The following is a 115,562-nucleotide window of genomic DNA, read 5'->3' on the forward strand; positions in this document are numbered from 1 at the left end:
AAGACTATGTAGTTATAATAATAAGAGCAGGTGAATAAGCATTACTAGAAAATTAATTTCAAAGAAGGAGATAAGATCTGGTTATTAACAAAGAATATTAATATAATAAGACCTTATAAGAAACTTGATTCGAAATAGATTAGGCCATTCCCTATTATAAAGAGGCTTAGACAGAGTTTTCGTTTAGAACTGCCCTTATTAATAAGGATTCATAATGTATTCTATGTATTACTGCTGACCAAGGACCCTACTAATCTTCTGCTAAAGCAGGAGTACTTACAGCCTCTGCTAGTAGAGACAGAAGAAGAAGAGGCATAAGAGGTCAAAGATATAGTCGACATTAAGAGAGTAGGCAAAGCATGAAAGGTATAAGCAAGATGGGTAGGCTGGCCAGAGGACCTGACCTATTACCTTATCTCAAACTTTAAGGGCTCTGAAGACCTACTTAGGGATTATTTCGAAAGGCACCTAGCGAAAGAAGTGCCTGATTGGTTGATTTGAGGCTGAGTACAGAAAATCTAATAAGGATATCACGTGACAGATTTAGCTGTACATATATAGTCAAATATCAGACTAACCAAATAGGGAATTGCCGGGCTTAGCAACGTTAGGATGAAAGTGGACTTGCTTTCTTGTGCTCTTAATTGAGGGTAATCGATTTTTTTTTAGAGGGGGGGGTAGTGTGATGGATGATGCATTTCCTCTGCTATAGCACAGGAAATGCATGTGCCAGCCACATACTCAGGAGGCAACGCCTATGACTGACTTGCAGTAGCAAGCAAACTCCTGCTGTGGGGCGCTTGTGCTCTTGATTAAGGGCAATCGATTTTTCAGAAAGGGGGGTTACTTAGGAGGCAACGCCTATAACTAACTCGCGGCAGCAAGCAAACTCCTGCTGTAAGGCGCTTGTCAAAGCGTGTGAGCTATCCGGACGGATTACAAATAGAGAGGTTCGCCTTACCCGATTAGGGAAGCCTAAACTTCACTATACAGCAGGAGGCCGGATTAGGAACTATGAATGCTCTGTGGCCTATGGCGTGGCCCACGCACACACAGGCCTCACCCGCTGGCGTTGGAGTATATGTATCTGTGCATGGCCACATTGTAGATAGATTCTCCAGCTTTCGTTTTAGCAATCTATGGACTATTGACTTGTTCTAGTTTCGAGCCATTGTAATATCTTTCCTGACTACAATTCTACAATTTTGTGACTAGCATATTATTAAGAACATTGAAAAGAGGCTTGCTAACAAGGGCTATCCTAAGGAAGATTCAGAAGAAGATAAGGCTAATCGTACAGAGATTTATTCAAAGCTAAGGCTTAATAAAATCAAATATCTTAAGGACTATTAGGGTCCTAAGGAGTCGCAATTTCTACGTATTTATATTTGTAAGTATCTAAATTTGGGCGCTCATTCAAATCAACGCTTAGAGAGTCTTTACCTTAGTACTAAAGATATACTTAATAAGCAGATAGATATAAAAGAAGCTAGCCGTCGACTTAGAGCTACTATATAGTCAAAATTGCGGCAGCTATCTAATAAAGAGGCTTGAAATAATAGTAAACTACCTTGTACACTTAATTCACAAGCGTTTTTACTACTAACAGATATAATCTCGCTTTTTGCTATATTAAAGATCTCCTCTGAATAGGAGATTACAAAAGAAGAGATGAGCAAAGGCTCTCTACGCCTTACGGTACCCTGTTTTAAGTGCGAATTACTTGTTCGATTTGGTCTCCCTTGCAAGCACTATCTTGCGCAACCATTTGAGGATGGTGCTCCTATCCCTTGATCCTTAATACACTCTTATTAGTAGATTAATGGTAAGCCTATTCGTATCGCCAATTAGGTACCAACATACCGTACTTTTGCCCTACCGATATCCCCCCCACAATAATCTACCTCTTACTTGCAGAATCCTTATATCTCTCCTAACAGGAATCAGATCACAGGGCTTGGTCTACAAGTTCTAGAGGCTAGAGAGGACCTTACAGGTTACGCTCATACACGATATGATCAAGCAGCTACGAATGCTCAACAGGGTCTTGTTCAATTCGCTCAAGAGCTTAAAGGGGATGATCTTAATACTCGAATGCCAGATACTATTAAGAAGCCAGGGTGGAATAGGCAGTTTAAGAGTCATGACAAGGTCAATAAGCGACTTATGACAGGAGCTGAGGCAGCAGAACGTGACGTCAATAATAGAGAGCAGGTTGCTGCTCAAGAGGCACGCCAGGAGGCTAATTTAGCCCAAGCAGCTTCGTTTATAGCAGGGCCAGTACCCCTCGCAGGGCCTCCTCCTCCTCCTCCTCCTCCTCCTCCTTCTACAGCTCTTGTTGACGTGGAGAGCATCCTTGATACCCCCCCTCGTGGATCCGCCGCCGGCGCCGTTGCTATCGCCACCACCACCACCACAACAATGGTTCATCCGTCCTTCCCGGAGGATGAAGAAAAAGAAGAAGAAGGAGAAGAAGAAGAAGCTACAGATGAGGCTTTCATACCCCCTCCTTCAACGGCGCCAGCAGCGATGACGCAATCAAGAGCTGGCCGCAAGAGAGCCCCCACAATGAAGGCGTTAGAAGCCGAAAAGGCGCCAAAACGGGGTGCAGGGCAGAGCAGGGGCAGGGGCAGAGGCAGGGGCAGAGAGGCCAGAAGATAGAGCGATTTCTGCAACACCACATTTTCTATATCTATTTCCTAATAGGGAAGTCACAACAACGTCAATAGAATGTATCAATTTCTGTGCAAAATCTTCATAGTACTTGAATGGTCAAGGTGGGTGGATTTGCTAGCAATTTGTATGACAAATTACCCGCCAAGACCCAAACGCCGAATATACCGTTGCCGAATATACCGCTCTGAATATACCGCTCCGAACGCATTCCGTCCTCTCCGTGGGTTATGCCGCTATTAGCGTATTTCTTTAAAATAAGGTTTTGAGCCGCATCTTCTCGCCGCAGATCTCCTATCGCTCGAAATTTTCAGCCATCTACCATGCTACGGCCATAACATTCTACGCAGATTCCTTTGAGATACAGATTAAACTCACCTCCAAGATCGCAGAAAAGCAATAGCGAGCCCAAAAGACGCAAAATTAGTCCCAAAAACGTTGATCGAAATGATGTTGATCAGGCCTTAGCAGTCATCGCACCTGCGCCGCAATGCAGTGATGAACCACCCACGTTAATTCCAATAGAACTGCCTCAATTTCAGGCCAATTACGTTTGGAATCGACCTGGCTGCTCTTAATATACTAATCTATCGGAAATAGACTTTTTTAAACTCTTTTTCAGCGATATCGTGGTTGAAGTCATCTCTAAAGAAACCAATTTCTACGCCAAATTTCATCTTTAAAATCCTTTTCTCTCTCTCCACGAAACCCGTCATTGGGTACCCACAACGCCTAATGAAATACGTGTGTATCTGGGCGTTAACATATACTTTGGCTTGTATCCATTGACAGTACGAAATGACTCATGGAAGGTCTACAAACTCGGTCAATTCAGAGGCTTTACACGATTTCAGCAAATCCATCCCTTTTTTAGCCTCCATGACGAAAATACCGTTCGTCCGCCCTCAAACGCACCTTGGTTCTATCAAATTCAACATATCTCAGACCTTATTCGAAATGCTTGTCAAGCTGCCTACTTACCTTCCTCAGATATCACTATTAACAAAGCTATGGTGGCCTGTGAAGGCCGTTCAAAGCATACTATCAAAATAAAAGGCAAACCTATTGATACAGGCTACAAGATATAGTGTATTAGCGATCATAGCTATATCTGGAGCTGGCTATTTTATTCTCGAATAGACGGCATGAAGACGTTCACGAAAAGTCAACAAACGCGCTGGCCACAAAACAGCATGGATATTAAGGGCGAAGCTATTAAAACGAGTACTCTTTTAGCGCCTATCCATGCCCTTGTTTTACGCCTTCCGAGTCAACTACCAAAAGAGCTACAATTCTGTATCTATCTTGACAATCTCTTTCTTAATCTACCAGTAGCTCAGTGTCTATTAGCCATAGGCGTCTACTGTATGGGCACTATTTACTCGAAAAAAGGCTATAGGTATGCCTTCACACCTTCTAAGCTATTTGGATAACAACAATGAGCTATTATGGGATTCTACAACATCAGAAATCGTTGATAAGAATACCCTATGCTTCATTTGGCAAGATAACAAGCCTGTCACAGCTATTTCGACTGCCCACAGCCTCCATCGCCCTGAAGATCGAATTCAACACCTCCGCAGATGTCCTAAAATCTCCTCCGAAAACGCTCGTATCCTTAACCCTATTTTTCAAGGACAACCGTTCAAGAATCTCTTCATTCCAAAGGCTATCAACGATTACAACCATCATATGAAAGGCGTGGATCAAGCTGACGCGTTGCGCGCTAGCTTTACGTGTCATCAAAAGCAGAATTATCGTACTTGGTAGCCATTATTCTACTTTCTCCTCGACATTGCCTACGTCAAAGCCTATTTGCTATGGAAATGGAGTTCTACAGCTAATTCAGAGTATAATTCAAGAGCTCATAATGGGCATCGACGCTTTATGAGCGCTTTGTGCACTCGGTTGTTACATTCGAACGATAAAATCGACAAAGAGGAAGAGTCTTATTCTCTACCCACAGTAGTGCTTCAACGCCACCACGAACACGTACAAAAGAAGTCCTACGGTCGGTGCGAATGGGGAAAGCTTCATCCGCCAGATTGCCTGCGCAAAAGGCTGTTGAACAAGCGTAAATTTGGAACGGATATCACAGAGCAAATTGTCAATGGCGCCAGCGACACCATTTTAGGGGGCTCAAAGACCCATTTTGAGTGCTCTAAATGCCAGATTTAGCTCTGCGTGGAAGGAGGATGCTGGCAACGATACCACCACTCAATTGAAGTCAATTGCTAAAGAATAGAACCTCAATTAGCTCAAATAGGGGGTTTGTTGACAATTTGGACCCCTCTATGTGATCGATAGCGCTAATAGCGGCATTCTACACCCCTGTTTGCCCACGGAGAGGATATCAAAGTGTGCGGCGGCTTCGCCAAAACCTTGCTTACAGCGAAATCAGCGAATCACAGCGCACGAAAGCTACTCCACCAGTTGTCAACTAGTTGGTGGAGTCGCCAGTGACAGCCATTCAACTAACTAGTTGCCAAGACCAGTTGGTAGTGTGAATCACTGTGTCTCTACTGCTATGCTTCTCCTTATACCCATAGGCCATTCCTTTATTTAGTCTCTTTACAGCCTACCCAAACAGTTTCCTCTGATCAAACACAATAGGAAAGAAACAGAGCCCGGCCGAAACTCTTCGTAAAGCCGAGGAGAAGGGTGCTGGAGAAGATACCGGGATTGTGACTGGGGAAAAAGACTTTCAAGAAGAAAGCCCCTGCTAAGGCATAGTCCCTCAATTTATTTCGCCATGCGAGGCCTGGTGTAGCTCATTGATCTGATGTGGTTCGAGGTCAATAGACATTGTTCGCTCTTGAATCTGAAGGCTTGGTGTTGAGTAGGCCCCTGCTTGTCATCAAAACAGAGCATCTCTCGGGTATCAAGTGCTTTGTCTTCCGCCATGTCTGAGCAGAACCCTCTTTGGACTCGAGGGCATAGATAACCGACCAAGGTGCTTCCTAACAGTATTCTGGGATTCAGTAGAATCGCGCCGAGGTTCACGGCTTCCAATAAACCTCACATCTGTCTCATACTGTGTTTAGGGAAACGATAGTCGGCATCGAGTTGAGAAGGAAATGAGCCTTCTGGAAACCATATTTTCATCGGTCCCGACGAGGCCTACGTCTGCAACTTCCTGGTGCCTTCTGATGCATTCAAGCGCAGATCAACGCAGATTTTACTGGCATGCCATCCCTGACCATGGCACTGGGTACTGCTCACCACATCGTCGAGTTCGGTGCTGGGAGTGATGACTTGCTTTCCTCTGCAATGGATCGAGTTACTTGATTGATTCTAGAGTGGATGATAGAAGAAGAAGCTGCTGAGCAGCAGCAAGAGCTAATCTAAGAGCTAATCCGCCAAGCAGGCTAAGGGATCCCACGTGACATCCTCGGTCCCGAACGCGTGTCAACTGTTCAAAGGCATAAGAATACCCTATCAGCTTGTTCTCGGTGCAGGGAAGTCCGATGAAGCTCAAGCCGAACCTGCGAATTCCTTGTCAGTCAAAAACCGCCTTTCACATAGTCATAACAGGTTGCATACGGTGTATTCTCGTGTCGTAGCAGGAGGTTATGCCGTCCATTCCACACGGACGGAGTACCTTCTGGGTAGTAGCCCCACGGAACGTTGATCACGGGGCAGCATGCGGCGGCGGCCACAGTCGCGCTGACGTTTGAGGGGACGATCAATGCGTCAAGCTGATATTTCAGGATTGCACCCTCAATGCATCCTTCCAACGCCCATTTATGGACTTGCTTAAACGCAGCTTCGACAGAAGGATCGTCCTCCGGAAGTGCATCGCGTACTGCGAGAAGTCCATCGATATTTCGCGAAGGGTATTCTTCCGCCGGGCATGCCTTGGTGAATTCGACAAGATCAGCCATTGTGTGGATATCCTGGGGGTTCTTGACCAGCTTCGTCGCATAGTCTTCGAATTGAGCTTTCCAGTCCGCATTGTTGTAGATCACTTTTAGGTGCGGTGACTCCTCAAAGAACGTCGCATGATCTGGATATTCGGCTGGGTCAACAATGATCGCACCTGCGTGAGTCATGATTGGGATAGTTTCCTCAAGAGCAGCTAGCTCGACAGTATCGGTCTTGTTCCCATCATTGTTTCTGAACGCATTTCTGGGGATACCAATGCGTGCACGTAGCAAAGCCGACCTTCTGCAGAAACTGCGATAATCGGGAATCTCGTCGAAAGGTATCTGCTCGGAAGCTCTATCATTAGGACACGCTTCAGCCATAACACTGAGGAGGGCAGCTGCATCCTCAACGGTCTGTGCCAGCACACCCACAGAGCCGGTTCGTTTCGGCAGGATAACTAGATCTCTTGAGACCAGGCCCGGTGTTGGTTTGATACCTACAACTGCGCTCCTTCCTGCCGGGCAAATGATACTCCCGTCAGTCTCGATTGTAACCCGTTAGCATCTAACATCAGTCCCTGAGCCACGTGGTCTGCCTCACCTCATTACCTAAGGCTGCTAGCGCTAGTCCGAGGCTGGTGGCGACGGCCGACCCGCTGCTACTCCCTGAAGGATCTTGCTTCACATGGTAGACTCCGTACGTCTGACCTCCCACCCCACTCCAACCATTTGATGACAGTGACTTGTAAGAATTGTTGGCGTCTGCCGATCGGGCATTGCCCCATTGAGACAGATTGGTTGTGCCAAGGATAATGGCTCCTCCTCTGCGAAGTCTATGGACACAGAAGCGTCGCGGCGGACGGTAGCCCCGGACAAAGCGTATGACCCAGCCGTGTTCTCCATGTCAATGGTCGCAATGGTGTCTTTGATGAGGATTGGTATACCATGTCAAGGTCTTTGGAGGTGTCAGCCAGGTAATTGTTGTCGACACTTGTCATAATAGACAGTGATGTTGGTGAACTTACCCCCGACTGCAGTTGTTCTGCCTCTCTTCGTCGAGGGAGCGAGCAGTCTCCACTGCATGGCTATTCACCTCGATAACAGCGTGCACCCTGTCGTTGACTTCTTCAATTCGCTTTAAGTAAGTCTGAACTAGGTGTTCGGCAGTAAAGTTGCCTGCATTCATTCCATTTTGAAGTTCGCTCAGGGTGGTCTGAGACAGGCGCGGCAGGCTGACAATTTGCATCTTGATGTGCTTGCTACAAGACTGGCTGGAATTGTGTCCGCAAGGAAACTAGAGTGGTGTGATAAGGATGGTTGTCAAGTCACTGTGTTAGAAAGACAGCATGGTGCACGCAAGGCTACAAAGGGTGCAAGCCACTGGTCTCGCCAAGCCTCAGACGTGAAGGAGGCCACAGACTGCATGGAGGCAGCAGTGAGGCTGACGTCAGGTCAAGCAAGGGTCGCGCCTTCCCGACAAAAAGGGGCGCTGCTTTTATCCACGCCTGCCACGAACCACACTCCCGTTGCACAGTAGATGATAGATGATAGATGATAGATGATAGATGATAGATGATCGATGATCTATATATAAGGCAGACTAAGACTAAATTAGCAGCGTAAATTCAAGGCAGAACGCTCGGTAAAGACGCATTCACTATAGGCAGCAAGGCAGACTTGCTGGCAACGGCTTGTAAGGCATTTTCTTGCTTGGATATATCAGGTGCAAGACTCGACTACCGTACGTACCTCTGCCACAAGAAAAGGGACATCTTATTATTATCCTCCTTCTTCTTCACTATAGAACTGTGCCTAGGTGCACCTATAGCAATTTCTAGTGGACCCTAGCCCATCTGTATCTATCCACTATAAGCCAGGTCCGCACTAAGGCCAGGGTGAGATTTTTTGCACTTATGCGGTGTTTGTAAGATAGGCAGTATTAAGAGCTTGTCACAAACCTGGCTGTTATAGGGGATGTTCGTTTCGCTGAAACCTACGACAAAGGTCTCCTCAGGTTAATAGAAGGCTGAAGTAAACGCTAAGGGAAACCATCGTGCGCAATTATACGCGGCATAAAACGGTAAAATAGCAGGTGACCTGCCGTCAGAGGTTTATCAAGGCGTAGATGATGGGCTGTGCCAACATATAATGTGGCAGGTGGAATCGAATATATTGATGGGAGGTTTAAGGATTAGAAGGGGTAATAGGGCGGCACAGGCAGAAGCAAGACAGATTATGAAGGAGCTGGTAGAGAATGGGGGCCTTAACATGAAGGGCAGGGTTAGGCTGTGCCGTGTAAAGCATGAACGGGAGCGCCAGCGTGACGGAGTAGATGGGAAAGAGCCAGAGGGACAGAGGGGAGCGACGTCAAAAGCAGCGAGCCGCCAAGGCTTCCGACCATCCCCGAAGGGGCAGGCCGCCTAAACCTAAGGCGAAAGTCTGGGCAACGGCTTTACTAAAGAAATCCACTTCCGCTCTCCCTCCTTGCCCTTTACCCTCATTCTATTCCTTACTGTCGCAGTCACCTTCTATGTAGGAACTACCTGCAATGACATTGAGACGAAGGCCTTCGCCTGTGACCTGGAGTTTGTGCGCATCTATATGCTATGTATTCCTTCTAGATCCAATTCAATGCATCTCCACCAGTGAATCTCGTCCTCAATATCCGTTATCCGAAGCAGCAATCAGATCTCGGGCAACTAAGTCCTCTGTGCGGCTGGAAACTCTGCGCTCATAAACGCTTGCTATAGTCATTCACATGGCTCTTAGTAGTCCGGCTTCCAACGGACGCTGTCCCTGAGTTTTATCTTCCAGGGTTTCCTGAGTCCTTAGCGGAGGTGCTGCTGCATCACTTCGTGGCAAACAAAAGTAGAAGAGCTTAAGAGGAGGTATGGGCCTCCTTCCGTCTTCTTTCTTCACATCGGTATATCTCTCTCGTTATTCATCGTGATCCGTCTTGATCAGAGTGTCGGCCTGACAGTCGACTGTAATCTGTTTTCGACACAATACCCAACCTCAATTGAACGCGCTATCTCCTTATCAACAGATGTCTCTTTGGGGTTCGTAACTTTCAAGGTCCGGACCCGGGGTTCTGACGACACATCACTACCTTGGGTGGAAGAGGTCTCTGTTGATCGTAACTTCTCTGTTAATAAGCTGTTCTTGGGTCTTTCTGCATGCCATATGCTCCCAGTTGGCTACTGATAATGGTATCGATTCGTTGGACTTCTTCCTTGGACCAGAACCAATCTATGCTGCTTGTGGTGCTGACATTGAAAGACCTGAAGTGATGCTCCCGAGGGGTTTATTTCACGATGAGGATGACTATCTTTTCCTTCTGCCTTGTGGTTTTGCCCATAGTCGCTTTACTGAAAGAAGCTCGTGCTGGAAAAGCTTGGGGATTTTTTTTCTCTTCAAGTGAAGAGTCACCCAACGCCTTTCCGCATGCATGATTTGAATGGCATATCAGGATTTCTGGGCTTCTTTGCTCTGGCACCGGTTAGTTAAATGTCTGCTTGCACTGTCAGAGGGCATTCTCAACAAGGGCCAGGGATTACAACAATGCACAGGGAGAACAAACCCATCCAGACCTAGCTGTGTTGGATTCTTATGCAGGATCTTCACTGCCCTGGTCCTAGGTAATCGGCTTTCTCATCAGCTTAGAAATTGTTCGACTGCGGTATTACGTGAAAATTGCAGCAGACCTTCCACCACCGCTGCCAAGAAATTCCCCTTATGGCATCTGGGCTTGTGTTTGGGCGCAATGTGTTCGCACCAGCCAGGTTAACATAACAAGTAGCCACCTCACACCGTTTGTGACCGTTTGTGATGCCAGCATCTGCTCTTTTCAACATCTACCTACAACTTCCACAGATCCGCTTCACTCTGACATCAGCATCCTTGATCATCCGCATTCATTCGTAATAAAAAGACAACCTTCAGAAGATGATGAATTCCAACCGCACTCACTCGCGACTGAGGGTACCCGGTCCACGCTGTGTCCGCTGCATAAGAGCAAAGAAAGGTCCTTGCATAGGTGGGAAACCGCAATGTGACAGCTGTAGAGTAAAGGGTGTGCCATGTCGCTGGATCGATCAGCCGCAGGAAGAAGGGAACGATACTGACAACGAGGTGACCAATATTAAACAAAGGTAAAGCCCAACATCCCTTGGGCGGCTATATGAAGGCCTTCACAGCATACTGACAAGTCGAAACAGGCGAAAACGTTCCCGTCCATCCCAAACCATACCGTCAACCACCACATCCTCATCCCAAACCCAAGCAGATGAAGATGAGACTGCCTTCGAAAGCCCTACCAAGAGACAAAAGCCCACCGAAGCCCCCCTGCCAAACCCCAAACGCACAAAACTAGTCCACACCGAAGTCATCCGATACAAGGCCGAGAGGCACACCATCCTCGTTGACGACGACCCAGCCCACGCTCCCCCACACATTGACAGCTACCCTGCCGACGTGCCGGACCGGTACCGGTATCCTGCCCTGGTGACCGCCGACTATGCGCAAGCGACTCCCCTGGTCCGGATCGAGGAGCCTGTGACTTTTCACTTCCCACGTATCTGTGTGGAGACGGAGGAGGTCGCTATTGGGCCTTTGGGCGGTGAGGAGGAGGAATGGAGACGTCTGGCGCCCGGGGTTCATGGGGGCTGGATGGCATGGCCGGGTGGACGCTGGGTATGGGAGGGGGAAGGAGAGTGGAGGTGGGTGGAGTGAGTTGTTTGCATCCTGCTTGGGAGACGGTTGGTCTGCTTTGGTGGCCTCCTTGGCTTCCTGGTTGGGGGTGAATAAAGAACGATAGGGGCTAGTCTGGAGAGAACCGGCATGATTGTTTGTGATATGGAAGGCAGGAACCCTGGACATGCCTCAAATGAGTAAAATCTTAGCTGTCCCCAGCTTCCAGCCCTCCACCGGCAGTAACCCCTTCAATATCAGCCCTCACTCATCGGTTCCTCAGCCACATAGTGCAAATACGCGCCCAACAGCTTCGTGCCCTCAATATAATTCCTGCGGTCCAACTTCTCATTGATCGAATGCGCCGCATCCGTCGAACTGCCCATCGGCAAGAGCAAGACGTTCTTGCCCGTGGCCTGCTCAAACGTGATGGTGACAGGAATGCTGCCCCCTTCCCGTGTCATGTCCGGCTCGACGCCAAAGACCTCCTTGACCGCCTTGGCCGCGGCGCTGAAGTTCCAGTGCCGGGGCGAAGCGACCCACCATTTGCCGTCGTGCTGGAGCGAGACGTCGAGGGTGTTCTTGCTGGCCAGCTTGGCGAACTCGGAGGTCAGGTGTCGGTGGACCAGGTCGGTGACGGTGGCGCTGTCCATGTCGGGCACGGTGCGGATGGAGAACTTGCCCGTCACTTTGGCGGGGATGACGGTTTTGGCGCCGGGGGCGGAGAAGGCCCCCTCGATGCCGTGGATGGAGAGGGACGGGTACCGCCAGCGCGCCATCAGGGTGCGTTCTTTGTCCGGGTAGATCGTGGTTTCGCTGCCGAGCGACTCGTGGAGGTTGGCCATGGTGAAGGAGATGGGGGCGTAGAGTTTCTTTTCTTCTTCTGTGACCGGGGCGACAAGGTCGTTGATCCCTGGGATGAGGATCTGGCCGTCGGTGTTGACGAGAGTGGAGAGTAGGCGGACCAGGTCGGTCATGGGTTCTTGCGCCGTGCCGCCAAAGACGCCGCTGTGCAGGTCTTGACCTGGGCCGGACACGGCGACGGAGTAGTAGTTGCAGCCTCGGAGGCCGTAGGTTAGGCACGGCTTCTCTGTTCCGAGCCAGTAGTTGTCTGATATGCAGACTGCGTCAGCGTCTTTGAAGAATCTTTTCGCCTCGTGGTTGATGAAGTCGTCGAGTCCTTCCGATCCGTACTCTTCCATTCCTTCGAAACAGCAGAGGAGGTTGACGGGAAAGTCTACGCCCGCCTTCTGGTGCGCTTCAATTGCGTTGAGCCAGCCTAACACTGGTCCCTTGTCGTCTGTGCTGCCCCGACCATACATTCGTCCTTTCTCGTCCACGGTCAGCTTGAAAGGATCGGTAGCCCAGCCGTCCTCGATCCCCGCAGGTTGTACATCGTAGTGACCGTACACCAGGATAGTTCGCTTGTTCTCGTCGCTTCCGTATCTAGCAATCACCACAGGTGGGAGTTCGAGGTGTTCTTTGCCAGGCTGCTTGCCGAGGGGTCGTTGCTGGACTTCAGCTCCTAAACTTTCAAGCTCTGACGCCAGGAATTGTCCCATCTTAATGCCGGTCAGTCAACTGAGCCTGTAATCAATCAGGCCGTATAAGTAGTAACACACCCGTACAACATCCTTGCGTCGGTCATCTTCGGCGGATATCGAGGGTATGGCAACAGCTTTCCGTAGCCCTTGAGTAGTTTGACGTTAGCTGGATTGGTTATGGACCTCTCAGGCATGAAACCCACGTTCGATGAAGCTTTCGGAGAGGGTGTCTACCCTGCTTGACTATTAGTATTAAAGATTCCACGAATTCCTGTGAAGCTTACTGCTTGAAGAAAGGCTCAAGATTAGGTGCCATGTCCGGGTCTGAAATATGGCCGTAGTAAGAGCGACGACGTACGGGTGGTGGGGAAGTTGGTGTAAACCTCAACGAGGGTGCTAGCTTCAGGTTGCTTCTTGGATGAGATCCCAAAAACTTACAAAGGGGTCGTAGCGGGGTTGTAGGGCGCATTGGCTAGAGGAGGTGGTGTGGAAGGAGAAATTCCGAGGTCTGAATAATTGATTATGAAATTCTCCAAGTCATTCGAAATGCCCTGAATCAGCGGACGAGGATGTACAATGTTTCTACGGCAGAGCTCATGCACTGTCAGCACCAGATGTTCACAGCCAGCAGCTCCTTTGAGACCTGTGTGGCGTGTCTCGTAATACGTCTCCCTCTAGCAGCTCCACAGCCAAATAGCCGCTATTGGCTGACTTCTCTATATTCGAACCTGCTCTACCCCTACTTCCCGCATTTCTTCGTTGCCAAAATAGAGCCTTTTGTGTAGATATTGAAGCGCGGATGTGTCTATGTCCTATTTGTCTTCATGCATCTCTGCCCCATCTCTCTTTCCTCAGCGCCCGGTCCTCTCGGGCAGTCCTCCGCTTCACTCCCCATCTCGACTTCACTATCTCTGTGACCTGCTTCTGCTGCTCTCTCTTCTCCTTGGCAATGCCCTCTGTCACAAAGGCGACAAAAATGCTGGACGTGTCAAACTTCTTAGCCAGCTTATTAGCACTCCATTCAGTTGGGTCTTTTCTTCGCAAGCGTCGCATCTCCTCCATGTCCTCCTGTGTCAAATGATAACGCTTCTGATAAGTTGGACGAACTGGCGGAGGCAGTTCCGGTGGAGGGGTGGAAGAAGTCGCCGCTAGTCGAGAATTTTTGCCGGCTGCTTCTTCGTAGAGTTGTCGTCTTTTATCAGTCTTTGGTAGAAATATGGTAGGAGTGTGGTACACGTTTGGAGGGCTTGGAGGAGGGTTGTAGATGATGTGGTCGTGTGGCTCGGTTTTGGAAGGGAGGAAAGATGGGTCAGGTTTGATGTTCAATCGAGATCGTGTTCTTCGGTAGGATGATTGGTGTCGACGGCTTATAAGCGCCAGCAGGTTGTTGCAGCTATGGCTCTGCGGCCAGATGACCGAGCGCACAACACAGGGCGCCGAAAAAGTCTTCATCCCCGGCTATCGCTCCTGGTCATCGACGGCTGAGAGGACGCAGCTTGTACTATGGTAGACAACTCAGCGCTGGCTGGGATCCCAGTGCTCAATGATATCGACGAGTGCAAAGAGAGCTGATAGAGATTCAAGAAAACAAAAACCTCGGCCGGATTCTCAGGGAGATGGTTTGCAGAGAGACCGCATGAGCTGGTTATTCAAGTATGGCACAGCAATTGAGAGTCCAGGGACGGAGTCCTCCATGTATCTCTAAGTACTAGTTAGCTTCCAGAGTTTCGGGAGGATCATTTAGGTCAATCTTGGCGTGTATGGTCAGCTGCGTTGGCCGGAAGTAGCTGGCGCGAGGGGCGCCCACTCTCCAAACGACTTTTGCGTTGAGTACTGTACTGGCACCAGCAGAAGCAGGGAAAACGAACGTGCAGGTACCGCTATGTTTTCCTCTGCAATGCATGTCACCGTCACATAGACCACCCCTTCATCTTGAGAACTTTTCCATTGCTCGACTCGGTCTGCTCTTGCATATCTAGTCTTCTCATTCTGTATCGCCTTTACAGCTTCTCTCATACCTCGGTAGTGATCTTTGTCAATCCCACCTCCACCACGTATTCTGTGTTCTGCGACTACTTCTTCAGAGTATTTTCCTGCCTACTTTGGACCAAGTCACCAGTGGTCCACCTTGGCTCTGCAGGGTCTAGGACTCCTTGTCCAACGCAAGAACTCGATCGTTGGTCATCCCAATCACAAGTACGAAAGCCATCCTTTCGACTGCCAATGCTGCCGCACAGATAATTCACTCTCTGCTTTGAGTCCGCTGAACAACACAACCACAGCTGGAAGTGAAAATGTCAATGGGTTCAACTAAAGCGGCTACGCAGCCGAATGATACCGAGTCTCGAGGTTCAATGGCTCCGCTACTACCAGGATCATTTCCTCAAGGAACGGAATCTTCCCAGTCGTCATCCTACGAGCCAGAAACCACACAACTTCCAGAGTCAGCGACCGATCCTACGGCTGACAGCGGAAAGCCATCCAAACGACCTTTCTGGAAATTGGGCAAGAAAACAGACGAGGACAAGGCCAAGGAGAAAGGAAAGACTTCCAGTCTGTCAAAGTCTACTGCCACCCCCCACATAGCCCCGGTTGGCGTTTTGAGGTCTGCTTCACCATTGCGCTCGCCCGAACCAAGTCGCGGTTCGGTATCGTCACAGCGTGGTCAGCCCTACGGCTCGCCTGGATCCCCTGCACATGCTGTCTACTCGTCATCTCCAAGACTACATTCACCTGCCTCCTCCCAGATCTTTGAGAGAAACGTCCAGGAAGACGTCGTGCCACCTCAGGCGTCTCCGCAGATTCCGTCTCATATCATCACCGAGAATCACATTCCTCCTGCATTGGACGCATCGTCGGCTGCTATCACAAATGAGCGTCTCGATCCGGACTCAGTGGAGATTGTGACCCATGCAATGCATCTGCCTGCCGTTATCCCTGTCGGACCGTCTCTCGAGGCTTCATTAACATCCTTTGGTGAAGATCATGGCCTTCACCGGCCTGAAACCGCCGGCGATGACACGGCCTCGAACTATGGCACACTGGATAACGCCGATGTTCGCCGTCTCAGCTTCATCTCCTTTGCAGATGTTGTCCATGCTGAGCATGCTGAACATGCAGAGCCGGGCGCCGTTGATCACCACACGGGCCGAAATTCTGTCCATCTCGGCAACCCCTCTGGCATTGTTCCAACGCTAGCGGCTCCACCCAGATCTCCTTCGCCTGTCCACTCACCTCTTTCTTCGCCGGGACATGGCACATCCCCGCCTAGCAGCGTGTCACCGTCCTTCAAAGGATTGGATACTTCACCTGCAAAGGGACATCGAGGCTCAGGAAGTTCCATGCCATCATCAGCGCAAAGTCCACTGTTGAGTGGAGCGGGAGAATTGAATATTGAGACGATGAGGCAGGCGCTAAGGAAGACAGGCAGCGGCGATTTAAGTGGAATAAGAAGTCAGCCATTGAGTGCAGTGGGGAACGACGATGGAACGTTTGCGGATCGACCGTTCAAGTGATACTCGATACCTGGAGTTGGTGCATTAGGAGATTCATATACGTTTTGGCGTTTGTACAGAATGTCCTGCTCCAGGGCTATAGTTTGGGACACGCTCTGACCAATTTGCGCTCCGTTCAGCATGTATCAGTCTGAATGCTTTTGAATATGCTTTGGTACATCCGCCTAGGCGTTGTAGTCGTCTCGGAGCTGTCTGGTCCCCGCGGTCATCGCTCAGATAGGGAAGGCGTCATGCCTTCTAATTGTGGCTATAAACTGACTTTCCTGACCATCACCATATGTGGTCCCTTTTCAAGTGTGGTATATAAACCTTCATCAGCCAGGCTAATGGTTGAGGAGTACACTGTAAATAGGATGTGCGCTACAGCGTGCGTAGACTTCTCCCTCCTCCGAACTCATGGAACGAATACGTTTCATGGTGGCTGCATTGAAGCTGAGTGAGGAACAAGCAATCCGACAATCCTCTCAACTCATGGTCCAAGGGTAAGATATTCGGCAATTGCCGATGCAGCAAAGGAGAAGCTTGGCAAGGGACAGCCTGGCAAATTCCAGAAAGTCGAGGAGAGACACATCGATCATCCGACTCGATACTGCGTAATAGACTCCTCTTGATGTACGGAGTAGTCTTTAGACTTCTTTCACCCAGAAACGCGGTGACCGACTCCTCAGCCTTGATGCTTCCGCTGCATGCTCCGTCAGAATGATCATCCGACTTCACTCCCTTGCGCTTCTGGCGACCCTTCTCGCCCTTCCTTTCGGCACCTTTTGTGCCGCAGATGATGCCCTGATCTCACCTGATGCCCCGGTATCGTCTATCATTGCTACAGCGAAGTCGTTCTTGGCCAAAGGGTCCCACAGCGACGCTCTGACATATTTTGATATTGCCATTACAAAGGACCCCTCGAATTATTTGGCTGTCTTTCAGCGGGGCGTAACGTACCTCTCTATCGGTCGGAATGCGCAAGCAAGCGCGGACTTCGACAAGGTCTTAGAGATCAAGCCCGGTTTCGAGGGCGCATTGCTACAACGGGCCAGAATCAAGGCTAAAAATGGTGATTGGGCGGCAGCAAAGGATGACTATTTAAAGGCTGGGAAAGGCGCAAGTCAAGAGACGTCTGACCTGGAAGAGGCGCAAGGTGCGGCCTTACTGGCTGCTGAGGCGGAAAACAGGCACGACTGGGAAGCTTGCGTCACTCAGGCAAGTGTGGCAATCATGACGGCCAGCACAGCTCTGTCTTTACGCCAGCTACGTGCCAGGTGTCGATTTGAAAAAGGCGAGGTTCAAGAAGGTGTAAACGACCTCAATCATGTACTCCAGCTCAGCCCAGGGTCACTTGAGCCCTATCCTCGCATATCGAGTATGCTCTTTTACAGTCTCGGCGACATGAGCAAAGGTATCGAAAAGGTTAGCGAGTGCCTTCGGTCTGATTCTGATTACGAGCCTTGCAAAAAGCTGCGGAGAAGGGAAAAGCAGCTTTCCAAGACTTTGGGGAAAGTAAGAAGCCTCATGGATTCACGGCAGTTCAACAGTGCTTCTAAGCTTCTCGCGGGTACAGGCGAGGAAGCCGGGGCTCTTGCTGGTATCAAAGAGGATGTAGCACAATTCACGCATTCGTCCTTCATCCATCCCAAAGCACCCAATGGACTTTACGCTACATACGTTGAGCGTGCGTGCGAATGTTTTCGCGAAATGAACTCACCAAGAAGAGCTGCACCATTCTGCGCCGAAGCATTGACGCTCAATCCTACTTCCCTTCACGGCCTCCTTTACCAAGCCCAAAAACAACTGGGAGCGGAAGACTTTGACGCAGCCATGGCAGCTCTAAACACTGCCAAGGAGCACTACCCTGACTCACAGGTTGTCCAACAAAAGCTGCAGGAAGCTCAAGCTTTGCTGAAGCGCTCAAAGCAAAAGGATTACTACAAAGTCTTAGGCGTCGACCGTGAAGCAGATGATAGGACCATCAAACGCGCCTATCGTAATCTCGTCAAACAACATCATCCAGACAAAGCGGCTGGGCGCGGCTTGACAAAGGAACAGGCGGAGAAGAAGATGGCGCAGATTAACGAAGCGTATGAAGTGCTCAGTGACCCCGAGCTGAAGGCTAAATTCGATCAAGGGGAAGACCCGAACGACCCGATGGCTCAACAAGGGGGACATCCATTCCAGGGAAGTCCGTTTGGTGGTGGCCAACAATTTTTCTTCCAACAGGGTGGTGCATTTAGTGGTAGTGGGCAGCGGCAATTCAAGTTCCAACAAGGACCGGGCGGCGGCGGCTTTCCGTTCGGGTTTCCTGGCTAGTATCTGGTAATTTGGAAGTATAATAGTTTGAGGCGCAAGGACAATAGCTTGACACGGCTTATGCCTGAGCATCGGATAAAGTGGTGCAAGGTTCTTCGATCCAGCTGGGCATTGCAGGCGTTTGCGTGCGGTGCATCCTGAACACCTATTCAGTGGTATAGTACGTAGTAAAAAGGTTTGGAGTTAAGGAGGGCCAATCTAGTTAGCGCTTACATATAACGGAATCTAAAACAGGTCCATCTTCCACGCTGTGATTGCACATTCGTGCTGCGCATGGTTGGCTGATACTCCGTACTGTTCCTGTTCCTAGATTGAATGTGGCTCGTGACACTAGCCGCCTTGTCCGAGTTAGGAAATATTATAATGCAACGGGATCACAGTTTAGCGTGATTCAAGGCGCACAAGCGCGACGACGCGCCTCTTATGCACCCGAGGTTACAGCTTCCACGAAATAGAGCTTGACGCACCGTTCTGATGCTAAAGATATCCATGCAATGGCACCCATCAAGCGACCTTCGGCTACACTGCCTGATGATTCCAGCGACGATGAGTCTGTAGCTTCGAGAACAGGCCAAGCCTCTTCGGTAATCGCCCGTCCTTTATGACATTGTTTTCGCGCCTGACAATGCGCTGACTTTGCAGAAGAAACGTAGACGAACCGACGACGGGAGACCGCATGTGCGTGAAGACGTTTACAGCAGCGAAGAAGAGCGAGACCGGTCGCGTTATTACGATGGCACGCCGGACTCGGACGAAGAGGCTGGCTACGAGCAAAATGCCACGCAGGCGGTACGAGATAAATACCGCGAGGATGCGCAGAATGCACCGATGGACTGTGGGATCCTGGAGAGTGTGCACGTTATCAATTTCATGTGCCACGAGAACTACATGTTCGACCTCGGTCCTCTGATCAACTTCATATGCGGCAAGAATGGAAGTGGGAAGAGTGCAATCCTCACCGCCATTACTTTATGTCTCGGCGGCAAAGCTTCATCTACCAATCGTGGCCAAAGCCTCAAGAGCTTTATCAAGGAAGGCAAAGAGAATGCTAGCATTACGGTCAGAATTAGAAACGAGGGTGATGGAGCTTATTTGCCTGAAGTATACGGTAATACGATTATGGTCGAGCGATACTTCAGTCGATCGGGAACAAGTGGGTTCAAATTGAAATCGCAGCAAAATAAGGTAGTCTCAGTTAGAAAGGCTGAGCTGGACGAGATTTGCGACCATTTTGCTTTGCAAATCGACAATCCTATGAATGTCCTCTCACAGGATTCTGCGCGGCAATTCATTGGAAGCTCAAGTCCAGCGGACAAGTACAGATTCTTCGTCAAAGGAGTCCAGTTGGAGCAACTCGATCAGGACTACAGAATCGTTGAAGAGAATCTGGACAACAGCGAGAGCAAGTTGGGTCAGAAGCAAGACGATGTCAAAATCCTCAAAACAAAGATGGAGAAAGCCAAGCAACGACTCGCAATGTCTGACAGACACGAAGGTATCCGGGACAGACAACGCAACTTCCGTCGACAGCTTGCTTGGTCGCAGGTAGAAGAGCTGGAACGAATGGCAGAGAATTATGAGGTCGCCATTCAGGACGCAAACAGGAAGATCGCTGGCGCGGAAGAGGTAGCCGCTAAGCTCGACCAGGATTACCAAGCCGCGGATCAAGAATCCACCGAGGCGACTGAAGCTTATCATCGTGCAGAAGAAGAAGTACGCAAAATTGAGGATGAAAAGAAAGAAGCCAAAGCTGCGCAGGATGAGATCATGAAAGGGGTCAGAGATGCTCAGGCTGATCAGAGACAGCTACGAGAGTCTCTCAAAAACAACGAGGCCGTCATCAAGGCGAGACGGAGGGAGATCGAGGAAGAGAAAGAGAGGTTGGCCGAGCTCGATGGTGGTGGGGCTGCTGTTCGGCTTGCCCAGCTTGAGGAGGCTCAAGCAAATGCCGCCGCAGCGCACCGAGCTTATGAAGAGCATCAAGCCCTTCGAGATGGCCTAGAAGCAAGGATTCCTGAGGCACAGCAAGAATGTAGAGAACGAGACCAACCACTTCGAGCCAAAAGGGACGATATAGAAAGACGCCAGAGGGACATCGAAAATCTGTCGCGAGATCGCAATCAACAGGACGGCGCGTTTCATGTAAAAATGCCAGCCTTGATACGAGCAATTCAGAACGAACGGTCATTTGCTCAACCGCCGGTTGGCCCCGTAGGTAAATACGTTCGACTTCTCAAACCTGAATGGTCGTCCATTATCGAGAAATCCTTTGGACAAACACTGAGCAGCTTCATCGTCACCAGCAAGAATGACATGAATATTCTGAATCGAGTTATGAATCAAGTCAAGTGCACCTGTCCTATCATCATTGGCAACAACTACGCCCTCGACACCACACCCAATGAGCCTGACCAGCAGTTCATGACTGTCCTCCGTATTCTTGGAATCGACCACGATCTCGTCCGAAAACAGCTCGTCATACAGCATGGTATCGAGCAAACCATCTTGATTGCTGACATGGAAGAAGCATCGGAAGTACTGTACGGGAGGGACCGCCCCCGTAACGTCAAAAGATGCTACACTTTCGATCCCAACACAAAGCGGAGAGGTCTACACTTGACGTACACGCGGAGTGGTGAGGCTAGTCAAGATCCTATTGCTGAGTGGAATGGTGCGCCCCGCATGCGAACTGACATCGAAGCTCAAGTTCGGCTTCGTGAAGAGGCGCTTCAACAATCCAGACAGCAGCTGAACCAACTCGAGAACGCGCTACGGTCTGCGCGAGATGTGCTGGAAAAAGCCAAGCAGGCGGTGACAAGACATAAGAGGAGAGAGGCAGAACTGAAAGTGAGCTATCAGCAAGCGGATGACGAAGTGGAGAGGCTCCAGGACGCCATCAATCAAGACAGTGTCGAAGGTGGAAAGCTGGATGTGCTCAAACAAGCCCTGACCGAGGCTGAGGAAGCAAAGGCGCTGGATGAGGGATCATTTCAGGATGCTGTGGTCGCTCTCGACGAGAAGAAAAGGCAGTTGAGCGCAGCGAAAGCTGAGTTGACGCGATTAGACCAGGAAATTGCAGTCTTACAAACCGAGAGCAAGAAAAAGGAAGCAGAAGCCCAGAGACTATCAAAAAGACGGGCGACACTACTTGGTGATAAGAATGCGGCTATTGTCCGCATTGACGATGGAAAACAGGATCGAGCAAGCATACAGCGAGAATCCGAGCAGCATCAGATCAAGCTAGCCGACTTCATTGAGAACGCTACCAAAGTCTCCCCACGCATCAACGTTGACGAGGGTGAGACGTATCAGAGTCTCAAGTTGAAGTATGAGAAGTTGCAGAGAGACTTGCAGAGATATGACAATCAGTTGAGATCAACGCGGGAGCAGATAGCCTTGGAGGCTGCTCAGACCGAAGAAGCCTACAGAAATGGTCTTCAGCAGATGGAGGACCTTGAGAGGCTGGGTCAAGCACTGAAGAATGCACTCATCACACGCCGAGATCGCTGGGCCAAATTCCGGAGCTTCATCTCTGCTCGCGCAAAGGCGCAATTCACCTATTTGCTCAGCGAAAGAAGCTTTCGTGGCAAGCTCTACGCCGACCACAAGCACAAATTGCTTGATATTCAGGTCGAACCCGATATCACTAAGAGAGACGGATCTGGTCGTGGTGCGAAGACACTATCCGGTGGCGAAAAGTCCTTTTCGCAGATATGCCTGTTGTTATCGATATGGGAAGCAATGGGGTCGCCCATTAGATGCCTGGACGAATTTGATGTCTACATGGACTCGGTCAATCGGAAGATGAGTATTGACTTGCTAATTTCTGCTGCGCGGCAGAGCAAGGGTCGACAGTTTATTCTCATCACTCCTGGGTCAAAATCTGAAATCAAGCTGGATTCCGATATTCACGCCAAAGAGTAAGTCTAACGGTCGGTCTCTCATGTCCATTCAGCTAACAGATTGCTAGACTTGCCCCTCCGGAGAGAGGCCAAGCAACAATCTCCTTTGATAGGGTTTGATGGGATCATTGTTTTTATTAGCGAGGCGTTGGTGCACTTCTGCCAGGCAGCTCCATGTGATTTTCTCTGACCGTGATACCAGAGTACAGCTTGATGGGCATCACATGTTGATATGTTGCTCAGTAAACACAAGGTCGACATACATGTGGAGATAGACGTTATACCCTACAACAATGTAACAATCTGCATCACCATAACGGGACACAGGTCATGAATTCAACAAGTATTATTAGTATGGTGCTAGGAGCAGCTAGTTCTTATCACAGGAACAGAGTGTTATGATTTGTCGTTGTAAAGCTTGTGCAGTGTGCATCCATTCTGATGAGTCAAATCATTACATCTAACTTCTTTTGCACATAGCTGTTCTGTACAGATCAGGGCTTACAAGTAAAGATACTAGCGCGGAGCTAACAATACTTCAGCCGCCCTTAGTAGGTGAAGCACTAAATAGATCCAGCTGATTGGAGCGCACCACCACTGGCAAGGCACAACTTCAAACCTGACCCAGAACAACGTTTTTGCACCCTCCACAACTTCCTTCTCCCAGTGCCTCGAACCATACAACCCACGATACAAACTTAGAGTTCCACGCCACACTATCTCCCACACCAAATCAAGCTGCTACCAGCACAAACGCACCCTTCGCTTCCCAATACTTCATCCAGCTTGGCAACCTGATCACGTCCTTAACGTGCTCTTCCCGGTCCAGGTGCCTGCTCAGACCCGCTTCACCTGCAAACCACACGACCTTAACGCCTCCTACACATATTGACCCGCCATCACGCCTGATTGACCATTGACGCAGACCACCAGATAATTGACTACTACCGAAGACGCTTTCCCCACTGCCCGCAGCTACCTCTGGTGAAAGTCCAATACGAGACCACCACTACTCTCTGCTCCCTCAATACACATCTTTTTGAACATCATGGGCGACAACCTAACCGAGCAGCTGCGCAAGGCTACTATCAAGTAATAAGTGGCAGGTACCATTTTCACCGTGCCTTGGCTGATCGAGTATTCAGGGATGATAGCACAGATGGTGACTGGAAGAGCAAGCTTCAAGCACCAGTCAAAGATTCAAGAGTACAAACTGAAGTAGGCTCTAACTTTATCGTCGGAAGCACATCTCGCTGACGCCCTGCAGGACGTTACAGCCACGAAGGGGCTCGACTTCGAAGACTTTTACATAAAGCGGGAACTTATGATGGGCATATTTGAGGCTGGATTTGAGAAACCCTCACCCATCCAAGAAGAGACCATTCCTGTCGCGCTCACTGGCCGAGATATCCTTGCCCGAGCGAAGAATGGTACAGGCAAGACTGCGGCGTTTGTCATTCCTACACTAGAACGAATCAACCCCAAAAACTCCAAAACACAAGCTCTCATTCTAGTGCCAACACGCGAGCTTGCCCTCCAAACCTCACAAGTATGCAGAACCCTGGGGAAGCACCTGGGCATCAACGTCATGGTCACAACAGGCGGAACGGGGCTCAAAGACGACATTATCCGCCTGGGGGATACGGTGCACGTCATCGTCGGCACGCCTGGCAGAGTGCTCGACTTGGCCAGCAAAGGCGTTGCAGATTTGTCAGAATGTCCCATTTTTGTCATGGACGAAGCCGACAAACTGTTATCACCCGAATTCACCGTTGTCATCGAGCAGATTCTCGCCTTCCACCCGAAGGATCGCCAGGTCATGCTCTTCAGCGCCACTTTTCCCATGATTGTCAAAGACTTCAAAGACAAGAACATGCAGAATCCGTACGAGATCAACCTCATGGACGAACTTACCCTGCGAGGAATTACTCAATACTATGCTTTTGTGGAGGAGAAGCAAAAGGTTCATTGTCTCAATACTCTCTTTCAGAAGCTTCAAATCAATCAGTCGATCATCTTCTGCAACTCCACCAATCGTGTCGAACTTCTGGCCAAAAAAATCACCGAACTAGGCTTCTCCTGCTTCTACTCTCATGCGAAGATGGCTCAGCACAACCGCAACAAGGTTTTCCATGACTTCCGTAATGGAGTCTCTCGAAATCTTGTCTGTTCGGATCTTCTTACTCGAGGAATCGACATTCAAGCTGTTAATGTTGTCATCAATTTTGATTTCCCCAAGAATGCAGAGACATATCTCCATCGCATTGGCCGTTCAGGTCGTTTTGGACATCTTGGTCTCGCAATCAATTTGATCAACTGGGATGACCGATTCAACCTATACAAGATCGAGAAGGAGCTGGGCACAGAAATTCAACCCATCCCGCGCTCTATCGACAAGTCTCTCTACGTGTACGATGCTCCGGAAAATATACCTCGTCCACCATCCAATGCACCAAAACCAAATACATCCGACCAGGACAGTCCTAGCACCAACGGACAGGTCAATCGCCGATCACAAGGATATCAAGCCAATGGACAACAGTACGGATCTCGAGGTGGCTACGGACAGCAACAGCGAGGAGGATATCGAGGACGGGGACAGGGCCAGCGTCGGGCACCACCGCCAGACAGTGCTTGGCCCAATGGTCAAGCGTCTGCGACACAAGCATGATGCACGCCTGTTGCTGCTCTGTTTTTTGTTTTGGGATAATTGTTTCTATGGCCCTGTTCCTTTGCACCACCACTACACCTCTTTTTCACATTACGACCACAAATTCAGCCTATTTCGATGCTCTAATGCCACACGTGGCGATCGGGTCGCTGGGGACGGATACCATGATTACGCGCTGGATTTGTACAACAATCCTCGGATTGATTTTACATTGCTATGAGCCATATGGGATGTATGGCGCACAAACATTTCTTCTCACCTTCTTTGCAGGGGCCAATTTCGACAGCATTGCTTGGTGTATGTGGCGGTAGGGAAGGATGGTCCCCCAGGCTGGCGAGTCGGCGTACTGATTGGCGTTGTATTCCCCGCTCTGACACTGAAGCCAAAACTGCTCCATCGAGCATATTTTGTTCTCTTTCTCAACATCTTATCAACCACAACCGACGTCTCAATTCCTTCTCCCCATCCAGACCCGTCACAAGTCTGTACCAAGTCAATGATTATCGTCTTGCACTCTGCGAAGCAAGACTGTCAACGTTGGACAATTCCTCTGTCGGTTGAGCTTCTGCTGGCTGCCGCCTGATCCAGCTTATGTACATTCGCAATCGACTGCGAGCAGAGGGAACAGAAAAAAACCAGAAAAAAGAGGAGAGGCAGAGATCTGTACTACATATGTAGTGCTTTGAAACGTATGTAGCTACTGGTCTGGCAATCAACTATTTACCTCTCTGAATCTCGTCCTCGATGCTGCTCAATGTTTACCTGTGGCTGCAATTCTAGATATATGTAGTAGAGATATAATGATATGAAGGAACGGTATGATGTAGTGCTGTAGCTTCTGCTTGGTGATTGAAGAGGAGTCAAATCTGCTCTGCACTCACCTCAACGCTCACCTAGGGTAATCCATCAAATTAAATAAAGCAAATCAGGGCCTCGATTTGCTTTAATTGTTTAATCAAAACCGTGATTTGCTTTGTTTAACTGATTTGTCAAATCAAGTCAAATCTCAAATCTCAAATCTCCGTAAGCAATATATTTCTAACTAGTAGGGTAAACTTGAATTCTCATCCAGATCGAGTGTCCGCCAAGACTATTATTCTCCTGTCGAAAAATATTCTTGAGCATTTCAAAATAAGAGACTTTTCTGTCAAGACTTCAGCTTGACTAGGTTACTAGTAACCTGTTAATTCCACGGAGGCCGATTTGCTTTGACGAAAGCACCGGTGTGATTTGATTTGTTTGATTAATTTGATTTGATGGACACACTGCGCTCACCCCTCCACTGCTGCGTTTAACCCACCGCTCAACGCTCCCGGGTGATTCGTGGGTGATTGCTGCATGATCTTGCCTCATGACGGCTTCTCGCCAACAGTCTCTAATATGGCCGTTCAACGCCACCCTATTCAGGTAAGAGGAGGAGGAAATTTCCATGTCGGATCTTCTTCTATTTCTTCCCCTTCTCTTCTCTTTCAAATATTTCTCTCTTCTCTCTCTCTCTTTCTTTCTGTCTGATCATATAACTAAAGTACTACATATAGTAATCTATAGATCAGAGTTCTATCTTCTGATAACCCAAGTGACGGGTCATTATGGATTCGCTCAACCTGCGCTACGCAGGCGCAGGCCTTACGCATGCTACACGCACCCATATTTTATAGACCTGCCTAATATTCTTGACCCAAAGATCCTCTACTGCCCGCTTGATTGAACGCTCTTGATATAGAGAGACAGAAGCATCGCCGCTTTCTTAACGAGAAGGAAACGGGCAGAACGAGGGTTGGGAGAGATGACCAACTAATAGGCACTTTAAAAGAGACACAATCGTCACTAATATAGGCCCGGCCCACTATTGTTGAAAATTGTAAAACTTTACATACCTCTCAAACGTACGAAATTTTTGTCATTGGATGTGCCCTGCCGCCTGCTGGCTCAGCACCCACTCTTTTATTAAATCCTTTTTTTTAGGCCTCAGTCCATCAGGCAGCTGTTGCAGCTTAGTCGCTAACCAAGTCAGTATACGTCCAGCACGACTGAGGTGTTACAAAATATGCCTTGGGATTTCATATTTGCAGAGTCAGATTCTCGAGGTCTGACACTCTTACTTAATATAATCTCCACCCATCTCAGTATAATAGCAATTTCGGGAAATCAGTGGAGTACAACCCTTCTGCCCTCTCTGCAAGAACTGCAAATCAAGGGGAAAAAAACCATTTCCCTACCCCTAAGTTCGGGAAGGACTATATGACTTCCAGCGAGACTTAGATAGCTATTTCATCATGTAAATAAGCTCTACAAAAGCCATTCAGTCCTCATTCCAAGCATTTGTACACGATTGTCAAGGCTCAACGTTGCTAGATGAATTTCAATTTTTACCTTTTTGTTTATCCAAGCACCTCTCTTTTCCTCCTATAGCGCGGTTCAGGTAATAATTGAAAAACATAGACATAATGAGCCCGAGCTGAGCCTGTAAGGTACTAGTTTCTTGATAAGATTATGTGATTTTTGGCTTTTGGAAGGGGGCGGAGGGAGGAGATCTAAATCCCGATTTCCTTTCTTGCCAGAGGATGACACCGATGGAGCGTGTTATATATGGAAACCTGATGGAGCCCCAGAATTTATAGATAAGAGTGATAATGCAGGCAATGAGGAAGACCGTGTTACGTCAAGACAAATATCTTGGTAGAAGGATTATCAGACTAGCGCTTGATGGCAATAGAAAACACACCGTTTTCAACCCTAGAGGGTCCCATATCTTAGGGAGTTCATTCAGTCAATCTCATATACTTGACGAGATCCGAGTTTTCAAGCTCACATTTGAGCACTTTGCAAAACGGACATACATACACGAATCTCTTTCTTAGTCCTCTCGACATCCTCCAAATGTACCCATTAAATGCCCACGACTGCCGCCTGGTGACCAGTCAAGGCGCTTCGAGCCCAGGATTTTGGCATCTCAGTGTCTCGTGCTCGTTTCCGCCTAGGGAGCTCGCTCATTGACATCGTCTTCCCCACTCCTTCTCCTTGCCAATTATATGGCTGGCGCAGGAACGTATTGATCATGAGCGCTCCGCTGAGGCTGCTGGCCCTGCTGCACTCCATCATTTCGTTCCATACGATTTGACACGTCTTCGCTTCCTCGCGTCAACCACTGGAACATTGCTCCTTTGACGCCACTCCAACGCAGTATTCTCTTCCACTGTGAGTCGGCATGATCGCGCATCTTTCTGCCAAATACATAGCTCATGTCCTCTAGCGAGGCGGTATGATTTGTACTAGGGACAAAGAAGAAGATGAGAATAAATGCTACAGCGTTCAGACCTCTTCTCTGGCATAAGTAGCGATATTCAATTGGAAAGATGATCGCAACTTACGAAAACAAGCCTAAAAGTTTGCCATGTCCCCATCTTATTCCAAATGGAACCGAAAATGCGACGATTCCTGCACCTGTGTGATGATTAGTGCGTGGGCTCGTTCATACGGAGCTTGTGTACTTACCTAGGAAGTTCCGGAAGATTGACCTACCAGATTTCCTACGGGTCAGCGAGCTCTCCAAAGTTCCTTCAAATGGTCAAAAGTAGTGAGAGAATTGATTACCAGGACATTCCTAGCCTCGAATCTGTCAGTGATCCAAAAGTATGAAAGGGTCTTCGGAGAAGTTACTCTCTTCCCTCATTTGGGAATATCTCCGCCTGGACGATGGTCAATATTCTGATCTGATATATACACAGACGCAAAATACTTACGGAATACAGGAACGTTATAGCACCAGCTCCCTATTGAGAATTTTCTGGTCAGCTCAGCTAACTCCCCCAGGATCGGAATAGCGGGGCTACTATACAGACCGGTGAATAGACGCGGTATATACCATCATGAATGAGAATATCGTCGGCAAGCGGGCGTGATTACATTCTGGAATATTAAACATAATAGACGTAAGTAGAAGCGTCACAATGCCGCCTGCGAAAGAAGTAAGTAGAAGAAAGCGTCGGCCGCGGAATTTAGGGGCGTCATCATATTCAGGGAATGCCCCGTTATCATGATTCAAAACGTGGACGGAAGGAGTGCCTGATATTGTATTGACATCATCATTTTGCATGCTTGGTCTTTCCCGAGGGGCCTGGTTGGATCTTGTCGTTTCTTCGCTCCGCTGAACATGTCGCATCTCGATGGATTGGTTTGCGGAAATGCTCAATCCGTGTCTAGATACCAGAAATGAAGCCCCAAGTTAGCTATTTGGAACATTATATGCTTGGAACAAGAGGTGTTTGGTACAATAAAGACCGTTGTACGCATTTAATGACGCGACGCAGACCTCGAAAAGAGGAAGCGCGGCAATGAGCATTACATTTTGCATTCTAACTTACCTACTGTCAAGCTGCCCTATCCTTATAATCCCATCACCGTCCTCGGCTCTAGTGTATCTGGTGAAATCAATCCTCCCATTCCCAGTTCATCATGCGGTAGAAGTCCATGATGACATCTTTCGCTGTAGTCATTGATGATGGACCCGTCGTAACTTTTGCCCCTAGTCTGATAGGAATTTTTCCGAACTTGCCTCGAGACATCCGATCGTCAAACACACAACCTATATACTCGCACTCGACAACCTGCCAACAAAAGGGTGAGACAAAGTGTTCCTTGCCGGGGATGCCAATCCCCACCGGCATGACAAGAATCCCTGGTTCGAAGCTTCTCTCGTCCTGATGTAGGAGGATGCAACGGTCCCAGTTTTGGAGGGCTTGCTTTACGCGCATCTCGACGGCCATGTTAAAGCTGTGGGGTCGGAGTCTCTTCGGATCCTGGGCTGAGAGTAGCCGGTATGGCCATAATGCTGAGGCGGCACCGTCCTTGTCAACACGTACTACGTTGCTGTGGTTCCTCTGTTCGGCCATGGCGGCCTCGCTGTGGAATAAACTTGACGGACACCAGGAAAAACCGCCTGTGTCAGACAAGGTGCTATGACCGTGTGCTAGAAACTTCTTGGGGACTTCTTCGAAGCTTTTAATTATCTTGCGGGTCGTTTCTGCTTGCGAATCACTATAATCATAATTCTCCACGCGGCTGAGGAGCCCTGCAATGGCCATGCGGTCTCGTTGCCAAGAGGTTGTTCGTGTCCTGAGTACGGTCAGCAAATCGGAGAGGCTAGGTTGTTCGCCTTGGACTCGCTGAATCAGTCCGGATGCTATAGAGTGCCCAAGCCGAGAATAATGTGTCGGTTCAGCGAACACATCATCTTGAAGATCCTTAAGCACTTGCTTGCTGTGGTCTTCTGGGTCTCTGAAGATGACTTTCACTCTTTTAGACATCGATAACTCCAACGCTGTCCAGCCGCGCGTAAACCACGGAGAGAGAACGACAGCCAAAGCTGGGGTACCGTCATCTGTCCAGTCAACCCCGAGTAGATACCTATCGTGAATGACTGTATACTTCGCCTTCTCGTAGTTCTTGTGCATGTTACTCATGGCAATTCTTCGTGTCTCTCGTTCGGTAGGAATACACACTGTATCCCACCAAAATCCATTACATTGTAATTGGAGTGCAATTTTGGCGAAATATGAGAACAGGCAAGAGTTGACTTCGCCTGAAACCCTCAATCCAACACCAGTGCCATCTGACCATACGTGGGAGATGGCTATGTAATTTCTTGGAATAGATGAGGCCATAACCACTTTGCTTCTTCGGGGTTGCATTGAATCCATAACTCTGATGGCCAAGAAGATACCTAAACCAATGGCCAGACCATAGTGCCAGTGATACAGCATCGTCATTACTAGATACAAGAGGGAAGTTGTGGTCTCGTATGTTTCCCTTTGCTCAGGCCTGTCGGCGATCATGGTTATAAGAATCATAACGATGGTGATACTGCCTACAGTGGCAATTACGGCACCGCGTCTGCAATCACTGTATAGCTGCGTTTTCTTTATGGCCCATGCAGTTGGCAAGTCTTCGTTTACTGCACGGTCCAACTCTTTCAGAGGAAAAACCACACGATGACAGCTTCTATCTCCGCATTTGTGCAATTGTTCCTTGAGGGTACTATTGCTATCTGTGAATTGGCAGAACTCGGCAGAACACTCGTCATGATGCGCGTGTGCCAGTTGTTCTGGATGTTTTGTCATTTCTGCAATCTCAATGAGGGCAGGGAGATCGTCCTGTGCACGTTCAGCAGTCAATGCTAGATTCCAGAACCGATTTGGGCAAATTCGGAGCTTCTTCGCCGCCATCGATGCTCTTGCGACGGCTGGTAAAGAGACATGCCTCGGGAGGAAATCTTTTTTCCACCAGGATCTCAAATTTGCTCTGTCATCCTTCTCGGCTAGACGGGAGTCCCTGACTTGCATCATCCAATATATGATTTCGCAGACTTGGAATAGCAAGTCTGGCTCGCCGCACATGGCTCCTTTCTTGTGCAGAAGGATTTCATGGAAGCCGTCTGCAGTCAATTCTTCAGGCCAATCAAAGCTACCTCTTTCACAAGCCATCTGGCAAGATACAGCCACAAGCACGTACATACGGAACCTCTGCCATTTATCACAGGGTGGGATAACTCGCTGGAGCCTGTCTCTTGTCTCTCGACACGTCTTGAGCTGGCAAGGCATCAATTGCGCGATGAGGCAGTTGTGTTGTATGAGATCCAGAAACGTGACTTTAGGTTCGGAAAGATATCTTTTACGTACATCAATCCATGAAAAGTAGTCTGCAGAATAAGTAGGGAGCGGGGCGACTACACTTGAACGTTTCATTAGCTTCGCTGTAACCTTGCAAAGTGATGGGCACCTTGCCTTCGTCATTCACTTTCTGCTCGGAACCGAATTCAAAGTCACCCCAGTCCCAATATGGAGGCCCCGCCGTTGATACTTGCTTTCTGAGTCCGGACACATCCAGGTGAACGTTCCAGCACCGACGGGTCTCATCATTTAATGTTTCTGAATCGAGAGGAGTGATGAGGTCCAGATCTGAGTCAAACTGAGGCAAAGGAATGCTTAAGGTGCATCGTTCCTCAAAAGAGGGATAGGGTCCATTGCTCTGCCGCAGCGGCTTCCCGGGCGGTTCTTCTGTGTCCATGCTTGCGGTATGGTAATAGACTTAAGCTCGAGAGAGACATTCACGACTCTCATATTGCTAAACAGAATTCCCATGCAGAAAACTGTGATGCAGATAGTTTGATAGAAAATGAATGATCAAAAAGGTAGAAGTCTGAATCAATTACTCGAGATCTTGGCCAACGCACTGCTTTCATTATTTTTGTCATGCACGTGACTGCGCGCTGGCTTCGTTCACTGTTGTTGCGTTTATCCTTGTAATATGTCCGCGTTCTATTGATTATACGCTCTCTACCCCCCTATGTAGAGACCAACTTGCTATTCTACGCACTCTGCACAGCAGGTTGATATGTATTCTCTGCAGCATCATTCCAGAAGAGAATTGAAAAGTCTGTTGGATACGTGGAATCGTGAGTTGACAAGTTCGATAACTTTTACAGCCTTTATGCCACTACACCATTCACCCTGAGGGACTTCATTCCTCCAAGTAATAGCTAACCCCCTCCCCCCAAAAAAGACTCAAGGTATGCCGAGACATAATTGAGCGCTAAAACGCCCCATCGAGAGTGGCACGATGCCTAATTCGTGGCCGACATTTGTGTGTGAACCTCTGGGCGAAAAGTCGGCCACGATTTATTGGACCCAGCCTCGGTAGAAGCCCATGGGCGCTAGAAAGAGATTTGTCATAGGCAACAAGCAACACGACATGCGCTGCTATTCAACTGTGCCAAATGATTAATTTCGCTCCTTTTCCCCCTTCCTATCTACGCTGGCAAACCAGCAGCTATTTATACCCGTTCAAGAGTGGTTACAGGGATGTCCGTACGCCCGAGCAGTAGGAAGGTGTCGAGGGCAGGGCGTTAGCAGTTAGAAGGGCAACAGTACTTCATAGCGTAGGGCGCATGGCGCAGGGCGCTCACCGCCCTGCGGCCACCTGAGACTGTTCGACAACTGCCTTTCTCGACACCTCAGCCTTGCAGGCGACGATTGCTTCATTCTTCGTCCCTCACAAGGTCCATGGACAGTGAGATAAAAGAATCAATGATTCGATTTAAAAGTGCGTCTTTCATGTGACACAGTCAGTGGATTGGAAGGATGGAAGGGGGCTGTCCATCGGAGGCGGCAGCCTTTAAGAACTCTCTCTTGTCACCTTCCTACATTTTGAAAAGTACCCAACAATGCCTTTTCCTCTCCTTGCTCTTCCGGTAATGCCGGCGTGGGCGCATCAGCTTGCCGGCATTCTCCCGCTCACGGCACTTATCGAGTTCATCGACGTTGCCATGAAGTTGCATACCTTCGAGCTCTACGGGTCAGTCCCCCTCTGGAACTGGCCGATCACTCCGGCTGGCGCGCGTTTGCTTCTTTCTACCGAGAACACTAGCGACGCCTGCTGCCTAGACCGCTCGAACCGGTGTGAGATGAGCTTGCATTGCATTGACGGGCGCCATGGGGACTGGTACCCCAGTAGCGCTCCTACGACAACTCGGCTCTGCGTGTCAACATGTAAAGTTGATGTCATCGTTCGTAATAAGAGTCAGAACATATCAGACGAGCGAGGACGGAAACAGAGGCTGGAGTTCTTTTCCATCGCGTTATCGCAGCCGGTGGCTAGGTCAGCAACCGTTTCACAACCTTACGTCGCCGCCAAAAGGGCCCTTTGGCTGGCGTGCTCACTCCGATACTTGTTGCTGTCTACGCTAGGATGGCTCTGTTGGGTCGGAGCTGCCGCATTGAGCCTTACTGCAGGCTTGTACGTGGCAGCAACATACCTGACACTGATGCCCGTGACAGGCTACATAGTGAGCTTCACACATGGTGGCAAACCGCGAAGGCTGTTAGACGTGAGACCGTGCAACTTTACTCGAGTAGTCATTGCTACTAGTAGCCTGAACGCGCCAGAATGGTGGGCATTTTATGGGGGTAGCTCCTACTTGAATTCTTTGCTCAATAAGCCACTTTACCGCGCACATGACCGGACCGTCTCACCACTCCTTCGTGTAGCGACCCGAGGAGTGGTCATAAGTCAATGGGCGGTCGCCGTTGTCTCTTGCGCTCAGCAAGATGGGAATGCACTGGTGATAGCCTTTTGGCTCTTCATATGCGCAATAACCAGTGCGTACATCTATCCTCCAGAGAAGTGCGTAGTAGATTGGCTGCGGCACAACAACCTTGTCATTCGGCGTATACAGACAACTTTCTCCTCGAGAAGGGCGATGCTAAGCGCGCTCGTCTACCTCAATCCCGATACCCGGGAGAGACGCCTTGGATGGATCAACCCTATCTTGGCTGATGGCCAGGATCGGAGGGAATGGGAGTCAGCTCTGATGGGATTGATTGAGACCGGTTCTTGCGTTGACCCTAGATCCAAGACACAATACTGGTGGAAGTTCATTGAAGAAGGTCTTGATATAGGTCGAAGAATCGAGATCTTGCTGCACCAGAACATGGGTAACAATGATGGAGGTACCAACATAACAACCAGTGGGAGTACGCCATGTTAGTTAGACCTTAACATTTCAATGGAATATCTTTGATTCCTCTAAATCAGTAATCTCTTTGAGTGCCACTGCATTGCCGTGGCTTTCACTTCTGCCCAAATAACCGTTCCCCCCACTCACCCAGTCAGACGGCGACTTGTGGAGCAGGCAGTGGCGAGTCTCTCGACCAAGACCAGTTGTATTGCTTTGGCTGCAGTGAAGCTTAAAAGGACGTGAAATCTATGGAACGGGATCGTGAATACTGCAAAACACCACCCGAGCAAGAAATAAAAGTGGCTACGGAGAACTTGCAGGAGTGATGCAGGCACCAACGGTTGTGACACGGAGGCCTCGCCGATCGCGTCTAACTTGATGATTGCTATCCCGCTTTTTCTCTCTCCTCGATTACTCGCTCTGGATTAGAATTCCTAGCTTCCGCAGACTATTAACAGCTTCGTCTCGTAGTTGACTGTTACGAAATAGGCCTTAGGGCTAGAGCTTTGTGATGTCCTGGTCAAGTTTTATGGGCTACCGCGTGGCGCTAGTCTTCTTTAGGGACTATAACTAAGGCTTGGCACGCCTGCGCCCAACGCCTCTTCCGCCCCGCGGTAGTTAGATGGCAGAGTGAACCCACTCCGTCATCGGTAGCACCTTGCAGTAGCTATTTCTGACCCTCCACTCCGCATCAGAGCACCACTACGCCGTCGACCTTGCCGGCGAGGCCCGTCCTGCGTAATAGTAATTAAAATCTTTTCCCTGGACCAACTGGCGCTGACGACGATGTGGGCAAATCTCCTCAATGGTATGTCCCTGCGGTGTTACTGAAAATGTGGTAGCGGAGGCCGGGCTTGGCATTGATTACTAGTGCCGTTCATGCCAAATATCATGCGTCTCCTGATATTGGCTGGAACCTCTCGTAACTTCAAAAAAGACCAGACACCCTTTTCACAGTCTACTGAGGCGTCCTATTTCACAAAAATGATGATTTTAGCGCGCCAGGATTTTTGGATCTTGGCAACCCAGACTTTTACGAATTCCAGACTTTTTCAACAGGGCTTGAGTTTCACATGGAAGTACGTCGCTCTGAACAGGCCAAAAAGACTCGCTCTGTATGGGAAGAAAAGGAAGCTCCCTCTGCAGCTCCTGATCTGAAATAACCAAAAAACAAGATTTTACGGTGAACAAAACCGTATTGAAAGTCGTCGCAATTGAAGAGCTTCCGGAATCAGTGAAATTGAAGAAGAACGAACTTGCTGAGCTTCCCGATTGCCAGCCACCTCTCAAAGTGTCTCCTTTTGCCTCTTTGGCTGCTTCGCCTCCATCCAGTTTCTGTTCTGTTGAGGCATCCCGCGTGTTCGGCTGTCTGTTGTCGGCGAGTAACTGCCTATGTTGCATGCAGTGTAGTGGCCATCGGCCTCTCCATAGATCAGAAGAAATCATATGCAAACCTAATATTCCATGGCGCTGCTAGGAGATGAGTTGCCATCAGCGATGGCTTCCCAACTGTACAAGCCGCTTGACACCGAACGACGCGAGACTCGAGTCATATCTCTTCTCCCCGGCAGGTGGTCTGAGATTGTTGCCTGCGAGCTGAGCGTAGTTTCTCTGGATGACAAGCCAGAGTACGAAGCCTTGTCCTACGTATGGGGAGACCCCGAAAACACCTTGCCGATGCTGCTCAATGCACATACCGTCCAAGTGACAGTCAATCTGAGGAACGCACTTCGCCGCCTGCGACGACGTAATGCCCGTATCATCTGGGTTGACGCTCTCTGCATTCATCAAGGTGACTTGCACGAGCGTTCCCAGCAGGTCAGCATCATGACCGACATCTACAAGGGAGCGATCGCTGTACAGATCTATCTTGGTGAGAGCCGAGTCTTGGACACGATATCCGAGGAAGAACAGGCGACTTGGGACCTCGTGGACCAACCACCCCGAACCATCTGGGGTCGATTTAATGAAGATGCGGACGCGGCAGATTATGCAAAAATTATCGCATTCCACAACATACAGAAGCGTGCAGATGGCCCCGCCAATTTCGGCAGTCTAACCGAATGGCTCAGGCAAGCAGATCTTGGAGCATTTGCGATTATGCGCTATCTCGCCGACGGGAAGTGTTTCACCGATTGCCTACGCAGGGACGCCGGTTCGCCGATATGGGTAGCCGCGTTGGAGTCTTTGAAGCACCTTTTGGATAGCCCATGGTGGCGACGTGTCTGGACCTTTCAAGAGGCCATGGCTCCACAACTAGCAACTGTCATCTACGGCGAAAACGAAGCCCCATTGGATGTGGTCGAGGACTCCGGGTCAGTGATCTGGCCGTTGCATATTGAGGGGCCCCAACGCTGTTGCAAGGAGTTCTTCTTTAGTCTCCCGGTGGAGCAGCGAGATATCCTTATGAGTTTCGTGACTGCCATGACCGATCAGGAGCGGTGCCACCACTCTCACTACATGTACGAATGTCCTCAGACAGAACGTTTACAAGAGCTCCTCCAATACACGCGAGGGAGAGTGGCATCCGATGCTCGCGATAAAGTCTTCGCTCTTCTAGGACTGGTCCGCCACCTTCCAGATCCTGTAACAATCCTTCCCGATTATTCCATGACAACCGCACAAGTGTACACCAGGACAGCAATTGAGCTCATTCGTCATGCCAACAATCTGGACATTCTCATGACCTACGAGATCAAAGACATTGTTTCACCGATTCCGTCATGGGTGCCCGATTGGAGCTCATCCGGGAACGACGAGCGCGCCGATGTATGGATACATAGCCGTGCACTGGAGTTCAACGCTGGCCCATGCGGCGCCGGGCAAGTAGCAGATTTGCGCGACGATCGAGTGCTTGTTATCAATGGGCTACAAGTCGATGCAGTATCCAACATTACGGCGCCCTTGGCAAAAGAATCCGATGTAATCTCTACGAGGCTCCATGAGTGGTTAAGTGCCCTCTATGGGTACTACAAGACTCGTGGCTGGCACTTGGACGAATTCTACCCCGGCGCAGCGAGTCTAACGGGGGCCTTGACCGGCAGAAATTCTCTTTCCAAAGGCTCGCACACCGTACAAGATGCATTGTGGCGCACGTTGATAGGCGACCTCATGCTCGAGCGGTACAGCATCCACAGACGAGCTACCCCAAACGACGAGTTGAGGTTCTCCCTCTGGTTCAAGAACGAGTATTCCGGTCTCTACGATTATGAGAACTTCTATCTCATCAACGACGTGGATGCCCCGACGGAAAGCGTAGAAGAGCCCCACCCCGAGATTGAATCTGTTCTCTCCACTTTGCGAGACGCGGGACACCGCTTTCGCGTCGTCATGCCCCGCCCACCAGAACCTAGGGTGATCAAGTTCTCCGACTACATCGCGCCAATCGGTCGCGCGTTTTGGGAGGCGAATGATGGTAGATCGTTTTTCGTCACGTCGAGGGGATACATGGGTTTTGGGCCCCGGGATATGAGGGAGGGCGATCTGTTGTTTGTGTTGGTGGGTGGCAAGGTTCCGTTTGTCCTAAGGCAGGTTTCGGGTGGTGTGGAATATGAGGGATTTACTGAAGAGGAAAAGGCTAGAGTGTATTCCCTGGTGGGATATTGCTACGTGCATGGGATTATGGACGGAGAAGCTATTCGTGGTCATGAAGACGAGGTCGGCCAGATATTTCTTCTGTGACGACAGAACGTTGCCTCTTCTACCATTTTGAGAACATACTGTCAGGCAGCCATCCCACCTTCTCCCGGTCATGCTGATGATCCTCATCTCTCTCCTTTCCGGTCATGCTCGTGATGTTGTTCTCACCTCTCTCTAGACGGGAAATGATAAAAATTGAGAAATTAAGGTCCGAATGTCTTCGAGCCTATGCGTGTGGCGCTTTGCGTTAAGCTAGTCATCGACGGATGCTCTGTCCAGTGCAACATGCATCTCTACCACTTCTCCAGGTGTCGGCTGTGCAGTGGCTTGGTGAAGTCTGTCCTAAGGGATTGCGGGATTTAAACCAGCTGCTGGAGGCTGACTCGGCGCTGCAGAAACGGACAGTATACCAGCAACAGCCAGAGGCTTAGGGGTTCTCGTTGGCATCGGGACTTGCAAGTTCTGAAGACGTTCTCTGGTAAAATAGGTACACTCTGTTCTTAGCCGATCTAGACAGAACTCCTCAATTGATGTAATCCCATGCTTTAACGGCCACAATTTTCCATAGATCCTTGCAGAGTTGGAACTTCAGCCCGAGTAAGACCACCATGGCGACGGTTGCGGCCAGCTCTTCCCATAAACCCATGCTGATCGGGATCTTTTTCTGGATATCATAGACCGTCGACACGAGCTTGTCTCCCAGAACGGTCCTTAATTGATTTGTGTAACAATCTACAGGAGATGCGTAGAAAGTAAGTTGTTCCATCTATCGAGATTGGCTAGCGTGCGTACATATATGTACAAATTCAGTCGTCAAATACTGCTATGTACCTGCGGTACACCGGCCAGGGGATGAGTGACACCTGAGTCTCACCCCAGTCAGGGTAGGAGTGGGGTCAGCAAGGGCGGCATCACTCTAGACCCCACCGGGAGGTGAGTTCGGGGCAGTTTACGTAGTATCTTTACGTAGTATCTTTACGTAGTTCTTGGCAATTGAGAACTCCGCAGGTGAAGAATATTATAATACTTAGTATATGAATATATGAAAATCAGCTGAATGTGCAGTTGACGTGCCGCTTCCTCTGCCACCCCATATCTTGTGCTAACTCCAGACGGACATGGTGACAGTATCCCTTGATACACCGATGTGGTATTGTAGAGCTTTTATCGCCGTTACAAACATACCTCAATGGCCGCCGATAGTGTCGACGCCAGACCAAAGGTAAAAACAAGATATGCAACCACTGGTAGCTGGGACTTGCTGACATCTTCGTCTAAAGCCGAGCGCCTTGCGCTCGATTATTGCTGGCTCCACTGCTGGTGCCGTTGAGATAGGTCTGTCAGCATGAGGGTCTATTCCCCAAGATGAAAACTATTGAAAATCCATTGCTGACTCTTTCCCCCCAGCTATTACATATCCCGCTGAGTGTACGATCTAAAAATCTACTACCTCAATGACGACCATTTCTCGCTAAATTCCTGTTCTTGCACAGTCGCAAAGACCCGATCACAGCTTAACAGACGATTACCCAACGCTCAGAAGCTTCCCTGGCCACCGTTTGGCAGACAATGGTATGCAGGATGCACGACCCTGATCATTGGGAATTCGCTCAAGGCTGGCATACGTACGTTCCAGGAATGCTCTCGTCCAAGGGAAAGGCGGAGCAGGGGAGTAGAAACACAAGGCTAAGCGATAGACATTCAGGCTTCGTCGCATTCGACTTCTACAAGTCCCTCCTCGAAGACTCGGATGGCAAGATCTCCGGCCCCAGAACTGTCATCGCCGGATTCGGCGCCGGTATCACAGAGTCCTTACTCGCAGTCACGCCCTTTGAGAGCATAAAAACGCAATTGTATGAAAACCCCCCCAAAAAATTCCATCCCAAGACACCCTCAACCCCTTCAGCTATCCCAAGCTTCTCCCCAGCGGTCTCCCAAGCTTGACTTCACTTCTTTTTGCACAAGCATACATCCGTCATCTTGGCCCATTACAACGAGCTTGATTGGGCTGCTCAGTTCGGAGTCGATGCTGACCTCGTCCGGATAAGTATTGGACTGGAGAATACCGCCGAGTTGAGGTTCATCTTCGAAAGCGCCTTGAATGCAGTCCTGGTCGAGCCTTTTCACGAATATGGACTCGAAAATGTCTACCGCCTTCGAGCTGAAAGCCTCGATCGTTGCCCTGGCTTCCTGGCGAAGAAGCTGATACGACCAACAAGTCATCTTGAAGAGCAGGTTGATCTGGCCAGCACCGTCAAAAAGCACAGGGGCATCTGATTTTGGTATCTCGCAAGTAGCTCCGTTTAGCAAAAGTGGATCAGTCAGGTCTTTGGCGGCCAAGAATTGCAGGATAGCCTTGAAGAGCTCGGAGAGGAAGTATATCTGAATTTTTGCTTTTGCGCTGGAAAGCCGGGCCCCCCTTGTCGCATGTTTGTTATGGGGGGAGTTGAGCTGGCTTGCATGTAGATTTCCAGACTCGAATCGATGCATGGTCCGTCCACTACCGTTGATCTTATTACAATTTCCCTGAGTTACTTAAAGTCTATTCCTCTCCTCTCTCCTCTCCTCTCCTTTATCGGCATCCTCGATCGCCCTATCCAGCAGAGTCGAGAACTAACTAGCACCCATCACCACTCCCCTCCCCTCTCTTAACCCCTACCCCCCAGCTCCAAAATCTGCATGATCCAACATCCGCTTCCCCACACTTCCCTTCCCTTCCCCCTTCCCCCATTCCTATCCAATAAAATCCACATCACCTTACCAGATCCTTCAGCACCTCGATCCTCTCCACCAACCCGACACCCAACAAGGCAATCTCGGCCAGGATTCCGCGTTGATTGATCAACCCCTCTACTTCCACCTCCCCCGCCTCCGGGCCTTGCCCCATCCCGCCTCCACCCCCCGAGGCGGCAGCGTTCAAGACAGGGATAGTGGAATACGCCATCCCGACCCTCCACTGCTGAGACATGCGCTTCCCGTCGTCCGTCGCGGGCAGAGGCAGGACCTTGGGATTCCACAGCGCGGGGACGAGGCGTGACCCCTGCGCGCCGTGGAAGAATAGGATGCGATCGCCGAGACAGCGCTGCAGGTCCTGCAGGAACAGGGCGATGGGGTCGAGACACAGTGTTTTCTTTCGCATCACCTCGTCGTCGGCGTCGTCGGCGTCGGCATCGTAGCGGCTGGAATAGCGATCGATCTGCAGGTTTTTAAACTTCGTCGGCGCTGCTCCGCCTCCTCCTCCTCCTCCTCCTCCTCCTGCAGTCTCGGCATGGCCCGAACCAACGACGTTCTTTTTCAGGTGGATCACGAAATCAAAGTCCGTCAGCGGACTGACGAACAGCCCTCTCCAGTCGTCGGCTTGCATGTCCAACCCCCCGTGCCGGGATCTGACGAGCTCGATGCTCGCTCGGGCGAGGGCGGTGAAGCGCGCGGCCACCACTCGAGGCGGCCGTGCACCTTGGGTCCACACGACGCCTGTGGGGTCGAGTGAGGGCGGCGTAGGCAATGCTGCAGGTGGAGGCCAGGCGGTAAAGCGGGTTTGGGCCTTCGCTATGGCTTCGCGAGTTAGTCCTCCGCCTCCTTCTGTTTCGCTGGGGTTGTTGTGGTAAGGGTTAGAGGAGGCGTTGAGGTCGATGATCAGCGGTTCCGCCGTCCAGTCCCAATTTGCTACGAAGCTGAGGATGCGGAGGAAGGCGGTTTGAGGGCTTGCTGGGGCAGAGACGTAGGGGTACGGATGCACGTACGGCCTTGCAGCGAAGATTTCGAGGATTTCTTCGGGGAGGGAGTGCGTAAGGTGGTGTGATGCGGTCCAGAGTTTGAGGAGGTGGATTGTGCGCGGGAGGCTGGGGTGGAGGGTGCAGAGGCGGGAGACGGGGGTTGTGTGGGTTGGGGTGGAGAGGTAGTGGCGGGTTGTTGATTGGAGGGTGCTGGTTAGGGCGGTGCGATTGGGGGGCTTAGTGGAGGAGGAGAGGGCTTTTTGAAGAAGAGTGAGGGTACGGTCGTGGTGGATGCGGAGGCGGAAGGGGATTGGTTGGAGGAGATGGGCTTGAGGAGAGGGAATATAGATGTCGAGGAAGGAGGTGTTGGAATAAGATGAAGCTGGGCCGGTGGTGTTCTCGAGGCCGACGCAGGTAGTAATCATAGAGTCGGAGGCGGAGAGGAGATCGCCGAGCTTGATTAGAAAAGCGATTTTGGTGCGCTGAATAGCCGGGAGAGAGTCTGGCCAGCGGGCGGATCCTTCGAACTCTATGATGATGTCGATTGGATGAAGAGGGGTTGAGGCCAGAGGGGTGAAGTCGGAGGCGTAGCGGAGCTGGGAGCTTGCGGGTAATATGGAGCGGATACTTAGAGGCAGACCTTCGAGTTGACGAAGCTGGGTAGTGAGTGATTGGAAAGCATCGTTAACAACCTTAAAGGCTGACTTGCGTGAAAGAAGTCTGTTTGGAGCCAGGACAACATGCTCTACTTGGTCGCCCAGGAAGTTGATCGCGCTTGATGGAATCTCAAAATGACGCTGTAGTATGTATGATGTGATTTGCGGAGTTACAGGGCTCTCTTCAGACCAGACTAGGCTCTCTGTGATACTGCCATCTTTGAAGCGACGCAGCTCGGCCTTATCGCCCCAGAATTCCCGGAAATCTGCAGCAGCCGCTTTATCTTCTGCAGATGGCCCGTGGTCAACAAGCCGGTCAACATGGTCCGGATCCAGCAAAAGACCAATCTCGATCCGCTTGTCCACTTTAGTGCCCTGCTTCAAGGACTTGTCGATGCTCCACTTCAGGGTATCGTCGTATCTCAGATGTACGAGTCTGGCCCTATTACTCAATGCACGAGACAGAACAGAGTGCAGCATTTGGAGACCTTCTTGGGCATTTTCGTGTTCGTGTTGAACTTGAAGGAAAGCGCGGGCTTCCAAAAACAAGCATTGGTCAAATCTTAGTAGGTCCTGGTCGAGCCTTTTCACGAATATGGACTCGAAAATGTCTACCGCCTTCGAGCTGAAAGCCTCGATCGTTGCCCTGGCTTCCTGGCGAAGAAGCTGATACGACCAACAAGTCATCTTGAAGAGCAGGTTGATCTGGCCAGCACCGTCAAAAAGCACAGGGGCATCTGATTTTGGTATCTCGCAAGTAGCTCCGTTTAGCAAAAGTGGATCAGTCAGGTCTTTGGCGGCCAAGAATTGCAGGATAGCCTTGAAGAGCTGTAGACAGGAGTATCGAGGAGATAGGGCAGGGCGACCATTGGAGCCACCGCTTTGGAGTAGCAAAGCACAGACAATGGACCATTCGAATGGTCCAAATCCTCCACGCGTGACACATCCTCCAAATCCTCGTTGACGAAGCCAGAGGCGACCCAGACGGCAGACATCTCGAAATGCTTCACAAGACGTGCTGGTTCTCTCGAGCAATCTGTGGTACAGTTCAGTAATCGCATCCGATCGAAGACAAGCATTATAATATGGTGTAGGAGAAGTGCTATCAGACGTGCGCAGGCAACATTTTGTTGGCAAAGTCTTGTTGCCGGGAAAGACATCGGCGCTAATTGCACAGATGATTCTCACGCGTAATTTGGACTTGGTGAATCCAGGAGGTGAGGAATCATTTGGCTCAATCACAAGCGATGGCTTCCAGGTGATCCCGTCCTGGTGCTCGAATGAAAAGTTGAACTCCTTCTTCGCATGCCCTCTGATACCTGCTGCCACCTGTGCTATGTAGTACGCTCGCTTGTGAAAGTAACGATGATTGAGAAAGTCCTTTTCTTGCACAATCGAGTCAGGTAAAGTGATAGCAAGATCAGCCGTGCAGATATCTTTGGACTTGATGCCCAGCTGAAGCGGAAGGCTGCCAACGACGTCCACTCGGGCAGGACGCTTGTACTCAAGGGTGTATTTGGTGTCTCTACCCGGCCTCGGATGTGGAAAAGGCACACAGACCCCTGCCTCCTTGCGCAATAATTTCTCTGCCTCTGGCGCTGTCATGGGCGCCACATCTGGGAGATCTAGAATAATCATTTGCAACCGGCGGACTGTCTCCTCGAGCCCGGACATCAACTTGTCGTAATCTGGTCTGATTTCTCCGAGGAGATCATTGATCTGGAGGGTCATCATGGACGAGCTTCCCGCAGTATTAGCAGCCATAAGCCGTTGACTGCTCAACTTCGATGTAGAAGAATGCCTCATGCTCTTTACATGTCCATTTCGGGAGAGCTTTGAAGAAGTCGACCTTGTCCCTTCGGATTGCGAATGACCATTCGTTTGCCCAACAGAGAGTGATGGCTCTGAGCTGGATCCAGATGAGTCTCCATCCTCGAATGTCGCCCCAAGCGAATCTTCCGACGAATGGCTCAATTTTCTTCTTTTTGCTTTGGGATTCTCCATACTCGGCTCTCGTTGTTGGGACATAAATCGTAATGGACTGTACTGTGCTGCCAGAGACGATGGTGTGCACTATCAAAACTTTACTAATACCACGCTTCAGTGTTATGTAAGCAACATGGCGATATCGGCAACAGATTTTCAGTGACACAATAGAAGTCTTTTGTTTGCTTCTCTTCCATCCATTATAACAGTTTCCTATTCTTCGAAGTTATTTCTAGTTAGACATCCTATGGTCATCCTCTTGCCTGACCTCCTAACCGTCTCTACTGTAATCATAGCGCAATGCTGACCGCAATTGGCCAGCCGATCCCGGACACAGCTCATGTATTTACTCTCCTATCTACTCTCCTATTTCTTGCAGCAGTTTCAGCACCATTTGTATTCCTGCTCCTCAGAAGAACAAGCCCCTTTTCATGATCCATGCACCTAGCATCCTCATCCTACCAGCCTCTACTTCCGAAAGACGAAAGACTGAAGACTGAAAACTAAATCTGTTACAGGCCGTGAGCGTATCACTTCCATCATGGAAATCTACCATTGGTTACGAGGAAGGCGAAAATTGGGTGCTGTCCAAGATGAGGACGGGCTATCCACGATTTTTCATTCATCTTACCATCCAAGAGCTGGAGCAGGAGATTCTGTCCCGATATGGTAGGGATGGCGAAAAGACCATGCTGTTCCCATCTCGCGCCACTGCGACCCGGTGCCAGCAGTTTCTGTTGGATAAAGAGCCGTCATTGACCTCCAATCACGTTCGTTTGATTGCCCTCATTCCTTCTGTGCGAGGAAATGTTCTTGTGCAAGAGACACAGACAGTCGCGTCCGACCTTTTTGCTGTAGCTTTCCCAAGTCGGTGTTCTACGCTTGCGAAGCAGATGTGGCAGCACTCCGGAGACGGCGTCTCTAGCCGGCGAGGTGAATTCTGCTTGAAAGCTCTACGGGAAGGTATACTGTGTAGGGAGGGCGACCAATCCCTGCCGAACCAATTGCAGGCTCGGACATGCAAAGGTCCACGCCGATACCAGAAGAAGGAGCCTTTGACTGAAAATGAGCGTGGCAATGGCAATGGGGATTTCCCCGTTCAGCACCCCAGTCCCACCATCCCAGGTCACGAAGGCAAAGAATATTCTCAATTCGTGGAAGAGCGTTTTGGACGGAATCTTAACGCAGATTTAGCCGCCAAGGCGAAGCTGGCAATTCGCAGACGCATTGCTGGCTGTCTAACAGACGATGCGGAACTAGAGAAAGCTCTCGAGGTATCAGAGGACGTTTCTGGCCACCGAGTGAATGGACTCTCGGAAGGCGACGTCTACCTCTACCCTACCGGGATGAGCTCCATATTTAATACCCACCGAATCTTGATGGCTCATCGAGCTGAGCCACGAAAAAGCATCTGTTTCGGCTTTCCTTATATCGACACTTTGAAGATCCTGGAGAAATGGGGTCCCGGATGTCTCTTTTATGGGAACGGGTCAGACGCAGACCTTGACGACCTTGAGAGACGATTGACACAAGGTGAAAAATATCTGGCACTCTTCACCGAGTTTCCCGGCAATCCACTACTCAACACCCCAGACTTGAAACGTATCCGGTCCTTAGCCGACAGGTATGACTTTGCCGTAGTTGTCGATGAGACTATCGGGAATTTCATCAATGTCAACACCCTTGCTCGAGCCGATGTGGTGGTCAGCAGTCTCACCAAGGTCTTCAGTGGTGAGAGCAATGTCATGGGGGGAAGCGCTGTCTACAACCCACAAGGACGCATGTACCAGTCTCTCCAGAAAACCCTGGACGTGGAATATGAGGACAACTACTGGGCTGAGGATGCAGTCTTCATGGAACGAAACAGCCGAGATTTCATCTCCAGGATTCAGCGGGTCAATGTTAATGCTGAAGCAATCGCCGATGTCTTGAGCTCCTCACCACTGGTCAAGGAAGTCTATTACCCCAAACACCGTCCTTCCCGAATTTATTACGACCAATGTCGGAATGCAGATGGCGGATATGGAGGCTTGCTCAGCGTCACATTCCGACATGTCGAGGAGGCTGTCGTTTTCTTCGATGCACTGGAAGTGCAGAAGGGTCCGAGTCTGGGTACCAATTTCACCTTGAGCTGTCCATTCGTCATCTTGGCCCATTACAACGAGCTTGATTGGGCTGCTCAGTTCGGAGTCGATGCTGACCTCGTCCGGATAAGTATTGGACTGGAGAATACCGCCGAGTTGAGGTTCATCTTCGAAAGCGCCTTGAATGCAGTCGGCCAGCTTGGGCTTAACAAGAAGGCCACAATTTAATCCAATATCGCATATTCTTTGCCCACCGAAGGACGATCCCATCAATACATCCAACTGGGTAGCGGAAAGTCAAGATAAAACGCTCTCGCAACTGAGTGTGATTTGTGGGGATGACCACTCATCTTGAAGTTGCTGCCAATTTCGGCTGCTATCGAAGATCAGTCTTCCCCCCAACACGCCCCACCAAACGCCCCCAGACTTCCCCAAATCCCCCCAAATCCCCCCGCTCATGATCCCCACCAATTTCCACCTCTAATCGACGTCATGCTGTGCTTTGGCAAGACGACTTCTGCAAAGCTGTGAAGCATTTTCATCGCTACTGGTACATGGTTGGTCTGGCAAACCTCCTATCTGGTCTACACCTCTTCACCATAGGACAAAACTCGTCCAACATGGCCTGGCGCTGTACCGGCAGAACCAACGCAGAGCTCATCTCCAACCTGGCCGCGTCGGGCCTCATCAAAAATGAGCGCGTCCTCCAAGCAATGTCAGGGGTATGTTCTCGTCCAGTCGAGTCGAACACCTACTGCTGTCACTAGCTAACAGAGGGCGAAGGTCGACCGCGCGCATTACTGTCCCGACTCCTCCTCCGCCTACGAAGATTCGCCCCAATCCATCGGCCACGGCGCGACCATCTCGGCTCCGCACATGCACGCCTCCGCCTGCGAATCGCTCCTCGCCTTCCTGCACCCCACCGCTCGCGTCCTCGACATCGGCTCCGGCTCCGGCTATCTCACCCACGTCCTCGCCAACCTCGTCGCCGGCACCTCCGACGCCGAGCGAACCCAAGCAAGCGGCGGCAAAGTGATCGGGATCGACCACATCCAACCGCTCGTCACTCTGGCGACGAACAACATGTGCAAGAGCACGGACGGAAGAGCGCTGCTGGAGAAAGGCCGCGTCGAATTCATCTGCGGCGACGGCCGGAAAGGCTACCCGGAGGGAGGCCCCTACGATGCCATCCACGTGGGCGCCGCGGCGCAGAGTCTCCACGCCGAGCTCCTCGAGCAGCTCAAGAGCCCCGGACGCATGTTCATCCCCGTCGAGGAACAGGGCGGCTTCGGTGCCCAGTGGATCTGGGTGGTGGATAAGGATCCCGACGGCAAGATCCGCAAGAGAAAGAGTATGGGCGTCAGATACGTGCCGCTAACCGATGCTCCGAGATGAAAGACGGATACGGTGGTGAAATGATAATAAGTTGCTTTTGTTGAGGGTTGGGCGGGTTTGAGAGGCGCAAAAGGGCGCATGGATATGGATATCCTGCCTGCTGGCTATGGTGAAAAGCATGGTTTTTGACGGCATTGCATTGCATTGCACTGCATTGCATTGTGTTGGGTCGGGTTGGCTAGGTTAGGTTTAGGTTAGTAATCCTTGTGGTCATGTAAACACATGCGTATATTTTTCTCAATTTTACTCAACGCGCCTCTACACCTACACCATCATCATCATGTACAGGCCAGTAAAAAAATCCTAACTTAGTCAGTCCAGCTCTAGGGCAGCCCTACCTACCACTCACCACCTCTTGGCCTTGATGGGATGGAAAAATTCAAAAAGCGAGATTGGCTTCCAACAGCTGAAGAAGAAAGAAGAAGCGCATGATTCCACCACCGCAGCAGGGCCCTGACTGACTGACTGACACGGACGGACGGACGGACTAAAAGCTATGGGAGGTGATACAACGGCGACGGAGCGCAACTGCTGACAGGCATTGGCGCATGCACACGCTGGTCAATATATAAGGAATGAGGTGACTGTAGAAAAAGAAGAAGAACAGAGCGCGCATTTGCACGATTGATACTCCCGGTCCTGACGTCTTCTTCTTCTTCTTCTTCTTCTTCTCCTCCCTCTTGTTGCTCCTCCCTAAACCAGGTAAAAGTGGTCGAAGGTCTACAACGCCAATTGCTATGCCAATGTTCGCACCCACGAAAACTCAATCCCAATCCCCATCCCAACCCCGACGTCTCGGCCTCCACAATCACAAGATACCCTTTACCAACCCTCCCTCTCAGACGCCATCGGTCCGCCCGTCCTCCGTTCCACCCCATCAGGCCCCAAACCCCCCCTCAGAAAACAAGGGGAGCTCTGGTCACTGCTTCAACAGTTTCTGGCCATATCCCTTCCCCATCGCCACGCCCGGCCGCGAAAAGGCACAGTAGCGATCCTTGATGGCGACGACCTCATACGTGCCCTCGTCCGAGGCACGCACCGTCTTGGTGAATTCGTCGCTAGTATCGTGTCTTGTCTCGAGGACGACCGGGTGGGATTTCTTCTTGCCGCCTTTCGGGTGCGTGTTTTCCGAGCGTGTGTACCTATCAACACCACACATGGGTCAGCATATTCCACAAAAGAAAAGGGGGCAAAGTAGTAGTAGTAGGTAAAACCCACGTAAACTCAAAAGGCGGCACCCCCGTAAAATCAAACACAATCTCCACCTCGCCGCCCTCGTGGATCTCGACCCTCTCCTCCCGTCCACGACTGATCTTCACGCTCGGCATCGCGTGGATCACCTTCCGGATATCCTTCTCTGCGCGACACTTCCCGCTCGCCGAGTCGCTGACACCTGTGATGGTGAACTCGCCGGGGCCGTCGGCGATGCGGCGGAAAGTGGTTGATGAGCTCGTGGCTTTCCGCTCACGGCCCTGGAAGTGGTAGAAGATGTGGAAGGGTGGCTGACCCGAGAGAGAAAACGAGACATGTTCACCAACACAGTAGTCAGTTTGTGATTCTAGTGGAATTATGGTCGGCGGGTTGGAGACGCGGATGCGGATGGAGGATGGGTCGTGGTCGATGGTGCGAGCACATCCGAGGCTGTCTTTGACGGAGCGGAGGCTCACGCTGTGAGTTCCTAGGTCCAGCGTCCGGCGTGGGAGGGTCCAGGATAGGCTGCGAGTAGAGATGTCTTTGAGGCGGACGATTTCAGGCCGCACACTGCCGTGATGGGTGAGGCTGATTTCAAGGGAGAAGGGTGGGGTGCCTTCGAGCGATATGAGAATCGTTTCGGTGTCTGTGGGGGTGGATGGGTCGGGGGAGGAGTCTTTACAATAAGAGTAGGTTTTGCCTGGGTTGGTGAATTTGGCGGAGGGCAGGGGGTGGACCTTTTGCCGAACTGTTAGGGGTGTAAAGTGATGTTTGGAGTGGGCGTATCGGTCGTCGCTGATCTCTTTGAAGGTGTATGTATAATCGCCAGCTTTGGAGGTATCCATCTGGATTGACGCGCTTCCAATCGCAGCTGTGATGGGAGCTTTGTTGCTTACAGACGCAGCACCCTTTAGAGGTTGCGATTTCTGTTCATACTTGAGAGTAAATGGTGGGTTGCCTTTTAGCGAAATGGGAAGAGCATCCTCATCGCCTTCGCAGACGTCTGATTTTTCGTAGCTTGTTTCATCCAGCCTCAGAGCAGCCGACTCAGAGATGAACAGAGTTGGTCTTTCGATCCAGGCAACTCTGAAGGTATTTGCTGTCGGATCAACAACGCCAGGACATGTATCATGAACAGATACGATCTCATATGTGCCGGAATGCTCAATGCTAATCGCATCGTTGGCTTGCTTGAGCATGACAGCACTGGGAGACGATGGCCTGTCTTGGTTGATGATTTCCACGGTCCAGGGACCGTTGCCCTTGAGTCGAAGGGGTAATCTGATAGGCTTTCCTTCTAAAGCGAGTATCTCCTGCCCACCATTGATCTCTCCAAACGCCGCACGAGGTCGCTCGTGTCTCACATTGATGGTCAATGCTTCTCTAATGGACTGAGGACATCCTGCTTTATCTTGGACATTGGTCAAGATCAGAGACTGCTGACCTCCACTTGTGAATGGAGGTGTGATGATGGAATACGTCGACACGTCCGACTGAACCGACACTTTCTTCCTCTTTCCGCCGTGAACCAGTTCGTAGTCGAGCTTCCAAGGAGCTTCTCCAGTAAGTCTAACGTCCACAGTGACGGCCTGATCAAGGCAGGCATGAACGTTATCCAGCTTGTGCATGAACTGGGCGGAGGCGAGGGGTTTGAGATCTTGCTTCAGAATCAACCCCTTACGCTTGAGTGACACAGGTCCATAAAACTTGTCCTGAATCTCAAGGAATTCATACTCGTATGATCCAGCCCAGGTAGGCTTGAATTCAAGCTGGCCCCTAAGCCCGTCGAAGTTGGCAGTCCTCAGGTCTGTCGATCCATGATGTGATATGCTGTATCTCACGTTGAATGGTGGTGTGCCCGTAAAGTCAAAATCTATCTTCATCCCAACGGTGTTGCCTGCACAGTTGTCGGACAAATCTTCTTTCGTGAGCGTCATGTCGGGTCTAGGTGGATTAGTCACAATGCAAGAAGAGGGTTCGGAGATTTCGCCAGCGCAGAACTGGCTGCTGATGTGGTCCAAACTGTACTTTCCGGCCTTGCTAATCCGTGGCGGGATCATTTCGCTTGCCAGATCCACGCTCTGCGTGTCAATGGGCGAGACTTCCGTATCGACTGATTCAGGTGCAAATGTATATGTCAAATGTAATGGCCAGTCACCACTTGCAAGAGGTCCAGAGGGTTGCATCTTCAGTGGCATCCGGATCGAGTCTTCTCTTGCAACCTGAAGAGCTTGTTGAGCATTACAACCATCAAAGAATATTCGGGGCCGGTTGTGTACAACAATACGCTGTTGCCTGATGGTGGTCGGCGAAGCGATCGGCCCATCTTTTTCAGAAGCAAACCTGACGACATTACCGGAGCCGTCCTCGACCTGTTCCACAGTATACGACCACACTCCATCCAGAGTCAGAGACTCGTTGATCGGGACCATGATGCTGATCGGTCTTGCCCAGTCAAGGTTTATCTCTCGTGGATCGACTAATGTGCTTGATACCTCCTCCACGTTCAGTGGCGAGTCCAGGCCAGGTGGTTGGATAGTTTGTACGCTTGACGTAGATTGCTGCTTGTTGATTCTCTTGCTATAAGTGACTTTGAAAGGTGGAACACCAGTCACGTTGAGAGCCACATCAGACAAATCGCCTTTACATTTATTGGTAAGATCTGTACGGATCTGCGCTTCTGGGCACGGCGCAACCAGCGTATTGAAGCTTCGTTTGCGGACCTCCAATTTAGATTCATCGATGACACGCTGAAGTTGGTATAAGCCTGACTCTTTCACCATATACTTCAGCACGCGCGGACTTGACTTGTTATTTTTCGGGTAGAGCTTCTCAGCTTGTCGTTTCATCTTGCGAACATGCTTTGCGCTGATTGTAATTATCTCTTTTTCGTATGTGTCCAGGTCGTACCTCACAAGCTCAATCATAGCGGGAGTGGTTTGATTGATCTGGATCGGTAATTCAATCGACCTGGCCTGCGCGCCCAGACAAAATGCCTCCCTCTCAGGGTTCAAGATTACTGAGCCTTCCGGGAGAATTTGGATGATCTGCTTTCCTAGGATGATTGATGAGTTATGCAGAATGCCCGCCGGATCGACACGGTGGTCTGAGATAGACAGCTCTCGATCGTAAACAAGCTTGAGAAGTGATCCAGCCCAAGCGATCACTGGAATGGGTATGCGAAACATGAGGAAGGCATTTGCAATGAGATGGACGAGATAGACTGTCAATGTAGTGAAGAATGACCACTCCAGCCATGGTATGTGCAAAGCTGGCAGGCCAAACAGGAAGAGCATGTCTATCACGTTCCATTTCAGGAAGCACCATGTCGAATCCAACTCGTCGAATATTTGCCAGTAGTTGGACAGTTTCCAAGCCAACAAAGCGAGGTATAGCCCTGCTACGTACGCTCTTTGCGAAGGCGCATCGACCACATTGAGAGGTATAAGGGTCGCGTCCTTCGCAGGTGCATTGGTCTGCCCGATCGGCTGCTTGACCTGAGGCGAAGGCCTCCGGGCGTTTGTGAACGCGGGGCTGTTCGGCGAGCCAAAACTCTTTCGTAAGCCATCACGGAGGATTTGTGGCCGCGGATCTGATGGAGGTGTGGGAGGATAGGCCGACCGAAGTCGTGGAGTCTCGTTCATCATCGCATCATGTGTCGATGCTGTGTCGCCCTGTACAAGGCGCAAGCTGTAGAGTAGATTCCTGAACTAGATTGAGCCTATAGAGGGCGATCTATTCTGCCTCAAGGGTTGCACCTTTCAATAATGTGGAGGCTGCACAAGTTATTTCACGATCGTTGTATTGACTGCACTCGAAAATGCTCTGTTCAATCCCAGCACTTACGCGCTATCACGTGAACATATAGTCACGTGATATTGCTCTTAACTCGATCAGCCTTCTCGCTTCTTCCTTCTGCCACCCTGTCCCTACTTTAAAATCCGACAGGCTGGACACTACAATTCTTTACCAAGGCTCTGGCTATGGTGAAGATGCTGATACCACGGAGGTTGGTACTTCTCTTTCCGCAGCAGTCGGGTGGTGTTCTTTCCTTTTGTGTTTGTGGTGCTATGTCTGGATCTCCGGGTGTTACGTTGATTTCGCTATTCACTTCATAACAGCAGGTTTATTCTCATCTGCTTCTTGTTTCTACCTCATACCTTTCATTGAAAATCCGTGTCAACAACTCCCAAGTCAGACTTTGCCGACAACGGTTCTCTCATCATATAACCACATTGAAGAGCTGTCTCTATCCTAGCTTAATGCAACATGGAGCACCGCGACAAACGCCCACGTCTTGACGAGACTGAAGATGTGGACTACAGTCCAGCAGGCAGTACCCCAGTTCCGGCAGCTTCCGTCCTTCCGAAATCTGATGCGGATATCACTACCACTACCGCTCATGATGCCGCTTCCGAGACAAACCGAGACACATCCATGCAGGCCAGTCCAGATGCTACCGGGACGCCAGATAAAGCTACATGGCAAGGCTGGGCGGAGATCGAGAATGATCCAGTATGTCGCTACTTGCAAGTCCTGGATTACCCTTTTAGGCCGTTTCCTAACTTGAGACAGATCGTATTCAATGTCATGCTACGAGAATGGGGTGTCCGTGGCATTCAGGTCAATGAAGTCGTCCCGCTTGATGCCGTCTTCGACTCTTCTCCGTCATCCACTTTTGGCCTGATCTTCCTGTCTCGTTACAGCACCAATAACAAAGAGGAACAAGACATTGCAATCCCACAAGGCCTTTGGTTTGCCAATCAGGTCCGTAAGCAGCATTCTCTGCTCTCCACTGTAGATCACTAACCGGCCACAGACTTCTACCTTCTCGTGTGCCACTGTAGCCCTCATGAATATACTCAGCAACATCGAGAACGTGAACCTTGGTCCGGAGATGTCCCAATTCTTCATGGCTACCAGTGACATGTCCTCCAAGGACAAAGGTCTGGCACTGCATGCCTTCGAGCATGTTAGAAAAGTTCACAACTCCTTTGCAACGTAAGCCAGCCCCTTTCCATCCGCTCTCTCTCCAATTGGTACATGACCAACCCTACTTCCAGCCTCATCGACATGAAATCCGTCGACCGCCGCCTCAAAGCAGACGCCAAAGTCTTCGCTCAAAAGCAAAAGCAGGCAGCCAAGAAGCCCGCCGTCGTCACCACCACCTCCTCCTCCAAAGCTAAGCCATCCAAAAAAGGCAAGAAAGCGAAAACGAAGCGCTGCGTCCTCTCCGAAGAGTCCGACGCCGCCGTAGATGAAGCAGACGAATCCGGCTTCCACTTCACCGCCTACGTGCCCGCTCACAACCTCCTCTGGCGCATGGACGGTCTGCAACGTCAACCAGAAAGTCTGGGAACACTGCCCTCAGACGACAGCAACTGGCTCGCCATGGCTGTGGCGGAGCTCTCGGCGCAGTGGCAGAGCGCGGCGGAGAACAATCTCGAGTTCTCGTTGCTGAGTCTGGTGGCGGCCCGGGAGGATGAGGCGGGCAGGATGGAGGAGAATGTACAGGCGGATCGGTTGAGGGAGGATTGGGGCCCCGCGCTGGCGGAACTGGTTAGGGTAGTTGCGGATTCGGGCTAGGTTGGTAGGTTATTACAATAACTAGTACAAATGTTCTCACTGGTAGCTTTAGTTTAGTTCTGTGGGTGCCCTCCTAGTCACGGATGTAATATTTCCCTGGACAGTCCGATTTGATTTCATAGCGTCCTCCAGCACATGATATATAAATCCTGGTAAGAGATCCTATAGATATCATAGCGTCATCCTCATCCAATGACACAATTTCAAACTTCGGAGAAGAGATTCAGAAGCATATCTCTATGCCGACCACTATGGTGTGATAGTGGTCTCCTGCCCTTGTTTATGATATTGTAAAAGAGAAGCATTCTAGAAAAGGCCATAAAAATGATATATATGCTGCTTTGATCTAAGGAAATAGACTGTCTATCTCGAGTATGAGTCATAGAATTTCTTGAACGGCGAGTAGGAGGACTGGAAGCATTGTTCTTGGGGAATGGGTGTGATCATGTCATCATCTCATCTCACTATCTTGGTCTGATTCATAGAATTACTACCTTCAGCCCGACGACGAGAGATGTTAAAATGATGTATTGGCATGATTCTGATAACCGGGCACAGTATCCCCCCTGTGGCAATGTGGCCATTACCAGAGACTCCAAAACCAAGATCGTTCCAGAAACGCGCCATCATCACTGGGTCCTCTCTACAGGAAAAAGCGTGTTTCAAGAAGTTTATTTCTCAGCCCAGCGCTACTGGGGTACAAGCCCTAACTTAGAGAGAAACCAGTACTCTCCATTCCTAATCGTCCGGATATTCATCGCGGATATTACTCACAAAGACCTTGTCCATATCATCCCAACGCTTAAACCACTTCCCAATCTCCAGAGGGAATGCCTCCGGCACGACCTCATGAGCGGGGAGGAGCTCGATGTTTTCTCCCGCGACGTAGCGCATTGATTTATCCTCTTGCACGCTGTGGAGCGCAGGGGTCAGGGGAGAGCAAGGCAACGGGGGTTGATGGGTGGAACACTTACAAAGCATGATAGAAAGCCTGTCCCCTTCCACCATCCAGACGGTCCACACCCATCCTCCGAATCCACTCTTCGTCCGCGTCGCATGTGCCGTCCCAGCCTGTCACAACAGCGACATAGCCGTACCGTCTGTGTCGGAAGACCTGTCCGACTCTGAACTTCACGAGCCATGTGTCTGGGTTGCATAGTCTCGGCTTTACTCGCTCGGGGGCCTCCATATCAGCCTTGCGCACGCTGAGACACGTCCGGCGGTGATCTGATACGGATGGGTTTTCGATCAAAGGTAGAATATATTTCTCCACCAGGGAGGCGTCGTATGGGAACTTCTCGACGAATAGGTGCATGAGCATGAGCAGATGTTGGCGAGGGCGAAGTGGGGTAATGCTGCTGTTCAGGAGGATGAGGGCCCAGAGAGCGGCGTAGCGGGCAGAGACGAGGTCGATGGGGCGCCCTGAGGAGGGTTCAGTGCTTTGCTGGAGGGAATTGACAATGTTGCGGGCGCAGCGGATGGTTATTTCGCGTGGAGTTGAGGCGGAGAGGAAGGCGTTGTGGTCGGTTGAGGTTGAGGTTAGGTGGCGGGCGAGAAAGTTGAGCTGTTCATGTAGGGAGGAGACTGGGACTGGGTTCGAGCTACGGAAGGGGTCCATGTATAGTGCTGGCAGCTCCGTGCCTGATGGGGGATCATTGCCGTCAAGGTCTAGACCGGGCGGTGGATAGACCACGGCGTGTACGTGGAGAGGGAAGCCGCATGGGGCAGCTGACAGACCGAGCTGGCGCACAACATAGCAGTAGATTATGACCGAGATAATTGGCAGAGAGTTTTTTCCTTGGCTAAAGAGCGCTCGACCGAGGAAGTTATGTTCGATGTTGTGGTATTCACGGTCTTCTGGGATGGCGACGAGGTTGTTGGAGATGAGATACTCGGCAGTCGTGATTGCTTTCTGCCGTGGAGATTGGTCTTCGATATCTGGATGAGCATGACGGACTGCATCTACATACTCATCAAGTTTGCGAAATATCTGCTGCCCCAGTTACTTCAGATCATGGAGGAGTGTGACACGGTGATGATTTGTATCTGGGGGCTATGACAAGCAGACTATGGGTCCTGCACTTACGTCGTCTATATCTCCTTCAGGCGCATCGTCGAGGATGAAAAGATCGAGAGCTCCAACTGGTTCTTCAAAAGATGCGTCTTTCTGCTCGCCGTCCTTCAAAGCCGCCCACTCTTGCACTGCACGGGACCTGTGCAAGCAGCCTAGCGCGACATGAGACCAGTATCTGGACGGGCATTAGTCACCGCCTCGAGAGGACCATGAGCACATAGTATACCTCCTGGCTAGATGATCATCGGATTCCGAAGCTCTATCATGGCTCTGGAGGAGCGCAGCTTTGGCATCGTAGCCAAGCTCAACAATGCTTTCAATCTTTGGGATTCGAGCCCTCTGACTGGAGATGATGCCCTGTAGAGCAGACATGGTCCTAATTTCTGCTTCGTGGTGATATCTGAACAGCTGTTTCCATTGCAAAAAACTCGGATCTGCTAATTTGGAGGATATCTGGTGCGATACAGCCCAATATCTGAACGAGCATCGACAGTAGTATTTCCACAACAGATGTTCGTTTGCCACATCTCTAAAGCGTCGATTCGTGGATTGCAGTGAAATGGCATCATGCCAGTCAAGAAAGAAGCAGACACTTCGCAGGATCTCGACTGGTAAACTGGCAAGCTCTCCTTGGGCCATTTCGGTGGTTGCTGCTTGGAGTCTCTGATGAATATACGTAGTAGTGTCAACAGTGGGAAGCGTTTGGATTGGCGGAGGCAAACGACATTGGGGCGATGACGATGATCGCTCAAAGTGGAAACCCACGTCATGCAATCTCAATCATGGTATTCTCATCGTGGATTTGTTCATTCACGGTGTCGTTGGCCGGCTGACATGTAAAACACACCCCCATTGACAACGATTTTATGGCCAACATCTCCATTCCTACCAAATTCCAAGCCGCCGATTTCTAACTCATCGCCGTTCTACAAATATTTATCAAAACCAACGCGGATCTGGGCCGAATGGCCAGAACCAATCAACGTTTGTCCACATAACGCTCGCTTAAGCTAAGTATTCCAATCCATTCTGTCTCCAAACTCGCACCAGTGGCGTTTGAATACTAGTAGTAGAAATATGCTCCGAGGCCTAAAGTGCTAAGTACTAGTAAATTCTGTTGCGGACAAGGGTGTGTTACACATGTTAGTTGGCCTCGTTAACACTCAAGAACCAGTCCTCGTGGACAATTCTAGCCAACGAAGCGCTCGAATTGCCTAGTAACCTGGAGCAGGATGGTGAACACACATAGTATAGTATACATAAGTGCCTTCTGGCGAGGTGCCTGCTTCAGATATGCAAATAGGGTGATGTCTCAGAGTTGAACGAAGATCCTCTTCTTGAAGTCCTCGAACTCGCACTCGGTCATCCCCTTCACCCTGCCCTCTTCTATCTGTACCAGGAGCGGTTTCCGGCAAAATTCCCACATCTGCTGCGCAAATACCATGACCTTTCTCTCAAACTCGCGAATTGGATATTCGTTGGTAATCTTCTGGAGCTGCGTCACCAATGAACGGTTGTCCAGCCTCTCCCCGGACTGGAGACTACCCAACAGGGACATGTATTTCAGCCTCGCCTTCTGCCATGCCGGATCCCCCTTTGACTGGTTGCCACGGTCGTCCGCGAACATGTCATTTATCATTAGCTCAGCCTCGATTCCAGACTTATCACTCGAGTCAAAATCTTTCCAATACGTGGATGGAATCCAACCCCAGGCAAATGACAGAGCCAGCGGATTTCCACCCTCCACGGTGCCGTCAAGCATTAGACATGATTCCAGGGCCGCCTGGAGCATAAACTGAGCGGCGAGTTCAATCCATTGCTCACTCATGCTCTGGTCGATGAAGATTGCAATCCTAGCGGAGATGTTGAAGAACAGAGGAATGATGCTACCAAGCGTTGGATGTGGCAGCTGGTTCTCGATCGTGGTCGTTGGTTGAGTGCAGAAGTTGTTGAGAGTCTTATAGATCGTAGACTCCTTTTCTGTGACCTGTGACGTTTTTTGGCGAGCTGAAAGCCAGTACTGTCGCCTTTCTGCAAGCTGTCGTTGTGCAGCCACCGAGGTCACAGTTGTGGAAAGTGGAAAAGGCTTCACGAGTCGATACACAACCAAAGCCACGAGCTCGAGAATCTCCATCCAGAGACGAACCTCTTCATCCAGCTCCTTTGACTTATATTTTGCCCGATAAATGTGTAGAAAATCTGTCAGATCATCTGTTCAGCAGCAGTTGGACCAGAGCTCACATAAAGTCAGTCTTACCATTAAGAACATGCAGCTGCGTCAAGACATTGGGCGAGGCCTGTAAGGCGTTCTCACCAACATTTCTGGCAGCAAAATCGTCGATACAAGCTTTCGTCACGTTGTAAATGAGATACTCCAGAATCATGGCATCGACATCCTCTGCATACTCGTGGTTTGCACAGCGCTTATCGCCCATAATAAAGTAGCGGAAAGGTCTATTGGGTAGAAGTGGTATGACAGGCCAGCAGCTGAGTACGGGAGATACATGACTTGCATGTATATTGGAAACGATAAGCTTGCTCCTCTGTGGATGGATCTTGCGACTCGAAACAAAGAAAGGTGCCCTTTTCTCACACCGACAGACTAATAATACTAGTAGTCAGATGGCATAAAAAGAAGTTAGTCACCATCCGGACGTATCCAAGAAGAGAAACGGCTAAAATATCTACTCTAAGTTGCGAAATAAGAGTGGGAGCTGGCTAACAATCTTGCTTACTTTTGGCTCGAAAGCCGCAGAAGAAACGGGATGCATCACCCACCCCGCCAAAAGGACAGCGCTGATGAGTTTCAAACCACACTTGTTGATGCGTCCTTCCTTACAGCAGGGGCAGCCATATCGGCTTGTCCCGACAAAGTGGCTTCGAACAGCCACTGCTTACCAGGGTTGAAGAGAGAATCTATATTGAAGCTGCCATGCGCTCATTCCTAGGCGTCAGGCACTGGCTCCTCACTACACAGACAAACATGTATTCATGCCGAAAGACTGCCTCGCAGCGACACCATCATGCCTTCTTTCCCTTGCTACCTTTCCCCCCCTTGGATCCAGTGACACTTGCTGGCGCCGCATGACCTCTCTCTTTGATATGGTTGAAGAGCTTTGTCTTGGATGCGAAATCAGCCTGGCAGACAGCACAGCTGAAACTCGAGGTAGTTGATTTAGTTGCTCCAGCGTCCTTCTGGGCCGCACGTTTTGCTCGTTTCTGTTTCGCCTTCCCCAGTTTAGGTTTAGAAGGAGCATCGCTGTCGGATGCGCTGGTGGTGTCTTTGATGGCGGTGGTGTCCAGCCCACCTGCTAAGATCTCCGCTTCTAGATCGACGAGCCGGCTCTCAACTTCGGATCGAGGGGCATAGTCATTGCCGTCTGATCCACTACTTAAACTTCCATTGGAGGCAAGCAAGTTCCCTACGGGGGTTTTGTCCTCGTCAAGGAGCTTTTCTCGTCCAAGATCCGAACCAATATGCTGGTCTGGAAGAGACGGCACCTTGTTCAGGCACCCTGCTTCTTCTTCCGCAGAACTGGATACTGTCTGATGGATAGGTTTGGCGGCTGCTGACTGATTGCCATCTTCTGTAAACTGCTGATCTTGATTTCTCATATCTTGCTGCAACTGCTTCAAAAGCTTGATGTGCTTCTTGCTCCGTTCGTGAGCCGCGTACTGTGCTTCACTTTTGAAGGTCTTGTTGCAAACGACACATTCGATTTCGAGCTGCTCTACATCTTCTCCACTGGAAAAGCCTCCCACGCGTTCATCAACCCTAGTTGGCTCTGCCCACTGAGGTAGATTCACTTGATCGAGTTCATCCAACTTTGCCTGCCTAGCAGCGCGGGAGCGTGCAGACTGTGCAGCTGCTGCCTCGCGTAGAGATTTCTGACGCTGCTCCTCAGATTTCTGATTTTCTTGGTATCGGGAATCCCTCTTCCGTACGAAGGCAACCAGAGCTCTCACAGCGTCATTAAACTCCCGGATAGCCTGCTCACGCAGACCTCTATTCTCCTTTTCCACCAACCGGCGGACCCGTCTATCAGGTGCATCCGAAGGACGATAGGCGTCTTTCCAAGAGTAGCTTTTCCTTGTAGCGAAGGCGTTCCATGCGGCGTAGAATGGTCTTACCACATCGTTGTAGTCATCTTCTTTCTGTCCAAAGTCAGGATACTCCACCGGTTCCATATTCTCCCATTTGCAGGCGATCTCCTCTTCTTTCGCGAGCTGACCAAAGAATTCCCGCAGTCCACCATAAAATCCAGCGCTTGAATTGCTGTAATCCGTTCGCCTATGGTATTTCACCGTGAATTTGAGAACATCGTCTGCCGTGGTCATTCGTATGTTATAGAAGAACTCATCATGTGTCTCCTGGCCTGACTGAGAGGCTCCAAGGAAGACATCTCGGTGCGAATCATACCACGCTCTTTCCTGCGCATCTGAGAGAACTTCGTAAGCGGACTGGACCTCGGCAAACAGCTTTGTGGCGTGTTCCACGTTGCCATAATTTCGGTCTGGGTGTAGCTCGAGCGCTTTCTTGCGATATGCCTTTTTGATTCTGGTGGAATCGTGTCAGCCCTGAGACCCTCCCGAGCAGAACTCCACTCACTCGTCGTCAGATGCTTGACGCTCAACGCCGAGTAATTCGTAGTAGTCGACCTTGTTCTGTCCCTGATTCTGTGGTGTATCGCCGTTAGACGAGTGAGCCTGACCCATGTTTTCGGATATCAATGTCCATGAGCAAGTCGCATTCAACCAAAATCAGTTGGTATCGTGACGAGCGTCATCTCAACCTGCCGTGGCGCATAGAGACCTAAAGTGGCAAACTGGTGTACTTTTCTGCAGTGGTTACCGTCCGCGAGATGTGCTTGGTCTGAATTTGGGCAGGCGGATTAAAAATCATTTCGACCGGCAATCCTGTCTTGGCGGACATTTAGATTTTCATCTTCTGACATCACTCCTCATTTTCAGATGTCACATACATAGCATCTGGGTTGGTGTACACAATTGCCGCCCCTTGTCGACCGGATATCCAGTGCATTAGGGAAGCTTGCGAGAAAACATGCTGCGGGTTTCTTGTCATCGAATACAACCAGTAATGTGCTCGGTGACAACCACCCTAAGTTCCTCCCGACCGTATTCAGAATAAAAAGTCTACCTACTTGAATGAAAATGAGACTGAGTGCCCTAGTAACAAGCAGGGTTGTCATCAGCTGGAAAATAGTTTCTGATCAACATGAAGTTTGCTCATGACTTCGATGCATCCTTGAGGAAGGAAGAATACCCTCAAGAATGGCTTGATTCGGCAATTTCTTATCGCCAGCTCAAGAAGTGTATCAAGAAGGTCCAGAAAGAGCTACGAGAACTTGGACTAGATCCGCACATACTCGAGCAGTTGTGGCAGAACGTCGACAACAATGATGAAATCGTCACGATAAGAGCAAGCCCTGAAGAGCCTCGTTCCAGGCCCTATCATTACTATATATCGAGTAAGCCAGCTAGCTATCAACCTCCTTAGGCGTAGAATAACCGCCTTCATAGGTGGAGGTGCAAATTTCAAGCCCAGGCTTACGGTTGCAATCGACCCGAGAGATGGTTCACCTCTTGATGCATGGCTCAGTCCTGAAACACGGAATTTCCTCAAAGGTCTTCCGAGGTCCCCACGGACAGAGAAGCAACTCTTTATCTCAGCTGCAGCAGGGATAGATGGAGGTACCTCGCAACCCACCCTCCTGTCTGTTTCCGAACACGGCAACACTGTCGAACTGGAAATCGGTGATTCAACGGAAGCTTTTGAAACCGTGGAGATTCCGTTAACTTCTGACTCGGAGTTCTTTCAAATACTCAAGCGAGAACTAGACGATCTCAACCGGCTTCAGGAAATGAAACAGAAGCAGTTGACAATTCAAATAAACAAGCTCGGTAGTGATATTACCAACCTGACGGAGATCGCATCTAAACGATCAAGGGCTGAAGTCGAGGCATGGCGGGAGATCTTCCGGCTATATGTCGACTCACAGATCTTCTTCTCCACGAGTAAGCAGGACACAGGGACGCGATCTTGCTCTGCCGCACAGAAGCAGCTTGAGGATTTCAGCAATGGCATCGCCGATAAACGGAAAAGGCTCAGATTATCCCACAATGGTAGCGCCGCACTTAATTCCTTTCTTTACATCAACGCCTCGCTCCTGCAATTCATGAAGTTCCAGGAAATCAATCGTACTGCACTAACCAAGATCATGAAGAAGTTTGACAAGCGAACAGCATTGCACATGCAAGCCAACCTGCCCCGGATGCTCGCCGACGAGCAGTTCGTTGCACATGATCTGGCAAAAGCAGCCTGCTTTACCATCCAAGAACAGCTGCTGCCGATCGTACCCCAGATCAACGACTATCTCTGCCCAGTCTGTTTGACTATCTCCTTCAAACCCGTCCGACTGAGATGCAATCACGTCTTCTGCATCAGATGTCTCATCGTCATGCAACGTGCGAAGCAAGACCACTGTCCCCTCTGCAGAGGCGGAGTCGTCATGGAAGCTTGTGGTGAAAACGTGGATGCTAAATTGATGAAGTTCCTGAAGATGAAATTCCCGGCTGAGGTCAAGGCAAAGCAGAAGGAGAATCAGCATGCCGCGGGTGTCGATCGATATGGGGAAAATTATGACAAGTGTGCCGTCATGTGAATGACTCGCTAGTACTGGGACAAGGGGTTAAAACGATTCTTTACGATTTCTCCAACTTAAGGCGAGCACCCGGATCATTCCATCAAGAGGTTTGCAGGAGGCAAGCTTGGGAGAGGTGGCGTGTCATCGAATCACCTTTGACGTGGTTCCCATTCCGAACTCTGCGCGGTGTATCAGTTGAGATTGATGGCTCTGCGCCCGATTTAAGCCCTTCATCATAAGAGGGTTCTTCACCTAGTTCACCAATGATCGACCCTGGGATGGTTCAATTCTCGTGAACTCTCGACCAGTCGGCGGATCCGCTGCTGTCTTCGCGCCTGAAGGTATGTGTTCGGTCACGGATGGTTGATTGCTTGATAGCAGCAGAAAGGGGGAGTGGATGTTTAGCGGCTCCACATTGAGATAGAAGGGAGAAACGTAATACGATTTACCGACGGCGGATGAGTATGGCTGGCGAGGGAGAGGATGGAGAGCAGCCCTGAAAACCAGGCTGATGAGATCAGGCGGGACCGGGACGGACGAGGATATGTCCGGGTGTGTCTGGCAAAGCCTTCAAAACAGCTGGCGTCCAGGAAAAGGGGCCTCAAACGTCCCGAAGAGCGATCGCTCTAGCAATACTAGCTTACCCTCCTCTGGACGTGCAAGTGCATTTAAGTGCATTCTGAATGCGTTGGAAGAGATAGTGCCCAGGCGCATTTCTTAAAGGAGCAAATGATTTAAACGTCGTTCCCTTAGGATTCAGACATGATTCTTCGACTAACTTGATTGAAAATGGGTAAGTAGCAATTGAAACCGCTTAAATAGCATCCGAGCAATATCGAATCTGTGTAGGAATGGGCATGATAGTACTTTATTTCCATGAAAGACATGCTCTGTTCCTATCGGCCATTATTTACCTTGACTGTCCTCGCCAGCCAGTTCGATCAGGAACCGCTAACCAGCTGAAAGCCACAACTTGAATCCTACTAGTATAACTAGGTTACACAATCAGCGTGGCAAAGCATCTATTCCTTTGCTATTGGGCATTTCCTTGGACAAGCTAGCACATTCCATGAACCACAGCACACGACGTCAAGCATCAACAGCACTCAACAGCACTCACTCGGGACCATGGCCACCAGACCAAACCGACGAGTCAAGTCAGTCCACCACGATCCGGCTCATCCCAGCCCGGCCTTTGTGTTCTTCACGACATGCTGAATAACCTCCACCCTTCCCTTGTTCCCCACCTTCCCGATCCCCATCCCTGAACTCCAACCCATCTTCTCCAGCATCGCTCTGCCACGATTTTCACTGCCCAACTCCGGCGCCGACGCTCCCACCACGTCTCCATCCATGTAAGATGCGCCTGCAGCAACACCACCTCCACCGCTTCTTCTCGCTTTCCCACCACCTCGCGACTTAGGAGCCGTCCTGTCTTTCTTGCCCCAGTAGGTCGAGAATTTCCGCTTGGCGAGCAAGGCATCGATTTGCGAGATGTTGTCTTCATCATATCTGCCGGAGAAGTCTGTCTTGGTCAAAATCGGGAATCTGGTATCGCCCTTGCCCTGCGAGTGTGACTTTAGATACAGCGCCTTCGCTAACAGATGGACCTGAGCTCTCTGCGGGCTTTGCATAGGAGCCAGCGCCAGAGACTCCCGGTCGTCGTCCAGTAAGAACGTTCTAATCTCGGCCTTGACTTGATCCATATCCATGCCGCTATTCTTGTACTTGGTCTGCAGATCAATCCTATTACCCTTCCTAGATTTAGCGCCTAGAAGTCCGGCTTGACGGAGCTCTTCTCGTTCCACTTTCTTCATAGCTTTCTTTGCGCGATCATTCGCCCACGATTGAGCCAGTTGATCTGCGAGCTCGTCGTCCTCGAGCTCGAAGGGCAGACCGTTGGCGGATTTTCGACCTCTCTTTTTCGGTTTCAGGCTCGGACGATCGAAGTCCATGACGTCAAAGCCATTGTATGGGTCTTCGTCTAGGACGTCGGCGAATGCTTCCGCAGAGGGGAATGTGCCTTTTGAGCGACGGTTTTGTTTCGAGCGGGTGCGATTTGAGGTGTGGGCTTTGGCTGAGAAGGAGATGAAGTCTTGGGATTCTTCAAGGGCGCCATCAAACAGAACAATCTCGTCTGTCTCAATACCTAGCTCTGCTTGCTTGTTGAGGATGCGTGCCAGGTCGGCATCTGTCATTCGAGATGTATGTTCTAGGATGCGTTCGTTCTCGTTATGTTCGGAGTCGTGGTCGCGTATCAGGTCGTTTAGGGCTTCGTTTTCCGGATCGTCACTTGATGAAACGTCCCAATCGCCTTCGTCGTCCTCATCATCAATATCCTTCTCGCTTTCATCTGGTTCTCCAACATGTGTTTCCTCGAAAGCAATAATGAGCTCTCTTGCGACGGTGGAGGTCAGCTTTTCTTGAAGAATCCATTTTGCAAAGTCTGTGCTTTGGCCTTTGGGGGTGACGAGGTATTGACGACCACTTGGACGTTCCCTGCGAGAGAACACTCCGCCTGGATCAGTCAGTTCGTCTTCTGAGGTTTCTAGTTCATCGAAGTCGCGCAAGTCATCAGAACTCCATTCATCGCGTAGACTCTTGCTTTGACTCTTCCGCTCAGGCACTGAATTGCCAGTTTGGGCTTTACCATCATGTAGGCCGGATTCTCTAGTGTCGGGGTGTTCATTCGAATCCGAAGACGCATCCTCCTCTGTGCTTTGGTTCTCTTTAATGTTCTCAATGTAATCACGTATGATCTCCTCCTCGTGGTCGTAACTTTCTAGAAACGTTCGCTGATCTCGCCTTGGTCGACCCTTCGAGCGTTTTTGGTCCGAATGATTGGTTGAACCACTTACATCCTTGGGGAAGCTGGTCGACCCTACCACGTCTTGCGTTCTTAAAGAGTACCTGGGACCAGACTCAGTGAGCTGAGTTGGAACGAATTCTGTGGCATCTGGCTTCAATCGTGATGGAAGATTAGCTGGTAATCTCTTAGGGGAAGAGCTGTCATCCTTTAGTCTTGATCCTGAGGACGCCTGTGCACCATCGCACCCAGGCATTGATGGAGGTGGGGATTTCCTTTTCTTTTTCTGATGGTTGCCGCGGCCTGCGAACAGTATGACTTCACTGGAGGATGTTGATGAGGCAGAAATTGACCGTGTTCGCACAAAGGAAGGGTTTCGGTTCGCATCAGGGAAGCCACCCTGCTCGGCTTGCTCTGTTATGACAGTTTCCACTTCTATGCTGGCGCCTACAACCTCCTCCTTGTTCATAAAAGGTGTCTGCTCGTTGGGCTGATTTGTTAAAGGCATCGGCACGTTCTTTATTTGTTCAGGCGCATTTTCGTAGTGTTCCGCATCAGCCTCCTCCTCTTTCTCCTCTCGGTTCGGATTGTCCTGGTGCAGGTTCCCACCACTCACAAACTGGATAGCAGTGTCCCGGAGTCGGTTGGAGTCCTTCCAAGCTGACCTGTGGGTATTGCGAGCTTCTTGGCTCAGAGTGAATAACTGATCTTGATTAGAGAACGAGTTCCAGCCTTGTAGTAATTGTGTGCGCGAGCCTGAATCCAAGTTTGGAGCTTTCGAAGTAGAGGATCCCCATGATGCGACTTGAGATGTTGTAGGCGCAGCTTGTCGGGATTTTTGGCGGGAGGCTCTTTTCCTGGCAGCCCCAGATCCCATGTTTGCTGATTTCCCAGACTTCGAGCAGCTTCCTACAGTCTATCTCGAACACTAATAGTACACCCTCAGGAGAAAGGGAAGATGGAAAAGTACATTGAAGGGTTAGAGGCCAATGATTGATCGGACTGCGCTTCGCTTCACATGATTGAGTGTAGCTGCAAGCAGCAGCCGCCTTCAAGTCAAATTATAGCTAGAATGCAAACACTGTGAATGCTGCACGGATGCATGCCATGCATAAGTCCTGAAGACTTAACGTTGACGTTGAGGTACGAGCAGAGGATTACAGTAAATATTGGTGTGGCCCCCCGATAACACCATGAACGAGGCCAGGGTCCAGGCATCCATGGGTACGGAGTATGTAAGTATGACTCTCTCAACCACCACACATCCCTTCACAGCCGCCACGTCTGCCATCAGAACTTTTGGCAAGATGCCCGGGTAAGTGCGAAGATATAAATTAGAGGAATTGCAGAACACTTAGACCAGTTGACGTTGACTGAAGGGGAAGTATAAGCCGGAAGAGTGCCGCCTCCGTTGCCTCAATCGAGCCACTTCTCCGCATGACTACGAAGCGATGCTCTACTGAACGAACGAACATCGTCCTTATGAATATACTCCGCCTGCTTTGGATTGCACCGTTCCCACCTCGCCTGCATTGCTACTGATTCTCGGCATGTTTAAGAGCGACCTAATGAATAGCGGCATTATCCGCTACTTCTGGGACCCAGAGCTAAAGTATAACGACCAAAGCGGCATTCCGATCTGGTGTCTTGGTCGGGAATATACGAGTCCACCTCCCAAGCCGGTCTCGACAACCGATCATGGTGACTTCGTTGAGATCGCATCTTCTGCTGCCGATTCCCAACCTCCCCTCTCCACCACAGCTTCGACTGTGTCGACCAGTCCCGAGTCAACTGCGTCTGTCCCACCAACAAGCAGTAGCTTCGATGACGCATCAATAGTGGATGGAGACATACCATCTATGAACAATGAATCTGCCGAGGGTGGCTGGCCGTCTGCTTTCTTGGACGATTTCGAGTCAAGGATATGGATGACATACAGATCGAACTTCCCACCAATACCTCGCTCTCAAGATCCGAGCGCCACTTCCTCCATGACCTTCGCTGTACGGCTTCGTAATCTGGCAGACCGCGAAGGCTTCAGCAGCGATACTGGTTGGGGCTGTATGATACGCTCGGGACAGAGCCTGCTGGCCAATGCCCTGATCATGCTGCATCAAGGCCGAGACTGGCGAAGGAAGAGGAAGCAGGATGCTGATGAGGCGAAGACGGTTTCTCTTTTTGCTGACGACCCGAGGGCACCGTTCTCGATCCATAGATTTGTTCAACATGGCGCAACTGCTTGCGGGAAGCATCCTGGCCAGTGGTTTGGCCCGTCTGCGACCGCGAGCTGCATCAGGTCAGTATCCCTTACACGATCATAGTATGCATGAATCTGACACATCGCAGAGCTCTCTCAACAGAAGGCGCTTCAGCAGGCCTACGCGTCTACGTAACATCCGACTCGTCAGACGTGTACGAAGACACCTTCCGCAGCGTCGCCGCAGATACATCCAGCCAAATCCAACCCACTCTCATCCTCCTCGGCATACGTCTAGGCCCCGACCGAATCACCCCTGTCTATTACGAAGCCCTAAAATCCACCCTCACTTACCCTCAATCGATCGGCATAGCTGGCGGCCGTCCTTCAAGCAGCCACTATTTCGTTGGCTGCCAAGGCGACTCCTTCTTCTACCTCGACCCCCATGAAACCCGGCCCGCACTCCCCTTCCACGCCGACCCCTCGGGATACACCGAAGAAGAGCTAGCTAGCGTTCATACCCGCCGTCTGCGCAGCCTCAGGATCAGTGAGATGGATCCGAGTATGCTGCTCGGCTTCTTGATCCGCGACGAGAAGGACTGGGCAGATTGGAAGAGGAGAGTTGCAGAGGTTAGGGGCAAGACGATAGTGAGGGTATATGACAAGGCCCCGCCAGGGGATGGACAGACGAAGGAGAGGGAGGGGGCCGTGGATGAGGTTGAAACCTTTGATGATACAGAGGACGAGGAGGATACGCTTACCGAGGTCGGGGTTTGATGTTAGGAGGCTGCACTGTCTTTCTGAAGATCGCATAGCGATGGTGTTGAGGATTGAGGATCTCAGATATGAAGTCAAAGAGGGTGCAGGTTTTATATCTTGTAACGGGTTATGATATCAAGGGCTATGGGTATCCTATACTACTACTCCGTACTCCAGGAGCGAACAGGATCTTACTAGTAGTTGATCGCTATGCTAGTACTACTGTTGTTTATTAATACCGGGACACGGTCGGCGCGTGATAAGCTACGTAGAACTGCTCTGCTGATTTTCATGCTTCTGCTACTTCGTCCTGACTAGCGTGTCAGTCTCGCGCCAGGAACTCAAAATACTTGAAGTACGGGTGACGGAACATTGCTTGATTCTGCAATTCTGCGGTGCTTGAGGTTTGGTAATCGATGAAGTCAGGGAACGTTTGTTGTTGAAGACACGTTATATCAGTCTTTGGAGGCATATAATGTGTATATCTTTACTGCGAGGTAAAGGCATAACAGGGAACAGCATGTCCAGATATTAAAGCCATGGGACAGGTTGCATTTGGATTTGGATTGATTGTGGGCTATCAGACCAAATGTCTTTCTGCACCAGGGGGTGAATATTGTACATAAGCGATTCACCTTGCCTCACACTACCTCTCATGCCAGCACTGGCAAAAGCCGACCCGCCACCAGCAACCCGATCGCCCTGTAAAGCAGAGCCGTTCCCATGAGCACATCATAATAAAAAAAAGAGTTCGCAACCGTTCAACACCCGAGCCTTCCCAAAGCACAATGCTCCTTCACAGGATGAAGACGTGAACGAGAGATAAGCAAGAAAAACCTCATGGAAGTGGCAGAAGTATTCTATTTGCTTGAGCTGGAGTATTTGGTCACTGCCTTTGTGCCCTCTGACACGGCATGCTTGGCCAGTTCACCAGGGAGGATAAGTCGAACGGACGTTTGGATCTCTCGCGATGAGATGGTGGATTTCTTGTTGTAGGCCGCAAGCTTGGAAGCTTCAGTTGCGACACGCTCGAAGATGTCTAGAAGATATTAGTCGATGACAGATGCGAAATGGGTTTTGATAACATACCGTTGACGAAGGAGTTCAGGATGGACATTGCACGGTTGGAAATACCAGTATCTGGGTGGACTTGCTTGAGGACTGGAGAATATTACGTGTCAGTAGATTGGATTAAATTAAAATTGAGATGCGCAAAAGTGGGAGGACCTACCTTTGTAGATGTAGCTGGAGTAGGTTTCCTTCCGGGTCTTTCCCCTCTTCTTCTTCTCACCAGATGGAGCGGCAGCGGTTTTCTTGCCGGCCTCCTTCTTTTCCGTTGCAGGAGCCTTTCCAGCTGGGGCCTTGCCACCAGTGGATGGCTTCTTCTCAGCAGCTTTGGCAGGCATTTTTGGAGTTTTGGGTGTGATTTAACGCGAAATGCGAAACTTGGAAATGGATGAGACGGTTGGACGGATGAGACCGATAGATGTGGTAGAGTTGTTGTGGATGTTGGATGAAGGAGAAGAGAGAGTGGAAGCCGCGAAGTGCGAGGGTTGAATGTACTTATACTAGCAGGCGAGGCAAGGTGGGTTGATCCAACTTTGCAGGCACAATTTCAGTACCGTATTGGATTGGTATGATCTTTACGCCACTTTTACTTTTTAGTATGGGAAATAGGGCAAAAGTTGCGATTGTGAAGCTAGGCAGTATTAGGCATGGTCCGGCTGTATTATTGGTAAGGGCGGTGTAAGAGATCAGTGCGCTGTTAGAGTGTTTTGAGTTGGGGGCTTGGACTGATCTTTGAGTGGGGGTACTGGCAGGTGCTTGGCGTACAGCTTGGGATCACCTAGCTTTTAACTGAACGGGAACTATCCAAGCAACTCTGATCTGGCCCTGTCATTGGATCACCACACAACTAACATTTGTGGGTTGATCTGAAGGTGCACCCACTGTCAGAACGTCACCCCCTACAAACACCTTATAAATTGCTCACCCACCACCATCCACGCATTGCCTTGCTCTTCTGAAATTCATCCATCCACGTTTCAACATCCATCTGCAAAGCTACAACAACCTCAATTTCATCTCTCAACCTCTTCTTCGGTTTTCAACCTTTTCAAGCAACCCTTAATCAACATGTCTGGAGGTAAATCAGGTGGCAAGTCAAGCTCTGGCAAGAATGCTCAATCGTGAGTCCCACTTGTTGTGATTCTGAAGCTTCAAAGGGCGCTTCACTTGACGCGTGGCGCGCATCTTGAAGCTCGGATTCCGTCCTATCTATCTTTGAAATCTAGACTAACACTTCCTGCAGCCGCTCGTCGAAAGCTGGTCTCGCGTTTCCAGTGGGCCGAGTTCATCGTCTTCTGAGGAAAGGCAACTACGCCCAGCGTGTCGGTGCTGGTGCTCCAGTCTACCTCGCTGCCGTCCTTGAGTACCTCGCCGCTGAAATTCTCGAACTGGCCGGGAACGCCGCCCGTGACAATAAGAAGACTCGAATCATCCCTCGTCATCTCCAACTCGCCATCCGAAACGATGAGGAATTGAACAAGCTCCTCGGCCACGTCACAATCGCTCAAGGTGGTGTCCTGCCAAACATCCACCAGAGTAAGTTGCATTTCGTCCTACGGCTCCAAGCAGTCCACTGACAATGGGTTTCAGATCTCCTGCCAAAGAAGACTGCCAAGGGCAAGCCTGGAAGCCAAGAGCTATGAGTGTCTTCATCTTCTGGCGTGACTTTGCGGATTCTTTCATGATGCGTCTACGGGGTTCTGGTTTGGGTCCAATCATGGTTTGCTTTATTCGCTACTAGGTTTGTAAATTATGTCCATGGACATCATGACATGGATGGGTTGAGAACGGACACCAAGGTGCAGGCAAGGCGGTTGGCTTTGCAAAACATGTGCTAGCGAGTGATACCAATCAATCATATCACAAATGGCAATCCATCAGAACGATTCACTTGTTCTTTCCTACCTGACAAACGTTTCTATTCTTGCTTTGCATTTCACCTTGCTTTGAACCTCTCCAATACCTCAAGATATGTTCTCCAGTTGGATGACTCCGTGACAAGCTCGCTGAACAGCGACCGCAGTAATGTAGAGGGTAAGTATGACATGGAATCTATCGAATCAGTATCAAGGTCGACGGTGTTCTATGTACTGCTCTGGGCGCTTTCGAGGTTATTTGGAGTACTAAGGTAATGATGACGATCCCGTCTTCCGTGTGCGTTCGAGCTCAATGTCCATTGAATTTATAGCTCCTATTATTCATGTACAAGTTTCATCCCTCAGTGCAGCGCATCTTTCATAGACTCCGAACCTGCTCCGATGAAGGTGCTATTTGTTCGTCAGCAAGAAAGGGGACACGGCAACCCAGTGAACTTACGAGGTAGATCTGGCGCTGGAAGGTTTCTTTCGTATTTGGAGCCTGTAGGAACTGGTTAGAAGGTATTATGGACCAGTGCGCTCCTCACTTACCCCCGGGAGCGGTAGGCGGCCTGTACGGATCTGGATGCTTGAACTTCTGCAGCAATTTCTCAGTCTCCATAAAAAGTATCTGCACGCCGAAGGTCAGCGCCTCGTCTCAATATTGATCATCCATCCCTCCTCATGAATGTCGTACTCGTTGCTGTCGCGGATCCTTGATGTCCTTTTTCGCGTCGAACAAAGATCGAATGTAGACTGCCTGTCCCCTCCATAGATTTCTCTGCACTGCCCAGTCTAGAGACAGCTTCAATGCCCGCCGGTATAGAGAGCTATCCACAGTCAGACACACCGTCAATCGCTCTGACCTTGGGGGGTGGGAGTACCGAACTGTCTTCAGTGCCGGGTTGACGGACATGACGGGCTAAAACACCGGCTCTACCATTCACTGTATGGGCAGTGTGTAGGCGGCAGATGTTTTAGAGCTGCCGGCCCAGGAGATCGATCAATTAGCCGCTTCGCAAGATGTTGAATGTGGTTGTTTTCGTTGGCCGTTGCCCAGCGGTTTGTGGCTTTGGTTAGTGTGAGGCTATTTTGCCGAAGAGAGCTGCACTTCGCCTTTTCGCTCCAGAGCTGTCAAACAGCTTTCCACATAGCCAACTTGCCGCCAGGAGCACCTACAAATACGGAGCCTCCGAGCTCAGTCACTCATTTGTTTCTTCTCCTGTTGCATTTCCTACGTCTGGTTACCTGCCTTATTCTTGTCATGATTTCAAGACCGCTCTCCCGAGCTTCCGCCGGAGCTCTCTTCCTACCACGGAGAGCTTGCTGTCGGGTGGCAGCTCGCTCTTACAGCCTTCTACGGACCTCCCGCTTGCACTCCGAGAACATACCATATGCTCAATCTCAAAAACCAGCAAATATCGGCTCGAAGTGAGCACAAGATGGTTACTAGGCTTGTTCGAGTGTACTAATGCCTCCAGATGTCTCCTCACTCCACTCAACACGTCTACCTTCAGCACGACTTCACGAATAAATGGTTTGCTAGGCTCGGCTTCTTGGGAAGGCAGTGTTGACCTGGTGCTGATGCAGCCGAGACGATGGTGAAGGTACCCCAAATGGCCGAGTCGATATCAGAAGGAACCTTAAAGCAGTTCAGCAAACGCATGTCTCCAGTATCGGCCTTTCGATCCAATGAGCTTACAATGATGTAGAGGTCGGCGACTATGTGGAACGGGACGAAGAGATAGCAACAATTGAAACAGACAAGGCAAGACGGCATGCTAGAGTACACTTTGGTGCGAGTGCTGACACTATCCCTTAGATCGATGTATCCGTCAATTCTCCTGAGGCTGGCACTATCAAGGAGTTTCTGGCAAAGGAAGAGGACACCGTGACAGTCGGGCAAGATTTGGTGAGGCTCGAGGCAGGGGAATCAGGAGGCGGTGAAGAAAAGCAGGCAACGCAGGAGCCTAAAGAGCCAGCTCCTGGTGATCAGAAGAAGTCGTCCGATCCACAAGAAGAGGGTAAACCCTCGAAAGATGAGCAAAAACCGCCTCCTCAGGAGGAGAAGAAGGCGGCCCCCCCTCCACAGAAAGAGGACAAGGCTCCTCCCCCGCCGCCCAAGGAGGATAAAACGCCAGCTCCACCATCTCCAAGGTCAAAGGAGGAGAAGAAGTCAGAGCAGCCTAGACCGCAAGGTTCGCCCTTTGGCGCAGGTTCAAGGGGAGAGAACAGGGTTTGTGGTTGTCTGCCTCCCGTTAGTTATGGGCTAATGCTTCCAGGTGAAAATGAATCGAATGCGCTTACGGATAGCCGAGCGTCTTAAGCAGTCGCAGAACACTGCCGCTTCGCTTACGACGTTTAATGAGGTAGACATGTCGAATATTATGGAATTCCGGAAACTGTACAAGGACGATGTGCTCAAGAAGACTGGCGTCAAACTGGGGTTTATGAGCGCCTTTGCCAGGGCAAGCATATTGGCACTGAAGGAGATCCCGGCTGCCAATGCATCCATCGAAGGCCCTGGCGGCGGCGACACTATTGTCTATAGAGACTATGTCGACATAAGTGTGGCTGTTGCGACGCCAAAGGGCCTCGTTACTCCTGTCGTGCGGAATGCGGAGTCCTTGGACATGATCGGCATCGAGAAAACAATCGCAGAACTCGGCAAGAAGGTAAGACGATACTGGGATGTGGTCATTATTACTCTTGCTGACACCAACAGGCTCGGGACAACAAACTGACCATCGAAGACATGGCTGGGGGTACCTTCACAATCAGCAATGGAGGCATTTTCGGCTCGCTCATGGGAACACCTATCATCAATCTTCCTCAGACTGGTGTGCTAGGTCTACATGCCATCAAAGACAGGCCAGTTGCCATAAATGGCGAGGTTGAGATCAGACCAGTACGTGCTTGCATCTAACTTCCAATCCGCGAAGCACATGCTAAACTTACCGCAGATGATGTTTCTTGCACTCACATACGACCACCGTCTACTGGATGGCAGGGAAGCTGTGACGTTCTTGGTCAAAGTCAAGGAATTCATTGAAGACCCTCGTCGCATGCTCATTGCTTGATTGCGTTAGTAGAGAGCGTTCTGTACAGTAGAATACGGGCGGCTAGTGAATGGGGGGGGATCCTCTTGGGCTCCGGATGAATCACTGATGCTGACTATGACTCTGTTTGTGATGCTCTTTTTCGCTCGCTGTCCCTGCGTAGTTGCCTCCGTCGTGGTCGTAACCATGGTGGTAGTGATCTTACATTCGATCCAAAGGGTAATTTACATGTCCCTGACCATGGCATTACAGGCTCAACCTACTATCTATAGTACGAGGGTTCTATGGCAGTGCCTTGCCTTGTATCCAAAAAACCAAACTGACTACTACTACTTAGTATGGCTTAACCTGGTATGGGATGCTGTGTAGGACATACTACTAGTAGTATGCTGAGTACGATGAAGATGCACCGTATCTTTGATTGTCCTGTGTACTCATACTTACTACTAGTACTAGTATCTATCCACCATCACTGCAACGAGTTGGTGGACGAAAGTGGCCAACGCCCCCGCGGGATATTTATTATTTTTATTTTGATTCGCACAACCTCCCCCCCTCTGGAACAACAGCAGAGGTGATTCCACCACAGCCACACATGCTGAATTACTAGTAGTACTTACTAACTGTACTAATGTACACTGAATACTAGTAGTAGTACGCCTGAGATGCACGTTGGGAGGAGGGTATGGTAGTACTTAATACTGTAGTGTGTGCGCATGTGTGTGTGTGTGATAGCTAAGAGGGGAAGGGTGAGGAGCGTCCGCCAAGCCCATCCAAATTGCAATTCTCAGCGTAACCTGAACACACATTTACCTACTAGTTGGTACCAGGTGAATGTTGAAACCTCTGGTTCATTCCCTGGCAGGTTGTAAGCACTCGGCACATGCGAATAGTCTACACACGTCTCGTTAGGTACTTAGAAATCGCCCTGTTCATGCACCGATTCAATAAGTTGCAACATCAGACCACCTGGGTACATGTAAGCCACAACTTAGAGGTACATGTAGTACTACGTAGGGCTCATGCCAAGATTCCGAGAATGTGAAAGGACTATGCCCACAGGAGTAAGTATATGAGAGTGTGCAAGGGTGCAGAAGGGTGCAGCTAAGCTAAACATGCTACGATTCCAGAGGACCCATGTGTGATCACACTGATTTACTGATACCAATACGTTGTCCCATATTGATAAGTAGAACGCTCATCTGGCTTCCCAGGCTAGTGGAGAGGGGCGAAGGATCGCGTATCGATGAGCAAAGTGACTGGCTTGCCCCGTCAAACGAACTAACCCCTAGACCATCGGTGGCAGTAGGAAGGGTGACTGAAACCCACAGGCAGATCGAAAAGCTAGCCAGTCGGAAAAGTTGGCCGTGAGCTTCAACATGTCGTGGTAGCCGGGTCCCTGAGCCGGAGGAGCAATCACGGCTGCCCCAGTCCTATCTCAGCCACCAAGCGCAGTAAGCTCCGCGAAAATGGGGGAAAGTCACCTTTTGGCAAGTCAAGCGGGAGCTCCTACCACCGCATTCTGCCTGAGATGACAGTCGGATCGATAGTACCTTCACCCTGGAGAGCCAAGACGACTTCGTTGACTCTGAGTGCACAAGATAAACGATGGATCTTTCAGAAGTGGGTAAACTGTGAGGCTGGAAAGGAAGCATGACCTGCTGGCTTCGGAGAAGTTAGGTTGTAATGAGATCAGGCCTAGGAGAACCACTGGACTGTAGATTGAAGAATCTGAGAACAAAGCATGGGTGCATGACGACACCTGATTTGGAAAACCAATAAGGAACTGCCAGGGCGGCGGGATAGATAGGTAAAAGGATCAGACCATGTTGAGGTAGGCGAAGCAAATGTTGCGGACGATCGATGAAATCGCCGGAACCCAACCACTGGTTCCTAAGAACCTCTTAAGTCGATCTGGCAGCAGGTAGCACAGATCCATTGACCGATCTGGTAAAGAGAACCGAAAAATGAATACACAATGAGGTAGCTGCCCTACCCACAAGGAGATACCGGCATTAGCAAGGGTGGTCTGTCAGAAGAGATACGGGATGGAAGCACACATTCGATCCTGCTGATGCAACGCTTAGAAAAACTAGACTTCAACCGGCAACGGTATTCCTCATCCGGAACATTGGTAGGCAGCCGCGTGTGACGTCCGAAGCATCCTACCAATCCTTCGTGGTATGCAATTTACCATAATCGTAGACATCGTGGTCTGAGGTAACGCTGACAAGGGAGGAGCGCTTGAGAAACACTTGATGTCATGAATGTCAATGCCCGGCGAGGTACAGGAAGCATGAGACTAGAAGCCCAATGGTACGACAGACGCACCAACACCAGGAATAGGAGCACGCAAAGTGGTTGCGTTTGCGGAAGCCTCCCCCGGTGGCAGGGACAGCAGTAGCCCGGTTGCTGGCAGCGCGAGTGTCATCTGTATAAACCCTTTGCTAGGACGAGCGCCGGTGGATGGCTAAATATGACCTGCCGCGTGAGCCGCCTCTCGATATGGGAATATGAATGGACCTGAAAAGTGTACCAAGATCTTGACAGACCGCATGACGTCGCGAAACCGTGGCTGAAGATTGGGTTTGTTGCAAAGCATATTCGAGTCGGACAATTCCATGAATTCGGTGGGTCCGAGAACCTAGTCTTCAAGTGGGTCGAGCAGCCTTCTTCACGACTCCGATTCTGGATATCACCCAGATACCAATCCTATGTGAGGTCGGTTGTGGATCCTCGGACGATCATAGACGAAAACATCTGAACCGTCAAGCAAGATGCATGATCTGCTCACGGGATTCACACGTTGTGTGCAGGAGGTTGTACAACCGTGGTTCAGTTGCCACCGCCCAACCAAAAATCGCGGTAGCCGAAAGAAATAGAAAGTAGACCGCTATAGGTGGATTAGCCTCAAGGCAAATCCATGCGCAGCGCACACCTTGCCCATCACATTATCAACTGCAGAACAATTTCTGTGGGACATCGACTACTTATGAGCTCCCATTCTCGCGTATACGAACGAGGAGATTGCGCACAAAAGTAGAAAGCGGTAGTTCTTGGGTTGAGGCATTTGTCTTGGACCATGTCTGTAAATGGAAGGTAGCTCACCTCTCTGCGTGAAAGTCAATTGTGCGTCTTTTCTGCGAACACGTGGGACAAGCCAATCTGTCGACCTAACCGGCCAAGCTAGTAATGACACATCAAGATAGCTTACAACCTCTGTACAGACCGCTATATGACAGGACGCAAGCCATAGGACTAAAATCAAAGTGACATGAGCCTCAGCTGTTGTATCACAGACATTAAGTATAAACCCGGCAGCTGTCAGATCCGTTGAGCGCAGGGGTGCTCAATCTAAGCCTCGGCTGCAGTGCTGGCGTGACAGAATAAAATATTAGAACTAACATCGAGAACAAGGATGATCTTCTCTAGTAGACTGTGGTGGACGGTGACGGAAATAGTAGTAGAGAAGAGACCCAAGAGTGTAGAGGTAAAAGAATGCGAAATCCTGAATAAGCCATGACAACAACACTCTGAACTAATCGAAAGAAGGAACACCCATACAACAGCCGCTTGGCTCGATTAACACTGCCCCACACGAAGAGATCAGTCAGCTCTGAGCCCCTGCTCCGTTCGAGTTTGCCGAGTCGCAACCCCCACGGCTGAGGCTTTCTTTGGTGTTCCCTGTCCGCGACGCTCTCTGGGAGACTGGTTTCTCGGTTCGTGAGTTGGATTTTACAGATTTCGCAGTCGGCTTGGCCGCCGTAAGAGTGTTGGGTACGCAGGTTGGACAAGAGTATTTGCTCCAACCTTTCCCATTACACTGAGAACATATTGGGCCTCTAACGGAGATGCCAATATATCAGTAGAGGTCGGAAGAAGAACGCATGGGGCGCTTGGCGATATTTGGATCGCAATGAATATAGAAAACCCGAACATACCTCGGTGGGTTGCCGGCGCATGCTCGACATGCTCCAAAGATGGTTCCATCAACACACCCATGGCGACAGATCGAGGTCATGATATGCGCTAAAAGTAGGATAAGTGGTGTGAGGTCAAAATGTTAAGTATGTTCCAAGTGCCAGGCTTTTATCTCTGGCATGAAGAGGGTATGACACAAATATATGTCTCGAAGAGGTGATTGAGACATATTCTGGGAACACGAGGCAATTTCGCGTAAACCCCAACCTGCCGTTGACATTGGTGACCGACCTGTACCACACTTGGAGCGCAATCTCAGCAACAGCTGACAATGCTGACTTCCAAAGTCTATCTTGAACGGCACTAGTAGGTTGTACAGCAGCAGACGTAGGCTTACCACCAGAGGGGAACACGTACCAGGTCCGAGAGACATCAGCGGGATAAATGAGGTTCTGCCCATCAATCTAAGCCGGTAGGACAGATTTCGATGAGCAGAACTGCAACCGGCGCTTTACCTAGCGTCGTATTAGCAAGAGCTGCCAACGAGCTCACAATGTTTCGTAGAGGGAGTAGGTGGATCCATGAACTTTCGGCTACGTGATTGGAAAGGAACGGTGGCTTAATCGCACAAGCCAGTATCAGAGGCTGATACAAGACACGTGGCAACATAGGAAAAGGTGGACTCGCGACTGTGCGAAGGCAGCCGACAATGTGCCAGTTGACGGTCCCGCTACACCTTAGCGCCAACTGCCAGAGCTCAGTGCCATGGAGCAAGCGGTACAGGGCTGAAAGGTGGTCCAATAAGTAAAGACCGACGGCCTCCGAAATATGTGCGCAACGGACCCTTGCAGCAAATCAACCGATGCCACCAGCAAGATCGTTGCTACCCTCGTACGTGATGGTACATTTCAACTTCGTTGTTGATCATCGGAGCTTGTTATCTTGAATGCAATGATGACGATCACCAATGGGACACTTTTGTCTGTCAGAGCCAGAATGGTAAGTGGGTTTCTCGGAGTGAATACAAACACCGTGGGCATAGTCCTCAACTAGAGTGCAATCTCATAGGCGACAGGCAGATAAGCAGACGAGGTCGACATCAGCCACTGCTCTGCCAGCTCTGCTGAAATGCCTACCGTGCAGTACCAACCGGAATGTCTTGCGGGGCTCATTACTGAATGAACTGCCGTAGCCGAAGAATTTAGGTTTCCCCCCTGATGTTCTCAACAATAAGATCTAGCACGGGAGATCTGAATTGCATTAGAGCATTGAGCAGAGATCTCATAGGAAAGCGTCGGCCCGTGAAAGACCGGAAGGTTCAGTTGAGAGGACCACTGTCGAAGTATTATCCAGGTGTACTGCACGAACCATGACTTCAAGCTCGAAAAATGTTCTATGAGAGGCACCAAACCCAGTAGGCGCCTCTGCATGGGCCGAAGAGCTACTTGAAACCCTCTTCAGACCCATACATACAGAAACGCAACATCATGTCGAGAACACCGCAGTTGGATGGGGTCCTATTGGCTTAAGACCCGTATGTAAAGAGACGAACCATCGGGCACGCACGCAGGAATGTGTGCACTCCACTGTACGTTAATCATTTTTGCAGGTATGGTCAGTGCCAATCTCATAGCAAGGCCAATAAGGCTATTGTCGACGTCAAGGCAGAAGTGGACTGAAAATCCGGCCATGAAACCTTACACTGCACCTGGGCGAATCGGAAAGCTCCCAAGAACAGTGCAGAGTACAAGATACGGCTGGGGCCGATATGGAAATGTATGTCGTACAGCAGCATGCAGGAAGAGACAGCAGATATTCCAGCCTTGGTGATAAGGTCCTGACTTTTAGAGAAGCAACTCAGACCTAGAAGGCAGTTGACAACCTGTACCACATCGCTTAGCCTAGCACACCAAGGCTCCAAGATGAAGATCGAGAACAAGGATAGGAGCTCTAGTGAACCATTGCAGCGCCTCAGATGCAGTGCAATGGCTTGGTGCAAGTTACTTGATTGAGTCGAGTATGGAGTGTCAGAAGTTGCAAAAGAGCAATAGGAGCTAATCTATCGCTTGTGAAATACTAGTAGAGCTAATGCAAACGCACGTGACTCACAGTGACATGCTGTCTCGTGCCTTTAAATTGACTTGGCTCTCCATGAAGAGGAACGTATCCCGTGGGCGGTAACAAGAGCTTCATGCATTCAGCCTCAGAAGCTTCTGTTAGACGACCGGAAAGGAGTAAGGGTCACAAAACAATGTGTGTCAGGATTGGGACATACTAAGCGCCTGCACCAACCCGACGTGATTGTACGGTGGTATTGTGGTTCTTCAAGCCACACCAACTAGCTGTCAGTGTCTTCGCTATAATGCTCGGGTGATATGGCAATTCGATTTACGGCAAAGGTGTGGCGCTCAGGCTGCTTGTGTCTCTCTTTGTCTTCGCTGAGACAAGTACATCTCACGCATCACAAAGGAGCCCCTCAACTCCTAACAGATAGATGCATTGTACGCCGCCTTGTAAGTATCAGATACTACTAGTAGCGCTTGACGATCATGGGTCACAAGACAGCATTACTTGGAACCTGCCATGCAGGCCAAAGTATCTGTCCGCCAAGCCATTATCTTGTTACTTCAAGTTCTATGGTACTCGTCTGTATCATGAATTGTGGTATCTCCCGGCCCAACCCACTTCTGAGGCAGCTTTCAAGTGGGCATTAGACATTATATTATACATCTAATACACCATTATCTGCACTATCAAGAAGATAGTTATAATGTTGTTCTTATGGAATTCTTCAGGAGATACTTACATCTTTGGCAGAATGATTTCCAGCACTGGCATGCAACATACTACATAATACGTAGTACCTTATTAGTGCATTACCGACATCACTTTTGCTTGTAACCACCACAGTGCTACGTAATGTTACTAAAAGGGTGGTGCCCATGCCCAAATACAGTACCCCCGCACCGCTCAAATTATCGGCATTGCAAAATTCACCCACTGCCAGTGGTCCATGAGTCTGTAATTGGACTCGCGAGCAACAAGAGTTCTTGTCCACAGGTAGCCAAGGCGATCCACTAGGTTGTCAACCGACTCCTCGCCGAATTGCATGTATACCTACACCTATTCCGAGAATTCACTACGGGATAGCTTTTACCCCAGATTCCATGCCGCACCTACTTGGGTTGCCTCTGGAGAAAAGGCCATGTACTAGGCCATCCTACAACCTATCATTGTACATATTGACTCGGTAACGTTGTTACGTACTCATTTAAAGGTGGAGGTTTCTGCGTCCCCAGCTCTCGGCAAGTGAACAGAAGGTGATCGAGAAGCCAGAATACTCGCAGATCTGTTCGGCAGAAGAAGCCCAACCCCACCGCCACCCAATTGAGGAGGGTCTGACGTTACTGATAGAGTATGCAAGGACTTTGTATACAAAGGGGGCATGGAACCCCTCTCGAATGTTTTTGGTAGCGCATCCACATTGAAGCTGCTTGGTATTCTTCCCAGTAAGACATCCTCCGCCTCAATTGACTTCACTACATCGATCAAAGAGCTCAAAGAAGATGGAGAGCCGCTGTAGGTCATCTGTCGTGGACATCGCTCGTCCAGATGACGGTGTGCTCCGCATCAATGATGAGGCCATTCGTCGGATGAGTGTCGCCAACCCTGACATTCGCAACATCAATCAAGAAGCAAGGAATGCAACAGAGAACGAGCAGAATATGACTCCCCGTCAAGATTTGAAACTCTATCCGAAGGCTGTCTTGTTCTCTATCATCTTCTCTACTGCAGTCGTCATGGAAGGTTATGACCTTTCAGTGATGAACAGTTTCTATGCGTTTACTCCCTTCAAGAACTTCTACGGAGACCAACCTGATCCAGAGGAAGGTGGTATGCTGGTATCAGCTAAATGGCAGACAGGAATCAGCAATGGTGTTCAGGTATGTGCGGTTACTGCTGTTATAACGCTAAATATTCCGCAGGTGGGATCTATCTTTGGGCTTTACTTGAACGGTATCATATCCGAGGCGATAGGCTACAAGAAGACAAAGTTCGGCTCACTGGTCCTCATGATCGCCTTCGTTTTTATTCCTTTCTTTGCTCAGAATCTTCCGACACTGCTTGCAGGAGGAATCTTACAGGGCATGCCATGGGCGTCTTTCAAACCTCGACAACTACTTACGCGGCGGAAATATGCCCGGTCGCTTTACGGGCAGCTCTTACCACCTACGTCAACTTGTGTTGGGTTATGGGCCAGCTTATCGCCTCCGGCGTCCTGCGCGGCTTTCTTAATCGTACCGATCAGTGGGCATATCGCATTCCCCTCGTGATTCAATGGGTATAGCCTGTTCCTATCCTGATCGGAACAATCTTCGCTCCCGAGAGCCCATGGTGGCTTACCCGTAAGGGAAGGTATGAAGATGCTAAAAAGTCTCTTCTTGCCTTGACCTTGAGGAAGTCAGACACGCCATTCAACCCGGACGAGCAAGTTTCCATGATGAAAGCCACCACAAAGCTCGAAAAGGCACTGAGCAAGAGCGCCAGCTATCTTCAATGCTTCCGAGGCACTGATGCTCGACGTACAGAGATTGCTTCAGTCGCCTGGGTCATTCAAGCCTTTTGTGGATCCGCTTTCATGGGATACTCGACACAATTATACGAACGTGCAGGACTTACCAATGAAAATTCTTTCAACATGTCTCTAGGACAATACGCAATGGGCGCTGTTGGGACGATGGGCTCCTAGTGGTTGATGACCTTTTGCGGCCGCCGGACACTCTACGTTATCTGGCTGGGAATCATGACGGGGCTTCTCTTGATCATTGGCTTTTCCGGCATTGCGCCGGAAAGCAATTTGAGCGCCAGCTGGGCTATCGGGTCGATGCTCTTGGTTTATACCTCTTTCTACGAAATTACGGTCGGACCGGTATGCTATTCGCTCGTTTTAGAAATCCCGTCCACTCGGGTCAAGATCAAAACTGTGGTGCTGGCCCGCAATTTCTACAACATGGCGAGTATCATCAATAACGCCTTGATGCCGCAGATAATTGGAGTCAATGCCTGGAACTAGGTGCCAAGACTGGATTCTTCTGGGCGGGCCTATGTGCTCTTCTGTTCACTTTGGTCTTCCCGAGCCAACAGGTCGTACATACGGAGAGCTCGACCTCCTATTTGAGCACAGAGTTTCTGCAAGGAAGTTCAAATCCACCCCTGTTGATCAATTTGCTGGGAAAATACCGATATCGTCCAGCCTGGCTCTGATTCTGATTCGCAGACAGAGAAGGTGTTGTTTTCTCATATCAACGGTTAGATCTGTTGAGGATGTTTTGGTATGCGTGTCGAAATGTTGATTATGCGATATCCGTTATGCAGCTTCGGACTTGATAGTCAATCGAGATATAGGTACTACAGAGTTCTTGATAAACTAGCAAGAATTGTGTAAACTTCGTTGTCCAGGTGTGCAATGCTCGGTTAATACTACGTTATTCTCAAATCGGCGAATTTCGTGGGAGTAAGAACTCCTATTGATGGACCTGGAGAAGCTGTCCCTAGGGTTGAGCGCCGCCCCGGCCCGCGTCTACGTAGTACCGGGCTCGAGGATGGTCCGGAGGTCTACGCAATAGGGTTTACCGTTATCTAGAGTTTGGCCCGATGCCCCTTGATTTGCGCTGTATGATGCAAACTTGTGCGATACGAAACCACCTATTATCATTATTATTATTATTATCCCAAACCACTTCTACGGTAGAATGGAGAGGCAGATGGTGCAGCCTCTGGTGCATTCGCCAATCAACGCACAGAATTCTGTGGTACTTGCAGTCAGGCTGATGGGACGCCTTGCGCGTCATTGAAACTGCTGCCTTGCCTTTTCTTTGAAATCAAAATCTTCTCCTTCATCATGCTGCTCTGCTTCGCTACTCTAGAGACGACACCTCGCAATTTTCTCAGTTCTGAAACGGTCTCCTCGATCCGAATGAAAGCGCACGCGACATCTCTCAGCATTGGGCGCAGTCGTCAATGGAAGCATCTGGCTCGGCGCTCGACTCGAGCAGAAATCTGCTTCGAGCATCATATTCGATAGTTGTAACACCTCGCTAGATGGCTCCCAACTTTGACGCTTGTGGAGAGCTATACAAAAATGCCTCATCTCTCACACCCAATCCGTACATCCAGTTTGCCTACAATGGCTCCATCCGAGGAGTGCTCCGAGAGGGCGATCGCCCTGCTCTAATCACATTCGAAGGATGTCTGGCTCTGTGTGGGCAAGGCTTTCAGCCTTACAAATGGATTGAGGCTTCTAGTACTATCACAACATGGGTCTTGCCAGTTATTGGAGGCCTTCTGCTACAGGCTCCATTCGAAAGCAACAGGTTCTGGAAAACTTTCTTCGCCCTGGTTCGATGGATGGGCAGCCCGATGAGTAGCCTTAGTTACATCTTATGGAATATCAAGGTTACGGGCAAATGCGCGTTAATGGTGGATATGGCAGTTCCCTATGACCACGTGCCTGAAGACCAAGATTCGGAATTCTCTCAGATGAGAGATGCCTTTTACATATTGGCGGTCATGAACCAATACGAAATCAAGTCCCGTATGCCTGAGATCGCTGCTGAGAAGCTTCTCCGCGTAGCTCTTTTCAGCAACAGCTTGAAGTTGACTTCGGACGAGGACAATGTTCAAAATCTACCGAGGCTGCGCAAAGTGTTAGCCCATGACCTCCGTCGTGGTCGGAGAAGGGGCACAGTTCCAGTCTTTTTGGCGATCCTCTGGTTTATACTTAGTTTAGCAATATCGATAGAATCCGCGTTTGGTGACCTCGGAGTGAATGCGACTGCACACAATCTTGGATTAGGATTGATGCTTTCATGGATCCCAGTTTTCATCATCGGCAGCATAATTGACCGCAATCCGATGAGCTCGGACGACACCTGCCTTCGTCTGAATAAACTGCTTGATAGGGTTCGGTTGGCTCTCCTCGACACCAATCTTCGGGATACCTACACAAGAGACACTGGACGGACATCAGATGATTTTCAGTGGACTCGGGACCTCAACGATCACGCGTATTTTTCTGAGTCTTTCTTCTCAGAGTTTGCCGGTCAAGGCCGCTGCCGCTGGCACTACGGCGTTGCCCACCCAATTCTCGCAGGCATAGAAAAGGCCTATGTGGCAGACTACGGACGAGATTGGATGCGCGACTCGGAAACCGCTCGAAATACCATGGTTGTCGGACCCGAAGAGCTCACTGGACTGAGATGGTTCGATTGGCGGGAGATATGGCAGATACTTTCTGCTATTGCAATTGTGGTCGGAACAATCACAGGAGCTATGGTCATTTCATACTGGACCCCAACCGTCGGACTTGGGTGCAGATCTGGCGGGTATCTGATATTCATTATCATTTCCTTTGCCTCGCTTTTCATCGAGATGCTGGTTTGGTGGCTCACACCGACACGATCAGGAGAAGTGTCGGGGTGGCTCCAAAAAGCAGCCATAGGTGACCCCCTGGTGAGATTCGGAAGCAGACTTGAACGGCAGTTGTCTAGATCGCAAAGCTACTCGTGGCAGACGTCGCTTGGAGAGAAGATCCAAAATTGGATGAGTGACTGGGAAGTCCTTCAGTTTCGATCCAAACTTGAGATTCTGGTCTTGAAACCCTTGGATATCTTCAACACTAGTTGGCTGATATACATCGTCCTTGCACAGACCTTTGGCTGGTACAGAACCTGCTCTTGTATGACCAGTACTTGGGCGGCTGGTGGTGGATACCTCGATTTCGAAAGCATTGTATCCTACAAAGCTCATGGCATCTCGCTATACTGGGGTTCGGGCACAGCACTTTCTCTTATATGTCTAACCGCTGGTCTCCTGTTCATCATTGCTGAGTGGTGTGCCCAAAGCCATCTGAGCACCATGGACTATGAAGCAGCGAGTCGAGGCTTATTAAGGACTAGGTGGTGGAAGTACCATACAGTTTGGCTGCGAAGGCTGCCCAATGTTATTATCGACAGTGCTGTTGTTGTAAGCTTGGCCCTGATTAGATTGTGCAGCAGGGGGAAGAGGCCTATACACGGAAGACGCAGTCTGATCTGGTCATCCCAAATCAAACACCGTCGGCCCAATCCCCTTGTTGTTATACACACCGTTCCCATGTCGGACACAAGGGATGAAGAGAATAACCTCCTACTTGCTAGAACCAGGTCACACCTTGATGAGATCTCTCTGAATAGTATCAGCACCCCGACTCCTAGTCATCAAAGAACCTTTCCCCTCGGATCAGACACAGAGCTCCAATCATATTTTGAATATAGGCCGACCACAACTTTCGGAAGAGCGGGTACTTGAGCAGCGGGCAGCTGCAGCAACGGAAAAGAGCAATGCTGTCTGGATTTGGAGGATCTGGTAGTTTCAATACTACGGGTCCTCTGTACTAGGTCCGACTATCATGAACAAACTTCGTGCAGCAGTATGGGCACGCGCTGTCAACATTTAAGGTGCCACAGCTTTACAATTACGGTCTCATCGTCTTTATTGATCTGGACGCATAAGGGTCAGCATACAGTTTCCACATGTGCCTGGCCTCAAAATCACTTTCAGTCACAATGCTACGCCTATAGTGTTTGACAGTAGTAAGCGGGACTTAGAAGGACCCTGTGCATTCATACTACGATTACCAGAATGTTTTTCCAAACTACAAAGGCGGTTTTCCATCTATGAGGATCTTCTTGCAAGAGTCTTCGCGTTATCCAACAAGAACAATCATCTGACGATAGATATCTGTTAAGCACTGGTCTAGATACCAAGGTATTGCACTCATTGTCTTTCAATGCTCAGCAGATCACTTAATATATTTAGGCCAGACTAGGTGTTTGACCCTCACCGCGTCTATCGTCATCCTAGTCAGCAACTGCATGACGAAGGACTGTTTGCAGCATCAACACGTCGATCACCAGGGGACCGTCTCTTCATGTGGCCAGCAAGCTTACAACCAGTCATTATGCTTCCAGGTGCCTGTGGTGAAAAATTCCCCGAGGCATACTCAGCGAGCTTCACGCCGCCACCTCTATTCCATCCATCGACTGCCGCACGCTGCTATCCAAGGGTCATATCATAGAACGTCTTGTTCGGCCTGGTGTAAGCATAAACCAACGACCTGCTTCAGCAGCACCCTGTTGTGGCGGTTCGAGCCATCTCGAGAGCATCTAACGAAAATCGACTCAGGGTCAGAAGCACATCCACCACTGCGGCAGCAATACCAACCCCAGCCCCTCTTCTCCCACCCAAAGGAGGATGGGTATTGCAGGAACGAGCTCGGATCCGATCCATTGTTATGCCGCGGTTAGGGCGGTGGAGGCGTGGCGGTGGGAACAGATAACTCATGAAGATGCTAGGATGCCGGAGGACGATTATGATGATGAGCTTGAAGGGTTTCTTCGCGGACAATCAGGAGTTTGTGGTGAACGATGAAGAAGAAGACGAAGAAAAGGTTGATGATTGGGTTGGAAATGAGGTTGGTGAGGATACTTGGCGCGTTGTGATTGGGAGTGATGGGGTTTTGCCGGCGGCTTCTTCTTCTTCTTCTTCTACCCGTTTTTGGATGTCTAGGAAATCACAACAGGCTCGAGTTGATCTGCTGATGGGTGAAGCTGACGATGGTCCTACCTCTCCGTCTCGTTGAAGCGGATGGGTGTCGGGAGGTCCAAGACTTCTTCTGGTTGAAGGCGGATATCTCATAATCGCTAATGATTACCGGGTGACTAGGTTACTTCCTTGGGTGATGCTAGGTGGGTAGGGTGGGTGACGTTGATGGAAATTGATATAATGATGGTGCTAATGTCTGACCTCACAAGTATGCAGAGTAGTTCAGATAAACCACGGCTCTGCTCTGGCTTGATGCCAAATAGATGACGCACTTGGCCAGGTTTGGACATACTTACTTCTGGGTGTGTATACATGATCTCTGATGCGAACTCCTGCCCTGGCATCATATGCTGGCTAACCTGACTACTCCCGTCTTCTTGTGAGAGTTCACACGGTGCTTCCATGGCCCTTGGCACATATGCTAGAGAATGAGAAGTCCAACTCATCAAGCATTAAGGTCAAGGACCCTCTATGATGGCCTTTGCACGTCAGGCAGAAAGAATGAAGTTAGTTCTTAGCGTATAGGAGCATCAGCTTCGTGACGGGAACACCCTAAGGATCGACTTGATTTGATTTGACTTGTTTGTCAAATGGAGTCAAGTGATTTTCATCTTATAAAAAGAGTCCGCCAAGACCTTTTCTCTTCATCAAAATCAACCCTGAATACTATTTCAAGCCAAGGACTTTGCTGCCAAGACTTCCATTTGACTACTAACGTGGGATGTCAGCTTTTGCAACAGGTTTTATACTCTTTAGCGTAGTAGCTAGGCTTTTTATATATTAGGTATAATCCTTTTTTGTATTACTTTATCTATTGGGCCCCAAATTATGTTTATATCAGCTACTAAATGATCCTCATCCTTATAGGTACTTAAAGTGCTTCTTACAAGGTGTAATCTTATCTTATAGGCCCTTATTATCCCTAACCTCAGACCCTAACAGCCTATCAAATATCAAGTCACCTAAGAGACTAAGTATTGGGCGAATTATCTTTTATAATTCTGGTTATCTATTTTAATTACTATTTTAATTAAAGGTAATAATTTGCTTAGTCAGTTAATCTTAGATAGATTATCTTTTACTGAATTCTTTAGTTCTTTGTAAAAGATAACTGCTAGTATAACATCCTTTTAGTTGACTTATAAGGCGATCTAGTAAAACTTAGAAGCGTAATCTACGGCAGATCTCTTTTGCCTTATGCGCAGTAGGTCTTATTCGGCTTCCTTAACTGTATCTATGTCTCTATATACTTATTTAATCTTAACTATAAAATTAGCGAAACTATAAAAGATTTATTACGTATCTAGTTCTTAATCCTTTAATGCTTCTTTAAGCTTATCCTTAAGGTAGGGTTTAAACTAATTATATATAGCCCTTTAAAAAAAGATAGTTATATATAAGACCTTCTTTTTATTAGTATTTATTACTTATGTATAGAATAGAAAGTTGATTTATAATTAGTTTAAGAATTCTTAAAGTCTCTTTTTATCTTTATAGAATAGGTCTAGTAATATAATTTTAAATTATGCGTTTCTTCCTTAGCCTTTAATAATAGTAATGCTTATTAGCCCTAAGGTAACTAATATAGTATATATCTTTAGATAATATATATAGTATCTATTTAACTGTACTTAGTGTTCTTAAGAGTAATAATTAAAGTGTTAGGCCTTAACTAATTAAGATAAGTCTTAATTAGAAGCTAAGTTTAAAGGGTTATTTAAGTAAAATAGAAAGTATAGTAAATAATACTAAGATGTCTTCAACTTAGGTATAAGCTAATAACATAAGTTAACTATAAAGACTATGAAACTATCTAGGAAATGAGCGTGCTTATATAGGCTAAGAGATTCGTGCTCATGGCTGCTTACTCATGAGCGCTCGTGAGCGTTGCTTATCAGTTCCTCCTCACGAACACCTTGCTCAAGGTTGTCTCCGCATGACCGTGTCCTTTTGCTAAGCCCCTTAGGCTTGGTTAGTTCCAGGGTCTCCTCACACAGGGTCCGTGCAGCCTTCAAGGCCTGTCGGTGCCTAGTGCGTTCACGTGCTGTAACATTTACTTATTAAGTATATCTTTAGTGCCAAGGTAAAGACTCTCAGAGCATTAATTTAAATAAGCGCCCAAATTTAGATACTTACAAGTATAGATTTGTAGAAATTGCGACTCCTTAGGATCCTAATAGTTCTTAAGATATTTAATCTCGTCAGGCCTTAGCTTTGAATAGATCTCTGTATAATTAGCCTCTAACTTAGCGTACGTATTACTCTTGATAAAGGTCTAAAGAAGTGCCTTTATCTCCTTCTGAATCTCCTTAGGATAGCCCTTATTAGCAAGCCTCTTTTCAAGGTTCTTAATAATGTACTAGTCGCAAAACTGCAGAGTTATAGTTAAGAGAGATATAGGTATTAAGGCCTTTATCCTAGCAGCTTGATTGCTAACGACAACACGTGGTATAAGGATAGAAGGATAGAAAACGTGCTTTTTGAGGCTCTTAAAGATGAAATCAAAGGATAGCTTGCTCTCTGAGCGAGCAAATGATAGAAAGCTCATAAAGGTTGAGTTACAATTTGTGATACCAGCAGTAATAATAAGCACCAGATTTAGCTTATTTGTACGAAACGTGTCATCAACAAAGAGGGTCCAGTTTGCTATAAAGTATTATGCGTATCGAATCTGCTTAGGATAAGCGAACCAGATCTGCTAGAGTTGTTGATTAACGACTTCGCCTGTATCCGGATTGAGTTCCTCTTCTATCTGGCATTCAAAGATGAAGCTAGCCTCTTTAAGAGCAACAACAAGGCTAGCAAACTCGTTTCGTTCAGCAGAGGCAGTACGAGATCGAATGTTGTAATAGGTACTGCGATCTAGAGGGAATCTAATCTGTTCAAGCACTCTAAGAGCAACAGAATATGATACATTAGCTGTTCGAAGAGACTTACTTAGCTCTACTGCAGGCAAAAATGCTGACAGCGTTTTAAGATGCTTAGCTCTATATCTCAACGGATTCGTAGCTATCAAATAACTATGAGTATTATTAGAGATACCCAAAACGAAGCCATATTCGCCAGATCCACGCTTTCCAATTTGCTTATATGCGAGATAGATAAGGTAGGAGCAGTTACGAGCGTTGATGCTTGTCATCTCCTGCTTTCGACGACTTGTAACAGCGCCCTCCTCATCTCTTATAACGTGTTCCTCAAGCTTACGAGTATTCGCAGTATCTCCTCCATGGTGTATGCAACGAAAATCGAACCGGGGCCGCGCTTGCTTCACGCTTCCGCTTGTTCGAACGATAGCGAAGCCCTGCGATAAGGCCCAGCCTTGAAGACGCTCTTGACACATATCTAGATTGACGAAGACCTCACCGGCGATAGGAGGCAGTAAGAAGGAGGAGGGGAGGGAGCGCACACGCCTCTCGAGCTCAGGTTTGAGGTGCTCTGGGCAATCAGGATGGGCAGTCCATAGCGACATAGCCATAGCAAGAATAACAACACCAAGGATATCTATCTCAGTACCTATTTGGGAAATATTGGTAGAATGGCAACGTGCTGAAATTGGTGGTTGAAAATTTTTGTAGGAACGGAGATATCGGCCATAAAGTGTTGCAAATGATGACCTGTTGCAAATGCTGACACCCTGCGTTAGTACTAAGTAAGTAATTTGTCAAATTTCAAAGTCTGGATTTGGTTTGACGGGCATTTGAATTGGTTTATTCGACTCAATTTGATTCAAATGGACACACTGACTGCTGCCGTCGCACCTGGAGGATTTCATTTTCTCTGTACAGTGGATAGGGTGTTTCAGTTGCGAATCAAGAAAAAGCTCCGCACCATACCATCTGCGAATTGCAACACTTTTGGAACGGGCAGTAAGCGATTCTTGAGAGTCCTTTTTTCTTTTTTTTTTTGAGAGGTGGTCGCTTCAGATTAGACCGTCCTAATACTTAGATTGACATTCTTGGTTCCTGTCTACTTCTTTTGCTAAGCTCATCGGCCGGCTCCGATTTTAAATGATAGAATAATTAAATAGCTCGTAAAATCAAAACCCGGTTTTCTTAACATTTAATGCTTAAATGTGAGACGTAAACTAATAAATTAGAACTCTTTCAGTAATTTGGCACTCGTTACAACTGCGCCTAGATCGAAAAATCACAGAATCTCTTGGTAATGTGAGATCGGTTCTGAAGAATGCAGAGCTTGCGTACATCTCCACACGCTGAAATGTACTCTTAAGCGAAAAAGTGTTAAGGTACTTCAAGCGCTGACAGGCTACACTCGCCCTTGACCGACATCAACTGAAATGACCGTTCCATAAATGGTTGTAATATCACTATTCCTCGTAGTTAAATGAAGTGGCTCAACAGACTCTAGCGTTCTTTGTCTAGCTTGTCAAGTTTCATATTCATAGAGATTCACATAAGAAAAAGAGAACATAAGTTATCTTTTAATCGAATTGCTAACCTCGAAATGTAATAAATGATGTTGACCTTGCATTCTAAGCGATCGCACGCACATCTCTTTTTGGTCATGTGCTTTCGTTTACTGGCTTTTGCCTATGATATCATGATTGATTGCAGGCAGCTCTGCTGGCTTTAGCCCTAAAAACGATCGTGTGCTCGAGCCGTCATGTATTCGTAAAGAAAGGCAAAACGGAGCTCGCTGTGTATAAGAAAGAATGACTCTAACATGCAGCATCTTTATCTTAAACAGATAATAATCGAACCACTCCCTGCTTAAGAAATGTCCCAACTTCCTTAATTGCTAAGTGGTCTATCTCGAATTCTAATCTATAAACGACCACATCTAAACCTATTCTCGTGACATATTTTTTAAACTACTTCTTCTTACATAACGTGACGTACGAATTGACGCGAAAGCCAAACCTTATATTCCAGCCACGTGTAAAGATGTCTATAGACGATAGTTGGCCATTAAAAGAGTATGTCTAAAGTTGACATACCTACTTATTATTGATATTATTAATATTCGTCAAGAAATTAATAATTGAGCTTTATAAAGTGTTTAAGAAAGATCTCTTTAGTACGTAATGCTCTCTTAATCTGCTCTTTTTTTTTAATTAAAGTGCTTTTATATCTTAAGGGGAATTATTTAATAATAATAAATAATAAGTCGTATTAATTAAAGTACAAATAATCTCTTAGCTAAACTTTATATATCTATTTAATGATTATGTCTAGACTTAATTAATAAGAAAAAAGCTTATAAGCAAATTTGAAGATAACGTCTACCTTAAATCTAGAAATGTCTATATAATTATAATTATTGTTAAATATAATAAAAGTTAATAATAAATTTTAAATCTATTAATATTTTATTATAAAGCTCTAGCATAAAGAAACATTAAGGATTTGTGAAAGCCGTGTTTCAAAACATGCTAATTAATTATAACTTCTTTTTGATCACTATAGTAGATCTCAGCCAGCTCAATATCTGTATTCTCTTTTTTAGTGCGCTCTGCCTTTTGATACGCTCTCTCTTTCGGATGTAGTTCTTTCTCTTTCAACGCCCTCTCTCTCTGATATATTCTTTCTCTTAATAATTAAGACATCGCCACAACTTGTTGGCAAGGCACATCATTTAATTATTACGATACATAATTCTGAGATAGTAATAGATACACAAAGAAAGCGAGAAAATGCCCGTAAGGAACTAATAAGTAACAATATTATTAACATCTTTCTCTTAAACAAACTATTACAAAACCTAAACATAATGTTATAAAATCCCTAATCAAAATTATAGCGATTTATTTATTATAAAGAAATCATTTAGTATGCCTAACTACTTAGTAGCAAAAAATATAATATTATATTTCTAATTATTATAAAAAGTATTAAATATGTATTAAAAGTAATAAGTATTACTACTCTATACTAATTTATTAGTTACTTGCCTAATATAATAATATAGTTTAAATAATAAAAACAACTAGGCCCTGTCTTCTATTTATATAAATAAGCTATTTATATATTACTACTTATAAAAGAGAGTTAAGCGTTTGCTTAACTAGACTTATATAATAAGAATAAGACGTAGACTACTAGGTATTACAAATAAATAAAATTATTAAATATATAATTTAGAATAATTAGAGACGTTATTAGTATCTATAATTTAAGCTATTAGATTATTATTAAAGAATACATATTAATATTAATAAATTATTCTTATATTTAAAAAATCTTTACAAATTTTAAAATCTCAAGGAAAGCAAGGATACTGTCTTAAGATGTCTGAGTCAAAAATTACAAAGGATCAAAAATTATTAATTTCTTAAGCGCTTTAATAGAATTATGCCTAAAATAATTAATATTTTTATTTGAATACTTTAATACAAAGACTATTTATAATGTATTTAATTAATTTAAAAGTCAAATAATAAAGTTGCTTCTAATAACGTTATAATGCCCTCTTATTAGGGCCTTTGCCTTTATTCTTTAGCCTCTAGGTGTTCTAATTAGAACTAGATAATAATAACACACTAGTTATATTAGTTAGATGTTGTATTTACTTATCAACATCTATAGTATTTAATAATAGATAAGCTTATTAAATGAAAAGATTCTTTTTAATTTTTATATATAGTTATCACAACGCTAATTTGACTGTTACTGTTCTTTTCCCTACAATACTCTACAAGATGCTTTTGAACAAAAGTAATCCATACTCTATATTTGGATTTGTATCATTCTTATAACTCGATCCCGTGTCGAGAGACATGGCTTGGAACCCTAAACTAATTGTCTTGGTAGACAATGTACGCGAGTAAGACAGATGATCGCTTGCCTAATGCGATACGTTTCTGATAGCCCTTAAAGCTGTTAGACCTGGCCTTATTGATTCTTTAGAGACTCTGATCACGACGAGTTCTTCTGTTGTGATAATATAACCGTGACAGACACCTCACTGACGGCCACAATAGGTTTGGGTCTGATTAAAAGACGAAGCATAATCTGTTCGCCTTCGGCCTTCTTTTGAAGTGCTTCACTTCGAAGCGAGTTTGGTTTCTCTAAGGCAAAGATTCTTGTACCCAAAATTAGTCGTCTCATACTCCTAAACACCAGCCCAGTCCGCATAATACCGGTCGTCTTCTTCCGTTGTTCCTCTTCTCGCCAGGTCTCCTTTCCCAATCTCGGCAATGTCATCGAGGTCATGATTTGAGTAGTAGAGCGGCCAAGCAACGCGCAAGACGGCAGAAACATTCGGCATGATTGCCCTTTCTAAAACGCCCTTGAAGATTTTCTCGGTGACAATCTTTCTCGCCAGTTTGGTCAGTGAAGAGCTAGTTTTCGGCAACGACGGAACTTGTTACAGCAGAACATGCTCATATGATAGCATTAGTTTGTCATAGTTGAAGTCAGCCCAATCTTCCAATCCTGTAATGGGGTCCCAGCTCGCGTTGAATGTATTCGCATCTGTAAATGACTTTAAACAGTCCAGTTCTGGATTGGGCAGTGCCAGGTACTTCAAAAAAGTCGTAGTAGTCATGACGGCTATTGATCATCAAATACTAACTGTCCGATTCCTGAACAGTTTTCCAAAGAGTGAAAGACGAAAAGGATGAAGGTCATTAATAAGAGAATGAGAATGCAAACACTTATCAATTGCGAATACAACTACTGCGTACTGTCATACCTAATAGACAAGTCAGGCGAGGCCCTACTAGGGCCGAACCTGACGGAAACGCCGCATCAGCGCTTAAAGCATGCGATCAGCTGCGGGTTCTAGGCAAGAACGTCATTTATGAGGCAATTGGCTTGACGCGAAAATCTGCCGGGCATTATAAGTATCTAACTCTATCATAACTCAGTCTAATACTGATGCGCCCTTTAGCAACCACCAAGGTTAACACCGGCCAGATACATTATCGATGCCACCGTGGCCTTGCTCTCGAGAAACCCTCTCCAGTAACACAATACGACTTTGACTCGCTCTTCTAAAAGGAATATCAAGCACTTGCAAGATCAGATCTTTTTTCTTTAAAAGAGTGTCACTGAGACAGTGGATAACGTTGATGAGAGTTTAGGATTGTTGAGACGTGACCTTTGATCAACACTTCGTCTGCTTCGTTAGAGGGTGATTAAGAGCATGACATTTCTTGTTCCGAGTCATTGGAAGCTGCATTGTTGTCCTGTTCAACGGAAGCCTGGCGACTGGAGTCGGAGTCGAAGTCGGAGTCAAACATGTGCCTGATCCACGCGCCCACTATTTCATTCTTTTATAATCAACGAGTTATGTGATATGTCATAGGAATGGGACAGATTTACATACCCGATTTGCCATTATATAGAGATTGTCGATGGTAAGCCGACGCTTATTGTTTCGAAAAGGCTGTGAAGAAGAGTCTGCCATGTCTGTCCCAATCCCAAACTTGAAATTTGCGTTGCAGCTGTTCTTTCTTCCTTGACAAGGACAGTGACATGTCCGTAATAACGCACGGTAGTCGTACCATTTAGATTATTTCCTCGAGTCGGCAGCCCATGACAACTTTCCCCCCTATTAAACTTTCTCTGGCCAAACAGAGTATTTACTCTTCTCTGATAATGAAACTTGTCTTACAACAAAAATGAATTTTAAATGGCTCACAGTTTGACAATTTCCTTTTATTTATTTTACCAAAATAGTAGCTGCATCATTTAAAGTACGTTTAACACAAATGAGTAAATGATCTCTTTTAGTCATGTAATCATTCCCTTGATCTTATCTGATGACCGCTATCGCAACAAGAATTAAGCTATCTTTATTAAACAGAGAAAATGTAGCTTCTCTGTGCGAAATTCTTCACGCTAATTAGTGTTTTTTTTTCGCGCTCTAAAGACTTTATCCTCGGGATAGAATTCATCATGGCTGGCATTAGCATTGCGGGTAAAGCCGCCCTTAATCATTATCTAATATGATAATAATTTATGGTTCTTATTAAACATTGCTGTATACAAAACTGGGTTTTAATTAGGCCTAGCTTTTCCTTTTTATACTAGATAACAAGCTTCTCTAAAATTATATTCTTAATAATAGTATTCATCTTTCTTAAGGAATTTTTCCTTATTAATTAGTAATAAATTTAACTTTTTTAAATTATTATAATTAGCATAACTATATTTTTAACGTTATTTGTAATATTTTTAATCTATATAGATTAGAGAGCTCTTTTATTATATATTTTTTTAAAAGTAACTTATACCAGGCCTTATGCTTAATATGTGCTCTCTATGTATTCTTTCCTTTGTGCTCTAGGACTTTCTTCTAGGTCTTCTTAATCTAGTATTCTTTAACTCTTTAAGAATAGTCTAATTATAATCTTTCTAGTTTATTTAAGGAACTTATCACGTCTTTTAAGCTTAAGAATCTTAATATAATTAAGGAGAATTATAAGAAAAGCTATTTATATAAGAATCTTTCTCTATTAAAATTAGCTCTAGAAATAACTTTTAAGGGGACACAAATTACTCTGAATATTAATTGAGTTTTATACTAAGCTCCTTAATAGATCAGAATTCTGGGCCCCTCTTATAACTTAAAGAGCCTAATTTAGTGCCCTTTAGATTGCTAGGTTCTAATTTATAGTACCTTATTAGCTAAGAGGGTTTGTTTCTAGGCTAACCCTTTGCCTAATTCTAGTATAGCTAGAGACTACTTTTGGCTTGGCTGTAACTACTTACCTTATTAACTTATGTAGCCTTTGTAGTTTACGTTATCTAAGGTTATGCTAATTTAATAAAGTTATTATTAGTAGCCTTTATATGACTTACACTTATACATCTAGAGTAATAAATCTTAGAAGTATTATTTTAGTATAATTAAAAATTTTACTCTTAAATGCTAAATAATCTACCTAATTAAGCTATCTTACAGCGACTAAAAAGGCTTTACTATAGTGTCCTAATAATTCCTAAATCTAGGCCTAAGAAGTATATACAAAATATATAGAGTTAAATAAAGAAATAACAAGTATAGTAAGTTATTATACTAAGAAAATATTGTTATAGCATTAATTCACTTATCTGACCTAGCACTAATCCTTAATGTAGTTAGTTCTATCACCACGTCTACAAGATTATCTACTTAATCTCCAAGTCTAGTCTCTTATACTTTGTTCTTGTTTAAAGTACTGTATAGTTTACTCTGCTTAGCTAACTCTCTGTTACAGGGCATCTTAATCTTCTTTAAGAGCTAGTTATTATATACTAGTATTAATACTAACATGCTTACTATATATAGACTAATAATAAGGACTATAATTATTGCTATTACTAACTAGTGTTTATCCTAAGTAGTATATTTATTTATTTATTTATTTGATTCTTATACTGATGTGGTCCTAGCCTAAGGCTAGTTTATGCGAGGGATACATATAATTAAGAGTAGTTATAACTCTTAATAATAAATAAGAATAAATATAAGGAAACCTTTTTAAGGAAAAAACCTTACTGCTAGTGAGTAGACGAGTTCTTTAGGGCGCTTCGATAGTGTGCACAAGGCTCTATAGCTATAGTGTAGTTAGGCGCAAAGTTGTTTAGCTGCAAACAAGAACTAAGGGAGGGCCCTAGCCTTTATTAGCCAAAGCGTTACTATCTTAAGGGCCTTTAAATCGTTAAGGAGACGGCAGTAGTCTGTTATGCCGGCAGTAGTAAGTATCTTATATCTGTTCAAGAGCAGCAGGCAGTCTATAATCACGTGTTAGGCAGTCTGTCTTCTCTAACTGTACCTACAGGATAATAAAGGGATGTCTAGAACGTTCTGTTTAAAGAGGAAGTCTATAAAGCCTATTTTATTAGTCCTTAGTTATATAGTAAGAGAGTTTTATGCCTTAGCTAGGCCTTGATATATCCTTAATTTCTGCTTACTGATTTCTTTATTCTAAGTAAGGCTTAGGGCTTACTAGAGTACTGCTAGGTAGGCGCTTTATAATAATTGCTAATTCTCTAACTAAGACGCTCTAACTATTTAGTAATAAGACTAACATTATTATTATGCTTCTATAAGTAATGTAGCCGCTTTTTATAAGGGTTTTTCCTATGGCAGGGAGTAGGGTTTTTCCTATAGCAGAAAGCATTTTAAGGCTTGGTTTAGCTTTATCTTTATATTAAGCTTAAGAAGGCGTTATTTATACTAGCTATGCTTTCTAGTACCTAGTATTGCGGTAATGTGGCAGAGGCGTCCCTGCTATAAGTCAAGCTTCTTAATAATCTAGAGATAACTTTTATAAATAAGTTGCTTTATGCCTATAATTATAAGTCTATAATAAGAGTCTATCTAAATACTATTAAGTAGCAACAAAAGAGGCAGAGAGTAAGTCTTTGCTTTAAGGACTAGGATAGGCATGGCCTTATAAGTCCTAGCTATTATGTTTAGTAGTATTTAATTTTATGCCTTATAACTTATTAGAAAGATACTAAATAGCTAATACATAAGTTATTACTAGTTTAATAATAGCATTATAAATACGTCTTATATATAAAAAGGAAGCGCCTTATATAAAAGTTAATAGAGCTATAAGTACAAGCGTCTATTAAGTTATCTTTTAGAGCACCTTTTTAATATAAGGGCCCTATTTTAGTTAAGTATTAATCTAAAGTCTTAGTACTTTAATATCTATTTTTATTATTATTAAGGTGCTAGCTATATTAATTATTTCTTTTATATTAAACTTCCTTAGGTTTCTTATAAGGTGAATTAGCTTATACTTTTATAGCGTAAAGATAGTGCTATAATAGTAGGCTTAGTATAAGCACTTATTATATAACTGCTTTAGGCATCTATAATTTTTCTTTATGCTTTAGCTAAATATAAGTATATTAATATTATTAATAAAGTTAAAAGCGCTCGTCTTAGTCCCTTAATAATTAGCGATATCTAATAAATCTATATTATAAAAGAGGTATAGAATAAGTGAGACTAAGAAGCCCTAAGGGATCCTTATACAGATCTTGAATCTCTTAAACGTCTTATTATTTATAGTACTTATAAAGAGTATAGAAGCCCTATTTAATAGGAAGCTTGCTACTTATTTAGTAATTATAGAAGGGATCTTACGCTTTCTTAGATTATAGATTAACTATTAATATAACATTATAATAAAGGCGCCTACTACATTTATGCTTAATAGAAAAGCTATCTTGTCTCTCCTTTAGTTCTAGACTATATATATCTATTTAGTAAAGAGCTCTAGTGCTATCTTAGTTAAGTAGTTGCCCTTTACTCTTATCTATGTCTTTAGAATTAAAGGCGCCTATTATATTTATGCTTAATAGAGAAGTCACCTTGTCTTTCCTTTAGTTCTAGACTATATATATCTATTTAGTAAAGAGCTCTAGTGCTATCTTAGTTAAGTAGTTGCCCTTTACTCTTATCTATGTCTTTAGAAGAACATTATATTACTTAGCTAAGAAGGTAATTTATTACGTTATAATAGACTCTAGCGTCTTACTTATTATGTTAAGCAAGGCTATTAGTCTATAGGCCTTAAGAGATAAGTAGTCTAGTTTGTTAGGTTTTCTTAGAGCTAGTGTATAAGCCTCCTAAAAAGCATAAAAGTAATATCTTAGTAATGTATAAGCAGAGAATAAGTAGATAAGCGCGGGTGTAAGCTAGTTAACGCAGGCCTAAAGAATCCTATTAAGGATCTTATTAAGGCCTGGGGCTTTGTCTGCCCTTGTACGCTAAATAGCGTTCTGTACCTCCTCTTTAGTGATGATTATAAGGCAGTAATGTGCCTGTAGGTACACTACGTCTTTAATATTATTAAGTAGTACCTTTAGTAGAGGCGAGAAAAAGGTGGCTTTAAGCATCTTAATCTAGTTGTTAAAGATGTATATTATAATACCTTAGGTTACTAGCAGTGTGAACTTAAGGGAATCACGTGGGCAATAGTTATTAGCTCTTGCCTATTTAGTAAGTTTCTATAGACCCTTAAGATTATTATAAGTATATTTGATTCCTATTCTAAAGTTAATCTGCTTAGCTTTATTAATAGCTCGCTTTTTATAGTTATTTACTTATTAATATTACGTCTAGTCTTCTTCCTATCTTATTAATATCTATATATAGTAAAGTTGACAGGTATTCCTTACTGCCTTTAAGCACTCTAGAATCCAGAAAGACTTGTTATAGGCATTCTATCATGCTTACAGAACCGCTTTACTAATAATCTTATTAAGATGATCTTAAATCTCTGCTATATAGGCGTTAATTATCTCAGGCGTATTAAGATACCTCTTTAGTAGTACTATTATAATCATTTCTGTTATCTTACTTATATTAATAAGTTTTCAGGCCCTCCTTAGCCTCTTTATATAAGGCGTGCTCTTTATACATAACTAAGTCGAGAAAGGGAGGTGATTAGCTAATTAGTATAAGTTATATTTTACTTAGTAATAATTAAGTTATAGAGTTAATAAGGCAAAAATAAATACTAGGTTAATAGTTGAGCAGAGGCCCCTTACCTCTTAGGTAATAGTGCCTAGAGGAAGAACTAGTTCTAGTTTAGTATTAGTAATAAGATTAATTAATTGCTTTGCTACTTTATACTTAATATTGTACAAGGTTCTGCTTTAATATAGATAATATAAGTTAAAGTCCTTTAGTAAGACATGCTCTCCTAGCCTAACTAGAAGATTATAGAGTACTAATATTATAGGGAGCGCCTTTATTACTAAGTATAAGGCGGGTGACCTATTATACACATTATAAATGTGTATTATTATTAGCTTACTACTAAAACGCGTTTAAATTACTAGTAATATAATATTAAGAGAGTTGTAATAGACTTTCTAGCTATTAATATCTATAGGATCTATAATAGAAAAGTAGATACTAGTGTTTTCTCTTAGGTTATAAAGCAGAGTAAAGCCCCTTTTATAAGTGTTAAGTAAGATATACATTCATAAGTTATATTATAGCTTCTAAATAGCTATAATATTATAGTTAAGAATATAGTCGTTTTTAAAGAGTAGGATTATAGTGCTTATTCTCTTCTTCTATATATTATACTATAGGATTAATAGAGTTTTAGTATCTAATATATTATAACTTCTTTATTAAGGCTACTCTTTTAGGAGTTATTAAAGCCTATAGTAGTAAGCTTTCTAGGCGGGCAGTCATATTTAGCCTTAATAAAGGCTTTATTCTTAGATTTAGCGTTTATAAGACACTAAAGATTATTACTTCTTAGGCGCCTTATTAGTAGAGTTAAGGATATTATTATACTACTATTATAGCTTGAGTCTATTAAGTCGCTAACAGGACTTATATACTTAATAGCCTTTATTAGAGCGTTCTAAGGCTCTATAAAGGGCAAGACATTTTAATAAGGTTAGATCCTTAGTTATTTGTTCTTAATTAGACGTAGTTTCTTAGCCTATCTTACCTTATAAAAGAGCGACTATACTTAGTGCCTTAGCTGTACATAAACTATATAATAGTAGTAATTTATAGCCTCTTTATTAGAATACTTCTTAGTGCTATAAGAAGCTATATAATGCCTATAATATATAAGTTATTTATACTGCTTGCTTAAGTATTTATAACCTTAATAGTTATAATACTAGGTTAGGCAACTATATACAAATTATTTATAGTGCTTAAACTTATAATTAATTACAAATCTCTTAATTAGTATTTAGTTTATTATTTTAGCAGTTTCTACCTTAACTAAAAGCAAGAAAAAGATCTTCTTATCTTTAATTATCTTAGCTGACTAGCCTATTTTGATAATCTTAATATCTTTATATAGGCTGCTATTAAGCGCCTATAGTCTTTTAATCTCTTTTAGCTATTTAATAGTGTCTACTCTGTTTACTTAAATGTTATATATTATAATTATAAAGATGCGCTATTAAAGCGCTACTAAAGTCCTTATTGCCTTAATCTATTCTGTATCTTTTAAGAGGGCAGCTTTTGCCTCCTTAGATAAGGCTATAATCTTAATGTCCTTATTTCTTATTCTGTTCACCCTTATAAGTCTAGAGGCTACTTTCTTGATTCTTTTTACTAGTTCCTTCGCTTCTCTCTTGCACACTATACGCTTCTCTGTTTCATTAGATATCTTGATTATAATTTCCTTCTCCCCTTTTCTAGGGGTGTTGCCTGTCTGTGCTAGGCGATAGGGGGCAGTGGGTCTCAGGAAGCACTATGTCCCGTCGTCAGCGCAGCGTATGACGCTTTCAGGGGGCGTGCTTCCTAATAAGGGTTTGCCTAAGGTAGTTTCTGTTCCTCGATCTTCGTTAGCCTGTCCTCTATACTTTGGAGGATCGCCTCGGTAGATCTCGTTGGTCCCTCTTCATCTCGGGCGCCCCTAGCGTCCTGCCCCCTTCCTTCCTCTAGCAGCTCCCGCGCTTCGTATAGTATGTGCAACACTCGCGTATTACTATTGCTATTATTCTCTTTCTCTGCTAGGTAGTCTGAGATGTTACTGATCACTTTGTCCTACTAAGTATCTATTTCCTAAGTAGTATAGATATTAATAAGTATATTAATTAAGCCCACTATAAAATAAAAAAGGCCAGATTTTTAATAATATAATTAATTGCTTTATTATTATATATAGTCTTAAGTACTTATAGAAATAGCTGCCTAATTAGCTAAACATAATTCTTTTGTTATCTCTTCTATATTTAAATTATTCTAGAAATCCTAGTAAGACAATAGAGACTTGCTATTAATAAGAGTAATATATATTAAACTGTGTTTTTAATGATTCTACTTCTTTTACTATTATTAAGGCTATTCGATTTTTTAAGAGAAGTAAAGGAGCTAGGGAAAACAATATATCCTATAAGTGTAAGCTAAGAAAAAAGCCTAGCAAGGATATTATCTTAAACTGATGCTTTATTAGCTTAGAGCGTTATGACTATATAAGGAGTTTTTATAATAGGCGTCTAAAAGGATACGTACTTTTGCTTTATTTTCATAGATCTAGGGATCAGTTAAGACTAAAGATGCTAGTAGATTATAGATAGAAGACTAGCTAGTGCTCTTATAATTCTATTAGGTATTAGACTTAAGAGTTTATAACAAGTATTATATTAAGGGCCTTAATATTTATATAAGTCTTAAGCAAGGAGACTAGTTTTAGTCTCTTAAAAATGTTAGATTAAATCTAATCTACGTTTCCTTATTTATAATATGTATTAAGACCAGATCTGGGCTCTGTCACTATAATTTCTTATTAGATACTAATTATAAGATTATAAGTCTTCTTAAAGGCTATAAAACTAGAGTTAAAAAAGAGGCATTAAACTCTAGGGCTAGCAGATATTTATCGCCTAGATTAGATTGACTAACTATGAAATAGGGTTCTTAAATTAAGAAAAGCAAAAATAAAGCCTGAAAGAAAGTAAATATAATAAGGGAACGTCTATAATTTTAGCTAATACTATTATTATACTTTATAATATATATTTAATCTTTGTATTTAGTAATTACGTAGAAATCTAAAGCTCTATTCCAAATAAGGCTAATAACCCTAAAATAGTGCTTATAAAACATATATATTAGAACTCTTAAGCTTAAAACTAGTACCTTTTAGCGTTTATAATAAATATTTAGTCTTAGCCCTAAATAACTTAATTATCTTCCTAAATATGTCAGAATTTACTAGGCCAACATATAGTTGAGCATGTATTCTGCCACACCGCTAGTTGTGATTTAGGTTAATACTAGTTAAGGAGAGAAGGGCTCTTAAGCATGTTAGAGAGTAAGAACCTGTTCTTAAGGGCATTTACGAAAGACTAAAGATGAACACAAACTAAGAAAGAAACTACATCTTTAAGAGAGGACTAATTAGCATTAATAACTTAAAGAAAACTTAGCCTTAAACTCTGAGTATTTATAAGTATTAAATGTTAAGGAATGTGTGCTAAAGGTCTAAGTAGTAATACTAGGAAAGCTGGCTACTAAAGAGAATTGCTTAAAAGGATTTTTAAACGTTCTAAAGGTAGAGTTAACTTAAGCAAGCTTTACTGAATAAGTAAAAGAGATACAGAATACATTATTAATACTTAAATATTAAGGTTTACTAGCAATTTATAGTTAAACTAAAACATGCCTCTGCTAAAAGAATAATGCTAGTAGGTTTCTGTGCCCTTATAGCTATAATAGGGTCTTGTTACGTACCTATAACTTAAATTATTATATTTTAGTATTTCTGCTATTTTAATACTCTTTAGATATAATTTTAGGCCTTAGAACTAGGATCCGTACACAGAATTAATTTTTAGACGGAGCTAAAGATTTTAGTTAAGTAAAGAGGCTAACAAAGGAAGGAAAATTATATATATAATATAAATGAATAATTACTAATATATAGAAGCAGATAAGGGACAGAAAAAATCTGACAAGTATATAGAAATAAAACAGTTATTAAAACTATTAGTAGAGGTGCAACTATATTAAAGCAGAAAGGAAAGCAGTCTGTAAAGGACAGCTAGCCTCTAAAAGCGAGAGATAAGAGCACCTATACTTATACTGAGCTAGCTTATAAAACAACAACAAAAAGCTCTTGTCAGACATAAGCTATTCATTAGTCCTCCGAGGGCCGCAGTCCTTTTAGTCCATCCTTCTCCCAGAAAATCTGAGGTCCTAGGAAGTTTAAAGTCCCAGGAGAAAATCTCCCAGGAAGTTCGAACTCCCAGGAAGTCTGAGGTCCCCGGAGAAAATCTCCCAGTAGCCTATTTCTCCCAGTAGGTTTTCTCCTAGTAGCCTGACTCTCTTAGGAGCCTAATTCTCCCAGTAGTTAGTCTGTTTTCCCAGGAAGTTCGAGCTTCCAGGAGAAGATCTCCTGGGAAATTCAACGTCCCAGGAAATCTGACCTCCTAGGAGAAGCCGAGACTTTATTATTTTTCGTTTATAGCTTGATTGATTGATTGATTGATTGATTATGTCATACACTGTCCCAGCCTCTTAGAGAGCTATGCAGGAGTACTATATAATCTAGTCCTCCCCACCCATTTGACCTGCGTAGCCGTCCATTCATTGCACTCTCCTGCTCGCGGAAAGGGCTGCTCGCTGTCGTTATCGGCCCTGCCCTTGCCATGCGGCCTACTGTACCCATCTTGCAGAGCTGCCACTCTGTAAGTTTGGGATTGGGTTGGGAACGGCCTGTTCCATCTGTGGCTACCTGACAGAAACCCACATCTGTCTTGTCTACTGTGATCAAGAATGTACTCGATGCCGTGCTCCACGGTCACTCTCCGCGGTCATTCCCGACGTCGCGAAGTCCTCCCCTGATGTCACAGACGGCCTCTTCTCCTCATGCAGTCGGTGCTGTTAAGAGCACCGCTTGAAACTGTTGCAGAAGACCCGTCCGCAGCATCATGTGGGCCGCTCGAACAACCAACTTCTGGTTGCTGAGAACACCCTTTAAACTCAACACTGGTCCGCTGCCTGCCCACATTTCTTGTCGCTCCTTTGTCTAATTTCGACATCTCAGCAATACATGCTCCACTGTTTGTTGTCCTTGATTGCAGGTACACTGGCTGGTATCTGCTTTATTAATGCTCTGAAGATATGCGTTTAACCTGATTTTGCCGGTTCTCATCTGGGTAATAATAGAGCTGATTGTCCGGGGCAGTTTTCGGTGCAATTCAAGGGTCTTCTTATCTGGTTTCCTGCTCAAGGTGTGCAAGACACGTCCATGTTTGACATGGGCCTAGATAGATTCCTAGTCTTAATAGAGGGCTATGTTGATGATTCTTTTAGTTGTGGTGAGGAGAGTTTTGATGATATTGTTAGGGTTCTGATGTGGGCCCTGATTAATAGTTTCGTCTATTGATGATAAACTGGCTGCCTCTTTTGCTGCTAAGTTGATTATCTCGTTGCTTAAAATACTTTGATAGGCCGGAATTCATCAAAAGTGTACGTTTAGTCTACTGATAATAGCTTCGTTTAGTGTCTGAAGAAGATCTACTAAGATAGATTAGCCTGAGGTGTTTCCCGGATTTTGTAGGGTTTTCAGGGCACCTTAATTGTTGGTAAAGATAATGAAGTTGTTTTGCTTAAGGCTGGAACTAGTTATCAGGATCTCTAAGGCTAATAAGATGCCCTTTAATTTAGCTATATATATAGTACTTTGCTTGTTAGTGCCTATGTGCTGTATTTTCTTTTAGAGCACTAGACTTGATATTAAACCTAGAGTCAATAAAATTACTGCTACAGTACTGACATGTCTATTAATACTACTACCGTCTATATATATATATATAGTGCCTGTCCTTATATATAGACTATTGTATTACGATATCACGTCCTTTAGTGTGCTTATTATAACAACTAATAGCGGCTTTTACTAAGGCGCGACAATATAGGGTTGACGGTGCTCTAAGTCGACATAGTAGATTTGATAATGTTTCCGTAACACCCTGACATAGCGTAATATTAGATTCTCCTTAGAGTATCTCCGTTCTTTACTAACACTAGTGGGGATTAGACAGGACAGACAGGACAACAGTCTTAAGGTGGTATGTAAACTTAGTTTTTCTATCTGCTAGTCTAGAGGCAACAGATGTGCCTTGACTTCTATCGCGTTTGCGGCAGTCGTCTGGAATGCTTCTGTAATGATTTGGGCCGCTCGCCTCTGAACTAAGGTGAGTAGGCGTGCTATTTGTGATTATCCTTTGCGAGGACGTCCTGACTGTCAGCGCTCTTAGGCCTTATACCAAGCTGAATATCCGTATAGAAGCTGAGGCAGGAGCATTACTTGATACATCTGTCAGAGAGTCATCAGATTAGCTCCCTAGGTGGACAATGCAAGGGAGAAGAGTGCGATCAGTCGTTAGGAAGCCTTCTGCTGAATCTGTTGCATATGATCCTTCCAAGTCAGTCTGTTATTGATCTGAAGGCCTAGGTATCTGCATAAGGACATCAGCGTGATTGTGATTTCCGGAAGACGTAAAGGGTGTCTTGTGTTAATATATGAGTTTCTGGCAAAGTGAATAAGAGTGTACTTAGACGTTGCGAATACTGATCTATATTTCCGGGCCTATCTTTGTGCTTCTTAATGTGCTACTTTGAATACTTAAGTATTATAATGCAGGGTAGCTCCTATAGCTAAAAGGGATACGTTATCAATATAGCTAATCGTGTTTACCTTCTTATTAGCGCAGCTTTCTAATAGGTCTGCATTGTAGAAGAGGTATAAGATTAGTAACAGTAGAGATCCCTGTGATATACTAACAAAGACACCTGTTGCTTGTCTGGTAAACTCTAGCAGAATAAGTGTAGTTGTATAATTATTTAAGAAGAATGTAATCTAATTTACTATAGTAGGATTGATCTTCTTTTTACGCAGATTATATAATAACCTAAGGTGAGACATATTATTAAAGGCCCCTAATACATCTAAAAGCAGCAGGCTTGCCACTTGTTTTCGATCTTATACTTAGTGAATTTAGGTAAGAAGAGAATAAATAGTATGCTTAGTTAATGTTATCTTCCGTCCTCTGATATAATTAATAGGCAGAAGATTAAGCTTCTCTACTAGATATATTAATTAGGTACTAATAACTGCTTCCAAGATTTTACTAATAATGTTAAGCAGTATAATAAGCCAGTAGGCCATTAGTTAAGAGTAGTTATTCTTTCCTGATTTCTTTAGCATTATCGTGATTCATTGTCAGAAATGTTAGGGGAAATATCCTATGTTCCAGCTTGCATTAAATAACTGATGAAGCGTTAAAAGGATTAAGTTAAGCACTTTCTGTAGTATATTGTTAGTGATGTTATTAGTTCCTGGTGCCTTGTTTAGTGTTGCTTTGTAGATAGCTCTTTTGATTTCAGACTCTGTAATCAGAGGTAAGGGGCATGGTTCTGGATATTGATATCCTTGTGTATCGCTTAGGTCAGCCTGAATTAGTGGCAGAAAGAAGGATGCACGCAGGAGGTTCGTTTTGCCTTCGGCCTCTGTTTCTAAGGACCTATCTTTCCTACTAAGCGCTAGAGTAACTGATGCGGGTGGAAGTGACTATCGTTTAACCGCCTATTTAGTAATCTTCTATATACCCTGAGGTTTCGATGCTGCTTCCGTGATCTTTAATCAGTAGGTCTGTTACAAGGTTTTCTTGATCAGTCTTCCTTTTGCATTACGCGCCGTCTTATAAGCTTGCCAGTCTTCCTCTGACCTCGTAAACTGCCATTTCCTTCGCAATTATTATATCTCTATACACGCCTCTTTGCACTCCTTGTCAAAACTAGGTAATACTTGTAAGGAGGGGTTGTTCTAAAGCGTAGATCTTTTAACTGCCTTTATCAAGATATTGATAAGGAGTGTGGTCTGGTCGTCTAGGGCTTACAGAGAATCCCAGCTCAGAGGATCAGCTATGTGCATCTCTGTCTAGACGATGGATCTTAGCTTGTTGACGTTCATAGCCGCCTACTGCCACGTTTGTCAGACTATTACTTGTTTCCAATTCCAGTTGAACCAGGTGCTGACTAGGAGGTAGTCAGAGTCACAGTCTAATTCGTGAGCAACCTTATACTGAAGTAACTGTTCTCTTATCGTGTGTGTCACAAAGGTAAGGTCTATTGTTGTATTATTAATGAACTATTGATGGGTCTTTAATCCTACCAGGGTAAGTTGCCACAGATAGGATGACTCTGTAATGTCCAGGAGCATACGAGCCTCACTACATATTCTTTGTGTCCCGACATCTGACTATTGCAGATAGTATAAATTGAAATCGCTAAAAAGGACTAAATAGTTCTCAGGTTATTTAGTGTTTAATTCCTGTGCCAGTTTTCGTAAGGTGCAGGTCCTATTATTATTCTCTAGGTCATTATACATATTATAAATAGAAAGGTGACCTTGATTTGTCTCAAGATTAAGGACACAGATATCCTTATTTATATATCATATACTCTAGGTAGCCGGATTAATTCTTGTGTAAACAAAGATGTATGACCTAGTACCTTCGCTGTCAAAGTAGAGAAGGTGGAATCATTCTTTAGCTAGGTGATGAGTAGTATACTAGAAAGGGTTCTGGTATGACTCTTAAATTGCTAGGATGTCGTAATCAAGTATTTTACGATAGTGAAACACTTCAGCTATGATCTCCCTTGATTTTCGGGTATTGTACTATAATATCTTTAGGGTGCACTTATTGTAACTTATATTCTAGTGTATGCAGTAATGCTCTAAGTATACTGTATCTGTGTCGTTAGTAGTGCGTTTCAGCCGGGTATAATGCCCTTTTCTCTTAGTTTCCCCTTTCTGACCGTGAGATTTTATTTCTTATGTTTACCTTTAATGTGTTTACGTAATTCTGCTAATAAATCTTGTCAGAAATTGCAATATAAGTACTCTTTTATATAGGTACTAATAATTAGTTCTGCATCTCAAATAAGCTAGTTCTTATAAAGATGTCTATGCTCCTTATAATAGCATCCCCTCTGCAGTAAAGATAGATTATTAAACATTATTATTATTCTCTTTAGGCGTACTAGTTCTTTAAGTGATAAGCCTCTTGCATAATGCTAGTTATCTAGTATCATTAATAGTCCTAGTGTTAGACCTACTAAGATTATGTCTTCCTAGTTTAAATCAAGATTTTGGAGCTAATCGTCACCTTTAAGAAAATACTCTAGTAAAAGTGCTAGTAAGTTTTAGAGTAAGATTGTAGTACCTTAGGCTGTAAAGGGCTCTCTTAATACTATTGTTAAAATAAGGGGTATATAGTTTACTATTTGCTGTAATTATATTATTAGTTTAAAGCAAGTGCTTAGTTCAAGGTAAGTGATATATGCGCTTATTAAAGGGGGTATTAGACTCCTTTATTGTTGACGTCTCAAGCTCCTAAGAAGCTGTGGCTCCCGGATTAGTTGGCTACTAAAGCTAGCTGGCTAGTTCTACGTCGCTGGTCCGGTTGTGTCATCTGAGCTTGATGTAGACAGTGTAGGTCCGGTTTTGTTGTGTGAGTCTGTTGCTGATGCTGTCCTCCTAGGCGGTATCGGCCAGTAGTGGTTTCGTAATTGCTTTGCCTTCTCAACCCTTTGCATCTCTTTCTGTCTTGCTGGGCAGGCAGCATTCCATGCTGTATGGATTCCTCCGCAGAGGGCGCATTTAGGCTTGAATCCCGGGCTGCCCTTCACAGAACAGTCTCGCGATCCATGTCCACCTGCGCAGTAGCCGCATTTTTGGGGAGCACTACATTGAGTACCGATGTGGCCGTAGTCATAGCATCTGAGGCATTGCTTGATTCTGCAAGAGCGGTCGTAGAGCTGACAGTTGTAGATTAAGCCTTCCCACAGGAAGCCAGCGTATATAATCGCATTGGCCATTTCGGGTTGTGTAAATTCGATCACTATGGAAGAGTTCCGTTTCTTAATTGATTCCTTCGTGAGCCAGCCAACGTATGTAATTTTTGCGTGAGGGACGACGGAGAAGTTGTCCGCCAGAATTCTTTGGATGGTTCCTTGTTGATTCTTCATATTGATTGTGTTTATAGCTTCCACCTGCTACACGGAGTAGGATTAGAAATCTAATAATGTATAGACACTAAGCCAACTCCTCAACTTTCCTATAAGACATGTTAAGAATAGCTATATTATACGTACTATTCTGTATTCAAACTCTATACCCTAATCCAAAACGGAAAGCAAAGTCTAATATCACCCAATTGCGAGCTTAATCTTATGATTTCTGATAAAACTTTATTGATAACCGCGACTTCCATAGTAGCGCGAATTGAGCATCACGGGCATTAGAGGACAATCTATACCATCACCTTCTCACTACTTATACTCTTTCCTGTTGGCTCAGTACTAATTCCATCGCCGGTTGGTACTCTAGCTTCAGAAGTTATACATTATCATTTAAATGGTCACGTACTACACCTTGTAAATGGTCTCGCACTTTACCCGTTGCTGACACTATACAAAATTAGCAGGTTGACAGTGACACGGGATCTGATATCTTACCCATGACCAACATATCTCCTGCCTTTTCACTTTGAACTCTTTCAATATATTTCCCTGACATTTCTTCTTGTAGAATCGCCCCAAAATCCACAGAGCCATTGTATAATACAGCATGACGACCAAATAGTACACTGTCCATTTTCCTGATCTTAATATAGATCAAGATGCCGAGAATCTATCCTACGTTAGTATATACGTTGCAGCAATGATATAGAAGTACCCATATAGTCTTTATCTAAGGTGTTATCTGCCAGGGCGTTATTAAGAAAAGACTGCACTGTAATCCCAATATCTATAAATCATGAATTCCAAATTTATAAGCGTTGATTTTAGGGCTTACTAATAGTCTCTAATTGTCACACTAAGTAGACCTGGCGAGTTCAAGTCATGCAGGTATTGTACCCATAAATGAGTTTTTTGAGATAAGGTAGCTGCGCAGCTATGCCGAAACTAGTCGCTATTATAAGAACTGTTTTATAGCTTCCTACTGATGCGCTAGTCCTATGTGGGCCAGTGAAGAGAGCTAGACAAGGTGAAGCGCTATAATCAGCTTTTTAAGCCGCTTTACTGTAGTAGAGTAGTCTTTGTATAAGGCCTCTACAAGGTTCTACAAGTAGATCTAAAGAGTCCTGTTTCTGTTCTGACTATGAAGTCACGATAAAAGGATGGATCTGCAAAGAGGACTAAAAACTTACCGCTGGGACCCACAGACAAATATACTGCCCTGGCTCAACTCTCAAAGGTCGAGATAAGCTCAAGCGAATCTTGACTATCTCATTAATATAGGTGTTATGAGCTCAAGAGTAGTTTGACTTTGTTAGCTAATTTCGGTAAGTTATTGTCCCTAACTGAAGAAGAAAGGTGCAGAGGAACGTCTATATAAATATATAGACATAGAGTTAAGGGAAGAGATAGTGCTTAAGCCATAATGTTTTGTTAAACTCAAAAATACAGTTTGTACTATTTTGCTACATGTGTCACCAGTGTTTTGTTACAGATTTAATACACGTTTTGCATCAGCCACGCATGTATTTTTGGTATCTGCGTTTCACGCTATTTCGCTTAATATAGCAACTTTGTACGTATAAATACGCGCTCCTCGCACTAAATTAGATAAAACAACTTGCTATTTCTACACTGATCCATTGATTAGTCAGTACAGTTCGTTAGTTATGAGCCCGGATTTCGTAACATTTGCGTAAATCAACAAAAACTAGCAAAAAACAACCTAATTAAACGAATTCAGAGCGCTTTTTCTCTATTTTTAACTCCAATTGAACTAATTAACACGCGTATTCGATATATTTCGCTATATATGTAATGACGACCACGCAGAAGACCGTTCTTGTTCTCGAGGGCCCCAAGGATTGGGACGATTAGTACGAAATAGTACGCAGAACTGCCCGAGTTCAGGGAATCTTCCACCTAATTGATATCAGTGCTGCTATAGCGCCAAAGCCTCCTACAAGGCCAGAGAAACCCCCTTATCAGGATGTTAATCCTACAGCACTCTCTTACGCAGCATTGAACGACGGAGAGAAGGACCATTACAAGGTTCTTCAAACAGAATACCGAACAGATCTCGCTTGATACGATAAAGATCAAGCCGCTGTGCGAGATATTGTCTATCACATTCAAGATACTACTGCTCGTAGCCTTCTGACCTATATCCGCGGCCTGGATACCCCGTATGAGATTCTCCAAGCGCTAAAGAAGCGCCTGGCTCCTACGGATAGGGCTCGACGGCTAGTACTCGCACGCGAATACCATGCGTTGAAAACGGCACCGAAATCGCAGTCCATCGACAGCTGGCTACAGCTATAGGAGACGAAATTCGCTGAAGCAGAAAAGCTGCAGCTGGCAGAGATACAGGATAACAAAGCCCTATACGACTTTATCTTGGCTATCAAAAGCGTTGACGCAGCGTACGCTAATGCGTATCAAGTCTACGTGGATACCAAGCTAGAGGAGGGGGGTGCAGCTATTCCAACTCTCTACAAAGCCGTTGAGCGATTTCGTAACAACTTGCGCCTTAATAAGGCAGCTCCTAAAGCGCATCAAACTCACACAGGATTTGCTGCCACTCTGCAGGGCGAAGAAGCTACAGAAAATTCTGCTGACTCAGCAGAAAAAGCGCGCCCTGAGGCGAAAAAACGCAGCAACTGCCTCTGTGGAGAAAATCACTACTTCTCTTAGTGCCCCTACCTAATAGAGCAAATCAGGCCAAAGGGCTGGAGCCCTAATGACCAAATTCGCACGTCAATCGACGAAAAACTGGCTAGAAACGCTAATTTGAGAAAGATAGTAGAATCGAAGCAAAAAAGAGCTGCTGAGAAGCAGCAGAAAGCAACTTCGGACGACTCAAAAAACGCCGCAGAGCGACGGCAGCCGTCAATAGCCGCGCTGAGTTCGTTCGCTCTTAACGCGGATAGCTATAAGCTTCGAGATACGTGGATTCTTGATTCTGGCGCCAACTCGCACGTTTGCAACGATCCAAAACGCTTCCAATTCGAGCGTACGGCTATAGAAGGAGAGCAATTGGTAGCAGGTAAGTCTGTGTACCCAATTGAGGCGTTTGGCAGCGTTACGGTTACTATCAAGTCGCTAAACGGCCTTACGCAGATTCAGCTCCTCGACGTTGCGCTAGTGCCAGGATTCT

At 46.9% G+C, this 115,562-nt stretch overlaps 31 protein-coding genes across 31 annotated transcripts; 16 read left to right on the forward strand and 15 right to left on the reverse strand.

Annotated features, from left to right (window-relative positions):
* Positions 1 to 6,176: 6,176 nt before the first annotated feature.
* Positions 6,177 to 7,785, reverse strand: EPUS_07410 (uncharacterized protein; the record flags this gene model as incomplete). Its single annotated transcript, XM_007804750.1, has 3 exons — positions 6,177 to 7,082; positions 7,141 to 7,372; positions 7,565 to 7,785. 3 exons carry the CDS (start codon positions 7,783 to 7,785, stop codon positions 6,177 to 6,179), a joined length of 1,359 nt encoding a protein of 452 aa, XP_007802941.1.
* A 2,702-nt stretch (positions 7,786 to 10,487) lies between these two features.
* Positions 10,488 to 11,270, forward strand: EPUS_07411 (uncharacterized protein; the record flags this gene model as incomplete). Its single annotated transcript, XM_007804751.1, has 2 exons — positions 10,488 to 10,690; positions 10,757 to 11,270. 2 exons carry the CDS (start codon positions 10,488 to 10,490, stop codon positions 11,268 to 11,270), a joined length of 717 nt encoding a protein of 238 aa, XP_007802942.1.
* A 215-nt stretch (positions 11,271 to 11,485) lies between these two features.
* EPUS_07412 (Cys-Gly metallodipeptidase dug1) lies at positions 11,486 to 13,088 on the reverse strand (the record flags this gene model as incomplete). Its single annotated transcript, XM_007804752.1, has 4 exons — positions 11,486 to 12,790; positions 12,851 to 12,918; positions 12,976 to 13,007; positions 13,057 to 13,088. The coding sequence occupies 4 exons, from the start codon at positions 13,086 to 13,088 to the stop codon at positions 11,486 to 11,488; spliced, it is 1,437 nt and encodes a 478-aa protein (XP_007802943.1).
* A 506-nt stretch (positions 13,089 to 13,594) lies between these two features.
* EPUS_07413 (uncharacterized protein) lies at positions 13,595 to 14,224 on the reverse strand (the record flags this gene model as incomplete). The annotated part of the gene is made up of 1 exon (XM_007804753.1): positions 13,595 to 14,224. One exon carries the CDS (start codon positions 14,222 to 14,224, stop codon positions 13,595 to 13,597), a length of 630 nt encoding a protein of 209 aa, XP_007802944.1.
* An 842-nt stretch (positions 14,225 to 15,066) lies between these two features.
* On the forward strand, positions 15,067 to 16,287 carry EPUS_07414 (uncharacterized protein; the record flags this gene model as incomplete). Its single annotated transcript, XM_007804754.1, has 1 exon — positions 15,067 to 16,287. The coding sequence occupies one exon, from the start codon at positions 15,067 to 15,069 to the stop codon at positions 16,285 to 16,287; it is 1,221 nt and encodes a 406-aa protein (XP_007802945.1).
* A 699-nt stretch (positions 16,288 to 16,986) lies between these two features.
* EPUS_07415 (uncharacterized protein) lies at positions 16,987 to 18,588 on the forward strand (the record flags this gene model as incomplete). Its single annotated transcript, XM_007804755.1, has 1 exon — positions 16,987 to 18,588. The coding sequence occupies one exon, from the start codon at positions 16,987 to 16,989 to the stop codon at positions 18,586 to 18,588; it is 1,602 nt and encodes a 533-aa protein (XP_007802946.1).
* Positions 18,589 to 19,082: 494 nt separating this feature from the next.
* Positions 19,083 to 22,610, forward strand: EPUS_07416 (uncharacterized protein; the record flags this gene model as incomplete). The annotated part of the gene is made up of 3 exons (XM_007804756.1): positions 19,083 to 19,172; positions 19,231 to 22,508; positions 22,559 to 22,610. The coding sequence occupies 3 exons, from the start codon at positions 19,083 to 19,085 to the stop codon at positions 22,608 to 22,610; spliced, it is 3,420 nt and encodes a 1,139-aa protein (XP_007802947.1).
* A 928-nt stretch (positions 22,611 to 23,538) lies between these two features.
* On the forward strand, positions 23,539 to 25,161 carry EPUS_07417 (ATP-dependent RNA helicase DHH1; the record flags this gene model as incomplete). The annotated part of the gene is made up of 3 exons (XM_007804757.1): positions 23,539 to 23,582; positions 23,636 to 23,708; positions 23,758 to 25,161. The coding sequence occupies 3 exons, from the start codon at positions 23,539 to 23,541 to the stop codon at positions 25,159 to 25,161; spliced, it is 1,521 nt and encodes a 506-aa protein (XP_007802948.1).
* Positions 25,162 to 29,591: 4,430 nt separating this feature from the next.
* EPUS_07418 (uncharacterized protein) lies at positions 29,592 to 31,643 on the reverse strand (the record flags this gene model as incomplete). The annotated part of the gene is made up of 1 exon (XM_007804758.1): positions 29,592 to 31,643. The coding sequence occupies one exon, from the start codon at positions 31,641 to 31,643 to the stop codon at positions 29,592 to 29,594; it is 2,052 nt and encodes a 683-aa protein (XP_007802949.1).
* Positions 31,644 to 31,839: 196 nt separating this feature from the next.
* On the reverse strand, positions 31,840 to 32,226 carry EPUS_07419 (uncharacterized protein; the record flags this gene model as incomplete). The annotated part of the gene is made up of 1 exon (XM_007804759.1): positions 31,840 to 32,226. The coding sequence occupies one exon, from the start codon at positions 32,224 to 32,226 to the stop codon at positions 31,840 to 31,842; it is 387 nt and encodes a 128-aa protein (XP_007802950.1).
* Positions 32,227 to 33,382: 1,156 nt separating this feature from the next.
* On the forward strand, positions 33,383 to 34,705 carry EPUS_07420 (uncharacterized protein; the record flags this gene model as incomplete). The annotated part of the gene is made up of 1 exon (XM_007804760.1): positions 33,383 to 34,705. One exon carries the CDS (start codon positions 33,383 to 33,385, stop codon positions 34,703 to 34,705), a length of 1,323 nt encoding a protein of 440 aa, XP_007802951.1.
* Positions 34,706 to 36,172: 1,467 nt separating this feature from the next.
* On the forward strand, positions 36,173 to 38,356 carry EPUS_07421 (uncharacterized protein; the record flags this gene model as incomplete). The annotated part of the gene is made up of 1 exon (XM_007804761.1): positions 36,173 to 38,356. One exon carries the CDS (start codon positions 36,173 to 36,175, stop codon positions 38,354 to 38,356), a length of 2,184 nt encoding a protein of 727 aa, XP_007802952.1.
* Positions 38,357 to 40,216: 1,860 nt separating this feature from the next.
* Positions 40,217 to 40,804, reverse strand: EPUS_07422 (uncharacterized protein; the record flags this gene model as incomplete). The annotated part of the gene is made up of 1 exon (XM_007804762.1): positions 40,217 to 40,804. The coding sequence occupies one exon, from the start codon at positions 40,802 to 40,804 to the stop codon at positions 40,217 to 40,219; it is 588 nt and encodes a 195-aa protein (XP_007802953.1).
* Positions 40,805 to 41,066: 262 nt separating this feature from the next.
* On the reverse strand, positions 41,067 to 44,714 carry EPUS_07423 (uncharacterized protein; the record flags this gene model as incomplete). Its single annotated transcript, XM_007804763.1, has 1 exon — positions 41,067 to 44,714. One exon carries the CDS (start codon positions 44,712 to 44,714, stop codon positions 41,067 to 41,069), a length of 3,648 nt encoding a protein of 1,215 aa, XP_007802954.1.
* Positions 44,715 to 45,265: 551 nt separating this feature from the next.
* EPUS_07424 (uncharacterized protein) lies at positions 45,266 to 46,984 on the forward strand (the record flags this gene model as incomplete). Its single annotated transcript, XM_007804764.1, has 1 exon — positions 45,266 to 46,984. The coding sequence occupies one exon, from the start codon at positions 45,266 to 45,268 to the stop codon at positions 46,982 to 46,984; it is 1,719 nt and encodes a 572-aa protein (XP_007802955.1).
* A 392-nt stretch (positions 46,985 to 47,376) lies between these two features.
* Positions 47,377 to 48,151, forward strand: EPUS_07425 (uncharacterized protein; the record flags this gene model as incomplete). Its single annotated transcript, XM_007804765.1, has 2 exons — positions 47,377 to 47,478; positions 47,531 to 48,151. 2 exons carry the CDS (start codon positions 47,377 to 47,379, stop codon positions 48,149 to 48,151), a joined length of 723 nt encoding a protein of 240 aa, XP_007802956.1.
* A 919-nt stretch (positions 48,152 to 49,070) lies between these two features.
* On the reverse strand, positions 49,071 to 52,986 carry EPUS_07426 (uncharacterized protein; the record flags this gene model as incomplete). Its single annotated transcript, XM_007804766.1, has 2 exons — positions 49,071 to 49,293; positions 49,370 to 52,986. The coding sequence occupies 2 exons, from the start codon at positions 52,984 to 52,986 to the stop codon at positions 49,071 to 49,073; spliced, it is 3,840 nt and encodes a 1,279-aa protein (XP_007802957.1).
* A 625-nt stretch (positions 52,987 to 53,611) lies between these two features.
* Positions 53,612 to 54,928, forward strand: EPUS_07427 (uncharacterized protein; the record flags this gene model as incomplete). Its single annotated transcript, XM_007804767.1, has 4 exons — positions 53,612 to 53,857; positions 53,918 to 54,109; positions 54,162 to 54,343; positions 54,406 to 54,928. The coding sequence occupies 4 exons, from the start codon at positions 53,612 to 53,614 to the stop codon at positions 54,926 to 54,928; spliced, it is 1,143 nt and encodes a 380-aa protein (XP_007802958.1).
* A 738-nt stretch (positions 54,929 to 55,666) lies between these two features.
* On the reverse strand, positions 55,667 to 57,374 carry EPUS_07428 (uncharacterized protein; the record flags this gene model as incomplete). Its single annotated transcript, XM_007804768.1, has 4 exons — positions 55,667 to 55,841; positions 55,903 to 56,921; positions 57,015 to 57,177; positions 57,229 to 57,374. The coding sequence occupies 4 exons, from the start codon at positions 57,372 to 57,374 to the stop codon at positions 55,667 to 55,669; spliced, it is 1,503 nt and encodes a 500-aa protein (XP_007802959.1).
* A 940-nt stretch (positions 57,375 to 58,314) lies between these two features.
* On the reverse strand, positions 58,315 to 59,437 carry EPUS_07429 (uncharacterized protein; the record flags this gene model as incomplete). The annotated part of the gene is made up of 2 exons (XM_007804769.1): positions 58,315 to 59,201; positions 59,260 to 59,437. 2 exons carry the CDS (start codon positions 59,435 to 59,437, stop codon positions 58,315 to 58,317), a joined length of 1,065 nt encoding a protein of 354 aa, XP_007802960.1.
* A 586-nt stretch (positions 59,438 to 60,023) lies between these two features.
* On the reverse strand, positions 60,024 to 61,718 carry EPUS_07430 (uncharacterized protein; the record flags this gene model as incomplete). Its single annotated transcript, XM_007804770.1, has 2 exons — positions 60,024 to 61,560; positions 61,612 to 61,718. The coding sequence occupies 2 exons, from the start codon at positions 61,716 to 61,718 to the stop codon at positions 60,024 to 60,026; spliced, it is 1,644 nt and encodes a 547-aa protein (XP_007802961.1).
* A 520-nt stretch (positions 61,719 to 62,238) lies between these two features.
* EPUS_07431 (uncharacterized protein) lies at positions 62,239 to 63,685 on the forward strand (the record flags this gene model as incomplete). Its single annotated transcript, XM_007804771.1, has 2 exons — positions 62,239 to 62,491; positions 62,544 to 63,685. The coding sequence occupies 2 exons, from the start codon at positions 62,239 to 62,241 to the stop codon at positions 63,683 to 63,685; spliced, it is 1,395 nt and encodes a 464-aa protein (XP_007802962.1).
* Positions 63,686 to 64,845: 1,160 nt separating this feature from the next.
* On the reverse strand, positions 64,846 to 67,350 carry EPUS_07432 (uncharacterized protein; the record flags this gene model as incomplete). The annotated part of the gene is made up of 1 exon (XM_007804772.1): positions 64,846 to 67,350. One exon carries the CDS (start codon positions 67,348 to 67,350, stop codon positions 64,846 to 64,848), a length of 2,505 nt encoding a protein of 834 aa, XP_007802963.1.
* Positions 67,351 to 68,023: 673 nt separating this feature from the next.
* Positions 68,024 to 69,447, forward strand: EPUS_07433 (cysteine protease atg4; the record flags this gene model as incomplete). The annotated part of the gene is made up of 2 exons (XM_007804773.1): positions 68,024 to 68,769; positions 68,820 to 69,447. The coding sequence occupies 2 exons, from the start codon at positions 68,024 to 68,026 to the stop codon at positions 69,445 to 69,447; spliced, it is 1,374 nt and encodes a 457-aa protein (XP_007802964.1).
* An 842-nt stretch (positions 69,448 to 70,289) lies between these two features.
* On the reverse strand, positions 70,290 to 70,835 carry EPUS_07434 (Histone H2B; the record flags this gene model as incomplete). The annotated part of the gene is made up of 3 exons (XM_007804774.1): positions 70,290 to 70,468; positions 70,519 to 70,590; positions 70,661 to 70,835. The coding sequence occupies 3 exons, from the start codon at positions 70,833 to 70,835 to the stop codon at positions 70,290 to 70,292; spliced, it is 426 nt and encodes a 141-aa protein (XP_007802965.1).
* Positions 70,836 to 71,565: 730 nt separating this feature from the next.
* Positions 71,566 to 72,140, forward strand: EPUS_07435 (Histone H2A-beta; the record flags this gene model as incomplete). Its single annotated transcript, XM_007804775.1, has 3 exons — positions 71,566 to 71,618; positions 71,741 to 72,033; positions 72,088 to 72,140. 3 exons carry the CDS (start codon positions 71,566 to 71,568, stop codon positions 72,138 to 72,140), a joined length of 399 nt encoding a protein of 132 aa, XP_007802966.1.
* Positions 72,141 to 72,732: 592 nt separating this feature from the next.
* On the reverse strand, positions 72,733 to 73,269 carry EPUS_07436 (uncharacterized protein; the record flags this gene model as incomplete). Its single annotated transcript, XM_007804776.1, has 4 exons — positions 72,733 to 72,764; positions 72,814 to 72,855; positions 72,906 to 72,984; positions 73,051 to 73,269. 4 exons carry the CDS (start codon positions 73,267 to 73,269, stop codon positions 72,733 to 72,735), a joined length of 372 nt encoding a protein of 123 aa, XP_007802967.1.
* A 565-nt stretch (positions 73,270 to 73,834) lies between these two features.
* On the forward strand, positions 73,835 to 75,433 carry EPUS_07437 (uncharacterized protein; the record flags this gene model as incomplete). Its single annotated transcript, XM_007804777.1, has 7 exons — positions 73,835 to 73,890; positions 73,944 to 74,026; positions 74,066 to 74,139; positions 74,176 to 74,589; positions 74,636 to 75,028; positions 75,079 to 75,261; positions 75,317 to 75,433. The coding sequence occupies 7 exons, from the start codon at positions 73,835 to 73,837 to the stop codon at positions 75,431 to 75,433; spliced, it is 1,320 nt and encodes a 439-aa protein (XP_007802968.1).
* Positions 75,434 to 82,899: 7,466 nt separating this feature from the next.
* EPUS_07438 (uncharacterized protein) lies at positions 82,900 to 84,083 on the forward strand (the record flags this gene model as incomplete). The annotated part of the gene is made up of 3 exons (XM_007804778.1): positions 82,900 to 83,277; positions 83,320 to 83,631; positions 83,682 to 84,083. The coding sequence occupies 3 exons, from the start codon at positions 82,900 to 82,902 to the stop codon at positions 84,081 to 84,083; spliced, it is 1,092 nt and encodes a 363-aa protein (XP_007802969.1).
* A 1,352-nt stretch (positions 84,084 to 85,435) lies between these two features.
* EPUS_07439 (uncharacterized protein) lies at positions 85,436 to 88,804 on the forward strand (the record flags this gene model as incomplete). The annotated part of the gene is made up of 2 exons (XM_007804779.1): positions 85,436 to 87,358; positions 88,559 to 88,804. 2 exons carry the CDS (start codon positions 85,436 to 85,438, stop codon positions 88,802 to 88,804), a joined length of 2,169 nt encoding a protein of 722 aa, XP_007802970.1.
* A 23,028-nt stretch (positions 88,805 to 111,832) lies between these two features.
* EPUS_07441 (uncharacterized protein) lies at positions 111,833 to 112,414 on the reverse strand (the record flags this gene model as incomplete). The annotated part of the gene is made up of 1 exon (XM_007804780.1): positions 111,833 to 112,414. The coding sequence occupies one exon, from the start codon at positions 112,412 to 112,414 to the stop codon at positions 111,833 to 111,835; it is 582 nt and encodes a 193-aa protein (XP_007802971.1).
* Positions 112,415 to 115,562: the final 3,148 nt, after the last annotated feature.

Source organism: Endocarpon pusillum (genome assembly GCF_000464535.1).
Source record: "Endocarpon pusillum Z07020 unplaced genomic scaffold scaffold3580, whole genome shotgun sequence".
NCBI classification, from domain to species: domain Eukaryota; kingdom Fungi; phylum Ascomycota; class Eurotiomycetes; order Verrucariales; family Verrucariaceae; genus Endocarpon; species Endocarpon pusillum.